Genomic DNA, 141,776 nt, shown 5'->3' on the forward strand with positions numbered 1-141,776 from the left:
ATCGTTCTACTGACAAAACTTAGTAGCCAATCAGAGGTCTTGTATTTTCGTACAGTCGCTGCTTATGTGCTTACCGACAGTTCAGCACAGCCACAAAATTGTCATTAGAAAAATCGCAGCAACAGCAGCGCAGCAACGGCAGCCACGCATGCGAGCACCGTCACCGGGCCGCCCTCGCGTTAATGGCAGCGGCCGCAAGATCCCAAAGTATTCCTGTACTTGCTACACCAACGCGACAAAGCTCGAAATTGTTACCATTTTCGGTAAACACGATGCTGACACTACATTAGCTAAATATTTCCGTGGCCTAGATGGCCACGCCCGAGAACAGAAGCGAAAGCTACTCTATTGGTGGCGGAAAGAGCAAGAGCGGCTACAAAGTTGTGTGCTACTTCTACTCTAGCTCGTTTGAAGTACCTGCGGTCGAAATGGAGTGCGAGTATTCTTCCTGCTGACGCTGAACAAGAGATTGTGCACTGGATAAATGCTCTGCGGAAAGATGAAGCCCCTGTGAGCGCAAGAGTGCTTGAGCTACAAGCGATGCCACGCAGACGATGTTTCATCGGATGATGACCTAAACGGTAGTGACAGATGAAGAAAATGTCCAATTTAGAACCTCAGCTTGCAATTACGTCTTCTATTCTTAATTTCTTATGAATACCACTGTTGACTATCCTCCTGATGTGCAGTTACAAATCGTGCAGATGCATGTCAGCAAGCACATACGGAAAACGGTATCCCTTTTTGGCTACAGAAGCAAGGCCGATTTATAGACCATGGGTAAGACGAACCATGAGCCAACCCCAGAGACGATGCAAGTCAGCTTTGTGATTTAGAGCTTGGTCAGGAGCATGAAAGGGCCATCAAACATAGTCCATACAATAATGCGTCTTCACAATTTCTGTATTAACGGTCGAGAAAACGGATACGATACGCGGTCGACGTCGAGAGAAATTATGTGCAACACGTAAGCAATAAAGCCCGAGAGCTCGGATACATATCCTCTGGCGCTGAAGTTTTAGGTGAAGAATCCCTATCATGCGTGCTTCGAGAAGAGATTCGCAGTTTATATGGTCGCAAGGTCACCGCAGGCATAAACATATTATTTGTTAAAACACTGTGCGCAAGGCAAGTCATGCCGTTTCGTGATCATCCGCTCAGGTTTTCAACATTGCAAGTCGTTAAACATCAACACCGTCAACCTTTAAGGAAAAACATAGAAACAAACAAAACGAATAAGAAAATAGATGTTTTCACGTTTTTTTAAATAAAACAAGATGAGCGCTGTATCTGTATAAGCCTAGCAAAAACGTAAGCCCTATTTTATTACGGTCTTGACACTCGAATAATTTAAGCAAATCTTTTTGCTTGTACCAAACTAAAGACAATCTTCCATTTCGCTACGTAGCTTGGTAATGCATCGCTTCATATCTAGGATCTCTTCGTTGATCTGCTGCCGTCCACTTTGCATGCGATCGGTAAGGGGTAGGCGCATTTCACTCAGTGACCGATGCAATCTGATCCATACCTCAGCACTTTTTTATTTTATTTTTTCTTGCAGTGTCGCTACTCGCATGGTAAGAGCGTGCTCCGTCTCACTGAAGAAGTCCTTTTGGCGCTTGAGGCTGACGTTTTCGTCGAAGTAGGCTTGGCCAATATCGCTCGATCTTCATTCGTTAATAGCTCTCTACAAATCTCCACGACAGTGTCTGCACGCTTTGCTACAATACTAAAGCTAAGACACGCACAGATACTATTATAAGTATTCATCGCATAGCAAAAACGGGATTGTTGTGAGCGTTTCGCTCTTTCGGTGATTTAACAGGAGAGACTTAAGGACTGGACAGATCCATCGAATCAGCGGTGAGAGATTGTGGCAGCAAATGCAGGACGAAGATTTGGTCGCGTGATGGTCTTTAGTTAATGCAGATTGTATACATCCACCCTCCTCCACGAAAAGCCTCAAATGACTTGTGATTTCCTGCCGTAGTGAAACTCGAAAAAACTCTTAAAATTTGCTTATCGGATTTTTCCACATTGACCATAGCTTAGTACTATCATGCTGGCGGAAGTTAGCAGCGTCAATACTTCCAAATTTGTTTTTCAGATGCATCATGGCATTAAAGGCCCCATTTCCTTCATCGTTGTCATCACTGGTAACCTCCTGTTTCATGACTGAGTCACTGCCTTTAGCACGTGTATACAATGCTTTCCGACTGGCTGATTAGCCCAAACTAGCAAGACGCTCACCATTTGAATCCGGAAAAAAAGTAGCCCAAACATACAATCCACTGCCCTTCGAGCAGCTGCGACCTGCTGGAATGGAGATTGGGCAACTCCTGTGGCTTGGATGGTCTCGGTTACAGTGAAAGAGACGCGGAGGGCGACTAAATACGATGCCTTATTAAGATAAACATGGGTGGATCCAAGCCGCCGGCACTCTGCCCTCAGTGTGCTGGTCCCCAAGTCTTGTAGGCTGCCATAGCATTTTCGACTCTAGCGGGCTCTTGCATTGTCGAGACTCCAATTTGTTTATCTCCCTCCACTCGTTCCTGTCCCGACGGGCGAAAACAATTTGGGAATGGGAGGTAGCTGGAAGATTGTAGTCTTGTCCGTCACTTCGATTAATCAGTAGGGTCGCAGTATTTTCCCGCTCCCAGTGGGTCAGAAAATAATAACGGCTCTTAGTCAATACAGTGTGAGAATATTGCAATAAAATCTCACGAAAAATCAAACATTTTGAGTGAATATTGGATTAAGCAGTCAGGATACCAAATTATGGTCAAAAGTAGTGGCTTGTACAAACTCATGTTGTGTAAGCACACACTAATATTTGTAGCAATGACATACAATGGGGTGTACTGTGAGCAAGATAGTACGGTAAGAAAAAAAGCAAAGAACATGCAACACTTTAAAGGCAATGCCTTTCAAGCCACTTGTTATCCCAAACCTTAGTAAAATTAAGAACCTCATGAACGAATGGCATGTACGACTATGGCACATTGGCAAACACAAGCTCATTGAAATGATGGGCAACCAACTTGTTAAAGGCATTCCATACGCTGAGAGCTGCAAGCTAAGAGCTGCAACATGTGCAGAAATGAAAAGGAGTATCCAAAGCACTGTTTTTTTTATCGAACACGAAAAATAGGATGACTTGCACCACAGACGCAGAAAGGGTCACCAAAAGAAAGAGCAGTACACCGCACCAGAAGTTAGTGTCGTTTCTCAAAAAAATATCTCTCCACAACTAGATATGGTTAGCCACTACTATCAAAATAGCTAAGAGCTTAGCTTCACAGCATCTAAGTAATTAAAAAATTAACAGCATTGTGGGTGGAGCATCGATGCAATGGAGAATGATCACAATGGTTGTACAGGACGTCTTCCGTGACATAAAGTGTGGAAATATGGTTATTAAGTCCCTTTTGGTGTCTTTCTGGAAGGGTTACCGCGCTTTTCACGGCCTACAAGTGAGCTACACCACTGTACAATTGATCATGTTAAGTGCTACAAAGATGAGCTGGCTGTAACATGGCATAAAGTGTGGTATATCGTAACTACATGCAAATCACAACGCTGCAAAGCTACAATAGAATCATGCACTTGTCGTTATAATATCCTGGAGTGTCAAGAGATACGAAAGAATTATATTCGAGCTAGGGGATCAAACGATGGCCGACGATGCTCCACCGTCTCCCATTACATCTAAGCTGACCGCTGAGATGAAGCCCTACCTAGATATCAAGCTAAATGACATTCCGTCTATGGTAGCGCAGTCGCTGTACGCATTATTGTGTCGTGAGATTAAGGAGGCGGGCCAACCCCGCAGCTTGCACATATCAGAAAAGATGGCGGCGTAAAACCCGACCGGATAGTATGGACCCCGTGCTGGAGATTTGCCGCCAGCGCATGTACGGCAGCGAACGCTCACGTTCTTGGCAAGCAGACCCAGATGCGTATCAAATATTGTGCGACACAAAAGTTGTGGACGGCATTGTGGAGCCTGCTCTCGACACAGGGGCCTCAAGGTAACCCATTTCGCATTGGTTTGACATACAAGCGGTTTTTAGAGCGTTATGTTGAAGCGCTGCAGGATCCGTCTCTAACTACGCTACAGCACATGGACACAACACACAACTGCGTGAAGCAGAAGTACCGTGTTTCTGTATTGGACTTTTCAGATCGCAGTGGAGCCTTCTTGCCAATTTTGTACTGGTACACATCTCAAAGGCGCAAATATGATATTGTTTGGTACCTTTCCTGTTTAAAAAGTGTCATTTGGAAGGAATTTGTGGTGCCGTTCTCGCCTGACTTTGTCATGATGGACGCAGACAAGGCCCAACATAACGCCTGCACTGCAAAGCTACCTGGAACCCCCATTTTTATGTGCTGGCTCCACGAAACACAGAATGTGCTTAAACATGCACATGATGCAAAGCTGGATTCGATTTCGGTAAAAATGATTTTCAGGAATCTATACGCTTTGCATGTTTCACCCGATGGGTAACAGTATCTTCGAAAGCGAGAACTTGTTATGAGGTATTGGCGCGGCACCGGTGAGCTAAGTCCTCGTTTTCGGCGTGTATCAAACCACATCATTTTCCAATGGATTACGGTGGCTCGCTTTTCGCGTTGGCAAGTTTACCACACACCTACAGGGTATGCTACGACCAACAACTCATTGGAGCAATATCACAAAACTATAAAACTCGTAAATGACGGTCAGCGTGCAAACCCTGCCGAACTCGTTGTTCGCTTGGATCTAGCACGTATTGCGCATGTATCATCAATGATAACTTTTGTCGATATAGCAATTGTGTCGAAAAGGCTGCTTGCTCTGTATCGAAGGACCGACAAAAAAGGTGTGGGATGCAGACATACATGTGCATCTGCTGGAACAAAACTGGGGTTTGCTTTCATGTAATAAAAGCGACTCAGCTTGCTGGGCTCCCTTTCCCTGGATTTCCCATGTAGCCACAGAGATTCGAGCGTCCAGCCCACCAGCAAAGATCTGTGCGGAGATTGGCTGGGGGTGGTGAAGATGCAGCTGGTGTCGCAGCGGAACCGGAAGTAGGTTTCCCTGTGTACGGTCCAGCGACGTTAGCTGATAGCCAGGATAACACTGAAACCTGAGTCGATGCGCCGCGCAATGCGAGTGCTGGTCCGATAAGTGACGTCGTGGGTGTAGTTTTTGCTGAGGCCAACCAACGCGAAGAAGCTTCCCTTCATTTGCCGCGTTTGGAGACTTCAATCACTAATACTCTGCGCAGGTCCTATCGGTCTAGGACTCCCATGCGTCGAGCACGCGAGTCAAGAGCGCAAAACAAGCGTAGACGCAGGTGAAGAATCAGTCTTATGTTTCGAAAGAACAGGCTCTGATCCGATCATTGTGAGCCGATCATACTCTATTGCTCTCTACATTACATCTGTCAATCATTTTCTCTTTGCATCCATACATGCACTTGCACTGCAAGTTGCAGTTCTTGTTTGTTGTCACAAGAAGACCGTGTTCGACTTCTAAACGCTCTTTGGGCTGGATCGGAAAAGGACTGACCTCGCGCATAATTGCTGGTTTGGATGTAATATAAAAAGACATTCTAAATTAGCCCGATTCAATATTTTGCCTACGGCTGAATTTTAAATCCAGCTCGTTTGAGGGATTCTCGTCCGATCAGATTTTGGGTGTTTCAGATATCAATCGAGCTGTTTAAAAAAATGCCAGCCGGATTAGGCCCAAAACAATTAGATTTGTCCAACGTCGAACACGGCCTTAGCTTTTTGCGCCATCGAGCTTACTGATCGGAGCAGGCCAAGAAGTACCCGAATACGTGTACGGCCGCATCTTCTAAGACTCGTTGCTGCTTGGCATTAAGCCAATGTATCGCTACGCCATGTACAGCTCGGCTCTGGACGCGTTGGTTAAATTTCACGAGCTGGACTACAAGAAGATCGGTTTGGCGGACTTCGGTCGTCCTGAGAACTAATGCCACTGCGTGGTAATTCGCTGAAGCCGACAGGTTCAAGGCGGCCAGAGGGTCTTAGCTGAAGCTGAAGTCAAGGAGAACCCGAATATGACGCAGCTGCAGCACTGGCTGGAGCAGAGCGCCGACGACGCATCAAAGGCCACGACCAGTGAGGACGGTGCCAGTATCGTTATACGAGCTGAAAGGCTTTTACATGCACGAAGGAGGTGAGTATGGAGGACTATAAAGGCAAGTGGTGCTGGTCGTCAACATGACGAGTAAGTGCGGCCTGACGCCCACGAACTACCCGGAGCTGCAGCAGCTGCATGAGAAGTGCCAGAGGGAAGGCCTCGTAGGGCTGGGCTTCCCGTGAAACAAATTTGCTGGCCCGGAGCCCGGCACCCACGAGGAGATTTTGGAGCTCGTTAAGCCGTACAACGTGATGTTTTTGATGTTGGAGAAGCACGACGTTAATGGCTCGAGCGCTCCTCCAGTTTTTACGCACTTGAAGGCCAAGCTGTCGTGCACGTTTGGTAACTACATCAAGTGAAACAACACCAAGTTTCTGGTGGACCGCAACGGCCAGCCATACAAGCGCTACGCGCCGAAGGATCTCCCGCTGTCCTTCGAGGAGGATATCAAGGAACTTCTGGCCAAGGTGCCATCGCCGGAGAAGGCGGAGGAAGAGACCAAAGAGGAGGCGAAATATGACGAGTAGCCAGCGGAGAAGTAGACGCCGGCGGAGGAAGTGAAGGCCGAGAAGAAGACGGAGGCTGCAGCTTCGACCGAGGAAGTGATATAATAGCTCCAATATTCCGTCCAACACATCGATCTCCTCACTTCCTTTATTCAAAGCTTCCTATTATTTCGCATTTTCGTATAGAATAATCCAGGTCGTGTCGTCCCCTTTGTCGCTCGTTTGGTTTGCAGTTGTTGAAGTAGCTCTAAACAGTATGATTATCTTGAAAGAATCTCTCTAAGATATTATAATGAGATTTTGGAGGCCCTGTTTAAACTGTATGACTGGCTTAAACTATACTAACACTAATCGCTGGTGTGCAGCTACTAGTGGCTTCCTACGACTACTAAAGTGCTCCCTTCGTCTTTTGGCGCCTACAAGTAACTCATTCTTCTATCTTCTTCTTCTTCTCTACCTGCCTACCGAGCCATGGGTTATGAGCCCAAGCCATGCCTCAAGCAACGTCTTCCCGCGCCTCATCGGCGCCGAGAACTTCGATGTCTGAAAGACCCGTGTGTGTGCAGAACTAGATAGCAAGCCCCTACTCGGCTACGATAAGCAGCCTGACTACGATGGTGTCTCTGAAGACGAAAGTGAAGACAGCGGCAGCGATCCGTCGATCCGTAGGCCTGGTCACCATAGATATAATAGCCTGCAAATCGGGTATCAGCCCCAATGCTCTCCTCCAGCATAGACTGACATAATAAAACGATATTATGGCGTCTGCCCTCAACCGGTCCGAACAGATGAGCAATTTTTCCATCGAGCGTCACCCCAGTCTGAAATAAATGGCATGCTTTTGCTTGTGCCCACTGTAAACACTCTACTGTGCTCTTGCGCCACTTGGTCGACAAATTGCTTGAGCCGTCCCGTCAACGAAGCCCATAATTTTTCTAATTCACCATCACGAGGATATGTTGCTTGGCTATAAATCTCCTAGCTGATCAAATCCAAATTGCCAGCTAACATCCTGGTGCACCGAATACTAATGAATCGAATAACAAAGTAATATTTACGACAAAGGGCACTAGGATAGCGCCCGTAGATTATCGACAAATCGAGCCATCGTGCTGGACATCCCAAACGGAGAAGCGTTATACACAATCCTTCGAGTCTCGTACAGCTTGCTCGGGGTGTGAATGACACGTGGTAGCGAGAAAAACTTAATAGTTTGTAAAATTGGCTGTGGGTGAAGCGGTAAAAAAAACAAGGCATATGTCGTCTGTCACGCACGAGATATCAAAGCACAATCGGGGAATAGCGTACTAAGGTCTAGCTTCGTAATAGCACAATAGAGCGATAACGGAGACGCGATGCCTCCTTCCAGGCACCGTGAAAGCGCTTGATGTGAGTCGGTTGAGCAGCTCAGACGCCAACCGTTTGTATGCAAGCACGTCGCCGTCTCTATCACCGTCGCTGCCGCTACCCAGCTCCATCGTTGTGCGGTGGAAAATCGGAGGCCGTGAAGCATTATGAATCCGTTTCGTTCTCGACAGCAGCTACGTAGAGTATGGTTCTGAATCTTCGGGGAAATGAGATTCAGTTCAAATTTATAAGAAGTAATCAGAATTTTATCAGAAATATGTTTCATTTTAAAGTGCTTAAGCGTTCTATTGGGGGTATCAGTCTATCAACCAGCCCAGACAAAAAGAAATTTGCGCAGCTGGCGGCAGTTTATTCCCAGCGAGCACAGTGACGACGAAGCGTTTCGAAATACACTACGAGCCCCGCACCAAGCGTTTTGAAATATCGTCGAGCCCCATCTTGCTCGTAAGCGTACTCTCCACGGAAATTGAATTTGCGTTTACTTCTACTATGCTTGTCACGGCCGCTCGCTACAGCAACGTAGCGACAGGTTTGGGATTGAGCTCAGCACAGTGTCAGTCATTATCAGGTCAGCTAGTGAGTCAATTGCCTCACACATGGGAAATTGGATTTACTTCTTTGATTCTCGCGCGAAGTTGCTCAGTCTTTTGAGGTCATTTGAAGAAATTCATCGACTTCTAGGCTGTGTAGCAGCATTTGATGGCTGTCATATTCCAATCACACAGCCTGTTGTGCCTAAATGTCACAAGTTCTACATCCGAAAAGACTTTTACTCACGCAACATGAGTGCCGCTGTGGATGATAAGCGCCGATTGCTTGATGTGGACATTAGTTGGCCCCGTTCCGCTGGCGAAAGCTGCGTGTCCAACCACAGTGAGCCGATAGGCGATAAATTGCGTTGCAGAATAGTGCAAGTGTGGAGGACGGTGCTGGGGCAATGCAAGAAGGATGGTATTCATGCGAACGTGTTTCATTTTATCTGCCGGCGGACATTGCTTGCGCCAACTCCCGTCATCTTGTGATTACGTATGAAATTGCAGAAGCCCGAAAGTATGTAGTTGTTGCGCGATTAAGCCAAAAGCTTGCTGGGATGAGGCAGACAGCGGAGTGCGCATTTGAATGTCTTAAAGGAGGTGGATATTTCTGCTACGGCCTTTCTAAATGACAAGAGCCAACCTGAGGGCAGTTCCTATTAGTGTGGGATCGTTAAACAATTGACATAACTTCTTGGTTAACGATGGAGATTTAGTGTGGGATGAGGACGAAAAGCGACAACGTAAGGCTTACTAAGTAGTGGCTGGTGCCAGCTACTTGACAATCAACGATGAATACAGTGAAGACACGCAGGATATGGGTGCGTCGACGCAAGGTAGATTAGCGAGTCGAGCAAGCAATTGGGGTAGCTCTTCACTAATACTTATCGAATAGCATTCGAATAAGCTCTCTCTCTATTTTGTTTTAATTTGCTTTCTTCTGGTGATAAACGAAGCGGTCGCAATCTTCGGCTGCAATGTAGTGCATGCTCTCTACAGTACCATCCATTTTTGCGTGCATGACTTCCGCCAGATCTGGCCTTTTTTCGCAAGCTACTTTGTGCTCCCTCGTCACCCGACCATTTCTTAGATCCCAGCGAAATACCGCCTCAGACAGAAAAAGATTGAAGGAGCATCTTCGAAAATACCTTAAAAAACGTGTAGCACCTTTACATATCACAATGCGTTTCCATTTCTAAAGTTCCGCAAATCTGTCCTCCTGGCTCATCTCAAACCACGCACGACGTCTTCTGCTAGCGACTTGTGCTCCATTTCTGTGGTCCATGATGAGTGAAAATGATTGTTTTAAAGAAGCCACTTTGTCCTCGATTCGGCCAGGCGCGGTGTTTGGATTAGATTGTAACTTCCTTTTTCGTATAACTACTCCGAGTTACGCGCCGACCATTGCAGCCCTCTGCTTCGGTGCGGGTGCAAACGGTCTCTCTAAGCCCTCATTTGGCATGGTTTTCCATGCGTCTCACCCTCGAAACGAAGGAGGACCTTCAAGTGTACTCGACGTTCTTCCAGTTGTACCGGTATATCCTTGATTTATGTCCAGTTTTTTTAAACTACTTTTGAAAATTTGACTGTACTCGTTTTTCTGCCTTTTGTACTCGGGATTAGTCTCTTTTCCCTGCTTCCATCTTGCATTTCTCTATTCCAAATCCCCAGTGTGACCCCCCGAGTCGTGCAATTACTCTTGTAGAATGTCGTTCGATGACATCCGCACTGGATGAGTGAGTGGCTACGATAGCTCGAATGTCGCTCGGTGGTATCCAAAAACCTTCTGTAACGACAGTTCTTCGGGCTGCGAATATATCCCTAATTTTAAACCTTCCCCTTTTAACTTCGTAAACGTATCAGCTGTTTCGTGATTGGTCCTGATGAGGTCAATTTTGTAAAATGGAAACTTTTACTAATTTTTGTGACCAAATACTGACGAATGCTGAAGCATGACCTCACCCGTACCAGGTCACTGGCTTCTTGCGGGATCTAAGGTGACTTGACATGTGCACCTGAACGCTCGTCAGTGACGCCTCGTTGGTCATGGGCTATTATAATAATATGCTGAGTGCAAGTGCACGAAAGTGCACGAAGCCCTTTTGTGCTGCACGAAAGTACTTTAATGCAATTTCGTACAATGCACAAAACAGCCCTTATCAGCAATACCGCATCTGCCGCTACAGCAACATACCCTCTTCGACATCGATGATGCCCGTGTACCCTGGTGAGCACTTACATTAGAAGATAGCCAACAATAAACGTTTGCACGTTGTTATAAATGTGAACAAGATATTTCAAAGCACTAAACATCGCCTGCCAGGCAGTTTCTATGCGTAACTGAACGAAAATCAGCGCTATTAAAGTGAGCTGGTCCTTTGTTGCTTACCTTCCGCGGCGACAGTGAGTTCGGTTACGAGCACGGAGTGCTCTCTTCCTTCGTCGCTGCAAGTGCGGAAAAGATTAGTGAAGTTGGCTTCCAGATTGCTGCCGCTTTCCTACAACCTGGGGTGACGTCCTAGATTTAACTAGGTTGCAATACAGTACAGTAGGAATGGCGTTAGAGCACCCTAACGTTACGACAATACGACAGACAGCCTTGAAGCACCTTTATTGCAGTGAAGCACCATTAACACTGAAGTGCGCCCTTAATAATGATAATAAAATACCACAAAATCTGCCGAAAGAGGCGAAGTTTTACGAAAATAAAATGATGCTACAAAATTTACAGTAACATCGTCTGATCTCTTTTCCAAAACAGCAAACAAAGAAAAAGGTAATTTCTATGGATCAACAAGTTCTGGCTCGTGAATTGCTGCGTTCAAGATCACAGGCTCTGCAAGAGATACACGACAAGATGGAGAAGATGATGGAGGCGCTAAATGACGTGCTGTACGCTCGCGAGGAGCTCGAAGCAATGTTGCTTCGCGAGGCAGAGATCATCAATGAGCTGTATGCAAGCATCGGAGAGGTTCCAACTCCGAGAGGTTTTCCGTCGTCGTATGGGATGGTGCTGGGGCGTGTTATTAGAGTTCTTATGAATTACCCTCCTGCTCAGTGAAGTGGATGCTGAATTCTATGTTGGTAAACTCTTCTCAACCAAAACGTTTAACTTTTATTCTTTCTTATTCGTATAGTAATGAGCAATCTCTTCGCGTGAAGCAGTACCTCGAGCATTGAAACGCCTGATCATTGTCGTGTGAGCTTAGAAACTTCTTCATCCGTCTTCTGCATTTTTTTAAACTCCTCTTCATTCCGTAGGGCAGGATTTGTTGTACACAGCAGCAGCCACGTCAATCTCAACCGCATCACTCTTACGTAGGCCTCCGTGATACGATGACGCTCAAACCTATGGGCGTTGCGCAAGAAAGCGTAAACCATTCCCAACATCAGAAGTCCACAGCTTGTGCCATCGGGCTGAGTAGGCTCGTCAATCCACTGTTTTAAGATTTCTTTGGGAAATTGCTCCTTGGCCCCACTTCCTGTGTGCCATTTTTCCAAATATGGCATCAATGTGTTTTTCCAGGAAATTTGTATCTCTCATCGATAACATCGTTGGTGCAAAGGCTCGTAAAAATGTACGCGTAATGTTGTTGGAAACGCCACCTCCACGATGATAACACCCCAGTGAATACTATCCAGATTCAATGGCAAAATCACGAATGGTGTCTCCGATAGCCACTGTTTTGGCTGGTTTGGCCATATCAGCAACGAAGACAAACCAACAGCTCCTTTAACCGTGTCAGTGATCATCTGTATCCCCATCCCGATTACTGCGTCGTTCAGCATTGCGTTGCGAGGAATTATGGCAGCTACATCCATAAAATTAACGAAAGCTGACCCCGACTTGCTCTTCAAAATCGTCATCAGCGAACAGTTTGAATATCTCTGAAGCACGTCTTCAGCCAAAGCTTGGTGAACCTTTGCAGATTCTGAATGTAGTAGTCCACTTGTTTTAGCCTCCAAGGAAAAAGGTTCGACTGGATGGGCTTGAACAAGGCGCCAATCTTGGTTCAGCCACTTGACATCCTCGATAAAATCCCTGGCCTTTGCCTTGAGTACGTAAAAATTCTCAATTCTGTTTAAGAAAGTGCTGTAAGTTCCATACAAACAGGGGTTAGTAGTGTTTGTGTAAATTGGTGCAACCTTATTTCTCTAAAAGTATCCTTAACACATGTAGGGCGTCTTTAACACATGAAGGGCGCCCTTAGCCCATCAATATTAAAAAAAATACCCACCTGTGTAGAACGAGATTTTCTGAGCCAAATGAGACCAGCATACCCCACGGAGCTTCCTGATTTGCCGCTTGCAGCTCCTCGCGTTTTAAAAATTTTGCAGCAGACGCTTTCTTCAAGAGAGAGGCAGGTATGACAAATGCATGGTCATTTGTGATGTCACTACTGGTTTCATCAGCAGCTTTGCACGTAACAGGACGGGCTTGTAGAAACTTGTCATCCATGCGAACAGGATACTGGTCGAGCACGTTTGACACCTTCTCCACATTCGGGTAATATTTAGCCCACTGGATGATCTGGGTCAGCGATACAGTAACCTTCGATGAAAGCAGAACAACAGCCAACTTGGGTTGCTTGGCAATCCACCCCTGTCTTGTCTTCTTTCGAGTACGAGGCTTCGGATCTGGAAGTTTCATCACTTCAACACGGCGGAAATTCAGTGGCTGGGTCGTATCACTTTGGTTTTCGTTTAACTGGTCCTCACAGCGGCGGCCTTTGCTACATTCCAAAGCATTGCTGATCGAAATAGAATTTTCGTGTGTATCTCGCCATACATTTTTTTGTCTTCTTTTGGTGTTTCGGATAATTGGGTGGCTTCAAGTTCGGACTCTTCTGACGGAGGATGGGAAGGCTCGCCATTCGCAAATTTTCGTTCTCGTGCCAACACCGCCAATGACTCACCCTCCATTCCCAATTCCTGATCGGCCTGCATTTCGGCCATCACATCTGCGATGTCAAGCGGATCAAATATACTGTCAGAATCGCTGTCAGCTCCAGTAAAAAGAGAATCTGCACCAGTTGAGGATGTGTTCTCAGCACAATCACCAAGTTGTTTTTCGGTGAAAGACTTCCAATTGTTCATCTGCTCGTAGAATTCAAAGGTAGATAACCCACTCAGCTTCTCAATTACTGGTCCGAATAGAGCTTGGGCCCTTGCATACTTCTCAGCACCTGAAAGCACTACCATATTACCTTCCTCTTGGCGTTGAAGACGAACATACTCCACACAACGCTTTCCGACTCGCGCTTTGGAGGTGAAGCTGCTTTTTAAGGGTGCAGGATGGGCTTTGGGCGCCCTTAAGTTCATCGGTCGAGCCTTCACCATATTAATCACTTGGCGAACAGACTTCAAACCCTTTTCCAGTGTGTCGTAAAGTTCTTCAGTTGTTTTCATACTCCATCGTGCGGGCACTGCTAGCGCAGGTAGCGAGATGAATCCATGTCCTTTGCTGGCAACCGTCATGATATGCTGGCAAGGCAGTCGCCGACTCTTGTAAAAAAGGCAACTGCACGACCATAAAGTATCGTCTACTATGGTTTCTTGTCCAGCTAAATACACTTTCCATTCCGCTTGAGTAGGTCCTATTTGCGTACAGGTGGCCTCAGATTTGTTCACCATGAACAGGTCCCATTGAGACGAAACTTTCGCCAGCGTATCGTTCGAAAGATGGCCCGCAACGCGCTGCAAAAAAAGAGGAATGGTTTGAACAGGACGGGACTGTGTGGAAGTTCTTCGGATAGACGACAAGAAGTGATTCACAATGTTCACTTGAAGTATTTTCCGCGCGCATGGTTGGCCCACATATCACTACACCACTCCCAACTTTCCTGGAAATACTGAAAAATCTCTGGACAGGGATTGCTGCAAATATCCGGACACTCGCCCTTGCAAACCTTCGAATCCATCTCGTAATCTATTGTAAGCCGCTGTTGTAGTGCTGTACATCATCTGCTTAATAGAAAACTCGACTTCATCTTGCTGAATGCCCGTAAGATCATACTTTGCCCGCTTGACGACCTTCTTCCAGTTCGCCATAGTGTGAAATTGACACAAGAGTACGGTTGCATCGGGAAAGCACCTCTCCAACACTCTCCACTCCTTAAAGTCCTTGTCAATGACAAAAGTCTCTATTTGTGCCCAACCTTCGTTCTTCCTCTTGAAAAACCGAAGAATCGCCTCCATAATAGATTCTTTTTCATCACGAATAAAGTCGACCAAAACCGGCACACCCCGCCCCGTTGCACTGGTAACAAGAAGACTCCCTGTGTGAAATTAAACACAAAAATAATTAAAGGTGCAGCACCAGAGATAAGGGCGCTCAACTATAGAGATAAGGGCGCCCCAAAAATAAATGACAAAAAACTTACCAAGATGCAATCCCAAGTTGTTTGTACCATAAGTCCAATCCATACAAAGAATCTCTCCCCACTGTTCAAACGCTAGCTTCTGTACGGCAGTTTGTATCACAACGCCACTCGTCACGTCGTTCTGATCTTGAAGAACGAGAACCTCGCTGTCATCAGAACATGCCAAGGTATCCAGCATATCCGAAAGTTTTTTGTCAGCAGATGTACTTTGCAACACCTTTCTGACAATGTTGCGTGCTTGCTGGGATGTCACGTGGCGTTCCAAAGCACCGGAAAGAAACTCTTGAATGTGATGTGACCCCGTGTTGGCATCCGCAAGAACGCCAACTTGATCCGCTACCATGCTATTTTCAGCTACAGACCCTGCTCCAAAATAGCTGGAGTAAATTGATGCATTTGTTCGATGATTGTGTGTCCAGGTCTAATTATAATACTGTTAGTATTTCGTACTCTCAGCGACATTGTCAAATAATTACTTACCCAGTTCCGCAGAACGATTCGCCACTTTGGATCATGGTCTTCGTCTGCAGTATTCATCACAGTGGCCGTGACTCTAGCTCTACACCCAGTGTATCTAGTTGGCGTACTTCTCAAGCCTTTACCTCGAGACTTCTGAGGACAACCATGGGTACAACGAAACACCTTGTAGCTGTGCTGCATCTTGTTTGGTATCTGCAGCTTGACCAATCTATAATGTACAACATAAAAACAAGCATTATTGTTAGTCAGTCTGATATAATTTAAAAGTATTAAAATATATTATAAATATTACTTACGTATTGTGTTTTTTCACCGTCTGTGAGTCTCGGGCCCTGAATAGTAGGAAGTGTTCGCTGCAATATTTCTCCATAACATCACCGGACTCGGTCCATGTCGAAAACTCGAGCTGTCGCATCGGCGGAACTTTGTTTACAAAACTCACACGGGACGTTTCCATTGCCAAACGTTCGGGATACGACTTGGTGCGTCTGACCCTTGGCGTTCGGTCGACATTAGGATCTTGGGCGGCTATGTTTGTGTCTTTGCCCTGTTCATTATCTGCTGACGCCAAACAAATAGTCTCCGCGACACTGTCCTCGCCAGAGCCGTCACTTTCAGCGTGCCGTCGTCGTTCGGTAGGTGTTGTTAGTTGGTGCAGACGACTTTTCCTTTTGGAGGCCCGGCTTGTATCTGTCCGAAGTATCAAAAACAGTTAAACTATAGTCATATACGATAATTTTTCGCAATACAGCACGAGCCAATTTCGTCCAAAAGTTCCTGCAACGTATCACTCGAATCGCTATCAAGTGTGATGTCAACATCACGGTCGTCGTATTCAGACCCGGAAGAAGAAAAGCTCAGCTCGAAAAGGGCGTCTATGTCATCTAAACAACAGAAGCATTAACGTTGGGGATTTTTTTTGTAATGACCACAAATATAGCAAAGAAGCTGTGATACGTACCTTTAAGTTGCGATCTCCAGTCAACTGTCGCGTCCGTTAGTGATCGTCTAGCAGGAAAACAGGTAGAATTCTTCCCGTGAGTGACAGCTTTCGACGCGTGGCACTGATTTCTCGAATGAGCCCCAAAATGAAACGGCCAGGATTCATCGCACTTAACAGCATTCTTCGAACTTAGTTGAGATTGTAGTGTACACACTGGTTTTTCGGCGAATTTAGAATTTCACGTGTAAGTTTTACATTTCAGAAAATATCATGAATACTTTAAGGGCGCTCATATCCTCAAGCGCCCTTAACGGTACTATTTATGCAAAATCCTTAGGGTGCTTGAACTGCTTCGGTACAGTAGCGTCATTTTTTTAAATAACGAAAAAAAAACGGATCCAGGTCCCCGTCCGATTGAAAAAGAAATTGAAAAAAAACGGATCCAGGCCCCCGTCCGATTTCTTTTTCAATCGGACGGGGACCTAGATCCGTTTTTTTGAAAGCACAAAGAGCGGTACGTGTGTGCAGTGGTCGGTTGCAAGAGATAATCTCAAAGCACTTCACGTTTGACTTGGTTGCCTAATCCCATACTAACTTCAGTCAAAATGGCTTCTTTGAGCCTTAGAAACGACGGAAGCCTTCAGTGGTGCAAACGATTTGTCCCCCCCTCCATGTCACATTATTTAGAAGTGCTCGAACGTCGCCGAAGTTGACGGCGTGGGTGGCAATGCCACGCTCCTCTTTCTAGAACTTTGAAGCAGCACTTCCAAACGTAAGTAAAAACGGGTTGGAATCAAACCGATCTCTTTGTCGTGGACAGTCGTCGATTTCCTTCGCCAGCGTTCGTTGAAGACGCTGAGTTTGGATTGATACTGTTTGAGATACGAACGGACTCAGTTCCTGTTTTACGTGCTCGACGAAAAGTGGATGGAAGCGCTTCCGTCCGTTGATAGGTGAATACACTTCCGTACGTCCAACCAGCAACAACGCTATCGATCCTCCATGCCTACTCATAATGACAAAAAATGTCGGCGCTGTTCATGTCGGAACAAGGCTTGTCAGCGGCGAAAGGTGGAGCAGCGGCGTCAAGCCAAGAGCTTGATCCCTCACGCATCGTTCCTTCTGATACCCTGCTCCCGTGCTCACAGAAGGAGGCAGCACGAGATGGACGCGGGCGAGGAACTGCAGCCGGATGAGATCATCGTCGACAGCGAGGACCTTCAAGTCATGCGTGACTCGGTTGACAAGATGCATCAACAATTGAGTCGAGGTCTTCGTGATATCCAAGAGATCCGTGACTTGGTTAAACAGGCGGCGGCCCAGCGAGAGCGTGAACAGCGCGAAATGGATACGCACAAAATCATTACGGAGGCTAATAGCACCAGTCGATAGGCGTCATCCTCTGAAGCGTTGATTAATACATAATGGAAGTGTATATTCGCTCGAGGCCTAACTGTGTACAAGTAGTTTAAAATTGGGCGGTTATCTTTATAACATTCTTACACTCTTAAATGAGCCATGACAAAGCGCTCCCCTTATGATTTCGATGGCTCCGTGTCGCTGGCTGCCGGTCTGCAGCGAACGAGGAAGAAGAAGCGTCGAGAAAGTCCCAGTGTCGGTGAGAGGAAGGCCAACGAGGCGTGGCTGGCTTCGGCTCTGCACCCTATGCAACAGAACGATACACTTCAAGCAGCCGTTCAACTGAAAGCAGTCGATGTTCGATTACACCCATACATGCACATGGCAGAGAAGCGAGCAGTGCAAACTCAAGCTCACGTACCGGTATGTGGTTGCGGAAAGATTGCGTCTGTGTTGGTCGTAATTTACAATATTTGAGCACACCTGTAGATGAGCGTCCAAGTTTTGGAGCAAAAGAAGATGCTGCTCCCCTATCTGGACAAGATCGAATATATCAACTGCCAGCTACGGTAGGCAAGTAGAATGGGTCTAGTATATGACAATGAGAATGATGAGCTTAGTCTTCCTAACTGTGGACAGACAGCGTGGGCTTTTGCCAGCTGAAGAGAAAGCTCTGGTTAAGGACGAGCGATCAGAGGTGACGACAAGTAGTCAACTTGGTCGCAAGCCTCCTACACGGTCTCTTCCTGCTGCACTAGCCACGCGGAACCAGGATGAACAGGATACTGATAAAAACACCACTGCTAATACTGCTTCAGTCAAGGTTTCGACTAGGATGCTGCAGATGCGATATCCACGATTCTTCGAGATGGCGCAAGCCAACAAGCAACAAACCGTGCTGCCCAGACAACGCGGTATCAATTGGCTCCTTCGAATGATCGAGGTAGTCTATAATGCTCTGGCTGACATCTTACTTCTGAAAACCGGGAGCGACAGATCGGAGACGGAGCTTTCGTCCTCGGATATGTGGGTGAAACCAAATAGTGGCTCACAGAGTCGTCTGGCCACTCCAGGCTGGCTAGCCATGCCATTCTTCACTCGAAGGTTTATCCACCATTCGCTGGGTCTGCCTGAATTAGCCGACCAAGAGTGTTTGGATCTCATGTATAACATCGAGCTCACACGCGAACTGTACCCGCAAGTGTCTTTGTTTGCTTCATTTCTTAGAGAGATCTACGACGAGGACACACTGCTCTTCTTCTTGTTTGTACGGAGTCAATTACAAGACGAGTTTGATCTGGATCTAGCAGCTAAGGAGAAGCAAGCCCATTCCTCAAGAGCGAGTGGGTCCAAGAAGTACATCACAGCAAATATGATAGAACTACGCAATCACCCGTTAATTCCAGACGGAACCAAGCAGGTTTTCCTCTCTAGTGCAGCGTGCGAAGGCGTCCTGTTGCGCGTATTCGAGTCTGCAAGACGTCTCCGCTACGCCCAAGCATCGAAACTGGCAGCCCCCATTGCACTGGCTCGATACATTGTCCGTGAGCCGATAGTAAGTCGACTTCAAGCTGATACCTGCCACTTTACAGTATCTGCAGAAGTATTCTTAACGACATTGGTTAAGATGTTTGAAGAAGTTGCTGAAGACATTCTAGCACAGTTTAAATTCAACGACGACGGCGAGTCCCTGTCGAATTTGATCCGCCTTCGGGATACCATCACGTTGGACTCGAAAGTCGAGAAGTTTGTGGCTCTGTACGCTGAGCAGGAGAGAGCTCTACGCAACCAGAAGATCGAGTTGATGAAGATGGAACGCAGTAATACCGAACACCAGTTTCGAGTTCAGATTCGTCTACTGCAGAATCAGATTCGTCTACAGGAACAAGAACTTCAACATGTTCAGAAAAAGATCGCGGATGGGGAAAACCAGGTAAATAACGTTTGGAACGACGTGATTGCCGCTAAAGCTTCGTCAAATAAGGCAACTGTGCAACGTACTAGTGGCGATTCTTTGTCTTCGAAAGCGCTTATCTCCGTTCTTGGTCGATTTGAAGCGCAAATTGGAAGACTGGAGAAGAAACACGACATTGCAGTGAAGGCGTCGATGTTGTTGGCTGTCCCCTGGCAACAGCAGATGGACGAATTGCGTCTACGTATGGTGATCCGAATCCAACGCGCCTATCGAGCTCGAAAGCGTCCGCAAGAAACGAAGCGAAGAGCTCGTGATAAACTGTCGGCGCAGATCCGAGAACGAGAGATCAAGATGAAAAACCAGGAGCTGGAACGCAAACGACTTGACGCTCTGCGTGAGAAAGGTATGGAGCGTCATCAGCAGCGTTTGAAGGCGAGGAAAGAACAAGAAGACAAGCAGAAACGAGACCTCGAAGAAAAGCAAAAGAAGGTGGTTAAAAGGGCTCGAGAAGAAGAGGCCACACAACGCGCTGTCGCAATGAAGAAGAAAGAGTTAGTTCATGTCATGACTCGGTGGAATTTGTTTGTGATACGGAAGAAGAACCGACGAAAGGCCCACCTTTTGTTCTTGAAATTCAAGCTCATGAAGTGGAAATTACACCTGACTCAACACAAGCAAATGACACGAGCAGCAAGGACGATTCAGCGTTTCATTCACAGACGACAAGAGCAAAAACAGCTTCGAAAACTGATAAATGTGCGCGTGAAGCGAACAAAAATGGCCAAAAGGTATCTACTGAAGGTCCAGTCACGAATGACGAACCGATTGTTCAACCACTGGGCAGCTTTCACTATTGAACAGCAGAAACTTCGAGAAAACTTTGCAGCAATAATCCAGCGTCGAGAAGGTCACTGGTTCCAGCAGTGGGCTGGTTTTGTTGACATGATGAAGACTCGGAAGCTTGAGGCAGCAATTTTGATTCAACGACAGTATAGAGGGCGAGTGGCACGTCAAGTGTTCAAGTATCAAAGGGATCGACACCGTAAAGCAGTCGCCATCAAGCGAGTGTATCGAGGGTATCGAGGTCGAGTCATAGCGAGAAAGAGACGGCAGATTAAAGCCACACAGGACAAAGGAGTGGAGGTTATCTTACGTCGTGTTCGATACCGAGAGGCGGGTTTGTGCTTCGACATGATCGTCCGCTACACGTACTGGGAACGTCGCATCAAGGAGATGACTCAAGCTCGAAATATTGCTTTGGAAAGAGCGGTTCATCTGGCTTGGAGTGAGTTTGTTACATTGAAAAAGGAGAAGAGAGCCGAAAGCCTACGCCTCCGTAACCACAGTGCCTCGATTATTCAGCGTAATTTTCGTCGACATCTTTGTCAAGTGGTCTTCAAAGAGACGTTAAGGAACCACCGAGCAGCAGTCACAATTCAGCGCGTGTTCCGAGGCTTTCTAGGGCGAAATGCAGCGCAACGTCGACGTTGGGAAATGTACGCAGCGACTCAAATCCAAACAGTATGGAGGAGACACAAGGCGACGAAATACGTTGCCGCTCTGCGGACGGAGAAGATCCTTTTAGCGACATACAAAGGCGACTACACGACAGTGAAACGCGCTATTGCCAATGGCTTCTGGTACATCACAGACAACGAAGGCAACAGTATTCTTCACGTTGCCGCTGTGGCAGGACACAAACGCTTAGTGAAGCTCTGTTTACGCAACTCGTTCGACATCAATGGCGTGAATACTCACAGCCAGACTGCACTGCATCTGCTGCTTGCCAACCTTTCTCTGTCTAGTGCTGTGTATGATGCTAGTGATGTTAAAGGACGAGACGAACGAGTGGCGCTTGCAGAGTATATGATTGAGCACGGAGCGTGGCATGAAGCACCGGATGAAGAAGGGTTTACACCCCTCTTACTATGTGCTTCTCTAGGTCAAAGTGAGGCTGTGGACATGCTATTAAACCATGGAGCTAACACGGAAGCCAGAACATCAGGAAGCAACCTGAATGCGCCTCATTTAGCAGTTGAAGGCAATTTTTCCACTACACTTAAGGTCCTCTTGGAGTCTGGCAACTTTGATACTGGCGATACTGGCAACACGACCGAGTTTTTGCTCCATGCTTGCGCTGGACGAGGCTTGATTGACTGCGTTCGAGTCCTGGTTGATCATATACGACAGCGCCGTGAAGTGTTTGGTTATGATGCGCTGAATCTTTGCGACTCGGAGGGTTACACGCCGTTGATTTACGCGGTTAGCAACGGATATCTCGATGCTACGGAGTGTTTACTGGAGGCGGATGCTGGTCCTGATGTCAAAGATTACTTCGGACGCTCACCGCTTTATTTCGCACTCATTACCGACGATTCCGCTGCGCGAGAAGCTCTTGTAAACCTCCTTATCCAGTACGACGCGGAAGTTAATGTGAAAGACACAGACGGCGATGCGCCACTGCATGTGAGCTGCGTGGACGACGTTCGACTGGCGTGTACTCATCTCTTGCTCACAAATGGCGCGTTGATATGCGCCAATGCGCTGGGGAACCATCCAACGCACATTGCAGCTCGCAACGGAGCAGTCGATACGCTTAAGTTGCTGATTGATTACGGTGGAGATATGAACTTGAAGAATTACGACGGCAAGACGCCGTTGGGTATGGCTCGTATGAACGATCAGGTCGCAGTCGTAGACTTCGTGGCTGCATACTTCGCGCAGGAATCGGCACTCAAGAAGAGTGTTGACACCCCCGAACTTCCAGTTGAAGACGATGACAATAATCAGGAAAATCACGAAAGATCTGATAATCGGAGTGATGGTCTTCAAGATGACAAATTTGACAATGTTGAAGATGAAAATCTCCACAAGAGTCGGACACTTTCCGAGTGGGTTGCCGCCGTCTCGGAGGCGTATTGTATGGGTTCTCTTGCGGAGTGGACGCAGTACATCGACGCAGAGACGGAGGTGCCGTTTTACTATAGTATGGGGCCGTCTGGTGAGCACGTGTACACTTGGGATACCCCCGTAGAGTTTGATGCTGCTTTGGGCGAAATCTGGGAGATCGTTCGTGGTCCCTCGACTGTAGCGGCTCTGGATGAAGAGCAGGATCCGTCTTCGACGGACAGTCGGTATTATCTGTACCACAACCGAATGACGGACGAGCTCACGTCCACTATTCCGCCCATTAACTACGCGCTCCTGCAAGATGTAGTACAGAATTCCAAACGCATGAGGCTGCTACGTGCTCGTGTGCGAAAAGTATCAACAGATGAACTCAGCGCGTCTGCGATGGAATACATGCGTTTCTTCCGCGGGTTTGAAGAGGATAGCGCTCAAATGCGCAAGGAAATGCGTGCTGCGATCATGATCCAGCGCCACTTCCGTGCTCGACGAACGCACTTGCTTATCAAGGCTTTACTCCATCAGAATCGCTGTGCTGTAGACCTCCAACGTGCGTTCAGAGGAAGGAAAGCTCGTCGAGAGGCCAAACTGAAGCGCAAACAGCAACTCGAGGTCGTGAAGATTCAAGCCCTGTACCGTGGCCATCTTACCCGCAAACGGGAAGAGCGAGGCCTTCGCTCTCAGCGTCAACTGCATCTCAAGCGCAGACTCGCTGCACGGGAGATTCAACGTATTTTTCGCGGCTGTAAGGGCCGTAAAGCGGGGTACCGTGAGAAGGTGATCCAAAACCTGGGTCCTAAGAGCTATTTTGAATGGGAAGCTCTAAGAAAACGAGCACAAGTGACTCGATCGTATAAAGTTTGGGACGAGATGGAGGTACGAACAGATTTCCCAGGTGTTCTCTTCTATTGCCACCGAGTTACACGTGCGTGTGGCTGGGAACAACCTCCGCCTTGGGTCCAACACGACCGTGAAGCCTTTGAAAACCGGTTGCAACTGGTACGCTGGGGATACACAGAAACGATGCAACACGCCGCTCAAACACTTCAGAGACTGTGGCGAGCTCGCACTGCACGCATCTCCTTCCAGCTGGTCCTTCGAGCTGTGAGATTAATGAGAACTTGTGAACAAGAGTACCTCGAAGATCCGATACATTTGGCCAAAATGGGCAATTATGTGCTGTATCTGCACACGATCACACACGACTATGAGCGTGCACGACCCCTTTATGGGAGACTTTTACGGGTCATGGCACAACGAGGACCAGATATCCCATTCATCCTATTCTCGTATGGTATTTTCTTGTATATCACGCAGGAAGAAGACACGACGGTAGTCGAGGAAATGATACTACGTGGTAATATAGCGGACCCGACGCTGGTGAAGTACAAAGTGGCGTTTTTAGGCTTCTTCCGACAGGCGATTCTCCAGAATCCGGACGATGCTGAAGCTCATATAAACTACGCGGCTTGTGTCCAATGGCTCTACGAGCAATACGATGAAGCCACGACTCATTACCTTAAAGCACTGGCCTTGGCACCGCAGCGTAAAGGGACTCTTGAGCTGTTCCAGAACATGTTGGATAACAAGAGACGTATTGAACGCTCTAAGCTCACTCCGCGTAGTAAGAAGGCGTTAAAGAAGAAAGAAGACGCTGGAGAGGAAGAACAGTTCGACGCATTTGCACAATTCCGACGGTGGCAGGCAAAACAGGCTGAGCAGGAGGACCTATCACGGAGAATGGTCCTTCAAGCTGAGCAGGATTTGGCTGCTCGACAGGCGGCAGCTCGCAAAATCCAAGCACGATATCGTCGTCGGAATGCTATGAGGAAAGTAACTCGCCTCCGCCTCGAATACAAATTGGCTGCGATAAAAGCCGAAGAGACTCAACAGCAAGCACTGTACGATAGAATTACCGAGGCGTTCGAAGACATTCTTTCTAGCTCCACGAAGAAGAAAAGGCAGGGAGATCCTGGCCCTGTCTTAAATCTTCCGGTCGGTCAGCTTGACGCGGTCTTCATTTCACTGAAGATGGAGTTCACTGAAGCTCAGCTGAACGCTGTAAGTGCAAAGTTCCGGAAGGACCATCCTAAAGTTAAGCATGTCAACGTCATGGACATGTGTCGGTTTATACAGGCACAACCGCTGCTACAAGAAAGACTGCCGACCATATTCCCATCGACAGTTTCCAATACGTCGTAGTTCGAAATGAATATAGTAGTTTTTTGCGCTCGTAATGAGAAGCAGGGGCAACGTAGCTAAGCAACGTCATGATCGCAACGTCCCAGGAGCTGGTCTTCCATGGCCATCTAGAATTCCTCTCAGCGAAGAAGTTTAATACAGCGCCATGCGGGCGATCGCAATCCGCAGTTGAAGTTGTCGACAACATCAATTCTGATTGGGTAGCGTTCTGATAGCAAAGCCGCTCTTGTAACGTTTTCAGCCACAGTAGCATAATTTGCGACGTGTCCTCTATTGACGCGATGGGATTCCTCGTCTACAATGCAGAGCGCCCTCATCACACCAAAATCTCTCTTTCGCATTTGCCGTAGCCTACAACCTTTAGCAACACGTATCTGCACGCGAAAGGGGAAAGCGAAGTGATGGCGGCTGTGGCCGCAGTTTCATGAACTTTGAGATTCACAGTTTGAATGTGCGCTACCCGTTGCCATGCGGTGCCGCACTGTCCATCTGCCTCGGTTTGCCAGCAAGGTTGCCCAAATTTGAGCTGCTGTATGCAAAGTACTTCATCCTGGGTAAATAGCGCCCTGCTGCCCGCGCCGTCAGCTGGCAGCTAAACGGACACCCATTGTTCTTTTGATATATCGAAGGATATATGCTTTTCTTAGAGTGCAGGCAATGAGAACAACAACTTGTTGGTATGTATGATTTGAAAGATGTTATCATTTTTTTGAAAACATGATTCAATTGCTCTTTCTGCCTCGGAACAAGCCGTGAATTAAGTCAATGTTTTACAGGAAAGAGAGAGAGAGAGAGAGAGAGAGAGAGACAGCAACTCAGGTCACGATATCTTAGCTCCTGAAACGCCGTTTCAAACGGCGGAGCTGCTTGTAAAAGTTTGCCTGCTCCGGTGTTGAACAGGTGGCAGAGGGCGGGTGCTTGTCTCTTGCTTTAATTTCGCCTATTAATAGACCGCACGTGTACCTGAATGGCATCCCTTTAGTATTTATTGAGGATAGAGAGAAAATATTTGACTACTGCAATGCTGGCCATGATGAAGCCTCCGCCCGCTATGCTAACACCGAGCCGGTGACAGCGACCGGAGCTGCCAGCGCGGCAGCGCTGGTGCATACCCAATGGGCATTGATCGACTGCGCGTTTATGCAACTGGTCTGACTTCTATTGCTCATTTTTACCTGGATAGTCAGACCGCAACAAATACAAGTCCGCACTAAATCTGAGCGTAATCCAGTCGTAAATCGCGGTGTAATTCGTCCTGCGAAAATCTGCGATGATGGACCGAAGCAGCGTCGGAAGAACCTCGTCATGAGCCCGCACCGCTCTCTGTCACGAGAACTTGCCTTGCACCGGTTCGAATCGAGCTGCAATCGAACCTATTAGCTGCAGAGAACTTGCAACAATAGGGCAAGCATTCATGATTCATGATGCCGTTGAAAGCTTCAAGCGCTCGACTATCATTGGATTCAGCTCGATGGTACAGCTCTACGACCACCACACGCTGGACTCAGGGTAGCGCACTGAACCGGATCCAGCTGAGCCCGGCGTTATTGCCATTGCCCTGTACTTTTGCAGCAACGTTTTGCGTGGGGGTTGTCGATCATGGCCGCCGCAATAAAGCTTCCATCCCCCCGCAAGCGTGTGCTAACAGCAGCAGACTCAACCGCACCCCGAAGCGCTTTTCAAGCCGGGGGCCCCCATTATTGGCCGCACAGAAAACGTTCACTAAAATCTTGGTTTTTCACAGCGCCAGGCCAGGGCAGGGCTCTGCATTCCTTCCCCATTTGCGCTTTCGCCTGCTCAGGTCGTCGGCCACTAAGTTGCCGCAAGATAAAATAGCACGCGGGAGCACGAAAGAAGGAAACACTTCACTGACCAAGTATACGACGTTTTCTAACGACTCTGTAATAGCCACATACAAACTCTTTATATCGAGACGGAAATGGCGCTGCTTAAGAACAAGTACATGCCTCTGAGCGAGGCCGACGTGTCGCCCGAGCGTGTGGCGGCCTACGACGGCCAGCACATCACACTGTCGTCGTCTCCGAGCGCCGCGGCCTTCGTTATGGGCAACTACCTGGGCGGAGGCATCGCCGGCGTCGTGTACGAAGCCTTCGACCAGCGTATGAAGCGACCGGTCGCCGTCAAGATCCTCAACCCTGTGGGCTACAAACTCACGAGCCCTGGCGCTCTACGACGCGCCGAGATCGTCAAGAAAGGAGTGCCTATCGTAGGCAACGTGCGCGGTATGACGCTGGACAACGTATACTGGGTACATCTCCCCAGACGGCGGGAGTTGCTGGCTTGTTACGTGACTGGAGGCGGCTCGGCTCCCCCTGTACTGCGAGAACTCACTCTGGAGATGTGTGTGAGTCTGTGGCTCTTGGATCACCACGACGAGGAGCTACGCGACCAGCCGCAGACTCAGCGTAGGAGACGACCTAGAAGTGCAGACCGGATGACGGCCAGTTTGTCCTGCGAAGACCCAGTACAGGAGCCTTCGCGCAGGAATCTAGCGGCGGCATCGGCGGCCTCTGCGGCTTCTGCTGCAGTCATGCAGCTGGAACAGGTGGAAGAAGAAGAGGAGGCCAGAGAGGACGGAGAGGAGGTCGTTGTCGTAAACGACGTGGCTTACGTCATCCCAAATCTCCCGGCCAAGTACCGGGCGTTCCTACAGGCCAGGAAGACCATCTACCGCGAGATCGCACACATGCACAAACTCACAGGCAACAGCGTCAGTGGCGAGCGGATCGGTAGTGGCCACGAAAATGTTCTACAACTGTACGACGTTCTGGAACTCGTGCAACCGTCCAAGTCGACGATCTTTTTAGTGCTGGAACTCGCATACGGCGGGGAACTATTCGACCGTATTCGTGGGGACTCTGGCGTAGAGGAAGATGTGGCCAGAACGTACTTTACGCAGCTACTGGCGGGTGTGCGCTACTGCCACCAATTGGGGATTGTGCATCGCGACCTGAAACCTGAGAATCTGCTCTTAAGCGACTCCGATGTGCTCAAAATTGCGGATTTCGGGCTCTCGGCACACTTTATCGCCGCTGTAAGCAGTGGAGCCAGTGCCGATGAGCACGATAATAACGGAGAGAGCGGCATCACGAACCTCATGGCGCCGTCACGCTTCCGACGACTGAACTCGATCGTCGGATCTCCACACTATGTGGCGCCTGAGGTTCTACAGAACGCCAGATATGGCTACGACGGTCGCAAAGCGGACATGTGGAGCAGTGGCGTCATCTTGTATGGTCTTCTGGTGGGCACACTTCCTTTCGGACGAGAACTAGCGACATGTCCGCGGTATCTCAAGTTTGGAGAGTGGCTGCGATCTCTGCCCTGTGACCCACACACTGGCAAGCTCTTGTTCGATGCAAATTTGTTCGAGACGGGCAGCTCCAGTGCATCAGTGCAACAGCCAGAGATGCCGAGTTTCCACGCGACGCCTCCGATGCTGGGACTAATGCTTAACAGCTCCACTATGCTCTGGAGTCAGAACCAAGCTGCCGGATCGTGCTCTCCATCTGCGAGTGGTAACAGTCCGTTCGCGTCTGACGCTAATTTGCTCAAATCCGGAGCTGCCGGAGCAGGTGGCGTCCAATCGCGTCGCTCCGTGGCGTTTCCGACGTGGTTCTTCCCGGCAATATTATCACCACATGCTGTATTCCTGCTGGCGTCTCTGCTACATCCCGACCCCAGCAAGCGGATCTCGTGTGAGGAAGCCTGCAAGTCGAGCTGGGTGCTCGACGCGTAGACAAAACTGCACCTGACATTTGTATTCACCCAACGACACACAGCAAAACACCAACAAGAAGTACCCTAGATGCGTATCCACTCAAGCAATCGTAACAAATAATATGTATTTGAATATTCTCATTAAGCTACTGTGATTTACTAAATCTTAGAGATACTGTAAAGACGTAGAGAAAGCTTTTTAATTTATGCTCTTAAATTGATTTGTCAGGCTGGATCCTTCAACAATTTAAGAGCAAAAAGTGTTTCTTTTTTAGCCCAATCAGATTCGCCTACTCGGCAATCGGACGAAAAGCTACGTTGCGATGGCTTCGCCGCGCCCCGACGTGCGCCAAGCGCTGCGGGCGTCTTTGGGCTGGGAATTTTCCTTCGCGTCCTCTGACCCAACGAGTGCTCGCTGCTTAGTGTCTCACCCGAAAGACGTTGGGAGATTGGCCGAGTGGCTCGTGCGCGAGCTGCCCCCGCTGCAGCGGTCCTCGGAGTCGAAACCCAGCCCCAAATTAAGCGAAGATGCCCTACAACCAGAGCAGATCAGTCAAACCAGAGACTTGGAGACGCTATTGGCGAGGGAATTAGGCTTCGGGCAGTCTAAGCAGCTTGTGGGCGCGTCGACACGCGATTCTTCCCAAGAACCGCAACGGAGTGACGTCTGTGAACTGCAGAAGGTGAGTTTTGATTCACACAGCTATAATTCTTAGTAAATAACACTGTAGAAGGTGGGCACTTATATTGCTGTGCTGTAAATGACGTAGATGTCGCCGAGAGAGGTGCTCAAGAGCTTGTACGCCGACATTCCGCTTTACAAACCCGAAGACGGCGCCAAGATCACGCGCGGGCTTTTCGAGAACCAAGCGACGCCTCAGAACGCCCACTTACCCATGCTCAGAGGCGTGTACACCGAACATGGGTCCACAACTTCAGTGTCCAACAGCACATTCGCCGTGTTCGAGTACGACTCCCAGTCTCTGCAAGATGTGCTCAAGTACCATCGCTCTGTGCTGGAAGGTCAGCGAGAAATGGACATGGACGCTCAGCAACCGAGCGACGAGGAGCAAGACGCGCTGGGGGACCTCAAGAAGCGCCTCGTACTCTTCCAATTGTGTCGCGTGCTGGAGTTCCTGCATGGGCGTGGCTTGGCCTGCGACGGCTTCTCGCCACGTGATTTATACCTCACCGACACCCTGTGGCTACATCTAGCTGCCTTACCTCGTGTACTTGACGCTTGTGCCAACGCATCAGCACCGGATATCCACTCAATTCCTTGTAATATCGAGTCCTACTCTTCGAGATCCATTACGGAGCGCTGGTGTACCGGAGACATCAGTAACTTTGAGTATCTCATGGTGCTCAACACTGCAGCTGGACGACGCATGGAGGACGGTGTGTTCCATCCGTTTGTGCCCTGGGTCACAGACTTTAAAGGTGGCTGGAGAGATCTGAGCAAGAGCAAGTTTCGACTCAACAAAGGGGACGCACAACTCGATCGGACGTTCGCCAGTAGCGCGGTACCTCACCATATCACAGAGAGTTTATCGGAGATCACGTACTACATCTACTCAGCTAGACGAACACCGATGACGCTGCTACGTCGCGTGGTGCGTGGAGACTTTCAAGCTCGAGAGTATCCAGCTACTATGACGCGTATGTACGAGTGGACACCGGATGAGTGCATCCCCGAGTTTTATACAGACCCAGCAGTGTTCAAATCGCTGCATACAGACGACATGGAAGACCTGCAGTTCCCCCAATGGGGAGAGAGGGACGATTTAGATGCTGCAGTGGCTTTTGTACGCTGTCATCGGGACATGCTGGAGAGTGACGAGGTGTCGACGCAGCTTCACAAGTGGATTGACTTGAATTTTGGCGCTGCGTTGAGTGGAGAAGCTGCTATCCGCGAGAAGAACGTCCCTCTTGTGGTCCACGCAGCGGGGAAGAGTCCTGGCTTCGTCCAGCTCTTCGACGTGCAGCATCCGAGACGAGTGTATCGTGTGAAGCAGCAGGAAGAGCAGAGCGAATTGACTGAACCAGATACGCCACGCTCGGTGCGACCTCAAGGCACTACGAAGGAGGTGAATGCCATGCTGTCCAGGGCGATGCAAGTGGTGACAGACGCACAGAAAGACGGACTCTCCTTATCGCCTTTGACGTTGAATGGAGGAGGAATGAACGTACTAGGACCTAGAGCAGGCGCGCAAGAAGTCGAAGTGTCGCGTTTCGGCCTTCTACATAGTCAGAGTGGAGGAGATGCAGCCACCGGCTTCACGGGAACAAGTGGAGCGATTGCTGCGAGTACAACGGCACCGTCTTCGGGTGAAGGTACGCGTAGCCAAGTTATCATGCGCAACTTAAAGCAACGTCGACGTGGTAACAAGCCGCGTGCTCGGTCCCAAGCAAATGTGGCGGGAGCTGATCCTCTGGTGTCTCCGCCGGCGTTTCGGTCCGGTGGTGGACGTGAAGCTGCGTCACCCCCAGCGCCACCAGGGACGGGAACTTCCAGCTTGGGAGCGTCAAGACTGGGGAATCTCTTCCATTCCGACTCATCGAACCAGAACAACAGCAACAACAACAGTCTAGTCGCAGCTAACGGCTTAGAAACGTCGGCTAGTCCTCCGAACTCGATGGACCCGTACAACAGTCGAAGCTTTACAGGAAGCAGCGGACCTAACGACCATCTGCGTGTTCTCACGATTACGACGCCGCAAGGTGTGAGTGGGAACGTCAATGGCCTTGGCGGGTCAGCGGGGGAACGCAGAGAAGGAGGCTCCACTGCGCATCACACTCGACACGCATCTCTGGGCAGTGGGAGTCCGAATACGGGCTCGCATTTGCTACGTGATCTATGGCAGCAGCTACGTCAACCGGAGGAGGACGCGACAGGGAACCACGTTGGCGGACATGGACATCGACGCAGTGCGAGTGCTGGTCACGACTTTATGTTGGCTCTGGGGGGCTCCGGAGATATGCAGATCTCGGATCTAGACGCGGTTACGGATCCTGCGCCGGGTGTTGATGTCTGTGGGTCACTGGATGATGTGGATTTGAAGCTGCTGCAGCTTGGCTTAAGGATTATCCTCCCCGGTGCTGATAAGGAGGAGAAAGTGGAGTCTGAAGCTCAGGAGACGTCAAGACTGGGGGAGGAATCGTTTGCTGATGAGGTAATGGACCCGATCTACCGCATTCCTGATGAGCTCTTGGCGTCCACTGGACATTTGACTCCGTTCGAACGAGCACAGGCTGCTGACATCTTCTCGGTGGGTTGTATCGCGGCTGAACTGTACACGCACACGCCCGTGTTTTCAAGACGTTCGTTGGGGAAATACATGACGGCGTACAAGAGACAGCAGGACGAGATGAAAACCCAAAAGGCTACTGAAGATGACGGCTGGATAGCGAGTATTTTAGCAGCACAGTGCCGTCCTCCGTGTGGTCAACTGCCCTGGAACCACGCGGTGGCTGAACGTCTAGCAGATCTACCGCTCAACTTGAAGAAAGCAGTGTTGGATATGCTGCATCCAGACCCACGTGAGCGTCTGCGTCTGGTCTGTCATATCGAAGGTCTGGAGCCTCTTACAGTGCTGCGCAGTGCCGTTTTAACGCCTCGAGATTGCGTGCTTTCGACCGAACCAACGGACTCGTTCCACGCTGCGCCGTCTGCGTTATTCCCCAAGGATTTATTAGTCGTGTACAAGTTCTTAACGAAGCTTCACGGCAGTCCGGAGCAGGATTGGCACGCGAGATTCACGCCGGCCAGACAGCTGCTGTCGTCACTGTCCGGTCTGTCCGAGATGCTGTTCAGAGTGGCGATGCCCGAGCTCGTACGCTTCTTCCGAGCCAGCTCCCACACTGAGACGATTCGAGCCGAACGCGTGACGGCTGCGGTGGTTTTCCTGCTCCCAGAGATGGCGCGGCAGCTTGGTCGTGAGCGCGCGCGTGCTGAGTTGCTCCCTGACGTCGTGCGAGTGTACGAATGCAGCGACCTCGGACGATCTCCGCTCCTTCGTTGCTGTCTTGGAGCGCCCAGTGTGTTGCTGTCTATGATTCGAGCGTTTGGCGCTGCAGCAGTACTTGACAGTATTGTACCGGTAATACTGGAGTGGCTAGTGCCTCCTGTTGCTGCGGACTCAGATCTGGAGCTGCGATCGTCGTTGACGCCACTGTCCGTTCGCTCTCCGCCGTTGCCGCCGTTTGCGTTGGAGTCGGCGGCGCTCGTTGCTGTGACTTTCGGTGAACTGGCGTCTCCAGCGATGCTGGGTCCGTCGTTGACAGCGAAATATCTCCTGCCCGCGTTGTTGAACCAGCTTGGACGTGTCAAAAGCCGATGGTCGCATCTCGCGGAGTCCAAGACCTTGCGACGTACAGACAAGAAAACCAACTTGGCGCCTGTTGTCCTTGAAGGAGACGTGGGCGCGTCGGAGTTCCACTTGACGTTCCTGTCCAAGACCAAGTTGTACGAATCCCATCACGTGGCAGACGCTGTGCTTCAAGTATGTCGAGAACTGGGTGAGTATCCAGTCGCCACAATGCTGTTGCCACGGCTGTTTGAAGTGCTGCCAAAGCTTGTAACTCTGTCCGAGAAGATCGGCGCTGTACGCATCGAAGGCGTCCCGGTACGTGGCGACGAAGTGGCTGTACTTACGGTGTTGTCTCTAACTCTTATCGATCTTTAACAGGAGGAACTCGGACGTGAGATCTACGTGCTGTTACGTATTCTACGCCACGTGGTCCGTACGCTAAACGACTCGGCGTCTCTGCAAGATTTATTGTCTCGACGTGCGCGTAGTAGCCTCATGGACTTGCTGGCTCAAGCTTCTCCTCCGTTTCTGCATCCTCGCGTCGCTACAGCGGTAATCGCAGCTGCTACTCAGGCGACAGATTCCGCTCCTGCGACGGCTAGCGGAGCTACGAGCTCGACGAAGAAGAAAGTTCTGCGCAGTCTGAACTTTATGAAGGACGCAGATCATCGCAATCTGCGCGCGTTTACAGTCGTGGGACTGTCACGCACGATCGTGGCGGTGTGTCAGAAGCTCGGTGCCGAAGCTACCGTGACCGACTCTACCGTGGTGAACGGTATCAACCGGTTTCTCAAACGGTGCAGCGACGTCTACGCAGAGCTGGAGGTGTCAAATTTCCAGTGGGATCTCGCCAGCGAGTTGGTCAGCGAGTTGTGTGTCCCGCTGCGTACGCTTCTGGGTAAAGAGCTGTTCAACCGGAACTTTCCTATTGTCGCGAATAGCTCAGTACTCCAGCTGTTGCTACTACCACTTAGCAGCACTGCTGGCATGGATACCAGTGCGTTTAAAGGCTTCAGCAGTCGCGTGGCTAGCAGCGATCAAAGAAACTTAAGTGCGTTGGACGATCGACTAGCGCAGTCTCAAGTTCACGTCCGTCGTCGAAGTCCATTGACAGAAGAAGCAGACGACGAAGAAGACGAGAGTGACAGTAACTCGGTTACGTTAGAGCATGAAGACCCGCTGACGTATCCGCCAGAGTTGTTACGCTTCGCTTATCACGCTGTTCGCCTGCATTCCGTACGTGCCACCAGCTTCCTGCGCGTACCTTCGACGCTTCTTGTTGGGTCGGGAAAGAAGGCGGCACAGTGGGAAACTGCGCTTAGTAAGGAGTTATTGTTGCTGCAGGAAGCTCGTCGACAACGTAAGGTTATCAGTGCAGCGTTGGCTCCAGAACGTGCCGGCGCTGACGCGATTTGGCTGCGCTCTCGCGTCCGGCAGCCGTTCGAATCTCGACGGGAAGAAGGATATCTAGGATACGAAGGCGGCGGCGGAATACTGGGCAGTTCATGGGCTCTTAGCGCCGAGATCCGACAATCTATCAAAGCTCACTCGAACTCGGTGCGGTGCGTAAGTGTGGACGCTGACGAAGAGCTGCTCTTGACTGGAAGTCGACATGGATCGTGTCGTGTGTGGAGACTATCGGGTCATCCCGTCCAAGCTCGAGCAGCTGCACCGACAGGATTTACAGACAACCGCCCGATCTTTGCAGTCGCTCGTACTGGTCGTGCTGGGTCTAAAGGACGGAGCGGAGCAGGCGAGACAGACGGCATGGCAGCTGCAGCCTCGGCTTCGGGCGTCATGCTCTGGGATCTACGAACCAGTCAGATGCGGATGCGCTTACCGTTTTCAGTGAGTACTGAGCCTGCTGTGTCGATGACTACAGCTACCGATACAGTGGACGTGGCAGTGGCGACGCCAAGGCGTGTGGTGTGTGTGGATGCACGTACCGGTCCGCGCGTCGTGGCCGAGTGGCATGCAGACGCTGCTGGCGTTGGGTCCAGCTCGGTATCTCAAGGTTTGAGCTTGACTACTGTGGCTTCGTTCGTGGATGGGACGGCGTATCTTGCGTTAGGGACGGCAAATGGTCGAGTGGTGTTACTGGACTCAAGAACAGGTCGACAAGCTGCGCGATGGCAGGCGTTGGAGGCGGGAGCGCGTGTGGTCCACTTGGTGCAGATCTCGACGTCTCAATTGCTGGTGGTTGGAGCAGATAAAGAAGCGCGGGTGTGGCGTGTGATGCTGCGAAATCACGGACATCCACAGCTCCGTATGACGATTACAGGCGTGCCCGATGGCGTCTGTGCCTCCCAGATCTCGGTCCATTCAGCTGTGGATACGACAGTGCTGTATGTGGCGAGTAGCTCTCGTGTATACTGTATACAGTTGCCGTCGGAGCCTCGAGCGGTAGTGTTTATCCAAGCACCCGTTACAGTGCGAATGGAGTCGTGGCAGCTTACAGAACCGGGAGGTGCCAGTAAGAGCAGCAAGAGCCGCATTGTGACTCACAGTGTGGCGGTGCTGCCATTGCGTCAACTGCTACTGCTTGGCACGGAGGATGGCTGCTTGAAGTGCGTAGTCTAGATCAGATAAAGAGTGTACGTAAAGGGTAACATGAAAAATAACAGTGTGAGTTAGCGACTGCAAATAGGGACATAAATACTTAAAAGATCAGTTTAGAGTAGAGAAAAAATCAAAATAGGAGTTTGCATTCGCTCTAACCCGCTCTGATACTGTCAGAGCGGCCTGTAAAGTGTAAAAATACAGCGCTGGATCCATTTTCGTCTTGGTGGTCGAATAGGTGGACGCCCGAAGCAGGCCGAGGCTTACTTGTTGAGACCCTTGGCCTCGTTGATCACGTTGGTGTGGATCGTGGCGATTTTGCGGCGGTGCGACTGCCAGTCAGCGCCGACGTCCTCCTTGTAGCGGAAGATGTCCTGACGGTTCTGCTTGTTCCAGTTCACGTCCGGGTGGCCGGCCAGGTATCGCACGCACTGAGCCGTGCACAAGCCGGCGGCAGCCACGCAGGTAACCAGCACGGGCCACGTGCCCTTGTCACCGAGCCATCTCTTGGTAGCGCTCTGAGCAGCACGGCCAGACATTGTCTTGAATGAGGGGGGGGGTCTAAAGGGTAAGAGACTTGGAGAAGCTTGGACGCAAATTGCGGAATGACTTGGGGCCTCCAAGGCAACAACAGAGCGGACACTGGCTACTGCTGACGTCAGCGGAAGTTAGTATACTATAACCTGTAAAACATTATCTTCAGAAATTTTAAAACTAAGATAATAATTACTCAGTATCGTATGTAACTGTGATAACTAGTTCTCACATATGAGTGGCTGGAGGCGTCTACCAGTCCCTGAAACGCAAGTCGAGCGCAATGTGAGGCTCAGAACGTGACGCCTTTATTGCCACTGCTAAATCGGTATTAATAGTGTCGTGTTAAAATAGCGAATCTGAGCCGCGACGGTGACAGCTTGGGGATCATAGTGACCATCACTTGAAGCGCGTGCTTAGCTTGGAGCATTACGGGCGTGGGACGTGGACCAAGTCGCCAAAGTGTCGTAACGGACATTGTCTTGGTTTCATTATGGCTTAACGGTGCGGGAACATGGGGCAAAGATACGAGCACTGAAGAAAAACTATTGGTATCCAAGAGCTTACAAATTTCAAGTGAACGGCTTGGATACGGACGTCTATGCGTATCTATGCTGTTTAACAGACACGAGGACGCGAAAAATGAATAATTGAGGCGTAAAATATCGCCAGCGTGGATCTATTTCGACGCTTACGTGGCGACTGATGCGTCGTCGCCCGTAATCCTCTTGACAGGTACACCAGTCTGCTCCTCTTCGTACGCGTCGTGGTTCATGAAGAGCAGCGGAATCATGCCAATCAGACAGCCAAGAGTGATGCCACCGGCGGAGGCGAAGAAATTGCACCAGAGCGTGATGGACATGTTGGCTTGGGCTTTGGAGAGCATGGGGTCTGGAATGCCCAAACGCCGAGCCAAGCCCTCAATTCCTCCGCCCAGACTCAGACCCACCACGTCCGCCACCGTATTACCCAGGGCAGCAGCACACAGCATCGACATGGCGTAGGACGAATGGAAATGCGTCTCGATAGCGTCTCCTGCCACCAATAATATCAGGTTGTCGATAAGGCCGAAACCCATGAATGGGATAGCCGACCCGATCATGACATACCGTAGTTGACGACGAGTTGGTGGAGCTAAAGCTCGAGAAGACAGGGAAGCGGCTGGGTTGCTACTTGCCACTGGACGGAGACGAAAGCGAGACGTAAGCAGTCCACGCAGCTGGTCGTGGCTCAACAGACCGTCTTGGTCTGTGTCGGCGGTCTTGAGGATCTTTTCGAGCTCATTCGTGTAGTTGCTCGCCACTTTGGTGATGACGTTGTACCGCTCCGCCTTGGACAGAGTCTGGAAGCGTTCTACCAGCGCATCCACGGAGGTTTTTGGCTTCGGTTTACTGCGCCCTGGCGCTTTCGGGAGGGAGCTTTTCGACTTTACAGGCTTGACAGGTTGAAATTTGACAGGCTGGTACATTTGTGATATTGCGGACGCTCCCCACTGCATCGTCGTAGCAGATCGGCGAGTTTGGACTTTGGTGCGACATATACCCGCGAACGCAGCGTTCGTGCGCCTGCGCGTCTTGGGACCCGCGGATATATTTCGATAGCGCCTTATAGTGCTCATTGCAGAAAAAAATAAACAGATACAGGGCGTGGAGGCAACGCGAGAGATCGAGCGCGGAGTCGAAAGTGGAGGCCCTTGCCTACTGTAGTTGCATCACAACAATAGCACCAGCTCAGGCAAAAATAATTAAGTCCCAAGTGGTGATAAGACGGCGAGTTCATCAACGCAGGAATAGACACATTACTTGAAAACAGTGTGCATGTGCCAACGCAAATATCACTGCAACGGCATTTTGCATGTTGCGTTTATTGTTGCGTGATGCAGTTGCGCACCATACGCAATGTTGCTCATATAGCGCAACTCTTCCAACTTCGCGCAACTTACCCATCTTCACTTGGCAAATTGACAATGCGATACAGGTGCGTGTTGCCGTCCGTCGATTCACCTCCTCTCTCTTAACCTTCCTGCTCCGCCACAGTGCATTAGCCGGATCCCTCGCAGCCCTCGCTGGTCTATTAGGCAAACTCGGTGCCGATGGCGATTCCAGCGCCCTGCAGCTGCTCGATGCGCAGTGTCAATCGTCCGCTCTATCCGCTTCCTGCTCTCTCCTCTCCTCTGCCATGCGCGTGCTGTGTCTAGCGCTTATGCTGGGTGCGAATGGCGTCATGCTCAGCTGCTTCGTCAAGGGGCTACACGAGACAGACTCGCTCACTGCCACCGTCACCAGCGCGGCCGTCAACTTCGTGCTCTCAGCAGCTGGTGGCTTCTTCTTCTTCCAGGAGCATCTTCCCATGCGTTGGTTCCTCGGAGCTACTGTGATCCTCATAGGGATGGCGTTCCTACTGCATGGAGACGCAGCTCCTACAACATCAGAGAAGAAGAAGGACTAGTCAAGTATACATGTATACTGTGGCTTTTACTGTATCTAAAAGGCGCTGACTGTAACTGTAACTCTTACTCGCCGTCATCCGTAATCCCGTTACTGCCACATACGTTAATCGCGGCAGGCCAATGGTTCAGCACAGCCAGCTCCAGCCACGGATGTGACGGGTAGCCGACACCGCTAAACCAGTCGGTGAAGTCTTGAAGAGCCACTTCCTTCTCAAGATCCGGATCTTCAGCCTCGACGTAAGACTGTAAGACCGCGTCGGCTCCAAGCTCGGCGGAATAGCGAGCCACTTCAGCGCTAAGGGAGCTACTCATGCCGTAGAACGCCATCAAGAAGCACATGAGACTCGACTTGATGGTCTCCAGCTTGACGGTGGGTCCTTCGGTCTCCTCTTCGCCTTCTCCTTCGCCTTTCAGCGTACTCGCGCCGTCGTCGTCGGAGATCAACGCAGCACAGCACTTGAGCTTCTCCAACATGGAGCCTTCACACACCACCAGCATGCCACAGATCGCTGCGCCAACATCCACGGGGTCTTCCGCTTCGTCGTCTTCATCGCCGTCTGCAGCGATCTGCTCGTCTTCGTCATCCGACGCAGGCTCGCGCACGAACACTCCAAGAAGACGTTGCAGCATATCCACGCCTTCGTCACTTAGGAACCCTATCTGGTCTTTCGAGCCACTCGACGGAGCGATGAGTGGCAGCGTCCCACATACTTTCTGCAGTGCTCGGAGGAACGTACTGCGTCGTGTCAACATGATGCCAGTGCTATTGGCCGTGGGGAAGTCCAATGCTTCCAATACAGCGCCCTGTAATTCCCATGAGGTAACGCTGTGTAATTGAGTCTGTCGTAGGAACAATTTAAGGGTCGAGATGTCCTCATTGAAGAACTGCAACTCGGCCGCTTCTTTGGCGACTGCGAACACCATAACAGGTCCGTCCGAGCTCAGACTGAGCGCACCCGTTGACTCGCGAGGATCTTGCTTCGTAGCGTGGTCTGCAGTGGGGAGGCCATGCACAAACGGCGTCGACACAATGTCGCTCTGACGCACTTGACGTCGACGTGTCACGGGCTTGACTGTCTGTTGGATGGGCTGCATGGGCTCCACTGGCAACGGGGCAGCAGTCGACATGGGTCCACGACTCTGAGAGCCCATAACAGGAGCCGTGCGCTTGCTCTGGTACGTCGAAGCCGGCCCAGCTGCCGACATTGTCTGATCCTGGAAGTCTTGTTGCTGTTGCCACTTACTGACGTCAAGAAGCTCCACCCACGAGATCAACTGGTAGCCTCCCGTGTTGTACCATTCGCCAAACTGCTCAAAAGTTACACGAGCCCGTGAACGCGCACTACCGTACCCAGAGAGTCCGTTAGTCGCTGAGATAGTCGCGCCTCCATTCGCCGTCACGTCCGTCATGAGATCGCCCATCGCTTCCTCGATGAAGTCGTCAGCTTCGACGTAAATCTTCTCCAGGCCAAGACGATACGTGCCGTCGCTGAGTGCCATAAGAGCCAGTAAGAACGACCGCAAGTAGATGAACAACACTGAGTGAGGCAGTGCGTTGATCTCTGCGACGGAGAGCGGGGGCGCCTGTCGGCTACGCATGCCTTGAGCCGTCGATCCAAAGCCACGCGTACTGGGGAATCCAAATCCGCCTCCACTCATCGAGAAGTGACTGCTCGGAACACCTCCAAGGCCAAATCCGAAGCCCCCCGTGCCTGTTCCGGACGCTCCAAAGCCACCGAAGCCCGTCGTAGTGCTCGGAGGTGGCGGCGCATAACTCGCCAGTGTTTTGTGTCTCTGTTGCCGCATTTTCGTGATGAAGTCGAACGCCAACGAGAGTTTCTGGCTCTTGGAGCCTCGGCCGAGGATACTGAGGCCGCATGCGAGTTCCAGCGCATTCACACGACCACAGCGCTTGCGGTCGAAGACGTTAAACAGCCGAGAGAGCAGCTTGGACGACGTCTGCTGCGCCTTCTCCGACATGTTATCCTTGGCCACCAAGCTACGCACGCACTCGTAGAAATTCGTGCGCGTCAAGACGAGATACGCGCCTTCGTCTTCCTCCACTGCAGCGTACGAGTACATCTGCCCCCTGCGACTCTGCGTCCCAACTGCCTTCGACATCTTGAGCGCCTCCTCGGCCGACGGAGTAGCGTACGCCAACAGCGCGTCGTACACTTTACTGACACTCAAATCCCCGAGCTTCGTGGACCGCAACATGAAGAGATACGTCGAGATGTCGCTCTCGGTGAAGTGCAGGATGCTGCCTTCCTCCAGCATGTCGAACGCATAGATCAGAGGCTTCTCGCGCTTGCTGGCCTCGAACGCCTCCTTGGCGGGCCACTTGGACAGATCCAGCAGCTCCAGCCACGGACAGTCCATATATCCCCCCGCAGCATACCACGCAGCGAACTCCGCTAAGCTGATCGAGTCAGGACGCTTGCATGTGGCTTCACAGAAGAGCTTGGACACTACGGCACCTGCTGCACGCTCCGCGATCGAGTTTGTGCTCCAGGAATTGACAGACCCCGCGTCGTTCGAGTGGCCTCGTGTCGCGTTGTAGCTACTGAAGGCAAACAGCACCACGAGGATCGATTTCAGCATCTCAAACAAACGACGTCGAGAGACGTGGCCGTCTCCGTGTGACGCGAACAGCTTGAACAAAACGCCGAGCTTGGCACTCTTGGTAGTCCCGCAGAACACACACATCCCGGCCACAAGCTGCAGCATCTCCACGGCTATCGTGTGCATCCCCACTCCGTTCTGCTCTCCGTCGCAGTCTCCATTGGACTCGTTCTGCTGGATCGCACTCTCGCTCTCGAACAACGTGAAGATACGTAGCAAATGGAACGACAGAAACTCCTGGTCCTCATTGGACAGTTCGTCACGAGGCACCAGGTCGCGCATGGCTCGTAGATAACCAGGTTTGGTCAGCGACCGGTTGTGTGCGTGCTTCTTCAGCAGATGCACGAGCTCGCCCGTCGCCATTCGACTCAAGTTCATCCGCTCCGAGATCGTGTACACGATGGCGACATCCTTCAAGCGAATACGCAGCGTCGTGTTGTCATAACTCGTGAGCTTGAACTGCAGCGCCACAGACGAGAGATCCTTGGATCCAGTTGCCGAAGCGGACGGAGACGTGACGAGGTGCGAGATCCCGCTCACCGCGTCCATGCCAGCCTCCACCGCGTAGCGGTCTATCGTCCGAAACGCTGTCGTATCCAGCACCGTCATGTCCGACTCCGGGAAGTTTGGCTGCAGTGAGTCATGCGGGCGGTTCGTGCTCTCGTTTGAAGACACCGTGTCGTTAGACGAGCCCGAGCCTGTCTCGTCCGAGCCCATTTGTGTGGCGTTCTCGAGCGCATGTTGCTGGTGGCTAATGTAGCGTAGAATTGCGTCCGATACTGAGCGAGGCACCTCGGGCCATTTCTTGGTGTCTAGCAGTTCAATCCACGCGATAATCGTGTAGCCATGTTGCGAATACCAGACCGCAAACTCCTCGAAAGACACGACACCGCCACGAATGAATGCACTGCCAGCACCAGCACCCGAAGCATGCGACGCAGCACCGACAAGCTGGAGATTTCCATCTCCCGGGAACGATCCGCGGTGTTCATAGCGTCCACTGCGATGAAGACGCGACGAACTTCTGAATGACGCAGTGTCCGCTGACAACGGGAGATCCAAACTGTGCCGTTGACTGCCTCCTTGCATCGAAGTGTTTGACTGTCGTGTACTGAACGTCTTGTCCGTGTCTTTGAAGATGCAGTCCGCTATCTCGATCGCTGTGGTGTCTGCCACACTGGCAATAGCCTCAGCAGAGAGTTCCGAGCCATTCCCTAGAGCCAACAGCATCGTCAAGAACGACCGAAGATACTTCCACATCTCTCTGCGCGTAAGGCAGCCGTCTCCGTCAGCGTCGAATAAACGATACGCGAACGCGAGTTTCTCGCTCTTGGAGCCGGCACAAAAAATCGTAAACGCCGACACGAACTCGACCAGGTCGATCTTGCCGGTGCCGCCTCGATTGAAGGCGAAAAACAGTCTGCTGAGCGTATCCGCCACCATTTTCGGGTCTTTCCCGCGTCCCACACTGCGCGGCGGGATGCGCGAGTTGCTGTTTGCTCCAAAAGCAGCCGCCACACTGGGAGCGACGTTGACGGGTAAGAGTCTGCCCACGCACTTGTCGAACGTGCTCTTCTCGATACACGAGGACGCTGGGTCTTCCATGAATGGCTCGAACACGTCGTAGACTCGATACAACTGCACCTGGTTGAGCTTGATGACTCGCTGCAGCTCGAAGTACTGGATCAAATCGCCGTTGTCGAAGCTTAACGTGGTTATCGGCAACTCCGTGATGGCGTCGTCATCGGCGTCGAACGGCAAGTCGAACTCCAACACGATCTCGTTCTTCAGACAGATGGCTGGTAGTGTAGCGGGGATGCTGCTGTTGTACGAACGTACCGCAGTGGAGGAGGACTCGATGGACGCCGGCAAAGCAGGCGGATCCCTGGTCGATGCTGCGTCTTCGTCGTCGTCCTCGTTGATAACGTCCGCGAAGGTAAAGTACGGCTTTTGGACTCCTGGCACGCCATCTGGAGGGTCTGCAGCGTCGATATCCACTTGGATATTGTTGGCAGTGTAGTAGTTGTTACTCGCCACAACAGGGTCCACCGAGCGGGTGTCCAAACCTTCCAAACTGAACGAAGGCGATACAAATACCCACTTGCGAAGGTCCAGCAGCTCCAACCAGCTCATTCCTTTAAACCCTCCGCCGTTATACCACAAACCGAAGTCTTCAAACGTGTACAGACCAAGGCGCATGTCTGAGTTCACACGCGCACGGTCGCCATCAATCTCGTCCACGTAATTGTCATCGTCTTCGGTCTCAGGGCCTTCCTTCTCCTCGTCCTCGTCCTCTTCATCGTCATATTCTGCGTCACTAGAGAGTCCTTCCATGATGGCTTCCAAGATCTCTTCTTCGCCTTTGTCCACGAGTTCCGCCAACGACCCATATCTCTGCAGTACAATCTCCGTAGGCGGCGACAAGTGAAGCAATGTGATCAGAACCGACCGTAGGAACCTCCAGAGCTGCTGACGATTCAAATAGCCTTTACTATCCGCGTCAAAGTAATGGAACGCCGACGCGAGCTTGTCACTCTTGGAGCCCCACGACATGAGGCTGAACCCCGCCGCGATCTCAAAGGCGTCGACGGTAGGACACTTCTCCGGTAGGAAGGAGCGGAAGATCGCCAACATACTCTCCAAGAAGGTATTGTTCTCCATCAAATGAGGCTTGTCAGTCATACTGAGCAGCTCCTCAATCGCCTCCAGGAACGTCTCTTCCTCCAGTAAGCCATCTCCTGTGTGCTGTACAAAAGTATCGTACATTGCCTGCGGATTCACGCGAGTAAACGCCGATTGCTCCAATAGATCGTACAGATCGATGGCTTGTTGCTCGCCGATCGTCAACACACCGCCATCCACACTGGAGAACCGGAAGCTGAGCTCAGCAGAGTCTTCTTCTTCTTCTTCATACTCGTCCTCTTCTCCTCTCTCGCTGCTTGTAGGGGGGTCGTCCGGTAACCCCCACTTAGTCGGTGTGCCTGGAGGTGTCGCGGCGGTTAATTTCTTGGATCCAGGCCACTTTTTCTGGTCGAGAAATTTAATCCACGGCACAGATTTACTGACACTGCTATTGGATTCTATCCACGGCCAGATGTGCTCTTCATACGACGCCGTGGCGTCTTTCGCCAACGAATTGGCTGCAAACATACGCGCCACCGTCTCATCGACACAAGTTGTAACAATAGACGCGGTGGACTGCAACTGGTCGTCTGTTGCAGTCTCGAGATCGAAGACGCCAGAGACGGAGAGAAGCAAACAGCCCAGAGCGGTTCGAGCAATCGACAGCGTGACTGGACTGGAGCCATCCACGCCACAGCCGCAGAGACTGAACTGGATTGCCACCTCCACTTTGCGCTGCACTTCACCAGGTAGCAGCACCAGACAACCGGTCGCTAATTGGTAGATATCCGTGCGGTTGGTGGCTTCAAACGAGCGATAGATTCGCTCCAGCGTCTCCTCCATGGGCTTGAACGTCGCTCCTGTTCGGAGTTCAGGTAGAGAGCGTACCAGGTCCACGAACTCGTCCTTCTCTAGCAGAGACGCGCTGTTTGCAGTTGCTCGCGCGTCCACAGTCTGTATGAGTGTCTCGATGCTGCAGGTGGCCAGCTTAGAGGCCACAAGCGCGTTGCGAACGGTCCACACGCGCTTGGACTGCAGCGCCAGCGAGCAACAGGGCATCACGAACGGTAATTGCATCAACGTATCGGCACTGGAGGCCGTGGGCGATGAGGGAAGTGACGGAGCCTTGTCCGAGCTCATGTTGCTCTGTAGAGGAATCTCAATGGCAGGCACTGAACGTCGCGGGCTCTTTGGCGGCCGCGGACTCTTGGGCGTCGGCGGCCGGTCCATGGCAGAGCAAGTTTCGCAATGAAGCAGAGGGCGTGGGACAATGGACACCGGACACAGCGTAGGTTCACACTAGAGCGTCTTTGAGGTGGCTTCTTCCCCCTCTTGAGCGCTTGCTCTCTCTCTACCGCGGAGTACTCGGTTGTCGCCGCTGTAATGATCTTTTTTTTTCTCGAACTGCACTCTGATCCTGCAACTTTGCCTTTCCATGCGGGGAGTTTGGAAAAGCAAAACGTTGCAAGATGAGGACATGTCGTTATCAGGTGTGACGAAGAGTCGCGGTCTTTTACCGGTGTCGACGAGGTTGGGGAATGTAGCCGTGTAGATACTCGCGATCCAAGAGTCTTGAACCAAGACGTCGATGCCCACTCGACCGACCTGCGCAGTGCTCGTGTACGTTGTCGCCAGCGCCATCTGCCCGCTCGTGCGTGGACAGCTGGGCGTACCGACAGGCAATCTCTGCGCCGCTCTGAACAATTGCAACGCGCATGGACGCTGTGACGCATTGACCAAGACCTGTACTTGTTACGAGGGCTTCGGTGCCCCTACCGATATCACCAATTATCGATCACCTGACTGCTCCATGCGTGTGTGGAATGCTCAATATTTCTCTGCGTGTGACTCTTGTTTACTCATAAACTTTGAGTTGTCACAGGAACATGTCCAGCAGGTCCGTCATGGGGAGGGATCCCCAATAGTGCTACGACATCTCATCCCAAGGAAGAGTGCTCTGGCGCTGGAGTATGTGATCGCAATACAGGCACTTGTTTTTGCTATTACGGCTACGAAGGATCAGCCTGCCAGAGGAGTACGTCGGACATCAGGACGCTGACTGAGTGAGTATAGTCCCTGACGTGAAGCATGTCGACAGGTAGTTGCCCTAATAGCTGCTCCGGTCATGGCCAGTGCATGAGTATGCGCGAGCTGGCGGTGGAGCCCAGTGCATTTCCTCTATCACCTCCTACAAAGTATGAGGGCGACGTGAGAGCGACGACATGGGACCAAGATCGTATCCAGGGCTGCTTGTGTGACTCGACCTGGCCGGTAGGTCTCGGCGCTGGCGAGTCCCAGCTCTCGCAGTATTTCGGGCCCGACTGCTCTAAAAGTACGTGGAAGACTACATAACTGCATGGATTAAGTAGCGAGTACTCACGTGCTTGCAGTGCACTGCCCGTCAGGTGACGACCCGATGACTGCAGTGGACGAAACGAAGTGTGTCGGTATCGTCGCCACCGGTGGCGCCGGCACTGGCGGGCCGGACAATCTGTGCCACGTAGATTGTGCTAATCGCGGCATCTGCGACTACAACACCGGCGAGTGCTCGTGTTTCTCCGGGTTCTACGGCTCCAATTGCGCCAGCCTTTCGCCGCTCGTGTAGTGCATTGTACCGGTACGCAATTTGCGCAGGTCGGAAGACCGGTTAAAGTCGGTCAACCAATCATTTCACTTTAAATTAACCGTTGGACTGCGTCACTCCTGGCCAATCATGGCGACGTGTTGAGCAGCTCATTGCAAAGTTGGCGACCTGAGAAACAGGACGGAGATTTATTCAAGTAGTTTGACTTGTTTTTTGTCTGAGGCTTGCTTGCTCAACCATACGGCCTCGTCGCAGTCTCGGTGGTGACTTGGTCTGAGCATGGCGAGCCCAAATCGAGCATGGGGGTCGAGGGATCCCTTCGGATGAACTTGTGAAGAAGGGGTTTTCACGATCCTCTCCATACCAACCCCAATCGATGCTTTTTGGCACTCAGAATACTTACTAGTACTGTAAGTTTGTGCAGTTTCCGGAGCCTAGAGTAGTACAGATCTACTACTTTCTCAAAGCAACTGCAAAAGCGGCCACGGGTTTCATGTGCCGGTACTGCAATGGTGTACATGTAATTGTAGAGCACAGCAAAGCTGCAGTCAATAACCCGGCACGTACTAGGAATAATAAATGTCCTTCGCCAAACTCTGCCGTTGACACGGTGACAAGTTAACTTTCTGCACTAACGCCACTACGGATATTTTTTGCTGATGTACTCTGTACTTCAGAAACAGTCACAGTTCTTGTCCATGTTGCTCAATTACATCTCTCCATAATGGAAACCATCGAGTGAACCATGCTCTACGCTAGACCTCGCTTCTAGACGGCCCAAGTACTGGGAATGGTACCCATATGCAGGACAAGCAAACAGACGAAGCTGTTAAAATGTGGTCATGTGTTCTTCCTCATTTCACTGATTTGCTGCGTTTGCCGCTACCTATCTCGCTCCCACAAACTTAGGCGCGGCGAGCGTGGTGGGCAGCAGCGTATTTATCGAAAGCCGAGTCCTGGGATGATTGCCTGCGCAGAACACAACATCAGTAACGTACTCACCGCTGAACGTTCCGCATCTTTATTGCTAACATACCAGTACGACGCAGCGGCCATAGCCGCACCAGCAGCAACACCCGCACCAACACCCACGCGCATGCTCTGCTTCACAATTCCGGGCACAACGCCAACCAGAGCGCCGCCCACAGCAGCATTGACTGGGTCCTCCTTCTGTCGAATCAAGGCTGACACGTATTCACCCGTGGAGAAGATACAACCGACAGCAGCGAACACGAGCTGAATGGAGCAACAAGCAGCACGCCAGGCAATACATTAGTTCAAGGTAAAAAAAATGTTTGTCTCAAAGAAATCATCATACCGAGCGCGTGCCGAGGTGCTTGAGCTGGTTTGACAACTTGGGCAGCTTGGCGCCTAATGTATATATATATCAAAGATGAGTATTGTCTCTAATGACGCACAGCGGATAACTGCAACGCACCAAGCTTCGGGATGGACCACACGGACTCGACTGAGCCAATGGCGGCGCCAAAGAACGCGCCCGTGGCCTACACACAAAGCGTAAAACGTTAAATGGATCTATGCAGATGTGTTGGAGTGAGGATCAGCAAGCGGAGATAGCTACATACCGTCGTGTACATGATCTTCTCGCTTCCGGGGGTTCCGTCCATTTTCGTTGCTGTACCGACCGAGCTCCGTGTGCGGCTCTCCGAAGCTAAGCCCAATTTGCTATTCTAATTGGTCCAGTTTTGTCACAGACTTTAAACGCCACAGAAAACACTACCGTCACAGCCTTTACAGCCTAAAATAGACATAGGATCGCGAGGTACATTTAGATGTATAGACAAATTGACCAAAACTTTACTATAATATCTTTGTGCTTGGGGCAATACGATAGTGTGTGAAGCTCTGCTGATGCATCGTGATTGCTAGTTGAAAACTACTCCAACACCCGTGAGAAGGCCACTGGCCAGCTCCAATTTCTGTTTTATCTCCCACTATGGGAGGAATTGCTTTGTTAATTCAAACAACCTCCGCGTAAGAAATAACGCACCTTCAAAATAATTTAGACAGAGCTCCGCGGGTTTTCCCAGTATTTAGATTTGCAAAGGACCGAGGAAAGAACTGATTCTTCGGACTGCCCAAATATTTTGCTATTTTTGAGAGAAGTCGGAGTTTTCCCGGCATAATATAATATCCGCAAGATTCCAACCATGCATCGTCCATGAAGAACTGTACTCAGCCAATACACCAATTAGATTGCAAGATTAATGTGATTTTATCCAATGATGAAGTCTTAAAAAGTAACCACCAATTCCTACCAATCCGACCATATTTAGTTGGAATTTTTCAGAATATGCTGTACTCTTTACAAATATTCATATAGTGGCATATTCTAAAAATATCAGGAAGTTTCCAACCCGAGGTGGCGGTTGGCAGCTGTTTCCTAAAAGACATCATTTTGCAGAGCTGTGACCATGTCTATCGCGTCGCTAGCGCCACCTAACAGTAAGAAGGCCCGGGTGACGGCGATCAACTCGTTCAGCACGTTTCTTTCTTCAGAAAACATCACACTAGAGCATGTTCAACAGCTTATCGACGCTGACAAGACCGGTAGGGTACTTCGAATTGTACTAGATAAATATGCGTATTCTCTAGCTAGATCGACAGACAAAACTCGATCTACCAATACATGTCTAGCCTATTTCGGAAACGTAAAGAACTGGTTGATAGATAAATACCCACAGCAAGGGGGGACAGTAAAGCCCCAGCTGCAGAAGATCCTGTCTGGGCTTGGTAAGTACTGTACCAATCGCGAGGATGGGGCTTTTGAAAAGAAAGCTCCACCGTGTTCCAAGCAAGATCTAGAAAATATCGCTCGCCTACTTTATACTTCTGATTCTGCTGAGAGTATCTATCCGGATGCAGCTCTGGTTGTGATGCTGTGGTATTTATACGGACGTAGCTCGGACGCAGAGCAACTTGAAAAAAACCAGCTCTCGATTTTACCTGGTAAGATCATTGACTATTTTATTTCTTTATATATTGACAATTACGCTAACTGGAACCTTGCAATATGTAGGTGGCGTACTCTTCCTACGCTTTAAGCGGATTAAAGCAGCTTTGCTACAAGGTGTATCCTTGTTCAAGGACCCGACAAGTTTTTTAACTTGTCCACTATTCGTTTTAGCTGCTGCTCTAACCATACAGAATGCGCCAAGCAAGCGTCTATTTCCTCAGTTTACCAGTACAAGGCATATCGGAGCTAATGCTGGCGATGTAGAAAACCTCAGTCTCGTAGAGCTTCTCGAGGCAGACGACAGCCCCGCATCCTTGCCAGACCTGCACCAGTCGCCAGCTACCAGATCGATTCCTGGTGCACAAGCGTACGTGAACCGATTACTGGTTCGAGTCAAGAACATTGCAGATCAGAAGCAGGTCAAACTCACACAAGGACTTACCTCCCACTCTTTTCGTCGAGGAGCTGCCATGCACGCCAACGATGGAACTCTTGCAGAAAACTGGATTATAGAGCGGGGCGGTTGGCAGCTTGACCGCGTCAATAAGGCGTTTGGGTACATGTTGGGTACAACGCAGGCAGATCAGCAAGTTGCGCGTGTCCTGAGCGGATGGAAACCAAAAGAAGGCGCACGTCTTCCTTCGTTGCGTATCTTGAAGCCGTCTGTGCTGTTCCGCGCCCAAGTACTGCATGGTCTACTTTTCACGAGCTCCCTGGGCTTTGCAGAGCCTGGCATGAACCTAAACGAAGACGTAGCAGAGGTCTTGTCAGCCACCCTCATCATGCACTACCCCGACATGCTGCTGCTCTCACGCGAAGGAGCACTGGTTGCCCGCATTCGGGCGGCCATGTCAGCACGAGCCATCGGGGAAGCGGAAGTACTTGCATGGAGCAGCACAATCCGCCGTGCTTTCATGCCACCATCAGCGATAACCAAGCCCAGCGTTAGCGACTCTCACTCTGCTGAGGTGCTAAGCCTCATGAAGCGCCAGTCCGAGCAGATCAGCGTTTTAATCCTGCAAAATCAGCGCCTAGAGGAACGACTGTTAGCTGTAGAGGCGAAATTGCACTCACCGTCGGCTCCAGCCAAAACTGTTGCGGGTTGTGTATCACAGCCTGACCAACAAATTGCCATCCGAGCTGTTCGTCCGAAGAAGAAGGGCTCGCAGTCTCTTGCAGCAGTCTTATACGAATGGTTTACGGCCGAGCCCCGCGTTTATGCCTCGCGCTCTGTGAAGAAAACGACGCTGTACGAGCTTAGACACACCGCAGGCTACATGATGCTTTTCTTACCTCATGGATTTTCACTTGATGCTTCGTCTCCTGCGTTCAAGAGTGAGGTGGTCGCGCTTGGTGAGAAAGCGCAAGTGAGCACGCGGGACTTCTTGAAGACGAACGGGTCCTCAGCAGCAGCAGCGGGTACGGCACTGAAAGCCCTTCGCAATCTACACAAGGCTGGAAAGCTTGACGCACATATAACCCAGTTCCACGAGCGTGCTGAGCGTGGTGACGTTGTCGATCCAACACCACCTTCGGCGCTGCCAAAATTCATTCGTAACAACCCCCCCAAGCGCTGAGCCTGTAGTACACATAATACAGTTAAGTAACAGCACCAGATCTCACCTTACGCTTTGAACAGTATAATTCCTGGCAATAGATAACAGCTTCCGCACTAACGCATTATCTTATATTACAAACAAAGCTGCAACAGCAAGTTAGAAACGACATGCTCACTCATGTTATGCAGCAGCAAAGACTTATCATATTTAATACTAGTGTGGCCTCGATGTAGGTCGTAGATAGTCTTCGGCCGCATCCAGCAGCATTCCGCTCGCCCTTACGGGTTATTTCACTTCACATGATTCATCTACGGGGACGGCAACGGCGGGAGTAGTGAGGCGTGAGTCCCTGGTAGTGATGCCGCGCGCGTAGAGGTGCGACCGAGGCCTTGAGGTCGCAGGAGGGCCGTAGAATTGCGCTCCGCCCTCACCGCTGCGCGCTCGTGGCCGTGGTTTGTAGAATGGCGTGTGGGCCCTCAGAGAGAAGGGATTTTTTAATTTTGTTTTTATTATGTGTAACACATGTACCGCGCAAAGTCCGATTTTTAACTGGCAGATCGTACCGGTATCAGGTTGGAACCCAGTCGGACAGTTGGAAATTTTACGGTATGGAGCAGCGTATCTTTGCGCCGATGTCTCAATTTAACGTCCGTACCGCCTCCGCTTTTTCCTGATCGTCTCTCCATCATGAGCTTTAAGATCAGGAAAGTCTTGTTGAGCGTCTTAGCCGTAGTGTCTGCAAAGGCGAGCTCCACTTGTTCGATCAGCTCCTCAGTATTTCGTGGGCCAGTACAGGATAGTAGAAGAAAACCCAAATTAAGACAGTTCAGGTCGGAACTTTGAGCAGGCTGATGGAGAAGCTTGATATTCCACCCACAAGAGGTGCCAGCCTCCATTAGAGATTTTTCGGAGACGATTGGAGTTGAGTTTGAGTTTCGCTCTTCGCCATTTTATGAAGGCTGAAAGGAGAATGCAAGCCAGCCAAAACTTACCCTTCGAAGGCCGCCATATTCAGATTTCGTTTAGGCGACTGGTGATGACAGGGCTGTCGTATGTTTAGCGTCAGAGAAAGACGTTCGACTCAAAGGGTCACTCATACTAAGCTCCTTATCCAAAGGACACTTACAGCCCACGACCAGGGCTCAAAGCTGACACCTTAACTTTTATGCTTCAAAACCAAAAAGGTTTTATTTTCTATTATTGCGGCCAAGCCGCCTTGGGGTAGGTGTATCTGTCTAACTATCTATCATAGTTAAACCTAATTAAATGCATAACGTGTGACTTTCAGCCAACGTACTGAGAGACCTTGTTAGCTCTCCAACTTATGTACTGAGAGTTGGTTAACTCTCCGGGTACTTCGTACACTATGTGTTCCACAACAAGTAACATTGTTACACTCTCCCCCACTAAGATGAGAACATTCCGTTCTCGAAACTTTCCTTAGCGAGGTCACGTCTTGTAAGACGGCGGAGGTAACTACACCTGACGTCAGCGTTGTACAGCTCCGTGAGCTCACAAACGTCTACGCATCGTTGATGCCCAACTTCTCGTCGTCGGCCCACCGCCCAATGTTCCAAGCCCATCGCGCATCTTGCTCTCAAGCGGCCTCAGACCTACGCTCGCGCTCTGCGCCTTTTCCAAGAGCTGCAAACCGCTTAGAGCTATCTCTTGACTCATTGGAGTCGCTCAGCGGCTGAACCCTCGCTTCACAAGCGATAGGTCGGTGGTTCGATCCCACCAGGCCGTCGCCCTCTCCTTCCATGAACGATTGTCCAAGCTTGGACAAGCTTAAGCCTCTTAGCTCAATGGCTGAGCTTTGCCTTTAAGAGCCACAGGTCGGTGGTTCGAGCCCACCAGGGCACAGGCCTCTCGTTCCATGAGCTGTTGTCCTTGAATGGACAAGCTTAAGGGCAACACCCTTTTAGCTCAGTGGTCGATCGTTGGCTTTGGAAGCCACATATCGGTGGTTCGATTCCACCCGGGCGCAGCCGTCTCGTACCATGAGTAGTCCGTTCTCGGACAGACGTACGGGCATCGCCCTTATAGCTCAATGGTAGAGCTCCGGCCTGGAAAGCCAAAGACCAGTTCGATCCCAGTCCGGGATACCACTTTCGCTGTTACAGCGCATCTACATTTGGATCATGCTCATCGAGCAAGTTGTTTCAAAACAACTATGCGTCAATCGAGACGGTTGTGCCTGAACCCTATTCAGCACCACACGAAGCACCTGCTTCCTTCGGGACCATGTCCCGAACACCACGAGGTCTCTCCACCTCCTGCTCCCGCTGCGAGCACCGCTCAAACGTACGAGCTGGCTGCTGCAGCTACTGACCTGTTCGCTCTCCTGGTGACGCTGAGCGTATACGATAGGCCCTTCCTGGCCACGACCTTGAACGGTCCTATGAACCGAGGTCTCAACTTCGTCTTGAAGACTGCAGACACTGCATGAGTAGGTAGGTTTTTAGCGCTTAATAAAACTTGATCATCGACCTCAGACCTCTCAACATTGCTTCTGCCCTTGGCATCTACATGTTCCTTCTGCGTGTCTTGGCTTTCAACCATAGCGTCGCGTACTTGACGCATTACGCTCGGTTTCAAAGAGACAAAGTCACCGACTTGCTTGCGAACCGCAACAGGGCTGACATCAGCTAGCCGCTCGGCTATCCCTCCCCCATCAAGCCCTGAGCCACTGCGTGGCGGCGTCAGTGGGACGCGAGGGTTAGCCAAGCCGTTCACATAGAACAAAGTGTAGCCTGTCGAGACGTGAACTGCATTATTTAATGCGAGCTCAGCGAGTGGGAGCATCTGGCTCCAGCGTTTTGGCGCCTCAGCGCAAACGCTTCGGCGGATATCCTCCACAACGCGATTAACGAGTTCGATTTGACCATCGGTCTGCGGATGGCCCGCTGTGGACATGTCCAAACGAGTGCCGAGCACTCTTAAAAGAGAGACGTCCAGAACTTCGCGGTGAAGCGCGGGTCTCGATCCGAGACAGTTGTCTTAGGCAAGCCATGTTGGCGAAAGACTCGGTCTAAAAACAGCAAAGCTGTACCTTCACCATCAATGGTGTCCGGCACCGCCGCTAGATGAGCCATCTTGATCAATCGGTCTACAAAGACCACAATACCCGTGTTTCCTGCCTTGTCCTTGGGAAGGCCAAACACAAAGTCCATACTCATGGACTGCCAACATACGTTGGGGACAGGCAAACTCGCCATTGGTGCTGCCGTGCTCGGCGCGGACTTTGTCCGTTGACACATCTCACACGTGCGTACAGATATCGACCCACTTGTACGTCTTGGTCCACCAGTACATCGAGCTCACCGAGCCATAGGTCTTCTCCCGACCAAAGTACCCGCCCATGGGCGTATCATGAACCTCATAGTGGATTGATACCTTAGATCCTCACCATGAGGAACGACTACACGAGGGTTATTTTCAGAGTCGGTGCTGTAGTACAGCAGGCCGCCATCGAGCGAGTATCGATGCAGCCTCGCGCGTAAGTGCCCAGACAAATTCTTGTCAGATTCTTTAAGCTCATCGCTCCCAAGTGCCCGTAGCAGCGCTACGCACATGTCGTCCTGTTCATACGCTCTGCGTATCAAGTCAGGCACTGACGACGTCTCTGTCCTGACATGAGCTCACTCGTAGTCCGGCCTGAGCGAGAGCGCATCGGTCACTACATTAAGCCACCCCGGCTTGTACTTCACCTCGAAGTTGTACTCGGCAAAGAAGGAAAGTCATCTTGCCATTATCTGAGAGAGATGAGGCGCCTGTGTCGCAGTGCGTAGCAACGCATGATCAGTAAAAATCACACAAGGCTTAGAGCCTAGCAGGTGTTCACGAAATTTGACTAGAGCATACTTCACTGCAAGTAGCGAGCTGGATAGTTCTTCTCAGCAGCTTTGAGCTGGCGGGACTCAGACGCAATCACGCGTTCACGCCCTTCGGCGTGTGCCTGTAGTAAAGCACAGCCGATTGCAAAATCGGAGGCGTCACAGACGATGCTAAACGGACGATCCGGGTCCGGTAGCGCAAGGACCGAAGCCTGGAGGAGGCTCTCCTTCACAGCCCCAAATGCTCCGTCGTGCTTGACGTTCCAGCACCATGGTGCGTCCTTTTTAAGAAGATCTGATAATGGCCGAGCCATCTCCGGGTAGCTCGCGCTGTACTTGTGCAAGTAATTGGCTAAGCCTATTCACTTGCGTAAGTCGTTTTGGTTCTTGGGGCCCGGCCAGTCCACGATGGCCTTGACTTTGGCAGGATCTGCCCGTAAGCCTCGCTTCCCAATGAAGCTCCGAGGAAAGGTATTTCCTCCGCGCCAAAGACGCTCTTGTCCAAGTTGGCATACAGCTTATTATTAGTGCGCATGCACTCGAGTATCGCTCGCAAGTGGTCAATGCGGTTCTCCACGTCTGACTTCCCGTGCTCAGCACGACTATGGACGAATATATCGTCAAAGTACGTTTGAGCGTACGCCCGGTGGGGCCTAAACAGCTGGGTCACAAGACGATTGAACGTTGCTGGTGCGTTCGACAGCCCCTGTGGCATGACCAGCCACTCCCAGAGCATACAGCGCGGAGTACTCACCGCTGTCAGCGGAATGTCGCTCGCTCTCATGAGCAATTGGTAGTAGCCATCGACCAAGTCGAGCGCGCTGTACAACGTACAGCCTACCATGTTGTTCTGCTGAGCATCCTTGCGAGGGATCGGCGTTTGCGCCGGTATAGTGGTCGCATTTAGCTTGTTAAATGCATGAACAATGCGCCACTTGCCGTTCGGCTTTCTGACACAGAACGCGGGTGTCGAGTGCTAAGACTTACTCTCACGCATCATCCCTGCTTCGTGCTTCGCACGGAAGAATGCGTCAATGCCGTCACAGTGCTCTTTCGGCAAAGGCCATTGCCTTGTCACGCAGTATTTGATTCCAGGAACCAGGTCAATCTCATGACACACGCCTCGATCCGGAGGCAGGCCCGTCGGTGGGTCTTTCGAGACAACGTCGCCATACTCCTTCACTACAGGATAGAAGGGATCCGAAGGATCTTTTAGGATCGCCGATCCACTTCTTGCGCTCAGCGCCTTCTTGGTGTCCTCTTGGACCGCGTCGTCCACGACGGATGAGGAGCTCAGCTCCTCCTCAGGTCCCAGCAGGACCACCTCGGCTAGCTCGCCTGCCTTCAAGGCTTTGCCAAACGCAGCAATGGACATCTCGTCCAGCTCTAGCAGAGCATCTGCAGCAGGCAGAGTGTCAAGGCTGATGTCGCCTTCGACCTCCTCCGTTCACGAGTGTGTACAGCTACTCACAGCAATCACGTGGAGCCTCACCGCTCGTCACGTTGGACACCTCGTCCAACGTCACAGACGCCCTGCGTCTTCTTCTCCTCTCCCTCCGCGACCGAGCCCGACCGGATGAGGGCGGTGTGGCGACATCTCCATCACCACCACCGGGTGCAGCAGCACCATTACCCTTCGAAGAGGATACAGTGTCTCGCAAGATACTCGGCTGAGAGCCAAGAGGTCCTTGACCCGTACACAGTGAACTAGGTGTCACTTCACCTGCATCTCTTGGGCCACGCCCATGATGCCTCGACTCGCAGTCGACCACGACCCTCGGGCCACACAGCGGTGGGTCATCAACCAGATCCGTACCACTTAGTTGATTACGCACCACTCCGCGTTCGTCCTCACCAGAGCCCAGCAGTTGGTTATTGACCTGACCTTCACCGCTCAGCAGATAACGTGCCGCACCACGTACGCCCTCAGGGCAAACAGCAAACTCGTTGCTAACAATTTCTTACATATCAATGTCCAGCACTACGGCCGCCTCGGCCTCGTGCTCGCGCCATAAGCGCTTCTGCTTCCTAGCAGAGGTGGGTTCATGACTCACCAAAGCTCCACTAGGGGCAGGGTACGACGCACCCAGCGTTTTCAACTTCCAGTCGATCCATGGCTCATGGCGTTCCGGCCATGCCATGCCAAGGATGCGATCATAGGTCTAGGACCAAACAGCGTTTCACGCTATCGAAGTTATCAAACTTCACTCCAAAATCGACACGAGTCGGAAAGAAATCATATCTCTCGTTGGCACTTCCAGTGCCTCAGTATTCAGCTGACTCCCTTCCAGGGTGGAGCGACGGTCGTAGTTGCCCGAGGCTCCCGAGTCAATCAAGACTCTTCATGGCCGCAAAGCCCTTCACGTTCGCTTGAACGACCAGCAAGCCCGGGTTGCACACACTCTTCTCGTAAGAGAGCTCGGCTCTCTTCGGGAATGGGCCCCGTTGCCCTCTACCTCCTTGAGGCACAACAGAACTCATTTCTCCCCCAGTAGACCGCCCCGCGCCTACTGGGTGTTGCTGTTTCCCGGCGATGACCCGGAGGGTTGGCTCACCGGTCTCAGCTCTTGGACATAGTCCAATAACCCCTTCTTACCCTGGCGGGTAGCAAGGAGCTTCGACCGGATACGGTACGCCTGATCAGGCGGCGCGAACACGCGCGAAAGCTGCTGCTTCAGCTGATTCCAAGTGGTAAATGCAGCGTCAACAGACGTGCCGCACGTTAGTGCCCATTCGCGAGCGCAACCTCTAAGCCTGAAAATAGCCAGCGCCACGCGCTGATGCTCAGACTGAAGCAGGGCCGATCCCATGGCCATCTCGACCTCACGGGTCCAGAGAAGGAGATTCTCACCATCCTTTCCTCGAAGGTTTTTACGCTCACCATGAGCGGTTTCAGTCTCATAGACTCTTCACGCGTCATCGACGCCGCCGCCGTTGCAGCGCTCATCTTTTCTTGGACGTGCTCCAAGAGCGCGTTCTGATAGCTGGAGAGCGATTCCAGCCTGGCGGTGTCCGCCTCTAAACCTTGCGATGCAAGATGAGCCACGCCCTCCGGGCCAAGCAAGGACATTAGCTTAGTAAGCGCGTCCTGCTGCGCCGGGGGTAAATTCGCGAACACGGGGTATTCCATCCTCGCAGAGGATATAGTCAGAAGCGGGATTGATTACAAGTGGTACCAAGCGCAGCGGGGCTGCCGTAGCTTTAGCGTCAGAGGAAGACATTCGACTCAAAGAGTCACTAATACTAAGTTCCGTATCTAAAATACACTTACAGCTCACAACCAGGGCTCAAAGTTAATACCTTAGCTTTTATGCTTCAAAACCAGAAGTGTTTTATTTACTATTATTGCGGCCAAGCCGCCTTGGGGTAAATGTATCTGTTTAGCTATCTAGCATAGTTAAACCTAATCAAATGCATAACGTGTGACTTTCAGCCAATGTAACGGACCAGGTATTTACTCCGTTACTTGCTTACACTATAGTGTTAAAGATGCTCGCAATAGAACGACTGAGTCTTAGGTTTAAGGAAAAATCAACTCTGTCTATATTTTAGGACCAAGGCCACAGCCCTGGCCACAAAAATACACGTCATAGTCCAATTGACTAATAATGGGCCTGGCTCCCCATATATCAGCCAATGGCATGACAGCATTTCAGCACACGCTAGTCGTTTGCTGATGCACCTACTTATGTAAAGAAATCTACCTACTTATGTAATGGAGGGGCCCATTACATTACCCCCCTCTTAAAGTTACACTTACGCAACATAAGCACTGATGAAGACCATTAGAGAAGACTGCTGGAACGGCGGAGATAGCGGCGACACTCGCGACATCAAGCCACTGGCGTATCAACAAGAGACACCACGCCCGGCAGCGAGCGTGCAGAGTGAGAAGCCATCTCAGACAACAGTTGGAGGCCACCGGCGCTGGCGCTGGTGTCGACATCTTTGGTGCATCGAAACCTTTTCGGCGTCGTGTCCGAGCGGGTAATGGAGCATGCTCACGCGCAGTACACGTGAGTTCGATTCCCACGGAGATCAAACTCCGCGACAAGTGCACGAGCAAGTCTTTTTGCAAGGAAACGCTGGCACGATGATCACCACAGACGCAAAGACTGAGCGCCGACTGGAGACTTCCTTGTGCTTGGGGATACGCTCATCGTGGAACGTCCACGATGTTCTAGCAGACACGAGGATCACGAAGACAGCGCACGAGGTACTTGAGACCGCGAATACGGGGACGACAACCACTTAACTCAGTTGACTGAGCGACGATGTGCGACTGCACAGCGTACGGAGAAGTATCCTGTAGACCCAGGCGACTGCGACTTCGGAATATAGGTGACCTGCGAGCTAAGGTTTCACTCGTCGTCGTGAAAACTCGCGTCACTCGCGCACTCACTCACTCACTCACTCACTCACTCACTCACTCACTCACTCACTCACTCACTCACTCACTTGTTCAATCGGCTTACTCACCGAGTGGCTCAGCGGTACAGTGACGAGTTCTCGTGTAGCTGGTCACCGGTTCGATCCCGGCGTCGACTCCAGTTTTCTTCTTACTCATCACGGCGAGCGCCTCCGTGTACCCGCGGAGGCTGGTCGCCTTCTTTACCGCGGGTATCAACACCCGGCTCACTCACGCTTCGGAACGTGAGTGTCTTCTCGTATTCGTTCACGATGTCGGGAACGTCTTCCCGCAAGCGACTGCGCGGCTCCCAAGTATCTTCACCTGGGGAGCGTCCCAGCCAACGTACGCGGTAGTGTTGTTCCTTGTCCCGCAAAGCGAGACCCTGTCGAAACGCTTCAGTGTGACCGTCGCGGGTACCATGACACTGGCGAAAGTCGTGGTCGGCGATTCGCTCAACGATCCGACGCTGAGCGCCCTTAGAGTCGATCAAAGGAGGAGGACCATCTCGCTGAACAGTTGCCGCGTCACTCGCGGACGAATCAGCGTCCGGGATCTCGGACGGATGGTATTTCTTTAAACGTCCGACGTAGAACGTCGGATGTAGCCGTAGTGTCGAAGGAATGTCCAGAGTGTAAGCGTCACTAATGGTCTTGATCACCGTAAACGGCCCAATAAAGCGCGGCGCGAGTTTGTTCGCGCCGAGGTTGGTAACCGCAGAGTTTCTGATACCTTCAGTCGACAGGAGCACGCGTTCGCCTGTCGTAAACGTGGCCGTGTTCTTGCGGCCAGTCTTATCAGCAGTCTCCTTCTGCTTGTCCACTGCGTCCTGCAGTGCGTCTCGAACATAGCGGGTGATCGCTTGGCGCTGTAGTACAAAGTCGGAGACGACAGCGGAGTCGATTGGTAGCGCCGCATGCTTCGGCGCGTAGTTAGCCGACGCAAGTGGGCTCGATGCGGAACGTGTCACTGCGTTGACCGACGTGGGAGCTGGGGATACACTCGAGATATCATTAGCAACCGGTGTGTGTACCGGTTGACCCAGTACCGGTGTTGCCGCCGGAGACATCGGAGCTGGAGTAGACGGCTTGTCGGCAGCTTCTTCTTCACCCAGAGTGGAGACACACGGCGCTGTGGGATGGATCACGGCGAGAAAAGCAGGGACACGCGGGTGTCGCGCGCTGATAATGAAGAAGGGTGTCAGCCCAGTCGACGCGTGTACCGCGTTGTTCAGCGCGAACTCGGCCAGAGGCAGAAACGAGCTCCAACTGGAGAACGACGTCGCGTAGCTTCGAAGGACGTCTTCGAGGACGCGATTTACGCGCTCCGTGTGGCCGTTCGTTTCCGGATGGGCTGCTGTGGACATCAACAGCTTCGAGCCCAGTAGCTCGAAGAGCTTCGACCAGAAGGCCGACGTGAAGCGCGGGTCGCGGTCGGAGACGATGGATTCGGGAAGACCATGATGGCGGAAGACCGCAACGATGAAGTGCACCGCGGTATTTGCCGCGGTGATCGAATCCGACACCGGGATCAGGTGTCTATCTTGCTGAAGCGGTCTACGAACACCAAGACACCTGAGCGTCCTTTAGCATCGGGTGGGAGCCCGAGGATGAAGTCCATCGACACCGAGCGCCAGGCCTCGGTGGCCACCGGTAAAGGACGCAGGGGAGCTTGCGATGAAGAGACAGCTTTCACGCGCTGGCAGATCTCGCAGGTGCGCACCCACTTACGTACCCATTTGCACAGGTGGGGCCAATAAAAGTCGCGTGTCACAGCGGCTAACGTCTTCTCGCGACCGAGATGAGCACCCAGCGGTGCAGCGGGGCTGCCGTAGCTTTAGCGTCAGAGGAAGACGTTCGACTCAAAGAGTCACTAATACTAACTTCCTTATTTAAAGGACACTTACAGCCTAAGACCAGGGCTCAAAGTTAACACCTTAACTTTTATGCTTCAAAACCAGAAGTGTTTTATTTACTATTATTGCGGCCAAGCCGCCTAGGGGTAAATGTATCTGTTTAACTATCTAGCATACTTAAACCTAATCAAATGCATAACGTGTGGCTTTCGGCCAACGTACTGAGAGACCTTGTTAACTCTCCAACTTATGTACTGAGAGTTTGTTAACTCTCCGGGTACTTCGTACCCCTGTGTGTTCCACACCATGTAACCCCGTTACACTCTCCCCCACTAAGATGAGAACATTCCGTTCTCGAAACTCTCCTCAGCGAGGTCACGTCTTGTTAAGACGGCGGAGGTTACTACACCTCACACCAGCGTTGTGAGCTCACAAACGCCTACGCATCGTTGATGCCCAACTCCTCGTCGTCGGCCCACGGCCCAATGCTGTAAGCGCAGCGCGCATCTTCTCTCAAGCGGTCTCAGACCTACCCGCGCCCTCCGCGCCTTCTCCAAGAGCTGCGAATCGCTTAAAGCAATGCTCTTGACTCATTCGAGTCGTCGACAACAGCTCAGCGGTTGAACACTCGCTTCACAAGCGATAGGTCGGTGGTTCAAACCCACTAGGGCACAGCCCTCTCGTTCCATGAACGATTGTTCACGCTTGGACAAGCTTAAGGGCAACACCCTTTTAGCTCAGTGGTCGAGCACTGGCTTTGAAAGCCACAGGTCGGTGGTTCAAATCCACCCGGGCGCAGCTCTCTCATACCATGAGTAGTCCGTTCTCGGACTGACGTACGGGCATCGCCCTTATAGCTCAATGGTAGAGCTCCGGCCTGTCAAGCCAAAGGCCAGTGGTTCGATCCCCGTCCGGGACACCACTTTCGCTGTTACAGCGCATCCACATTTGGATCATGCTCATCGAGCAAGTTGTTTCAAAACAACTATGCGTCTATCGAGACGCTTGTGCCTGAACCTTGTTCAGCACAACACGAAGCACCTGCTTCCTTCGGGGCCATGTCCCTAACACTACGAGGTCTCTCCACCTCCTGCTCCCGCTGCGAGCACCGCTCAAACGTACGAGCTGGCTGCTGCAGCCACTGGTCAGAGCCTGAGCTCAACTACTGACCTCATCGCTCCCCACTCTAGTGGGAGGCGCCCAGCGCCTGGCGACGCTGTCGCATGCCATGGTGGCGCTTCGGCACATGATGTGCCCGGTCGTAAGCGTCAACGACGTCAGGGCAATCTTGCCGGAGGATAACCTCAAACTCCCATGAGTTCTGTGAGTGAGGGTAACCCCTCCACTTCACTAAGTACTGGGTACGACCCTGGCGTCTACGCCACGCCACAAGGCGTTCCACGTGAAAGTGGAGCTCACCATGCTCATCGAGCAGAGCAGGAGGAGGCCTTGCCTCAGCTGGGCTCTCGCGGGGAGGGTCAGCACTTGCCGGAACGGCGTCTGCGTCCATACGACGCCGGCGTCCACGACGCGAACGTTCACGTTCACCGCCCATTGGTCAATCTCGAAGAGATGATCCACCTTGTGGATAGGTTAGAGCCACCACTGTTGACTCACAACCAGGTCTCGGACCTTGAGCGTCCAGTTGCTCGGCTGAACGTTCAGCTTGCCTTGCTCCTGGATCTCGAGCACTTCGCTCCGCGACCTGTGGCTCTGCCACATGCTGTTGATCAGCCATCTGTGGATTCACCACTTGCTGTCGTTCAGCCTTCCGTGGCTCTACCACCTGCTGCCCTGCAGCTGTCCGTGGCCCAGCCACCGTTGGTGCCAACGCCTCCGCGCTCACCTGAGCAGGGTCTTGGTATGGCTTAAGCAAGCCGACATAGAAGACCGGATGCGTGCGCATCTTCTTCGAAAGGTTGAGCGTATACGCTAGGCCCTTCCTGGCCACGACCTTGAACGGTCCTATGAACCGAGGTCTTAACTTCGTCTTGAAGACTGCAGACACTGCATGAGTAGGTAGGTTTTTAGCGTTTAATAAAACTTGGTCACCGACCTCAAACCTCTCAACATTGCTTCTGCCCTTGGCATCTGCATGTTCCTTCTGCGTGTCTTGGCTTTCAGCCATAGCGTCGCGTACTTGACGCATTACGCTCAGTCTCAAAGAGACAAAGTCATCGACTTGCTTGCGAACCGCAACAGGGCTGACATCAGCTAGCCGCTCGGCTATCCCTCCCCCATCAAGCCCTGAGCCACTGCGTGGCGGCGTCAGTGGGACGCGAGGGTTAACCAAGCCGTTCACATAGAACGGAGTGTAGCCTGTCGAGGCGTGCACTTCATTATTTAATGCGAACTCAACGAGTGGGAGCATCTGGCTCCAGCGTTTTGGCGCCTCAGCGCATACGCTTCGAAGGGTATCCTCCACAACGCGATTCACGCGTTCGGTTTGACCATCGGTCTGCGGATGGTCCGCTGTGGACATGTCCAAACGAGTGCCGAGCACTCTGAAGAGGGACGTCCAGAACTTCGCGGTGAAGCGCGGGTCTCGATCCGAGACAATTGCCTCAGGCAAGCCATGTTGGCGAAAGACTCGGTCTAAAAACAGCAAAGCTGTACCTTCACTATCAATGGTGTCCGGCACCATCGCTAAATGAGCCATCTTGCTCAATCGGTCTACAAAGACCACTATACCTGTGTTTCCCGCCTTATCCTTGGGAAGGCCAAACACAAAGTCCATACTCATGGACTGCCAACATACGTTGGGGACAGGCAAACTCGCCATTGGTGCTGCCGTGCTCGGCGCGGACTTTGTCCGTTGACACGTCTCACACGTGCGTACAGATATCGACCCACTTGTACGTCTTGGTCCACCAGTACATCGAGCTCACCGAGCCATAGGTCTTCTCCCGACCAAAGTGCCCGCCCACGGGCGTATCATGAACCTCATAGTGGATTGATACTTTAGATCCTCATCATGAGGAACGACTACACGAGGGTTATCCTCAGCGTCGGTGCTGTAGTACAGCAGGCCGCCATCGAGTGAGTATCGATGCAGCCTCGCGCGTAAGCGCCCAGACAATTCCTTGTCAGAGTCCTTAAACTCTTCGCTCCCAAGAGCCCGTAGCAGCGCTACGCACATGTCGTCTTGTGCATACGCCCCGCGTATCAAGTCAGGCACTGACGACGTCACTGTCGTGACATGAGCTAGCTCGTAGTCCGGCCTGCGCGAGAGTGCATCGGCCACTACATTAAGCCGCCCCGGCTTGTACTTCACCTCGAAGTTATACTCGGCAAAGAAGGAAAGTCATCTTGCCATTATCTGAGAGAGATGAGGCGCCTGTGTCGCAGTGCGTAGCAACGCATGATCAGTAAAAATCACACAAGGCTTAGAGCCTAGCAGGTGTTCACGAAATTTGACTAGAGCATACCTCACTGCAAGTAGCGAGCTGGATAGTTCTTCTCAGCAGCTTTGAGCTGGCGGGACTCAGACGCAATCACGCGTTCACGCCCTTCGGCGTCTGCTTGTAGTAAAGCACAACCGATTGCAAAATCGGAGGCGTCACAGACGACGCTAAACGGACTATCCGGGTCCGGTAGCGCAAGGATCGGAGCCTGGAGGAGGCTCTCCTTCACAGCCTCAAAGGCTTCGTCGTGCTCGACGTTCCAGCACCATGGTGCGTCCTTCTTAAGGAGATCTGATAATGGCCGAGCCATCTCCGCGTAGTTCGCGCTGTACTTGTGCAAGTAATTGGCTAAGCCTATTCACTTGCGTAAGTCGTTTTGGTTCTTGGGGCCCGGCCAGTCCACGATGGCCTTGACTTTGGCAGGATCTGCCCGTAAGCCACGCTTCCCAATGAAGCACCCGAGGAAAGGTATTTCCTCCGCGCCAAAGACGCACTTGTCCAAGTTGGCATACAACTTATTAGTGCGCATGCACTCGAGCACCGCTCGCAAGTGGTCAATGTGGTCATCCACGTCTGACGTTCCGTGCTCGGCACGACTATGGACGAATATATCGTCAAAGTACGTTTGAGCGTACGCCCGGTGGGGCCTAAGCAACTGCGTCACAAGACGATTGAACGTTGCTGGTGCGTTCGACAGCCCCTGGGGCATGACCAGCCACTCCCAGAGCATACCGCTCGGAGTACTCACCGCTGTCAGCGGAATGTCGCTCGCTCTCATGAGCAATTGGTAGTAGCCATCGACCAAGTCGAGCGCGCTGTACAACGTACAGCCTACCATGTTGTTCTGCAGAACATCCTTGCGAGGAATCGGCGTTTGCGCCGGGATAGTGGCCGCATTCAGCTTGTTAAAAGCATGAACAATGCGTCACTTGCCGTTCGGCTTTCTGACACAGAACGTGGGTGTCGAGTGCGGAGACTTACTCTCACGCACCATCCCTGCCTCGTGCTTCGCACGGAAGAATGCGTCAATGACGTCACACTGCTCTCTCGGCAAAGGCCATTGCCTTGTTACGCAGTATTTGGTTCCAGGAACCAGGTCAATCTCATGACACACGCCTCGATCCGGAGGCAGGCCCGTCGGTGGGTCTTTTGAGACAACGTCTCCATACTCCTTCACCACAGGGTAGAAGGGATCCGAAGGATCTTTGAGGATCGCCGATCCACTTCTTGCGCTTAGCGCCTTCTTGGTGTCCTCTAGGACCGCGTCGTCCACGACGGATGAGGAGTTCAACTCCTCCCCAGGTCCCAGCAAGACCACCTCGGCTAGCTCGCCTGCCTTTAAGGCTTCGCCGAACTCGGCAATGGACATCTCGTCCAGCTCTAGCAGAGCATCTGCAGCGGGCAGAGTATCAAGGCTGATATCGCCTTCTACCTCCCCCGTCACTCCGTTCACGAGTGTATACAGCTGTTCACAGCAATCACGTGGAGCATCACCGCTCGTCACGTTGGACACATCGTCCGACGTCGAAGACGTCACAGACGCCCTGCGTCTTCTTCTCCTCTCCCTCCGCGACCGAGCCCGGCCGGATGAGGGCGGTGTGGCGACATCTCCGTCACCACCACCGGGTGCAGCAGCACCATCACTCCTCGAAGAGGATACAGTGTCTCGCAAGACACTCGGCTGAAAGCCAAGAGGTTCTTGACCTTCACACAGTGAGCTAGGTGTCACTTCACCTGCATCTCTTGGGCCACGCCCATGATGCCTCGACTCGCAGTCGACCGCGACCCTCGGGTCACGCAGCGGTAGGTCATCGACCAGATTCATACCACTCAGTGGATTACGCGCCACTCCGCGCTCGTCCTCACCAGGACCCAGCAGTTGGTCATTGACCTGACCTGCACCGCTCCGCGGATAACGTGCCGCACCACGTACGCCCTCAGGGCAAACAGCAACCTCGTTGCCAACAATTTCGGACATATCAATGTCCAGCACTACGGCCGCCTCGGCCTCGTGCTCGCGCCAAAAGCGCTTCTGCTTCCTAGCAGAGGTGGGTTCATGACTCACCAAAGCTCCACTAGGAGCAGGGTGCGACGCACCCAGCGTTTTCGACTTCCAGTCGATCCATGGCTCATGGCGTTCCGGCCATGCCATGTCAAGGATGCGATCATAGGTCTAGGACCAAACAGCGTTTCACGCTATCGAATTATCAAACTTCACTTCAAAATCGACACGAGTCGGACATAGATCGTATCTCTCGTTGGCACTTCCAGTGCCTCAGCATACAGCTGACTCCCTTCCAGGGTGGAGCGACGGGCGTAGTTGCCCGAGGCTCCCGAGTCAATCAAGACTCTCCATGGCTTTGCAAAGCCCTTCACGTTCGCTTGAACGACCAGCAAGCCCGGCTTGCACACACTCTTCTCGTAAGAGAGCTCAGCTCTCTTCGGGGCTGAGCCCCGTTGCCCTCTACCTCTTCGAGGCACAACAGAACTCAGTTCTTCCCCAGTAGGCCGCCCCGCGCCTACTGGGTGTTGCCGTTTCCCGGCGGTGACCCGGAGGGTTGGCTCGCCGGAGCCTCGCGCTTCTTGCGCAGAGGGCAATAGGCCCTCAAGTGCTTAGTGCTATTGCACACAAAGCATCGGCGGATGCCGGCGCGCTGCTCCGCAGCAAGAAGCTCCGCTTCTTCATCTTCAGCATAGCTGAGGTCCATCGGCTCTGGACCGCTCGAAGAGCTTGCGCTACCATCGCTCCAACCAGGTCGCGCCGACCTGAAGTTGTGCTCGGCATTCAATGCCACATCCACCGCCTCTTCAAAAGAGTTAGGGTGTACACGGAACACTTCCGTTCGAGCTGCGCTCACACGAAGTCCCTCCATGAACACGGTCACGCTGACCAGTTCCGTAAGAGGGTCCGCCGCCATTCCGGCGATAAGAGTTCTCAGCTCTTGGACATAGTCTAATGAATCCTTCTTACCCTGGAGGGTAGCAAGGAACTTTGACCGGACACGGTACGCCTGATTAGGCGGCGCGAACACGCGCGAAAGCTGTTGCTTCAGCTGATCCCAAGTGGGAAATGCAGCGTCAACAGACGTGCCGCACGTTAGTGCCCATTCGCGAGCGCGACCTCCAAGCCTGAAAATAGCCAGCGCCACGCGCTGATGCTCAGACTGGAGCAGGGCCGATCCCATGGCCATCTCGACCTCACGGGTCCAGAGAAGGAGATTCTCTCCATACTTTCCCTCGAAGGTTTTTACGCTCACCATGAGCGGTTTCAGTCTCATAGACTCTTCACGCGTCATCGACGCCGCCGCCGTTGCGGCGCTCATCTTTTCTTGGACGTGCTCCAAGAGCGCGTTCTCGTAGCGGGAGAACGATTCCAGCCTGGCAGTGACCGCCTCTGGACCTTGCGATGCAAGATGAGCCACGCCCTCCGGGCCAAGCAAGGACATAAGCTTAGTAAGCGCGTCCTGCTGCGCCTGGGGCAAATTCGCGAACACGGGGTGTTCCATCCTCGCAGAGGATATAGTCAACCGACTCAGGAGCGGGATTGACTACAAGTGCTACCAAGTGCAGCGGGGCTGCCGTAGCTTTAGCGTCAGAGGAAGACGTTCGACTCAAAGAGTCACTAATACTAAGTTCCTTATCCAAAGGACACTTACAGCCCAAGACCAGGGCTCAAAGTTAACACCTTAACTTTTATGCTTCAAAACCAGAAGTGTTTTATTTACTATTATTGCGGCCAAGCCGCCTAGGGGTAAATGTATCTGTTTAACTATCTAGCATACTTAAACCTAATCAAATGCATAACGTGTGGCTTTCGGCCAACGTACTGAGAGACCTTGTTAACTCTCCAACTTATGTACTGAGAGTTTGTTAACTCTCCGGGTACTTCGTACCCCTGTGTGTTCCACACCATGTAACCCCGTTACAAGCGGGGCATCATGAAACTCATGGATAATCCGTGAGCGCAGATCGGGGTCGTTAGGGACAACGACACGTCAGGTATCGAAGTTGTCGATGCTGTACGTCAGCAGCTCGTCCTCGAGACAATATCGGTAGATTTTGTTTCGTACAGAGCGGGAAAGGGCTCCCAGTGATCGGCGCTGGGAGGGCGGAGATGCTCCAGGATACTGGAGCACATCGAGTCATGGTCGTAAGCAGCTCGGATCTCGTCGCGAAGTGGCATTACCGGGGAGACGCTCGTCAGGTTGACGCCTGACGCCTTGCACGTGGTACACTCGTCTGCATCATCTTCATCAAGCGAAGTTTGTCGACCCAATGCACCGCGTGGGTCGTAGTCGGGACGCCGAGACAAAGCGTCGGCGAGAATGTTGTTCTTGCCGGGTTTGTAATGGACAACGAAGTTGTACTCAGAGAAGAACGAAAGCCAGCGGGCCATCCGCTGGGGGAGATGAGGACGCTTCATCGCTGTCCTCAGCGATGCATGGTCGGTGTACACCGCGAAGGTATCCTCACCCAACAAGTACACTCTAAACTTGATCAGAGCGTAGCGCATCGCAAGGAGCTCCTTGTCGTGAACAGGGTAGTTGCGCTCCGCCGGCTTCATCTGCCTGAACTGGTAGCTTACGACACACTCTCGACCTTCTTCATCGAATTGCATCAGCGCACAGCCGATGGCGAAATCGCCCGCGTCGTAGACGACGTGAAAAGGTTTCAAGTCATCCGGGAGCGCGAGGATTGGGGCCTCGGTGAGACGCTTCTTCACCGAGTCGAAGGCGGCTTGATGTGCGGATGTCCACGACCACGACACATCTTTCTTCAACAACGAAGAGAGCGGCTGGATCATTCCGGCGTAATTCTTCGTGTACTTGTGAAGATAATTTGCGAGACCCAGCTACTGACGCAATTCAGTGGAATTCTGTGGCGTAGGCCACGCACATATCGACGACACTTTCTCGGGGTCGGCGCGGACGCCGTTCTTGCTCACAAAGCAGCCAAGCACCGGAATCTCCGGCGCGCAGAATTTGCGCTTCTTCAAGTTGGCATACAGCTTGTTTTCGCGCATCACCTGGAAGACTTGCCTCAGATGCTTTAAGTGGACTTCAAGCGCGCTGAGGCCTCCCTCAGCGCGACTGTGTACGAAGATGTCGTCGAAGTAACTCGGTGCGAAATCGCGGAGCGGGCGCAACACATGGGATACCATGCGATTGAACGTGGCGATAGCATTCTTAAAGCCTTGTGGCATAACAAACCACTCCCAGAGCATACCACTGGAAGTGCTTACCGCTGTGAGCAGTATATATCGCTCAGCCTCATGAGGATTTGGCAGAACCCATCGGTCAAGTCGATGGCGCTGAAGACCTCACTACCCGACGTTGCGTCGAGCACCATGTCCTTCCGAGGAATCGGCGTCTGGGCAGGGATGGTAGCGTCGCTCGGCTTGTTGAAGGCATGGACGATGCGCCATCTGCCCGTGGCTTTCTTCACACGGAAGGTCGGACTGGAGTGCGGCGATGTGCTCTCACGCACATGACCCGCCTTGCGGCGGCTCTGGAAGAAGTCATCGATAGCTTGGACCTGATCTCGCGGGAGCGGCCACTGCCGCGTCACACAATACTTCGAGCCGGGCACGAGATCGATCTCGTGGCGTATTTCTCGGTCAGCTGTCAACTCAGCTGGGATCTTATCCGGAAAGACATCTTCATATTCGCGGGCGGACTCGTAGACTGGATTGCCGGATTCGCGTAGTGCTTCCCAAGATTGCGCTACGAAGCGCTCCTTGCGTACCGACTTCGGTTCAGCGCTCTTTGGGCGCGAGGGAGCGTCGTCGTCGCGGACTGCATTCACTTCGAGCGACGCCGAATCGGCGTCGGTGATCAGGCAGACCTGTTCGATTTCACCGTCCTTGAGGCCGCGAAGGAAGTTCTTCCAGGAGAGACCTGGAAGTCGAGTGAGCGATCCCGCCTCTCGAGATGGGTTTGCAAGCTCGGGTGCTCGTCGGCGACCGGAGGTACCTTCCACATACTCAAGCACGCAGACCGACTCCGTCGGTGAGCTGTCACTTGGTACGGGCTCTCGGCGAGGTTTTAGCCGACGCCGCTTCGATTTCCTCTTTCGCCGCCTCGAGTGCGAACTCGAGGATGATGAGTCGCTCTCGCTGGACGAGAAGTCCCCCCCCCCTCTAGCGGTAGCCCCTGCTCGACCGCCATCTCGTTCGTTTGCGGGAGCCCCTGCTCGACCGTCATCTCATTCGTCTGTGGGAGCCCCTGCTCGACCGCCATCTCGTTCGTCTGCGGGAGCCCCTGCTCAACCGCCGTCTCGTACATCTGCGGGAGCCCCTGCTCGACCGCCAGTTGGTCTTCATCCCCGCGTCGCCGCGGGGATTCGTCCGTTAACAGCACTGCGCAAGTCGTGCAGAGAGGGCCATCGTTCACTCGGTGCACAACGTGCGTCGTGGATGACCGGTCCACGACGGTGACGTGAGGCCGATCCCTCTGGGCGACCAGGAGGTGCGTGAACACCTCGCTCACATCATAATCACTGCGACGCTTGACCGACCGGACCAACCAGTCAATCTCTGGTTGATAGCGCGTCAACCACGGCATACCCAGGATGAAGTGTAACCTCACGCCGCGCGACGCGGCGTGATTTCCCATCGGCCAACTTGACAGTGACCTCTCCTTTATCTTTGCGGACACTGATGTCCGACGGGAGTACCGACAAGCACGACGCGCGAAAGAAGTTGCTGGTCGCTCCTGAATCAAGGAGCGCTCGCAGTGGTCGCCGGGCACCGGCGACATGAAGACTGACAATGATCAATCTTGAATCGCTCGGCGTATGGCTGGCATGAAAGTGTGCATGCAGCACAGAAGGACTAGGAGGTTGGGTTGCCACCGGGGACCCGGACCTCCATTCCAGCCAGTAGGGCGCCCCGCACCTACTGACCCTGACCGTTTTTTGGCAGGTCAGAACTCACGGACTCGGCATTGACATGCGCAAGCACTGGAGCTGGCGCGCGGCACTCCGCCGCGCGATGACCGACCTTCCGGCAGCGGAAGCAGGTGAGAGAACGACTGTTCCGAGCACCGCTCGGACGTGCTTCATGACGCTGGCGATTGCTCGTCGCATCGATAGCGTCGATGTCCATCGGCTCGGGCGCAGAATCCCGAGCTGAAGCAGGTAGCGCGTGAGCGTATGACGCCGCGACCACGTATCCTCACGTAGGGCGAGGGCAAATGCCTCTTCGAGTGTAGAGGGGTTCGATCTGGTAAGGCAGTAGCGCGTCATGCTTTCGTGGATACCGAACACGAACACATGAACCTGAGAGGCCATATCGATGGGCTTAGACACAATACACGACGCGAGGTGTCGTGCCTTCTGAACGTAATCGCGCATAGTCATCGTGCCTTGCCGAAGGGCGAAGAAGTTTGCCCGAATTCGGTATTTATCTTGCGGCGGCTCGAACGCGAACCGAAGGTCACTCTGGAGGGTATCCAAAGTGGGGAAGACGTTAGGATCGACATCCAACTTGCCGAGAGCCCATTCCTTGGCTTTCCAAGCCAGCCGCGAGAGGAGGAAATGGACCTTCGCGGATGGCGCCTCGATCAACCTCGAGGCGATGGCGATGTCGATCTCTCGAAGCCAGACTCAGCGGAAGTCGATCTTCTCCGGCACCGGAGTAGGTGGACGTCTCTAGTTTCACGACGTCATTCGTGGAGATACGCGAGGGAGTTGACACTCGCCGATTCGCATCGGCGAGCTCGCGTTCCATGAATTCTTGTGCCACAACGCGCTGCTCGTCGGGCGTCGCTGAGCGCAGCAGCGACGTGACGACAGCTTCTCCGGACACCATCGCGAGGCGGTGGAGAGCTTCCCCCTCGATCCGAGTGAGATGGAGGGAATCAGCGTGGTCGAGGTCTTGGCTCATGTCGAACTTGGTCGTTGGAAGGACTACGAAGTGCTACCAGGTGTAACGGGCCAGGTATTTACTCCGTTACTTGCTTACACTATAGTGTTGAGGAAGCTCGCAATAGAGCGACTGAGTCTTAGATTTAAGGAAAAATCAACTCTGTCTATATTTTAGGACCAAGGCCACAGCCCTGGCCACTCAAATACACGTCATAGTCCAATTGGCTAATAATGGGTCTGGCTCCCCATATATCAGCCAATGGCATGACAGCATTTCAGCACACGCTAGTCGTGTGCTGATGCACCTACTTATTCAAAGAAATCTACCTACTTATGTAGTGGAGGGGCCCATTACAGCCAACGTACTGAGAGACCTTGTTAGCTCTCCAACTTATGTACTGAGAGTTTGTTAACTCTCCGGGTACTTCGTATCCCTGTGTGTTCCACACCATGTAACCCCGTTACAGTTGGTCTGCATGCCCCCAAGGAATTCATTGGTTAAAAATTAATATCTTCAATCAATTAGAATAATAGGACCGTTCGATGATAAATATCTTTCATTTAGAATTTTAGATTAGGAGAAAACCCCAAACAACCAAACAAACAGTTCTCCACCCTTGGGACGAGCCGAACCCGAACCACGGATCTACTATTCTTTACGAACCAGAACAAGGTAGGGAGCCCGATTCTTCTCAAAAATCAACCAACCGAACTTGGGCGAGAACCTGATTCGTTCCGGTATATTATACCTCTCATTGACTAACATATTCAATATTAATTGGTTAAAACATTTATGGCAACCTATAATTTAGACCCACACTTCCAGCATTTTAAACGACGCCGTATCTTCAACACCATAGTGCTTCACCACAAAGGATGGCCTGCCATCATCGAGCTGCCGGAGCACTACCGCATCGACGGCGAAAAGCTGGGGATAGCGCACGCTCATGTGTCGGCGCAGGCGAACAGCATCACTGAGCATCAAGCCAAGCTCCAGCAGCGACAATCGCTTCATGAAGAAGAACATCAGCGACTTATCGAGCAGCGCGTCGCAGCCGCGCGTGAGGAGGCAGAAGTCCGGTGCCAGGCCTTTTTCTTGCCATACAGCAGACCTACGGTGGCCCAACGACACTAGACCTTCCCGTCGACGCGCGCATCCAAGGTGTCCTCCAGCCGCTACAACACGGGGCTCATGAACGAGCTCGAGCTTTAGCCAAGGCTCAAATAGCAGCGCTACGTCAACTCATGGAGCGGCGCATGGACGCTGCTCTCCAGCAGATTAAGCAGAAGGTCAGCCTCCCCACCTCGCTGGCGGTCTTGTCAGAGCCGATACCATGCGCCTTGTTGAGGTGATGAGTCGCTTTCGACGTTTTTCCGCCGGACATCAACATCTTGGCGCGCTGTGTTTGGCAGGTCTCGCTCGGCAAGCACATCCAGACAGCGGTAGCACTCTCGTCGGACGTGCTGGTCACGCGCACGCCCCAGTCGTACACAAGGAAGTCTCGCTTGGTCTTGCCGGAAGGACCTTCGTGCCAGCACCAGGAGCAAAGGCCTGAATTGAGTGATGGTCGCTCCTCGGTTTCTCTGAGTGGTGACCATGACGATGAAGGAAGTAGTCGTAACAACGCTTAGTTGCAGGGACTGAATGGCCAGCAGGGAAAAAAGCCGAGTGCTGCTGCTTGCTCTTGACGGAGCAAGTTGTCGAGTGTGCAGCAGCACACGAAACAAAAACGGTAATAAATTCGTAGGATTAGCAGTAGGATGGGTCGGGCGGCTCGCCAGCCAATGGTCCATCGAAGTCCGGCTTCTGAACGCGAGCATCGCGTCCTGGAGAGGCCTGAGCCTCAGGTGGAGCTGGGCGCAGTCCTGGCTCTTCCTCCTTCTTGTCCTTCGCATGCATGAGCTGGTAGTTGTAGTTTGCATTCACGCACGGCGATGATGTTTGGCTCCCGCTGAACGAGCTGGGGATCTGCACATCCTCGAGCTTCTGCTTCGTCACATTCGTCACTACGTAGTCCTTGAGTCGGGCAGATGGTTGTCGCTTCCGCATCGGTCGCGAGGTAGCTGCGCTGTCGTCTGGCGACGACTTCTGATTTGTGCATGGTTCCCAGCTCTCGTCTTCGTGAGCGTTATGTCGACTGTCCTTGGTCTTCGAGGCTCCCACTCGATTTGCACACGCTTTTGCTTTTTTCTTGCCCTTGGTGTTGCTCCGCTTGGAACCTCCCACTGAAGCTGCTGGCTTCTTAGCGTCCTCGCTTGGTAGCTGCGGGTCACCACTTAGAGTCGCAGACTCGGCTTCAACCTCAGCACCTTGGTCCTGGCTCTCACCAGCAGTGGCCAGCTTCGTCATCTCCGCCGCTCGCCTTTCTGCAAGCTCTGCAGGCAGCGGCAGGTACGTAGACATAGGCATAAGCATGCGGCAAGGTCAAAGAAGTGGAAGGAGTGGAAACCGGCGATGCAAGTTGACATGGACCCACAGCAGCGGCACAAAACTTGGGTGCTCGTGCGACGCACGGAGGCCGAGGGCAAGCGGGGTTATTTCATGCAATTGGGTTTACGTGCTCAAGAGAGCCTCTACGGGTCAAATTAAGCGATATAATGCTCGACTAGTGATCAGAGGTTCTCTACAACGCATGGGCATCGACTAAAATGAAACCTATGCACCTGCTATCAGGTTTGAGACGATCAGATGCGTGATCGTATACGCGCTGCAACGCAAATGGGCCACCTTGCAGTTCGACGTCAAGACCGCGTTCCTTTACGGTGATCTCGACGAGGAGGTCTACATGGAGCAGCCTCCATCCTTTGGAGAAGACTCTATGCGCTTACGTATGCAAGCTACTGAAGCGTTTGTATGGGCTAAACCAAGCGCCTCGCGTTTGGAACAAGACGTTGCACAAGTTCCTGACGAAGATCGGTCTCGAGCGCCTCGTCTCTGACTACGGACTCTACGCCAGGAAAGGGGGAGGAGAAGTCGCCATGTTGCTCACGGTGTACGTCGACGACCTACTGCTCCTCGGCCCTAGTGGCCTTTGCGGTAAGATTGCTAAGCAACTCAGTGAGGAGTATGAGCTCACATCTCTCGGAACAGTCAAGTATCTACTAGGCGTGAGGATACTGATCGACAGCGAGCGTCGACATGCGGTATTTTGCCAGCGGCAACATATGACGGAGGTGCTGAAGCGATTTCACATGGAGAGCTGCAGTGCGGTTGCAACACCGGAAGCGCTGCGCGCTGAGGTGGTCAAAGATGCTAAGGATGACTTCCCGCCCCGTACCGAGAGCTCGTTGGTGCACTACAATATCTGGTTGCAACCTCAAGGCCGGACATTGCGCACGCTGTGCGTAATCTCAACAAGTACCTGTCCTGCTTCGACCACACACACTACGCTATGGGAAAGAGAGTGCTACGCTACCGGAGTGGTACTCAAGACCACGGCTTAGTGATGAACATTGTTATTAAGAACGACGTGAAGCTGATGTGTTAAACCGGTGCTGACTACGCTAATGACCCTGATGACCGAAAGAGTGTTAGCGGGCTTGTGACGTTCGTCAATGGTAACGTGGTTTCGCACGGATCAAGAAAACAAGAGATCAACGCACAGAACACAACGGAAGCAGAGTATATTGCCATGAATGAGGGTACTAGAGATCTACAGTGGCTATGTGGAGGCTGTGAAGAACTATGCTGAGAGTTTGCGACTCCGGAGATCATCGGCGATAACAAGTCGTGCATCTTTCTGACTGCCAAGTCTGGAAGCACAGCAAGAACAAGCACATCAACAACAAGCTCCACTTGATGCGCCCTCGTGGAGGACGAGCAGCTTCTGATTCGCCATGTTGGCTCCGACGTCATGATCGCCGACGCCATGACGAAGCCGTTGCCGAAGGACAAGGTTGAACACTGCTGCGATGGTATGAAGGTGCTGCGCGTCGACTGTCAGCCGTCGTTCGGATCGGCACGATCGGGATCTCCGCAGGTAAGTCGTAGTCTCCGTAAGCGTTGGTGTTTGCAAGAAGTTGCTAAAATATACACAGTGCTCACCGTGTACTTCTCATGTGCCTTCATGTTTCCACCTCTGTACGTCGTCACTGATCCTGTGCGCAGGCTCAGCAGTTTGTAGTCCTTGGTCTTCTCGCTGTAGCTAATTAGTATGTACATCTGCGTCCTTGGAGTGAGCTTCTCATTTCTCTGCCGAGAGTCGTCAGGGATGTGCGCGTGCACCAAGCACCCCCACGTGCGCAGCACGCTGAGGTCTGGTCACTCTCCGTACAGGGCCTCGTACGGGGACTGCTGGTCCTTCAACACCGGCGTCGGCGTCTTGTTGAGCGTCTCGATTGCATGTAGGAAGGCTTCTCCTCATAGTGAAACATGCATTTGCGTAGCTTGTAGCATAGACCTAACCTGTCGCATGGCGGTCTGGCTCGTGCGTTCCACGGTAGAGTTCTCCTGCTGGCGGTAGGGGCTGGATGAACGCGTGTCGATGCCGAGGTCCTCGCAGAAGGCCTCGGGCTGCGTGCTGACGAGTTCACCATCACTATCAGAGAACAGCATCTTGATGGTCGCCTTCGGGTACTGGCTTCGGATCCAGAAAATCTGCTTCTGAATCAGCTCCGTTGCTTCGTGTTTGTAAGCTAATAGAATTTCCCACTTGTATCTCGTAGTTTCGTCGATAATCAGTAGAAACTGGTTTGATTTCAATATTGTATCCACTCCAACACTGCATAAGTCGACACAAAGCTTGTGCAAGGGCGTTGCAGATCGAGACGGCTTGCGCTTGTAGCTCATGCGCTTCATCTTTGACTCTAAGCATGGAATGCATTCATAGGGAGCAAAATGCTTCGACTGTATGTTGATGCCAAATTTATAGTCTCCTGTCATAGGCTTGATAGTCTCCATATTTACGTGGCCCATGCGGTTGTGCAGCAGCGTCATGGGATTCTCAGCTTCACTGGCCTTGACGCTCATCACGTTCCTGCTCTGACGTGATGTCCACTTGCGGTACATTCCGCGGATGTACTTGAAGCGCAGCTTCAATGTGGCCTTGACCAGCCGCGTAGCCTTCTGATCATGCGAGACGCGCACCTTGAAGTTTCCTTTGAACTGCATGTAGGTCTGCGAGATCAGGTTGTAGGCAGCCGACTTGGCGTAGCTCACGTCATCAAGGAGGCGCTCCTCGATCTTGCTTGTGTGCTCGTTCAGCACCTGCATAAGCACTGTGCCCACAGTTGCGCGCTCGGTGGTGCCGCAGCCGAAAACTAACTCTGCAACTGAGTCTTCGAGCAGCTCCGTAAACAAGGTAAGGTCGCTTGAGACGTTGGTCTGCGCGCTGTCCAACACCCACTCCACCATGTCCTGGCCCTTGTCCTTGTCCTTGTAGATAAAGTTGTCACGCACCGCAAGTACATGCTCTTTTCATTCAGCTCGAGTCGGTGCAGCCGACTTGGCTGTCCTCAGAGTAACCACATCGATCATCCTGCGCGGCGGGTTGCTCGGGTTGTTGCCGGAGTTCTTTATGTTGCCACACTGGCGGCACTCAGGATCGTCACTCCAATGTACTTTCTCTCCGCACGTGTTGTACTTCGTCTTCGCCTTACGCTTGACGATGTCGTCCCTCGTACTGGATGAGATCTTGCGCCTCTGCCGCTTGATCCGCTTGATCCGTACACGCGGCGATGAGCTGCGGCTGCGACGATTGTTGCGGCTGTTGCTGCCTTGTTCTTGGCAGCCGCTCTAGTTTCGACGTCCTCCTTCTTCGTTGTGTCCGTTTTCACGGCCACCAACAAATGCAACATCTCACTGGACGGCACGTCCACCTCCACCGCGTCCTTGCTGTAGCTCGGCCTCTTGACGTGAGTGGTCAGCGAGTCGAAGGCGCTCAATCGCTTGCTCCCACGTAATGGACTCATTGCGTCTAATGCGTACTTCATGCTCGTTTACCACTGTCGGGTGCACACCCACTGTGTTCGACAATAGGATAGAGACGGCTTCCTGCTCCGGCAGCTTCTTGTTCGCGCGGCGAAGTCTCTGCTGGTAGTCGTCGATGTCACGAATGTAATCGTCAAGTCGTTCGTCACGTTGCAAGCGACGATTCAGCATATCTCGCTTGAGAAACACGCTGTTTACTCCAGGATGGTTGTCAAAGTGATCTTCCAGTGTACGCCACAGTAGGATAGGATCAGCATGTTGAATAACACTCGTAAATCGCATCTGTAGCTCTTGACTAGGTCCCATCGTGAGTTCACGTCGGGCAACACACCGTCTTTGCTTGAAACAGCCGCGCTGTCTTTCAATACATTGGTCTGCCATCGTTTCGATCTGTGTGATGGTCGCACCTCGGTTGCTCTGAGTGGTGACCATGACGATGAAGGAAGTAGTCGTAACAACGCTTAGTTGCAGGGACTGAAAGGCCAGCAGGGAAAAAAGCCAAGTGCTGCTGCTTGCTCTTGACGGCGCAAGTTGTCGAGTGTGCCGCAGCACACGAAAAAAACGGTAATATATTCGTAGCATTAGCAGTGGGATGGGGCGGGCGGCTCGCCTGCCACTGGTCCGTCGAAGTCCTGGAGAGACCTGAGCCTCAGGTTGGAGCTGGACGCAGTCCTGGCTTTTCCCTCCACGCTTGAGATGAATGATCTCACGCACAGCAATCGGAACGCTGCTCGCCTCGTCACGACGGCCTCTCCGCTTAGTCTCCATGAGCGTCTGTGGAAGATCGCAAAACCTGGAATAGCTGGAAGCAACACTTCTTTTGGCACCAAACTCAGCCAAAAAAAATAGCTAAAAGTCACCGCAAAACAATTAATGAAATCCTTCAGATTCGAGAACCTTGCCATCTGCACCAGTTGCGGTTCCTGTTACCTATGAGTAAAACTTTGAAACAAGCTCGTTACCAACGCTAAATACGGGCAAGAACGGTAAAATACAGGATCCTTGGTTCATACCGAGCTACGAACGGTTACCGATTTAATTTTTGGATTGTACCCATCTAATTCGTCCCAGGGGTGCAGTTCTCATTTTACCGGATTTTCGGTTTTGCTTTCCTATTTAAGTAAATCTATACTTTCGGACGAAAGTTTAATTAATCTAAGTAAAACGCTACTTACGCTTCCTCATACACGTGCGCTAACGTGTTAGCCGAAGTAGTGGTCTTAAACTATGCCCATTACAGTCGGAGTCTTCAAACATGAGAAAGATTCATTTGGATCTTGAGGACAGTGACAACCTTATCGACGGCCAGTCGCACCGACTCTGCCTCGTTTTTATTGATTTCTCGCGAAGTATCGGTCGACTTATTGCTGTTTCTAGCAGCTGCCTGTCAACTTTCTCGACGCCCCAGAATCGATTAAGATGCTAAAGAGATGATTGTATCCCCGTTCACATCCGTGTACCACAAGCAGCCGATCGGTGGTAATTCATCTCAGTGTCTTACAGAACGCGTCCGTAGAATCGTATCGGATGCAGCTTATCGCTGTGCATTCGATGTATTGCTGAACTTAGACCCACTCATTTGCAAGCAACATGATTGTACATCTTTTGACGTGTCAAAGTGCCGAAGGATCGGTGCATTTGCAATCTTCTTCTTCAGTTCATCAAAGCTTCGTCGGACTGTGGGCAGGCCTCCACCAGGAGTGATATCTTCTTTCTTGAGCTGGCATAGTGCGGCACCATACATCGCAAAGTCCTGAGTGAACCTGTTGTAGTCGTTTAGTGCTCCCAAGCAAGAACGATCAACTATCAAAGAGACACTGTGCCACTAGCCGCTCGTCCTGACATCTGCTTCAGGAGCCGATTCCTGCGCGCTTGGACCCCGTCGTCACCACGAGCTTGTTTGGCCGCTGTAGGGTTGGCTGGGTGGTAATAGCCCGGTCAGTCATCCCTGCTGCAGGAAGCTGCGAAGCGGTGGCAGCATTGACCGCAAGTACTTGTAGTACATCGAAAGGGGTGCTCCTGCGTCAAGAGAGGGCGATGACGGTGTCACAAGAAGATGAAGCTGGTTCAGCAGGGGCACACAAGGCGAATCCTGCATCGCCAAGACTACTGCGAGCGTGTGCAGCTGGCAGGTCACAAAAGACACCCGATCAGGTACGAGTGTCAGGCCTTGCTCCTCAGCTGTCTTCATTTGTAGCATCCGAGTGTACAAAACGCTGTCAGCTGGCATTGTGATGTGCTGCTTTGTGACGTAACCGCGATTCGATGACCGGCCGAAGCAATGTCACACAAGACACCCAAGCACTGCATCTTCGTAGTCTGAGTTAGCGGATGCTGGTTTGTACACATAGCAAAATAGTGAGCGCAAATTCGTCATTGTACAAGGTGGCGCCTTGTTTTCCAACCCTCTATCAATACATTTTAGGCAGTGTCTTTCTAGAGTCTTCCAACAAGATTAACTCGGTTAGATGAATAATAATCATACATATCCAGACCATCTCGCGGTCAAGAATTACCTATCTCACTATTTTTTATTTTACGCCCTTACAGCCCAGGAAATTAATAATAATTAAATTATTCGAAAAGTGATATTGATCTAGTTTCCACACAGGGATCGCCCAGGTGCTCAAAATTCACAGAAGGGTCGTCAAAACAGTGAAATCTATTTTGATATTACAAAAACAGGTATTGGCCAACTGGAAAATCTGCATGGAGCAAATTTGCAAATGAAGTAACTGCCCTCTTGGCGAAGCTTCATGTAACGGATTTGACCAATCAGAATAGCTTGACAGGTTCCAAGTATCTCCTACAAGAACCATGTATAGGCCAGGTATTTATCAGGTTTTAGTGTTTCTTTGCTAAACCTCCACAAGTCGGTTCCCGTATCCACTACTTACAGCGTTTTCTGGTTCATTAGAGCTTATAGCATCTCCCAGCGCATTCGAACAAGGCCCCCCGGAGACACATCCGTTGGAGCGGCACTTGAAAGGTGTCTCCAGAACGGGAGACAGACAAATACACCGCAGCTGTCGCCATCCTTCTGGCGCGGCTTAGTCAACGTGGTCTGCTTGAATGTATTCTCCAGCAGACGTCTGTTGATCTCGCGTGCCTGCTACGAGTACTTTACCAATCTTCCTCTTGTTCACGCTGTATTACACGATAATCTGCCTTTCCATCTTGTTCACGACGAGGCAGGCCCAGTGATTCGAATCAAGGTTGACAGGAACGAATACGAACCCCGTCAGGTCGTCGTCTAGGCTCTCGCGAATTGTAGCCAGCGCGATGGCCGATACAACGTCTGTGGCGTCACCCATCGTATCTGCTACGGAGCTGGATAAAGCAGGAAAGAAGATGGTGTTGCTGTTGCCATATTCCTTACCAAGAAGTTGCGTGAACGCTAGAATTGAGTCATCGCTCAACCAACACCCACTCATGAAACGGTACAGCCCAGCGTAGGTATAACAGCACTTCAATATGGGAAAGGAAAAATAGAATTCTGAGTCTCACGTAGTGTGCGTCAACTGGCATTCCATAGCGATCACCGTTACTGTAGGTGACGGTCTTGTTAGTATAGTCGAACCCAATCCCGTCTAATTTGGTGTACGGCCCGTTCTCAAGTAGCTCCATTGCCATTCCTCCAAAATCACTGTCAGCGTCAACGACTTCCTTCAGTGTAGTAAGTACCCACGAGGCGCATCACTTTCAGGTATCACACGTTTCGTGTAGATTCCACAGCAACCTCATTGCCTCCAACTGCTCTCGGGTGAATTTTCCGCTTGTCTGAATCACAACCCCGAGTGTACTGGAGTTTTGGGACGTTCCATCTAAATTTATAGTTTCATCGATGCCTTGTCCGTCATTCAAAGTATGTTTATCTGTCGCCAAACCGTCGAACACCTTCCAAATAACGTCTTTAGGCAAAGTAAACCCAACAATTTCTGGGACAATATTTACTTCCACTTTCCACGTAAAGCTAAGCGGCCTTTTCGACTCTTGAACGTGGTGTGTCTTCATGAAGGAGGTCACTTCGTGCAGCGCCGGATGTATTTCCTTCATACACGCTACAATGTCACACACATCCTTGTCTCGTAGTAGCCCACGTTAGCGCATACCCTGGGTATATTCCTTCAATGCAGCCTTCGCCTTCTGTTTCTGGTTTCCACAGTTCGTGCGAGGTCTTCCGACCTTTGGGGCTGCCCCATTCAATCGAATTTCAACTCCCACTGCGTGTGTATCCGCTAGTTGTGTAGGCGGACTGTCTGAGTCTTCATCCTCGTCCCGAGCTCGCTCTCCAGCATCGTCGTCTGCATTGCGAGAAGTGCTGTCAGCTACTGAATCACCTGCAGCCCCTGGAGCATCGTTCTCGTCATCTTTCTTCTCGTCGTTATTGGTGTCGTCAGTGCTAACGCCATCCGCCTTGCCGTGACGCATGTTGTGCCACCAATTATCAAAGTGACACATCGCCCTTTGAAATTCTTCGTCAGAGAAACGTGAAAGCTCACCACTGATCCGGCCAAACGTCTGCTGTGCCCTTCTGAACCTCTCCTTTTCGCTCAATGGGCCCTCGTTGCCCTTAATCGCTGCTTTAAAGACCTTGGCCACAAATGGAGTCGAATGTTCGTAGACGTCGTCAACAGAAATTCTATCTGTCCAAACCACCTGCATGCGCACACAAAACTTGTAAGATACCTGGCCAAATCTCACAAAACCTGGGAAAACCTGGACTCACCTGGGTTGAATCGCTGAGTATGGAATGACAAACGCACATCCGAGAGACACTATGTACGCCATCGCGTGTCGGCACGGCAGATTCATCGTTTGGGCGAATTCGCAGTCACATTTCCAATCGTCCGTTTGCAGCACGTACTCCCGATGTGGACTGCGAACTTTCACCGTTGGACCATCGTTTATAAATGTGTACAGTTCTTGCTTTTTGTCTGCCCCAACCACCTTGTACTCCTTCTCGACTGTAGACGCGACCCAACGAGTTGTGATCCCCAGCACGATGTTCATCTCCTCGAAGTAGCTCGAATGTCTCAACGTACCCGGCATCTCCACGCTCGATCGGTACTCCTCCTCCATACGACTTTGCATCTGCAGAAGAACCTCAAGGGAGCTATGCATCGAGACGTGGGACTTGATGTTCTGCTTGATCTTCCCCAACGAACTCTCGACTCGATTGTTCGTGTGATTGTTAAAGTGCGGGAGGTCAACTCGGTGCAGCATAACCCACATTTCGGCGCACGGTCCCAATTCTCCACGAAGTAGTCCCATAACGAAGAATCTCCATCACGACAAGCCACGTACTTAAACTCATCCCGGTTGGCTTTGTAAGAATTCTCAGTCCTCGCATAGGTCATGTTCGTGATGAGATGCTTCAATTGATTCGCAACGTCAGGAGCGTAGGACCTATACTTCCCACTGCGCACGACTTCATGTAGCCATTTAAATCACGTGGAGGTGACACAATAGCACGCGCGCCTCAGAGAGCTTGCGTCTTATCACGTCCACCTCCCGCAAGGCCTTGTCCACCATCACAATTCGCACTAGTCGTCAATGTTCGTTCGCTCTCTTTAAGTGATCAAGACATTTAGCCAGTCGGAAGTCGTCTCCAGCATAGAGTACTGCACCGGCTATCCGTGTATAAACCGGTCCATGGCCACAAGCGATAACAATTGATAGTTGTACCTACAATAAGAACCTGGTCAATACCTGGATATTACATGGGCTTCTTGACATACAAAACCACATTATGAATTAGAAGACTCACTTGTTGGTCGTATGCGTGCAGTTCATCTGTATCACCTCGAGGAAGTTGTCGTACATCGCACGCATGTGAGCCGTAGTCACCGAAGTCATACCAGTATCTCCTCGCGCACTCTGCACCACTGTACACACATTTTTTCGGATTCTTCAACTTAAAGCTCACCACGGTTTCTGCCACCGCTTCGTCATCCAATAGCGTCCCTCCTGCAAACCAGTACTCTCATAATTAGCATAGGGTCTCATTTCAAAGCAAACAATACAATGTATACGTTACCAGTCTGACGAACACGTCCCACCAAGTAGCGAACATCATGCATCGTCACCCGGTGATCAGAATTTTGGCGTATGTAGTCGTGTATACTCGAATTTCCAGCCTCGGACTCCACCAGAAGTTCAATACCTGGCATTAGCGGAGACCTGGACAATACCTGGCGAAACCCTGGGTACGACATGTATATGTCTGTGCTGATTGGGTGGTTGTGGCGATACACCTCGCGCTTCAGCGTAATACCCCACTCTCCGTTGGTCCGCACCACTTGCGCCAGAAATTGACACGGGTAGTCAGTCCGGCGAAGCTTGTAAACCTTCCTTTTGCCGTTGGATAGTTCTCGCTCGGCCCAGCCATGCGTACAAATGTACTTCCGCTGATATGGGTTCCTGTCGCCAGGGACCAATGGAATCTGGCTGTCGAGGAGTCCATGGTGGCGCGTCTGCTTGCGTAAATCCTGGTTGCGGCGCTTGACGCTGACGGTTTCACTAACAATAAGTACTTGCTTCGTTGTACGCATGTACTCCTGCAAGCTCTCCTCAAACAGCGCCCAGGTCCTGTGGTCGCGCTTCTTCCTCCTCTCGAGCTCGGTCTGCCATTTGCTGCTTGATTAGGGCCATCTTGTGCGTGCGCGCCATGGTTCTGTCTTCTTCTCCTTGCTACCGCGTGCCTGTTCTGCGATTGTGTGGCTGGGCGCGAAAGGAAAATAAAATTCAAACTTGGACCTGAAAAAAAGCGTAGTTCAAATCCCTGGGCTTAAAGCGTGCTCTTTACTCTAATGTTGATAATAATGATGTGCTTTCTTGAACGTAGAGTCGATGACCGGCCGAAGCAATGCCACACAAGACACACAAGCACTGCATCTTCGTAATCTGAGTTGACGGATGCTATTTTGTACACATAGCAAAATAGCGAGCGCAAATTCGCCATTGTACAAGGTGGCGCCTTGTTTTTAAACCCTCTATCAATACATTATGACCAGTGTTAGAGTAACACAATAAGAGTGTGACTTCGTACTTAAGCGCATATTAGTGACACAGACACGGCACTCCGTCTTGTGTGGCGAATACTAGCGTCACAAAGCCACAAAAGGGCACACTATCAAAATAAATTACCCGATATATTTCAAAAATTTCAGCCCGTGCCGCGTGCTTGCGCATACCGAAATGTGCTGCGAATGTTGTGCTAATGGTCGTGTTGCACGACTGTACGCAAGACTTCGCGCAGTCAGATTTCTGCCGCAGTGAGAGGCGACGCGGGCGCTGCGGACGCGCGAGGAATGACGGATGAAGACGATGGAAACAAGCGTCCGAGATGCAAGTAGCACGGGGAGGGGACGTCCTCGTGACGACGTGATTTGCTTTGCATGGAGGCTGTGCCGCCGTGCTGAAGGTCTCGAACAAGCTATCCAGCGTTGGACATGTGACCAAGTGCCCGAGAGCCATGCAATGTGGGCATCACCCAGTCGTACAGCGCTGTCAAGACCACCGCAGAGTCGACGTAAGAGCATGTTTATGGGCATGGCCGCGCAGCTCGTGCCTTGCCAACAGTACCAACAACGCGGTTCCAGGTCGGACACGGAGATTTGTAGCGGTTGCTGATGGACTCATGAAAGCCGATACATGGTGGAGAAGTGCTTACGCTATCCCATGCAGCACGGCATGCTGCATGGTCATGAAGAGAATCGAAAAACGGGCGCGCGAGCTCGCGAACACGCATGCAAGACGAAAGCATTTATGGTTCTTAAAGGAGACGACGTGCCGGCCGCCTCAGTCCTAATTATGCAGACATATTCGTGGCTACTTATAAGATGCAGCTTCACATAAGGTTGATTCAATATCTCGTTTGAAAGGCACATACACGTTCTTGAACGCTAGTTGAACCTAGGCGAAAAGCGACTTCATCAGAAAACGCAATCTGATGTAGCGCAAGAGGTTCTTCGGTAATGTTGTCGGCAGCGTTAAATTACGCACAGCGCACTCAAAAAACAGTAGAACTAGCGGACCGCAGTTGGTGATGTCTTTTTGTTTCATGCGGTGCTCACGTCTTGATATCATTGCCTCCGTCGTGTCGGAAAACAGATCCTTGACAATATTCTAGTGTCGACGTGATACTTGCGGTCTGGATCTTCTGCTGAAGACAGTTGAAACACTTGGTCTTGTAGCTCGATAATATTGTAGTGTGTATTACGATCATTCGCAACCCGATACTGCTTCTCCACGAGCTGGTAGGCATGTTGACTCACTTCCTTCGCCAGCTTCTCCAATTCAGCATCAGCGCCACCATAACGCATATATCCAACATCCGTCATCTTCTTTGCGTACTCAAGTTCAGCTATCGACTGCAAAAACATTAGCGTATCTACACACTCGTCCAGCATCATTGTTGGCTTCAACACATCCTTTAAATGACCCCATGCTGCTTCAAGGCGATTGTTGGTTGTGTTTCCCAAATGCGGGACGTCAACACGCCCAAAGCCGCTCCACATTTCTCTGCACTGGTGCCAATTCGAGTCAAAGTATTGTAAGAATGCGTGCTCCGGCTCCGGTACTTCTTCATCTTTCAAAATTTGTTTCCCTTTAACGATGTAGTACAAATACTTTCGACCAATTTCATACTCGCCTTCCGTTTGCGCACTTAGCATCATATGAACAGCATCTTCGATCTTTTCACGATCAAGAAGTCCGTACACACGCTTTGCCATCTCGGTCCGTAAATACTTAACAACGTGGAATACACAAAGGAGAATTCGCGCAGCCGGAAAAGCAGATTGCAGTAACGAAATTTCTCCGAAGTCCTTATCGACGATGATTACACGGACGTCATCCCACGTCGCGCTAAATGACTTGAAAGATGTGATCGCATCGGAAAGACACTCTGCACTCTCGTTCTCCATAAAGGCATGCTGCACGTATTGGCCCTGTGTGCAAGTCACAAAAACCACAAAGTCACAAAATGCCACATCGCCACACCAAAACCACAAAATGCCACAACGCGACCACGTAAATCACAAAGCACCACAATGCCGCAGTAAATCGCCACAAAAGTCACACATTTGTCAACAAGCCACAATAGTCACAAGTAGTCACCGTGCAAACAAACACAACGAACAACATTAGACGGTCAGACACGTGAAAGATAGATGAAGCGCTCTTACATGGCCAAAAACGTCGTGAATCATGAAACTGAAAAGCTTGTATCTGGCGTCGTTAGTGTTGTGAGTCGCGTCGATCATCAAAACCTCAGGAAAAGCTTCGAAAAAGCGCCGCATTTGATGAGTCTGGAAAGTAATTACTTGAGCCAGCTTGTCATAATCCACGTAGATGGTAGTCGTGTTTCCTTTTCGCAAGCAGAAGTCTCTAAGGCTGGACTCTAACCTTGCTTCAACAGTAGTAGATCCTCGGCGCTGTTCCTTAAGCTTCTGCACCATGTTGTGCACGTCACGTAGGGTTACCTGCTTGCCTGCCAGATGAAACAGATTAGTTCAGCAATATTATAGCAATAAAAAACAGCAAATGATAGTACTAGTACCTGAGCGACGCCGCAAAAATGCAAGTATCAACTTCTTTTTTGCTCCAGCAGCTTGTAGCTCGTCGACAAAATCAAGCATCTCTTCATCATCTATACGTCGATTGGCAGGGTGGTTGTTATACTTGTCTGGTCCGAGGCCGTGGCTGTGCGTCGTGTTCTGCTGGGTTATCTTCACTTGAAAACCATGATCTCCTGACCACACCACTGTAACCGAGATCTGAGCCTCGCACCCCGTCGACTTGACAAAGTAGTTGGAGCGCTTGCCAGTAGACCGACTGGGCCGACTCCAGCCATGCGTGCAACAAAGTCGCCGGTAGTATCTGTCGAACGAATCAGGAATTCTTGTCGTCTCTGTCAGCTTGCCTCGCTTCGCTAATTCAGCATTCCTAGATGCAGCACTTGTAGAGGTACGCTTACGGAACACTTGGTGGGTCTGCTCTTGGTACTGCTCCAACGCCGAAAAAATGCACCCCACGTTGTGTAACAGCGCTGCTCTAACGGGGGAGCACACGTAGACGTATTTCGCGATTCCGGTACGTGTATCTCCGGAGAGCGTGCCTCGGCAGGCTCACTCTCGCCGTCCGATCCCGAGCCAATCGACGCGACGCTCGCCATTTTGTCGAATTTGGTCCTGTTTCGAAATGAACGGCGGGAAATCGTCGGGGGCGGGTGAAAGGGGGGAGAGGGGGTGACACGGAGGAGGGGGGAGCTGGAAGGAAGGGGTGTTTTTCTATTTTCCTGTTTGTCGGAATTTTTGTTTCTCGGGATTTTATTTTAAATTACCGGACTCGAAGTGGATCCCATTGTGTGACTTTATCCACTTCCATACATTATAGACAGTGTCTTTCTAGAGTCTTCCAGCAAGATTAACTCGGTTAGATGAATAATAATCAGACCATCTCGCGGTCAAGAATTATCTATCTCACTATTCTTTATTTTAATGTCGATAATAATGATGTGCTTTCTTGAACGTAGAGCCGAAAACCGGAAGGGGTTTTCGTAGAGGTCACCAACAAAAAGAACGCGGCGGTACATCGGTTTGCCCATGTCAGGGTGCTGATAAAAACGTACCTAAATGTGCTCTAAAACGTCCTAATTGTTCTAATAATAAATCTCTGTTTTCTATTTATGTTAATTATTCCGACAGTACATTGTCTCAAGAGCGAAAAGCCCGCTTGCATTATCAGCTTTAATAACGATAGTAACGACACCAAACGATATTAATGACCAGCCGCGCTTCGCTTCGCTCGCGATTTAAAGATTGTACAGTATGTACTGGAAAGTGCAATCCTCGGCGCGCTGGTGAGCTCGGCGCTGGGCCCGCCTCCGCAATTACCGCGCGGCCCTGATTCGAGGCACCCCACGCGGGCTAGCTGCGGCTACGCAAGCTCGCACCCGCTCGCCTTAGTTCGACGGCCGCTATCGCATGTTCTACACGTATCTTATATTAGTATTGAATAGTACAACTCGAGCGCTTTTAGAACTTTTTTAGAAATTGTTTTTCGGGCTCCCGTATCAGCAGCACCACAGCTTTAAACCACCGTTCCTTACGCCCGCGACTCGTATTATTGTGGGTTCTACTCCAAATTTCCAACGCGAGCCAACTAAACCGCTCCAGTCCAATCTCCGGCCAGTTGAGCAAGCCTATCCAAGAGCATAATTTAGCTTACACAATAGGTTTCCCTTCGTAATCTTCGATCGGCAACATGAGCGAAGAAAATGATGCTGGAGAAGCGGTGGCGGCCATCACTAGAGGTGGGACGCAAAGCCCATCAGAGGGCTCTACTGTGTGTGTTGCCAGCCCCCACTTGCCCTCTCCACAGCATCCAGATGAAAGTCCCTAGCGTGCACCACTTCGTGCTCGAATACCAACTCGCATCTCGCCATACCCGTTACGACTTCGGACACCCCCTCAAGCATTGATACCAACTTTACACCCTCGTTTACGAACGCCAACACCGCAAGGCCCGTCAGGATCCCGAAGGGTGACAACATCTCCACTGGAGTCGGATCAATTCCAACTGGTTGTCAAACCCATTGTCAAGAACTCACTTGGACAACGCGAAACCTCTAGTGAAACGCTAAACAACGTTCTGGCTGAGGGATCCACCTTCCGGGACATCCTACTCAAGCTTTGGGAGAAGTTCAGCCATCGAATCAAAGGTCGGGCCGTCAAAGTGGAAGGTGTTTGGACTATGGAGCCATCGACAATGTCGGATTGGTCTAAGCTCATGCAGTTTAAGTACAACAATCACATCGCTGACAAAGAAAAGACCGAGGATGCCTGGAACCTCTGGATGACTTCACGACGTGGTAATACAATCAAGCTCATGATTTACGAGTACGGGGCATCCATCACAAAGGCAAGGGACCTTGAATCGTTTACAGCAACATGCGTACGACCACTTGCAACTGATCGCTCTGGTTCAGCGGCCGATAACTCCTTTCGCGACGTAGTCTCGCAGCCCCAGTCGCGTTGGGAGTCCAGTTTTCGCGCAGGACCTACTGTGTGACGAATGTGGGCGACCACATCACACGAAACCTGGATAGGTCTACATGGAGCGATGCAATTTCGAAACCTCCACCAGAGTATATTACAAGTCTTCTCAGGCCGGCCAATTCTCAGGCTGAACAGCAGGTATCCGTCTGGTCACAATCAGCCAAAATGGCGCTAGACTGCGTAAATGCATTAATAGCGGACAGCCAGCAACTGCGTCAAGATGTCGAAGCCCTGAGACTACGACTGGATGCCCAAGATAAGGCCCTGCTGGCGCTAAAGTCAGTCATTGAGGGGTTCCTTTATAATTTCCCCCCGCCCGCGGTCAGTGACGTGGTTGGTCCACTTACGATAATTGAAAACGTTGATGACGTTGAACATCAAGATTAATTCGTCGGTAGGCACGAAGCACTCGCCTCACTTCAGCCTACAAATACCTGCGTCTCTCAATAAATCCCAATTCATCTTCTACTTCCTCGGGTTCCGTATCATTACCACAAAGGTCAATGATGTGTCGATGCTCCGTTGCTATTGGACCAGCGGGATCGAAGTGACCCTGAATTCGCCAGCCACAGCGCTCAACCACGCTTGTCATACAATAACTTTCAAACCGGCGAAATATTTCACTACAAACGGTAGTAAATCTCGTCCGCTTTTCTCGTTGTAATACCTCTGGAATGCCTTCTTGATGTACCCAAACATGTACTCGATTGGGTTGAAGAATGTACAGTAAGCAGGCAGAAATATTGGGACCACTCCAATGCTTCTAAGGAAGTGGACAATCGCCGGGTGCCTGTGTATCGTCGCACCGTCCAAAATCCACACAGAATTAGGGCCTGAATATTGACGAACGTTTCCTCTGCTTGAATACGCAAAGTCTTTGCAGCACTTGACGAACTCAACACGATTAAAGGCTCCTTCGGTGTTGAAGTAATCAATTACACCGTGAACACCAATGAAAGCTAAGATGGACACCCTAGGTTTCCTCTGAAAATCACCTCGAATAGCCAGCGCTTTCCTTTTTAAAACATACCTTATCTTTCTTATCATCCCTCGATTGTCAAAAGAGACCTCGTCAAGAAAGACAAGGTTGTGGTGAGTCCAGTCAATGTTGCTCAGTTCTTCAACGAATCTAAACACACCTTGCTCCTTGATATGCATGGCACGCCTCTCGAGAACTTTGTAGGTCAATCCACAGTCGTGAATAATCCGCACACTGAAGACGTTGAAATGCTGATGTGATGGGCGTGTTGGAAGGCATGTTGAGCTTCATCAAGGTACGCAAGCGGCTTCTCCGAATAGAAATCGCAGATCCATTGCCTACGATCTTTCGTGAACTTCTTGTCGGTCGTCGACTTTGCCCGTTCGAATGTTCCCGTTGACTGGTAGACTTTGATCCAGTTACCAATCTTTTGACGTTTTTGTTGTACACACGCGCGAGGTCCTGACGCGAATAGCCGAGATAATAAAAGTGTAACGGGGTACGTAGCCCTAAGTGTACCCTGGCTACATGAAGTGTGACACTCCACACTTCAGGTGTATGACACGTCATACACCGGGATATTTGGTACAAGGTACCAAGGTCGTGTAAAGCCAACCATTGGGCAAACGACATTGCATTTCTATAGGTAACCTATAGTTTGTATTAAACCCAAACTTAATCTACCTATAAATAAACTCAGTTTACAATCTACCTTATTTAGGTCACTTCGCTCTCTTTAATTAAAGAGGGGACCTGTGAACTGCCGTTCACTGAGAGTTTGTATACTCTCGGAAGATAACTTCCTCTAGCGCAAGGTGCTGTGTGACCCCGTCACACTTGGTAGCACTAGTAGTCAATCCACGCCACCGCGGGTAGACTACCTGAACCTCTCCGAAGTTCGTTGCCATGGATAGGAACGACTTCTACCATATGAAGGACTCTCAGTTCGAGTCGGTTCGGAAGATGGCAGGCATCTTCGGGATGGAGGCCCTGCAGAGCCTGGTGGTATCAACACCGGCTGAGCAGCCCGAGCGCGTCAATGCATTCGACGCGTACGAGCAGGGCCTCATCGCGCATGTGCGGGAGAACTTGCAGGCTCCGGCGGCGGAAGTAAATCCGCCTCACCCGAAGCCAATACGGCTGAAGGTTAAGCCGTATGAAGGGAAGGAAGGCGAGAACCTTCACTTCCTGGTCCGAGAAGTAGAGCTCGCGATGGACGCGGCTCTGATCTCGACCGAGCAACTGCGTGTTGCTTTTGCACTCTCCAACCTTAGCGGCCGTGCTAAGAGTTGGGTGTACACACGGGAAGCAACATCCCCTGGATGTTTCACATCCTGGGCTCAGCTGTGCGAACAGCTCCGAGCCGCGTTCCTCCCGGCGAACTACGAGTACCGATAGCGTTAGCGCTTCCTCGCGTGTAAGCAAGGAAGGCGCGAACTGCACGAGTATGTGCAAGAGATACGGGAGCTCACGGCGTCCCTAGTGGGAAACCCACTCAACAACACATCAAGATGACTGTGTTCATGGACGGCCTTCGAGTGGGCCCCGCACGCACTCAGCTGTTCCGGGTGCAGTCAAGCACCCTTGAGGAGGCGATTCAAGTGGCTCTTCAAGAAGAGTACAGCTATCGCCAGGCGCGTACGCCGGCCTCAGCGTGGCCTGGGAGTTCCTTGTCGGCTCCCGGTCGAACAAGTCCCAACGGACCAGTTCCCATGGAACTCGGGTCCGCCGAACAGCGTACATCCGCTGCTTCGGCTGTGGGAAGATGGGCCACTTCAAGCGCGACTGTCCCGCGGAGAGACTCCGCAGACGGTCCTTCCCCAAGTTCGTCCTCAAGGGTCGCTGGCAGAAGCCAGGATCCCGGGGACAGGGGAACGCCGGGAGCCAGTAGGGGCGGGGAGCCCTACTGGGGAAGAACTAAGTCTTCGTGATGGTTGCGTGGGTGGCGCGTACCACGGGGACTTAGCCCCTGAGAGTCTTCGCACTCTCGAATCGGCGAAGAGCAGCGGCGGGCTGCTCGTAGTACACGGATGTGTACGGGGATACGATCATCCCTTTAGAATCTTGATCGATTCTGGGGCGTCGAAGAATTTCGCACGCCGCCAGACGGATGCTCGCAACAGCAACAAGTTGTCCGATGCTTCGAGAGATAGCAAGGGCAACGGGACGGTGTCAGTACGACTGGCCGACGGGAAGGTCGTCACTGTCCCCAACGTCCAAGTGGATCTGGCCGTCAGGTTTGAAGACTTTGACAGCCTCGAACAGCTCACTGTTCTCGATGTGGATCCATATGATATGATCCTTGGCATGCCCTGGCTTGAGAAGCACGAGCCCTGGATCGACTGGCGAGGCAAGGCAATCGATGCCAGCCGCCCCGCGCAGTCCGACAGAGCATTGGTGAGTCATGTTCCCACCTCTGTCAGGACCCGGGCGCCCGCAAGGGCTGCCAGGGTACCAAAGCATCCGGCAGATGCTTGGGAGTCGTCGACGTACATGACGACTCCGAGGATGTTTTGATGGTGGCCGCGCCCAGAAGAGGCGCTGGCCAAGTGGGTAACTTAGGTCCACAGGCGGGTAACTTAGCTCCGCAGACAGCTGCAGCTGTCATGAACACTGAAAACAGCGTGTTCAGCGTGGGTAACAGAGTTCCACTCACGGTCGCCCAGACCTTAACTGAAGAGGAAGACGTCGGATACGCTTCCTGTGTGGGTAACACAGTGCCACACGCGGTCGCCCAGACCTTAACTGAAGAGGAAGGCGTTGAACCCGCTTCCTGTGTGGGTACAACAGTACCACACAAGGCCACGAGTGCCTCGGATGTCGTAGCGACGACATCCCTAGACGTGGGCAGCAAAGCTCCCCGTCACAGCCGCCGTCGGCAAAGACGCCGCCGCCGCCTCAAGTCGGATCCGAACTTCGTTCCGATCGACGTCGCTTCAAGCGACTCGGAGTTCAGGGCCCGGGCTCCTCCGACACGGCCGGTGGAAGAGTGTTATCACATCTTTGATGGCGAGACCGGTTTACCCGTCAAGGCATCTCGTGTCCACTTGGAGCCGTTGCCAGAGGTTGCAGAGATACTGCACCTCGAGGAAATGACGGCTGAGTCTTTCCTGACCAGCCTCAAGGCTGGAGAGATTGCTGAGAAGGTACTCATAAGACCTGAGACCACTCAGGAGGAGCTGAACTCCTCCTCTGTCTTGGACGAGAACGTCCTGGAAGACATGAACAAGCAGCGTCAGGCGCGCTTGGGTTTCTGAAATTCTCAAGAACCCCAAGGATCCGGTGTAATCTTTGGTGACGGAGTATGCGGACGTGGTGAACAAATACCCACCGACCCAACTCCCACCGGATCGAGGCGTACGGCACGAGATTGATCTCGTGCCCGGCACAAAGTATTGTGTCACGAGCCAATGGCCTCTCCCGCGCGAACAGTGCGAGGTCATTGATGCCTTCTTCGCCGCGAAAGCGAAGGCAGGCATGGTGCGGGAGTCGAAATCCCCGCACTCGACGCCGACTTTCTGCGTTCGTAAGCCGAACGGAAAGTGGCGTCTGGTTCACGCTTATAACAAGCTGAACAACGCAACGGTGCCGGCCCAAACACCAATCCCACGAAAGGATGTGTTGTTAAACAACATGGCCGGGAGCGTACTGTACAGTGCGCTGAATTTGGTAGACGGATACTACCAAATCCTGATGCGAGAGAGCGACATCCCGCTCACCGCGGTAAGCACTCCAAGCGGCATGCTTTGGGAGTGGCTCGTCATGCCGCAAGGCTTGTCTAACGCCCCGGCGACGTTCGATCGCCTGGTGACGCAATTGTTCCGCCCTTTGCGTACCTTCCTACAGACGTACTTCGACGACATATTCGTCCATAGCCGTGCCGAGGGAGGCAAGACGGGCATGGAGGTGCATCTAGGACACCTCCGTCGAGTGTTGGACGTAATGCGAGCGAACAAGCTCTACGCCAACATCGACAAGCGCGTTTTCGCGTCACCAGAGATTAAAGTTCTCGGTTGCTTCGTAAGCAACGTGGGCGTTCGGGCTGACCCAGACAAGGTCAAGGCCATAGCAGCATGGCCGACGCCCCGATCCCAGAAGGATCTTCGAAAGTGGTTGGGCTTGGCCAACTACCTTCACAAGTACAGCGCAGGGTACGCGGGCTTCGCTAAGCCCTTGTCGAGTCTCCTTCAGAAGGACGTCGACTGGCGCTGGGAGCAAGAGCACCAGGATGCTTTTGACAGCATCAAGGCCAGTCTCCAAGAGGCCCCTGTCCTGGCCCTGCCGGACGAGACGAAGCCGTTTAGCGTCGTCTGCGATGCCTCCGATTACGCCATCGGATGTGCGTTGCTGCAGGCCGACACGGCTGGACACGAGCGAGTCATCTCGTTCCAGTCCAGGCAGCTCAAAGCCGCCGAGCGGAACTACCCTGTCCATGACAAGGAGCTCCTGACAATGAAATATGCCCTTGTGAAGTTCCGTGTTAAAAAAAAACCTTCTGGGCTCTAGGCCCTTTGTGATCTACACAGACCACGCGTCCTTGAGGACGGCGACTAACTCGCCTCACCTCTCCCAAGGATGGCGAGGTGGCTGTCCTTCTTCGCGGAATACAACTTCCGCGTCGAATACAAGCCGGGCAAGCTCAACGTGCTTGCGGACGCCCTCTCTCGGCGTCCCGACTATGAGTTGGCCCACATCACGCGGGTGACAACGGATCTATATGATCGGATACGCATGGCGTATCGGGACGATGAGGCTGTCGCGCCTATCGTCAAGTTCCTTATGGCCGGAACGAGCGCGAAGTCCGACTGGCTCTCGTCGCGACAGCGCTCACGGCTCCACTGATATGAGTTGAAGGAGGACCTCCTCTATTACCAGGTGGAGTCAACTGATCCTCCAGGGGTGGTCGTACCCAACGACGAGGATCTTAAGTTCGACATCCTCGCGGAGGCGCATGACGCGCCCTCCAGCGGCCACTTGGGCCGCGAGAAGACCTTTATGTCGGTCTCTCAGTCCTTCTGGTGGACCCACATGTACAAGTGGGTCGCCCGGTACGTTAAGACATGCGAAACATGTCAGCGGGTCAAACCCGCAGGGCACTCTTCGGCTCCACTACAGAGCCTGCCCGTACCGGCTGACTCTTGGATGTCGATGAGTCTTGACTTCGTCTTTGGGCTTCCCGCCGACGGACACGGCAACACCGGAATTTTGGTGTTCGTGTGTCGGCTGAGCAAGATGGTACATCTTGCTCCAGTTCCCGTCACTGTTACGGGCGAACAAACCGCAAGGTTGTTCGTCGATGGCGTGTTCCGCTATCACGGTCTCCCGGAGACGATTGTCTCGGACCGAGACCCGCGGTTCACTGCTGCGTTTTGGAAAACGCTGTTCCCTTTACTGGGAACTCGTCTGCAGATGTCCACTGCGGACCATCCGCAGACAGACGGCCAAACAGAGCGCGTCAATCGAGTGCTCGAGGACACTCTGCGCAGTGTGTGCGCGGCAGCACCTTGTACGTGGTCGACGCAGCTTCCAGTTGTGGAGTTTGCGCTCAGCAACGCGGTGCACGCGTTCATTGGGTTCACGCCGTTCTACTTGAACGGCTTCCGCCACCCCAGAGTGCCTCTCACTCTTCGAGGAGACACTGGCTTCTCTATTCTAAGTGGGGGAGAGGCTCGGAAAGCCCATTCCTCCCAGGTCTCGGATGTGAGACCAGTTTCGCTGCGGAAACAGGTGGAATCCTTTATGGATACCAAGCTGAACATTGTCAGCAGGGTCCGCGATGCCATGGCAGCGGCCCAAGATAAACAAAAGGAGTACTCAGACAAACATGGATGAGGAAACTTAAGTATATTTGAGGTTGGAGACTTAGTGTTGCTAGACACGAGTAACCTACCTCTTGACACTGTCAGCTCTGTCGGCAGCAACAAGCTGAAGCACCGCTTCATCGGACCTTTTGCAGTCCTGGCCAGACATGTTGCGTCGTACATCATCGACCTTCCAAAGTCAATGACGACGCACCCGACGTTCTATGTCGGACGTCTTAAGCGGTACTTTGACCCGCAGGGGGTTGCTGACTCGCAGACCCCCCTTGACCCAGCTCCTCGAAACGAGGGCCGGTCACAGTCGTCGACGAGGTCGTCGGAGCAGGCACCCAAGCCTCGGTCGGGACGGCAAGGCTGCGGTCGAGACCGTACGCCGGGTACGCACCACACGCGTACGTTTGGGAGTGCGCCGCAGGCGGCTCCGGACGTGGCAACAAAGCCTTGATCCGTCGGATCATGCGAAAGGCCTCGTCCAGATTGGACGAAGAGGCCCGGCGATCCACCCGCAGGTGCAGGCTCGAGACCTCTCGTTCCACCAGGTCCAGGCGGCCCGCAAGGCGAGCGAGCTCGCCCTGATTCCCGGCCTGGGCGGCAGCATTACCGCCAGTCCCAAGGCCAAGTGCAATCTCAAGTACGAGGACACGTTGACGGAGGCGGTCAACCTCAGGGTCCTGTGTCGGACCCGCAGTCGGAGCACTCGGACGAGAGTGGCTCTCGGGAGGCGCCGAGTACTCGTACTCGTACGAGGGCACCTCCGCCCCTGCTTGACCGGAATGGAGAAGTCCACTTCCACGTGGAGCGGATCCTCCAGGAGCAACGGCTTCGCGGTAAGCGACAGCTCCTCGTGAAGTGGAGAATTTATGCCCACTCCGAGAACTCGTGGGAGCCGATTGAACGGCTCCTGATTGACTGCCCAAAGGCTGTCGCAATCTGGGAACAGAAGCGGTGGCAGCTTCATAAGTAGTCCGAGGCTTCTTGCCCGAACGGGGTACGGACGATGAATACATACCGTACCCGCGCTCATCGTGAGCGCTAGAAGCCGCGCGCTTCAGGATGTCCCTTGGCAGCATACGCTTGTTGATCAAGTGGGCAAACCTCACACGAAGATCACGCTGGTCCAGGATGCGGGACAGCAGCTGATCTTCATGGAGTTCCCGTAACTCCGTGGGCGAGTACTTAAGAGTCTCCACCCACGCCCAGAACATGTCCTCACAAGAACCCCACGTGGGACAGTTCTAGGGCATAACCCAGGGGTACCCCCAAAGAGGATAGAGACCACCCCGGGTCTCGGGCTTCTTACGACAAGTCGTGAAGTCCTTAAGGGGAATGCGGTGTGGCGCGAGAAGCACACACCGAGCAGCCTCCAAGTTGTCGACGAACAACTGTTCTTTCTGAACAAGGGCTCGTTCATAGATGCCCCTAGAAGTGTGACCGCCCACAAGGCCACGAGGAGCGACAGAAGCTCTAAGAAGAGGTCAGCCCCAGAGCTCTCCTCGGGAGGCCAATACCCTCTTGAGTTGATGGCAGCTCCCCGGCTGACGGGTGCCGCCACCGAACCCCCACGCACACGCTGGGCAGCTTGGAAATCCTCCTGCTGCTGGTCGAGGTCATTCGAGACCTCCCGGGGCTCAACGATAGCACCCTCCTCTTCCTCTTCTTCCTCCTTCTCCTCCTCTTCATCCGAGGAGTCGAAGATACTCCTATAGGAGCGACGAGTCTCCTTCTCCTCGCGGAGTGGAGACTTAGAGGCGGTACGCTTCTTTGAGGGCTTGGCGCCTTCGGCTTTAGAGGCCTTAGCACGCGCAAGACCCTCGGCAAGCGAGAGACGTTTGCGAGGATTCTCTTCCTCATCGCCACCAGCTTTGGGAGCGCCCTTAGCCTTGACGGCCGGACTCTCAGAGCGCACAGAGGTCCTGGGACTGTGATCACCTTGATCACTAGCGAGCGACTGCACGCTGTCATCTTTGTGCTCACTGGGCACTGGGCTGTGCCCTCCCACAGAGTCCGCAGGAGCTTCGTGAGTGCTCTCGGACTCGGCATCGTCCTCACTGCCCGAGGTAAACTCACGTTCCACGAACCGAGGGTTCGGACGATTGTCTGAAGATGAGGGCGACGGGCTGCGGCGCTTGCTTGCGCGCTTGTCTACAGCCGCGTCACCCGAGAAACCGATCGCCTCGGAGGCCACCTGAGTAGCCTCCTTGAGTGCAGAGCCTTTGCCGTGAGGCTTAGTGCTCTTGGATTGCGCCTTACCGGCAGCAGCCTTGGAGCGTGTCTTAGCACCGCTCTTTGCAGTGCCACGAGGCATGATAACGGTCGAAGTGGAGACCTAGACGAAGAGCGCACAGGTTGCTGCTCGAGGCTCTAACTGTAAAGTGAGCCTCCGCCGCGCTCGCGCGGCCAAGTCGATGGTTTTCGACTTTGAGAATGAGAGTTTGTGACGAACACCTCTTCATTCTGATTGGTCGGTAAACCGAACCTAAGAGGAGGAGGATGTAACGGGGTACGTAGCCCTAAGTGTACCCTGGTTACATGAAGTGTGACACTCCACACTTCAGGTGTATGACACGTCATACACCGGGATATTTGGTACAAGGTACCAAGGTCGTTCAAAGCCAACCATTGGGCAAACGACATTGCATTTCTATAGGTAACTTATAGTTTGTATTAAACCCAAACTTAACCTACCTATAAATAAACTCAGCTTACAATCTACCTTATTTAGGTCACTTCGCTCTCTTTAATTAAAGAGGGGACCTGTGAACTGCCGTTCACTGAGAGTTTGTATACTCTCGGAAGATAACTTCCTCTAGCGCAAGGTGCTGTGTGACCCCGTCACAAAAAGCCATACAAACAGTGAAACACTGTATTTGGGTGCGCATGCTGATTTGTAGCAGCTTCTTTCATTTCTCGCGCTTCAACCGAGCAACAATAGCTCAAATCTAATGGCGCAACAACAAAACATGTAATCTCGTCACTGTATCCAGCAATACCAACCAAAAGTGTTGTACCTACCCGACTAGAAGGTTTCCAAGCACTAGATGTTGCAGTTTGATTATTCGTAGTCCCGAGATCTGCGGCTCGTGTGAACCTGGAACGGAGGTAATAAGGTTAGCAAATACATCACTACATGTACCACGGAAGCTTATTCATGATACCCCGCGCCAGCGAGCAAGTGCCTGTGTCCTAGTTGCAGGAGGAAATACCAACATCCATGGAGGAGAAACGTCAAAATGAAAAGCAACGCGCGCCACAATATATTTTAGCCAATCGCGTCGATTTGGTAACTGAATGGATTGACTTGGCCAGCCTCTCCGCGCCGGCAAATTCGAGCGAAATTGACAATATTAGAGTCAAAACATAATTCCGACCAGACTAAGTTGGTCACCAACTCTCGTTATATTAAAAAAAAACAGATCACAAGACTGATTGCAATACATGTACTTCGTGGTAGAAGATTGGACCTATCTTATAGCAGGGATCCGGGGAAGCTGGAATCGTGAAGGATTTCTTGCAACAATCTGTAGAAGCTCGATTCAAACGTGGCCATCTGAGGTCCATGCGGTTGCATGCGCCAGTCCTGCTTACTAAATGTGCGGGAATTTATTAAATTTTATACATGTAATACATGTACTTCAAGGTACTGTACACTGTAAACTTTCTGCCCCAAATGGTACAGTATGAGCAACGTGCAATTGTGGACCGTATCATCCACTGCTGCTTCAATATGTACGCTGGAAGGAGAATTCTAGCTATGGGCGACGTGAGGCCTTCACTAAAGCAGGTGTCGGTACTGTAGTGTCCAGGTAGGGACGATGCACACGGCTGGTGGTGGATGACCAAACGCGGTTACTGTCCCAAGCGATCCTTACTTGCCACAGATACAAGGACTGCTTCTACTGTAGAGGAAATTGTACGTGTACGTCTGTACATGTACTACATGTACATGTATTAAAAGTACAGAAGAACAATTGAGAAGTTCTACTGCTACCGCAAAGCGGTAGCAAAAGGTGTAATTTCCGGTATCACCAGTGTGCGATCTGCATTTCTATCCTGAGACATGCGCTTAGAATAACTTTGAGATGGAAAAGCAGCTTTCAGAATTTTAGAGATCCTCCAGCCTTTCACCAAACTGGCCAGCAAAGCGAGCAAACAAGGGAGAGGAAGGCTAATGGTAAGTTGTATCTGCTTCTTTGGTCTCTTGTAGTGGCGCTGACGATTACATGCTGTAACTGATCTCGAATCTAGAGCGACGAGAGTGAAGGGGGAAGCGACACGCTGTTGGAGGGGCGAGCGCACTTGCTTCAGCTACGAGCCCAAAGAGAGAAGGTTGAGCAAAGAGGGAAATCGGAAACCAAGCGGTGTCGAGCGCTAGAGGAAGCTACGCAGCTTGCTTCATTCGAGCTAGTACACACCTCTATGTCTCGAGCGGAGGTGCGCGCTTTTGTTACGAAGAAACGACAGCAGTACGCAGCTCGCTATACTGCTGGAGCAGTTGAAGCTCCTCCGCTTCCCGTAACTCGCGCGTGCAAGCGAAGCAAGACGCAGGCGTCACCCCGTACGAAGCAACCAGATCAGTTGGATGGCATTGGGGAGGAGTCCCCGGAAAGTCCGGATGACTGCCGTGACCCTGATTACGTGTTGGATGCTGGAGACGACATTGCAAGTGCCGATGAAGACATCAGTGCCGACGACGAAGCAGCATGTGTGTCTCCCCCAGCTGAAGTGTTGACATGCAGCACATACAAGGAAGCGAGACATTATTTTGGAATAAGTAAATCGTCGGACGATGAAGGTCAACAGCCCCCGACACAAAGCAATCTACAGTTGGACCAGACGGAGAGACTACAGACCGAGCACCCGGAAAATCCACAGGGAGGACAACAGGAAACCCTACACTTGGATCACCCGGAAAAACTACAAGGTGTTCTACCGATGAATGTACAGGGTGGCCTACCGGAAAAGGTAAATAATTCAGTGAAGCCATTTGAAAATGCAGGGATGCCCTCCAGATTTCTCTCTCTTCCGTCGGATTCTTGTGTTGGGTTTCTGAAGCAATTTCCCTCTCGCTGGCTTTCATGGGAGCGTTTTCATTCTGAGCTTCACGCATTTTCAGCGCAAACAAACCAGCGGTTTATCGTTCGCTCGACATCAAGTGTGAAGAAACGGAATGATCAGATGGGGGATCCGTCTCGACATTTCCCGCTAAGTTGGAAGCAGTATTGCAAAACGTTGCGCTGTACACATGGAGTCTCTCATCAAGCTCGTGGGAAGGGCGTCCGCCAACATCAGTCTGCTAGATACACTGGTTGTACTGCCAAGATAAACGCCACTTTGTCTCGGTTGGGGTCGGACTTCTACGTGTTCGTTCGGCCAACGGGTGAGCACAACCATCCTTTGAGTAACGAATTGTGGGATTACTACGCCGAGAACCGCACAATTCAGGATCCCATGTTACTTTCTACAATGGAAGAAATGCGGTCTGCCGGGTCGTCGTCTAAGGGCATCCTCGCGTGGCTACGCAAAAAGACAGGTAATCGATCTCAAGTCTAGTATTGCTATGCAACGTTAATTAACTAACGTATTCTCTATCAATATCATCCAGGCAAGAAAACAAAGCTGAAAGACGTCCATAACCTTCTCCAAGGCCTGAAGCGCTCGGAGAAGGGTGATCGTAGCGATGCGGAGAGAACAGAAACGATTCTGGAGGAGTTCGTCAGTATGGAGAGCGGCAACTCGGCACGCGTGTTTGTAGATAAGAAGCGAGACATCGCTGTCGCTGTGGTTTTCCAAACCGCTGGCATGAAGCGTCTGTTTTCGGCGTTTCCGGAGGTCCTTCTTGTGGATACAACTCACGACACGAACGCTCACGCATACAAACTGTTCAGTTTTGTAGTCCAGGACGGCTTCGGAAAGGTAGCTACAGTTTTTATATCTGAATCTACACTTCTAATTTTCGCTGCTTATTGTCAATTGCTGGTCTGTTAGGGACAATACATCCAGCATGCTCTTGTCGAGCGCGAAACGAAAGAGAATTTGCGGATTGTGTTGCAAACGTTTGTGGCCAACAATCCCAGCTACAATGATGTGGAGGTGCTAATGACGGATAAAGCCTTTCATGAGAAAGCCGTTCTAGCGGAAGTCTTTACGAGTGCGAGGCAGCTTCTCTGTCAGTTTCACGTGCAGCAATGGTTTGCGAAGCAGGTAGCTCGCTTAGTTAAAGGAACAACGGAGGAGAAAGCAGTGATAGAGGCGTCGATGGGCCAAATGATTGACTCGGCAAATGCCAAGGAATATGAAGACCAGAAATCGCTACTGCTGGACCTGTTAGGGGGCAACAGCCAGCATCCTCTCTTTAAGACTTTCATGGAGAACTGGTACTGCCAACAAGAAAAGTGGGTTGCTTACCTGCGAGGAAACATCCCCCATCTTCGTAACAACACGAATAACAGGCTCGAGTCGAAGTGGGGCAAGTTAAAGCAGCTGATCAACGCCGGACATGGAATCGATGGCTTAATATCAGCGCTCATTATGCTGCAAGAATGGGCTGAAGACGAGTACATCGAGGAATACAATAAGGTTGGATCCCGCCCTCTGATTGACGAGCACAAGGAGATTTCGAGTCTGGCAGGAGCAGTCAGCAGCTTTGCATTGAACTTGGTTTCTGGTGAACTCCATTACGCTTTAGGAGACGTTGAGTACGAAATAGACCGTGGAGATCACTATACTACATTACGGAGCCTGCGCACACGCACCAAGCATACACTGAACACGAAGGTAAGTTTTTGCTTTTGCGGTAGCGCGAACAGTATGTTTATACCATACACGGTAGCTAATACCGCAGGTTCCGGTACGCGTAGTGGTGACTAACATTTAGCGGGTTTTACATGTAGACGTACAAGTACGATTGCCTCTTTGCTAAGACGCTACGCCTGCCATGCCGGCACGTCCTCTACTATAGAAAGGCGAACAACAACGAGAGTATCTTACCACCGTTGCCTTCCTTCTCGACACGCTGGCTAAGACGACATCCAGCAAATAATATCAAGGCTGGACCTGTTAGCAGCGGAAGTTTCGAATTGCACGAGGTTCAAGCCTCAAAACCTATTGCTCCTGTGCGGCGTGAAGTGAAGTATATACAAGCCAAGTCATTGACGGAAAGCATCGTGGCTGCCATGTCCCGACAACCTACCCCAATGTTCCACGCAGCTCTCCGGTGGTTAAAGGACTTTGATACAGCTCTCCAAGAAGGAACTCTCGAGAATTTCACTGGAATTGTAGAGCGCAGCTCGAATGATTCAGAGAGGAGTGTTGGAGCGGCAAGTATTACATCGGAAGTGAAACTACTTGAGGAGAAGGCACCTGTATCCAGAATTAACGTATCTGGACCTGCAGTTGAGAGAGTTGAGCAAACGGCTTACAAATTTAGTAAGCCAGTGAAGAACAAGAAACTTTCAAAGAAGGCAAACAAGAAGATCGATCGAGCGCAACGCAAGTTTGTATTGCGGCAACTGGCCAAGCTGTGCGGCACAAATTCATTGCGATCTGGAGTGACGGCTACTCAGATCAACCTGCTACTTTCTGGTGGATACTGCTACGGAGAAGCTGCGCAACCTTTGTCTAACTATAATCCGCCGACATGTGATGTAGCCATTAACCCTACAATTCGATTGATGAGCGATGAAGAGAAGCTTACTTTGGAAGAGGTGGTAAAGGTACTACCACAGGATATAGTGACGTACGCTTTGTCAATGTTGGCGTCGCAAAGAGGAACTTCAGGCGAAAAATTTGTGGCGTGTTGGTCAGAATTTGGGGCTGCAAGTCAAGAGCAGCTTGCTTTTATGGTACTGCACGCAGAAGCTAAGCAGCACATTGAAGCTGTTGAACACACGCTGGAGTGGCTTGCGGCCGTCGCTTGGTCTTCTTCAGAGGATCACACCCTTCCTAAAATATTCAGAGACTTACTGCCAGAGCAGAAGGTAAGATAAAATATCCCACAGTTCGTGATACCGGAAAACTTACTCTACGGTTTGTGCTACCGAAAATTGATTCTTGGTTGCTCTATCACAGAACACCATACTGAATCAAGTCAAGGCGTTGAATCTCTGCTTGTCCGTTGTTGGCTCTGAAGCTATTGACGGCTTCCGCTTGCTGAGCTTTCGACGTTGTCAATGGCTCTCGACAACATCCATTATTACAGCCATGCACGCCCTCGCAATCAATTATGGTGAAACTGGAGTTGTGAGACCATCAGTTGCAGGCATGAAGGAGCCCGACAGAAAGCGCAAAGTTGCAAATGCTTACAAGGCGTTCTCGGGAACGAACACGGAGATAATCGGGGTGCTGAATATTGGAGGAGTGCACTGGGTAGCCTACCATATCGACGTACGAGCCCAACCCTGCCGTCTCTTTGACCCTCAGCAAGGAACAGCATCTTACAATGAGTTGGAGGCTGCCGTGAAGGAAGTTGTTGAGCCGCTGCTGTCGCTGAACTCTGAGCTCATTTACTACAAGTTCACATCGTGCCTACAAGAAGATAACGACAGCTGTGGTCTGTGGTGTTTAGTCATCCTGGAGCTCACACTTGGCCGTACTCCGTGGAACAAGGTGCTGTACGAGCTAGTGCCGTACCTTCGCCTTCGATACTTGGGCATGTGCACCAGCTATTAATACATCGAGGAACAGCGCGGCGGAAGATAAATCTCTAAATCTAGACATTGAGTTTGGGCGAGCGAGGTGCTACCGTGTCAATAATTGTCGGCTGTTAGTAGCATAACATGAACATGATAAAAAACACGCTTTGCGATTCAATGTTTTTTTCCCGGTAGCAGTAGCATCAGCCAGAACAATTTGCTTCAAGTACATAAACCGGTACATGTACTGTACTGTACCATTACAAGTTCGTTGTATCTGGATCGCTGACGCGCAACTTGAACAAGATGAAGGTTGCGATGTGCGTTGTGCCGGAGGGACAGTGACAGACACACTACGGTATGTTTTGGCACTTTATATCTGTTGCTGCACCTTAACTCTGTTGTAACACAACACGTTATGGTAGCAACACAAATAGATGCGTCGTCTTTGGCCAAGGGCCCATTCTATGGCTGTGCATTTACTTGAAGGAGTGAAGCTATCATTAACCAATAGGAGTGCCGCTAGACATTGCATCACAGACCAAATCGAGAGCGTCGATCAATTTTTGTGAATGTACAAAAATTAATCGACGCACTCAAAATTCATTTTAGTGGCCACAGAACTACAACGGAGACGATGCCCAAGCGGATTCTCTGGCGAGAGATCGCCTTAGACGCGGAGGCGGACGAGGGCGAGGCAATTCTAGACGCACTGAAGTCTTTCGACATCCATAAGAGCCACAATATGGTCTGCACGGTCTGCACGGAGCCTGGATCTGAGCCACACAAGATGCGGTATCGCCTGCTAGTTTGTAGCTCGGACGCGTGCGGTGACAGCTCCAGCTCGTCGTGTGCATGGCGCGGAAAGTTGCTGACCTGTACGGTCACGAGGTGTGTGTCGATTTACGACGTTGGAGACCACAACAGCGAGGTCGTCTCAGCAAAGAAGAAGAAACTCACCGGAGCTCAAAAGGAATTTTGCCGAGAGCTAGCAGAGCTGCACGTGCGCCCGCTGCGCATTCACCATGCGCTTTCCCGAAAGTTCTCGGTGCCGCAAGATAGTCTTCCATCTCTGGGGGTGGTGCAGAACTATGTGAATCACTACAGCCGCACATACCTTGAAAACCACGACCGAGTGGACGAGCTCAGAGCGTGGGTCCACGAGAGGGCCTACACGGGAGCAGAAGCGATGGATGAGCCATTTACATTTGGCTGGCAATTGGATTGTGAGGGGAAGCCCGTGGTCGGCGACGGTTCCGATCGGAAACCATTTGTAGTTGGATTAACTACCAAAGCCTTGGTGACGAGGTTATTGCAGTCTCCAGAACATTTCATTCTACATATAGACGCGACATACAAGATGAACTGCCGCGGCTACCCCGTTGTCGTGGTAGGCGTGTCTGACCGAAGCCGTCGGTTCCATTTGGTCGCACTATACGTCGTCTCTCAAGAAACGCAATCCATCTTCGAGGCAGTTCTCTTTTCGCTACGTCGGTTATTCTATTGGATAACACAGAAAGATCTACAGGTCCGCTACGCGATGGCCGACGCCGACCAGGCCCAATATAACGCTCTACACGCTGTCTTAGGGCACTATCCAGGCTTCCAGTTCATTATGTGCTTTTTCCACGTCATTAAAAACGTGATGAAGTCGACTAAGACATTTTCCTCGGGTGTGACGGCTGCAATTGCGCGAGATGTGTACGACCTGCATTTTACAAAAAAGCGATTTCGAGTTCCAGCAACTTCGGGAGGTGATTTTGATGAATTGGATGTCCGATTCAAATTTGGTGGGTTTTGCGCAATACATGAAAGCACAGTGGTTGCATGGTCGTTTCAGAGCCTGGCAAACGTTCCTAACTCCGAGTGGCTTCGCAGCCACGAACAATCCCTCCGAAACTTTCAATGCGTTGCTTAAGAGAGACTACACGCTACGCCGCAGACTCAAGATGGGTACTTTGTTTCGCGAGCTGGCGGCTTGTTGCCATGATCTTTCGACAAGTATTCGGCCCTTTAGCTACGACATCTCTACTTCGAAAACCCTCACGCGTAGGGTCGCAGAAATGACACGTGAGAGACTCATTGGTGTGTCCGTCGGGCTCATGCCTGAGTATAGGTATGCGGGGGGCTCTATGATCTTAAAGGTGGCATCTCAACTGGCGAAACGAGTGTCCGTGGCGCCGCACAACAGAAAGGAAGAGGGCATTGCACTTTCCGCACAAATGGGCGTGAACTACGCACGGATGGAAGTGCAGGGCCAGCCGTGGGGAGGCTGGCCCGTCGACCTTACCCAGCGATGGTGCCCCTGTAACTACTGTTATGCCTTCGGAGTGTGCGTCCACGTGCTTTTTGCGCTTCGAGTCACAGAAAACGTAGACAGCAGTGGTCGCAACGTGCTTGTGAACAGGAGCAAACGCAGGAGAGCTGGAGACGAGGGGGGTGGAAGACCTGTGAGTGTTGGGTCCGCCCTCACTTTCTAGGCGTCCAGGATTGATTCGCTGGTCATTGGTGTGGGTAATATACATGATTAATACAAACAGTCCTGTAGCTACACGTAGAACCCGAGGGTATTGTACGATCACTCTAGAAGGCCAACGTTTTCAAGTAGGGTCGGTGCCAGTACATGTAGTTCCTTCCCAAGACCTCCTGAGTAGAATCTACTAGAGGGTTAGTGCAAAGGCTTCTTGAATTAGTGCTCGAGTTACATTTTCATATTTTTTCTCTCCAGAAGTCAAAGAACGCAATTGAAACCTCTACTATGTTATTGATAGTGCATACGAATCGAAGTAGAACTCAACCTACCCGAGGGTATTTCTCGAATGCTACAACATCAATTGCTTGTGGCCTCGCTCCCTTCTGGAGAAGTCCAGCATTGGTCACACGCACATTTAAACCAAGTCTGCTTACCGTAATCAACTGTGATCTGAGCGCCCGCGTAGACGTTTTCAATCATGCGTACCATCACCTTCACGCTGGATCTGTTCTGAGCCTCGACGAATGCAGCGTTCGGAGTGCAGGAATGACTAATGAACCGCATCATCGACCCGCAGTTCAACGCCTCCACGTACACGTACTTATTTCTGCGAGACTTGGTGTTCAGAAGCATCGTATATCCGGTGTTGTGTTTCATTCTCTGACCAGATCCCGCCGCGTCGATCGGGTCGTACGCACTCAGAACCCCCGTATACTCGCCGATAATGTCACCGACACTAAGGTCCGTGTATGTGCAAACACCCACCCCGACACGACCCGTATCAAACAGCTGCAAGGTGGTTAACGTTCTCGGTGCATTGCTACATTTTCCATCCAGGTTGCAGGAATCGTGTGTGCAGTATAGAGCTGCGTCGGCATTGCTACACGTATCGAAGTAACAATCACCTGCGCACGAGCATCGCCCAAAATCTCCTACATCCTCGAACTCCACGCCTTCTGGATTGAGTAATTCGCTAGCGTTCTGGACGCTGTTGGGCCACGCCACCTCCCTCAGGAGAAAATATCCAGTGGTACCTGGTTCTTGGTAGGTAGGTCGCCGTAAACGAAGCTCGCGAAGTCGTGCTCGAAGCCCTCGAATGCGCATAATGGCTTTGACCTTCTTCGCTTTCATGGAATGCGCGTGGTATATATCCATACCGCTCCTTGTCATGCCGCACAACCGCAGATGGCGTCGTTTCCGAGAACGCCTTTCAGCCCAGTGTCCCGCCTTAACTTTTCTCTGATGTCTGCGCTTTTGTCGCTGCCAACGTGTGGGAACAGCCTCCACAAACTCGCCCGCCGCCAGCACATCGGTGTCCGAGACCTCCTTTCTTTCATTTGCAGCCTCCAGGTCGCCATCAGACTCAGAGAGTTCAGACTCAGAAACGAACTCCATGCGCCGCAACTTGTTGTGCGACGCCAACGAGCCGTATTCGCCGCAAACGTAGCCTTCAGCCGCATCCGCGCCCTCCGTTCCATTGACTTCAATCTCTTGGTCGGTGCCGTCTGCTGTGAGATCTACGACCGTGTGTACTGGCCTGTCGAGGGTATTTTCCACCAAACCCTCGGGTTGAACGTCTGCGTCTAACGCTCCTGCACCTATAGGGCTGATCGGTGAAAGCTCCGGCGAAACAACGGTCACGCTGGATGGTTTGGATTGTCGCGGCGCTGTGTGATCGTTCGCAGCTTCACGAACAAAGAGCTGTTGATGTCGCGAGCTCTTCTCGCTCTCAGCGTTTACTATTGCTCCTGTGGAGGCATTTGTCTTATCTAGATGCGCCTTGAGGGCCTGGCAAAAGCGTGTGGCCCTCGTTAGTGCTTTATACACGCCCGGAACCAGATTAAAGGAGCGTAGCTTGCGCCAACGAACGTTGTCAATGAGGAGCGCGGTGCGAGCGACGTCAAAGCGGCGGCGCACCATGTTCGTCAGGGAAAGCGTCTCCTGTGTGTCCAGCGCGACTGGATACGGATCACTGCGCGCCCCAGAGATCTTCAAGACGATCCCCACTCGATGCCCGCGGCGATCTCCACAGACAAACTCCTGCGAGTAATACTCGAGTACATCACCAGGGCGAAGCGTCTCCGGGGGAAGCTGAGAGGCGCTAAGCCCCACCATATCAACTTTGCAACTTCTGGAGCACGGCTGAGCACTGGGCGGTGCTGGAGATTCCGGAATCAAGTGTATGACGATCTCAAAAGAATCTTTGAAATTTCAAATAAATGCTACTTTTGGCAGTTACTTCAGAATTGTTAGCAGTACTTCAGGTACTGCGCAGCATCAACCTGCAAGCGCTGTGCAGTTAAAAGGGACGTTGGTTTCTGTCTATTTGTGTTCAAATCTGCCCTGCATTGTTGTGCTGGTCAGATTTCTACGTGTGTTTCTAACGTTTTCTCGTTGTGCCGCCGCAAGCCAGCTTATCGGATCTCCGGTCCGCAGAAAGAGAGAGCACGAAGCGGCAAGTTCCTCGGAGGAACTTCCTCCCACTGGGACTCTCCCTGGAAGGCAAGCGGGGATTGTGAGTGTCAAATACTCTATTATAACGACCAATTCATCTACTATATAGACCTGCGAGTATTATTGGGCTCTCAGTTAAGAAATTAACAATACCCTTCGGAAAGCAGTGGTGGGTCTACCCGGCACATATACAGCAAGGAGCTCCCGACATAACTTTTCGTTCGGGACGGCCTTAATCTTGTCAAGACATTCTCTTGGAGAGGCTCCCCGCCCGTTTCAGGGCCTGGCTCGGTTCCTTGCAAAATCCATACATTGGCTCGCCTTGTCTGTTTGTACCGCGCCTGCTCTCTCTCATGCAACCTCTTTCAAGTTGAGTCTTAACTGTATCAATTCGGCTCGTTTGATGTCCGCCGCAACTTGCAACTTATATGTACGCGTGAAAATCTTGTCGAAGAGCGAGCGAGTAGCCGACCGAGACGACGATGTTCGGCGCTCTCGGAGACATGAGTGACTGCTGCTTCAGCAAACTCTGCCATCAAGAACGTTCGCTGTAGTGGTGCCATCCTGAGGAAGCGCGACTAGTACAGTCGGCGACATGTTGCCACAGATAACTGCGTCGGAACCGGTCTACGAAACGGCCGCCTTAGTGAAAATCTGTCTAAATTCTGAAAAGAAACCGCCAATTCAGCTCAGAATCCGATTTGCTTGAATTTCCAACCTACATTTACTGGATATGCTTGCTCGCAACGTAAACGTCGCTCTCGCTGTCCAGCGAATTTGCACGAATTTCTAACCTATCAGGACTGGATATGCTCGCTCGGACCACAGCAACGTAAATGTAGCTCTTCTTCGGATACCGCCAGCGAATCTGCCGACGCGAGGACATGTACGTTGTGCGATTGCTGTCCTAGTGAAGCGTGCAGACTTTCCCGTGAGAACCGAGAACGGCGACGCGGTCAACCGAGCGCCGTAACGGCCGCAACTCGATGGTGCCCATGTCACCTCCAGCAATAGCATTGGATCTTCATAGTCCGACCTGATAGTGGCGACGTGAGGCGATGGCGTTGGTTGTCGCAGCGAGACCGCAGCCGCCGGCCTTCGGGCCGTTTTCGGGCAGATGCTGCTCTCTGTAAAACACGCGCCCTGCTCTGCTTCGTCTGCCAGCTGGTGGGCATTGCCCAACTCTGCAACACAAAGAAGTGCCACAGCGTCAAGTGGTTCCAGCGCAGGACCTTTGCTGGCTCACTTCTCTTTATCCGTTGTGCCTGCGACTCGCTCCTCCTCTCAATTCATTGCCTACCATGACCCAAATGGAGGTTCGCAGTGCGAGCCCCATCGGCAGCCCTTCAAGTCCGAGCGCCATGGATTCGCCCTGGACGAAGGACGGCACTTACATCATCGAGGCCACGCGCAAGGCGCATGCCTGCTGCAAGTCGTGCGACGTTACGATCGAGGCTGGCCGACTGCGCGTGGGCGTTGTCTACCAACACCGCAATGGCTTCGTGTGCATTAACTGGCATCACGTCGAGTGCTACAAGTCCGTACGCCAGATCCCACTGAAGTGTCTTGAGGGCTTCAGCGACCTCGACCCGCAGCAGCAAAAAGTGGTCGAGAACTACCACCTCGCAACGAGCGAGCCGCACTACCTGCCCAAGGCCCGCACTTGCTCCGCATAATTGACGGGAGAGCCTTCCCCTCTGAGGGTCCGACCCCCGCGAGTTTTTGACGTGACGGCCTAGGATACGCTCGTGGTCTTGAGCGTATGCAAGCAGTGTGCACCCTTGTCAGCGCACCTATTTAAGAAGTACTACAACATCAGGTAGTTAGCTCCCTACTAGTAGTAGTATCAATATGAACCTCCACACCAACATGTTGTCGCTTGTCGTCACGCGTGCGAATAAGATGTCGAGCCGGCAACTTCAGCCAAATACGACATCAGTAACCACAGCTCCCTCTGTATTCTTACTTGGAGGTTTCCAAGTACCGCATGCGAAGCCCTTCTTTTTTACTCGGAATTGCTCGGAAAACACGAGGTTTTCCGGCTTAAACACACAAACTCAATCATTCTATATTTAATTTCCCCTCAATTACTATATCTGACAAGAGAGGTCGCTTGTCTATTATTGTTTTTCCGGCTTGAGGTCTTAGACAAGCAACAGGAAGAACTGTAGTCGAGTCCTTTCGCCAGCGATGGACGTGCAGATGGAGGACCACGGCGGCTCCTCACACGAGGAGAAGTTCCGCGTGTACAATGAGGCGCTGGTGCACGCAGCCACATGTCCAGAGTCCAAGTGCGAGGCGCTTAACGGACGCTGCCACAAGGTCAAGGCCAGTATTGACCACTTTGTGCGTTGCTACGGGCCTCGCCGCAAATATCAACCTATTGAGAGGTGCATATCGCATTATTTTTACTATTTATACGCCGATTTAACACTGTTATGCCTCCGATTGCCTCTGCACAGCTGCGAGATGTGCTCCAAGATCTGGGGCTTGCTCTGCTTCCATGCCAAGACGTGCCAAACACCTCTGGGCCAGCGCTGCGCCGTCTCGCAGTGCGACTATCTACGCGACAAGATTGCACGCAAGCGAGAGAGCGATAGACGCGAGCTGCAGGAGGCTAAAGCCAAGATAAAGGACAAGTTTGAGGAGTGGCCTGTGGAGCGACGCATAGCGCAGGTGGAGGCTGACAGACAGCAGGTCATGCAGCTCATAGCCGACATCCGCGCGGGGAAGACGCGCCAACCGCAGATGGTACAAACTCAGCAGCAACCCATGATGTCCATGAGCTGAGAGCGCGTGGGAGAGGAGAAGAATGCTATGCGAGGAATTCTACCTGAGGGTTGCTTTCTCATGTCTCGTGACGGAGCTGCATTTTTTGCCTCAAGTTGCAGGAGAGTCGACGGTCCCGAGGTCTTACGAATGGAATCTTATTTGCTTTTTTTATTTTATATTGATTGATTATCTAAAGTTTGTGTGCAGTTTACTTGATGAAGTGTAGACTAAAGTATTATTTCGTGCTACTGCTTTTATTCTTAGCAGAGGGTGCCATGAGTACGATCGCATTGTATGAGAACGTAGACACATTGATATTTAACGGTGATGCAGTGCTTGATTGTGACACCGGACGGTTATGGGACGAAGAGACGAGACTTGACAGAGGAGAGGGTCCGATGCCAATAATGGAGCAATAGAAGAAACGAACGGCCGTCTTGGTCGGTTATCGCAGGCTCAATCGCCCAGTCTACAGTAGCTGAAGCAGAGGGAGAACCCCGGACCTCTGCGCGAAATGACGGCGATCTACCGTGTGGGCGAGCGAGTTGACGGCTTGTACGATGAAAACACCGACGAGATGTGGTACCCGGGGCGAGTACGCTGCGTTCATCAAGGTGGGAACGCAGAAGACGTCACATTTGAAGTGTTATATGACGACGGAGAGGTCGAGATGGCTGTGCGTCCTCAATATCTTCGCCAGCACGTGACTGGCACGATCTGCGTTGGAACACGCGTGCTCGGGCGATACGACGGCGGAAATGAATTTTATTCCGGTCAAATTTCTGACGTGCAGGAAAATGGAAAATATACCATCGCCTACGATGATGGAGAAGTGGAAGAGGACGTACAGATAGAGCACATCGTGGAGCCCAAGGAAGAAGAAGAAGCCGAGGAACCAGCAGAGAACGAGGAGAAGGTTCCAAGTAGCACTGCGGATGATGCAGCTCCCCATCCACCAGAACAACAAGAGGAAGATGTTGAAATGGAGGAGCCTCAAAAATTTCATGAAGAAAATGAACGGGATGAACCATCAGAGAAGGTTTTTTATTCTTCTAAACGGGATCCACATGAGCCTGCCCATCGTACCGAAGAGGATACCGAAGTATCGTCTAACGCGGAGCGTGTGTACATCATCGACTCGCTCGAGTTACTGGAGAAGCGGCTTGGCGATGCAGCGTCCGCCAAGTCAGTCCTCTCCACTTTGGTGAAGCACATGCGGGCCTACCCCCAAGTCACCGCCGATTTGGTCCATGAACGTGGTGGCGAGCGTCTGATCATCGAGTCGCTCAAGTTTCATCAGTCGCATGCCGTTATCCAGTGTTATGGCTTCGTTCTTCTACGGCGACTGTGCTTCTTGTGTGTAAAGAGCACACATTATCTGTTACGAAATGGAGTAGTGGAGCTGGTGATCCAAGCAATGAACGAGTTTGCGGAAGATGCGATCCTCCAGGCCTCCGCTTGTGGAGCTCTGGCTGTATTTACGAGGGTTCACTCTGGTCTGAACAGCCTCATCGAGTTCCAAGTGGCCCAGTTGGTGCTGGCTACTCTCATCTACCACAAAACCTACAGTGTGCACACCCGACAAGTGCATTATTACGGGTGTGAAGGTACGGCATCAATGACGTTGTTTATCTGTCAGGTAGCAGCTGATCTCAACTTGTTTCTGTTATCGTACTACAGTTCTACTGGAGCTGTGTGAGCTGGACGATCTCCAGACTCTGAATCTTCTCTGTGGCGAGCAGGACGAGGAGTTTACAGGCGACATGTCTCCTACTTCTCTTCTTCTCTTCTTGTTACGTCAAGGACTTTCACTCGACGACAAGAAAGCTTGCTGTGCAGTTGGCAGCCTGCTCATGTGGTAAGATCAACATGTAACTATCTCAGAGCTGGCACTGTAGCCGTAACTAATAATCGCTTCCTTTGTCCAGCTTGGCAGCGAGTGGGAGACGTGCGGCTGCATCAGTTTTGAGTCTTAATGGGCTATCCGAGCTCTCAACTGTCATGGCGAGGTACCCGACCGAGCCGAGCATTCAAAAGTACTCAGCTGCTGCCTCCAAGCAGATTGCACTGTGCAGTGTTCGCCAATCGCCTACAAAGAGAATCAAAGATACTGCTACCGAAATCCTACGAGAAGCCGAGTTTCTTGAACACACTCCAATAGCTAAGCCTCTAACAAAGAGAAGCGTTCCCAGACGAACAGCAGGCACGGGGAAGCGGAAGAACGTTCCTTCCAGTGGCTATGGAGCGTCGTCACATCCACGTGGGGCAGCTTACAGCTCAAGTAAGGCGTATCGAAATACCCAAGCCTTTTCCAACGTTGCGTCGCCGTACAGACAATCTTCGACTGGCGATATGAACGCTTACAACTACGCGCCTCAGCCTCCGAGTAATCTGGTCATCCTGGATGGGGGCTTTGGCGCTGACAGTGGCTTGAACTCGGTCCACAAACGCAGGAAGTCCAGAGAAGAGCGACAAAATGAGCTACTCGAAGCTTACGGGGTCCAGGGAGCCCCCACCAGCTTCAATAGTAGACCTTACGGCACCAAGCGACGACAGCTCCGGGCACACCTTTCATCTGCTGAATCGACGTGGGCAACGCCCCACCAGCATCTTCCTTCGAGTATCAAACCCTTGTCAAGTCGCTCAAGTCACGTGGATCACGGGTCTGCGTACTCACAGCGCGATGGTCGATGGGGATACGAGGACGAGGACTCGCATAACTCAATATACAATCCTGAAGTGAGACAACCCAAGAGGAAGAAGAACAGCCAAACAGCCTTCCAAGTGAAAGTCGAGAGTGACAACCAGCTGCTGGTTTCCAGGGAGTCACAGAGATCGCATCTGTCACCTCAGCGCTTGGGTGCAACCACGAAGAGAGCGGCGAGAGCTCGTCAGAAGCGGATCTCTGCTGCTAACCATGCGTCCATGACTGCGAGATCCAATAATCCTTCGTCCGAGTCTTTGAACGAGTTCGCTACACACTTGTTCCAGGACAGCGCGGCTCGAGGAGGATCGAGCTACACGGCAAGCTCCAGACTGACACCTCGAGAGAAGGAAGAGATTCGGGAACGGGAGCGACTCAGCTTTGCCGAAAAGCTACACAAAATGATCGATAAAGCCAAGTCGAGTCTGGCGAACGGCAACACGACGCCCATGTCTGTGGACACAGTACACCGGCCGCACAAGTCCAGTGCCGGGTCTGGAACGGCGAGGAAGACACGACAAGTGTCGGTAAAGTTCTCGGAAGACACGCGTCCGAAGGCGAAGAAGACACGCACGACAACAAGCAGTACTCCGAAGCAGCGCAAGGACCTGTCGCCTCAAGAGGCTGTAGAAACAAGACCTGCAAAGCCAACCAAGCGTGCTGCTGCCTCTAGCGATGCTCTTTCGACTCCTGTGGTCTCACGACCAAAGCCTGTCGTTTCTCGAGCTGCGGTGACTCCAAAGACATCAACTGACCCAAAACCTCGACCTGCAGCGAAGGCAGTCAAGGAGATCGACAAGCAGGTTGCTGAAAAGCCAAAAGAGTCTGTCGTGGAGTTTAAACCAGTCGATATTTCTACCGTTATCACAGCTCCGGAGGCCACAGAGCCGGAACGTGATGTTGACAGTGCAGCTACACCAGCCGAGGAAGTCACGGTACCGGCAGAAACGAAATCCACTGAGCAGGTTGAGCCAAGTTGCGACGATACTGCGAAGATGGAGAAGGATGCTGTGCTAGCAACAGACGCAGACGTGGAAGAGAAGGAGGTTGTGCTACATACGGGAGACTTAGCTACAGATGGTACTACCGATAAAAGTGCTGAGTCCATACCAATTGAAGCCGAGGACGTCCACACTGCAGCTGAGATGCCACTTGCAAAAGAAGAAGAAGAAGCTCTGGAAACTGCAGTCGCTACAGTCCCGTCTGAAGATACACAGCAGTCAAGCGAACCTCCTTTGGTAGAACTGAGTGCAGCGTCTGAAGACCAGCCAAGCGAAGCTACTGCGGCAGTCGATGCTATGTATGGTGACGCCTTTAACGATTTTGACGACAATGGGGGCGAAGATGAGGAAATGACAGCCGACGCTGAAGATGCTCAGACACCTGTAGCAAAGACCTTGGAACCTCTAACAGACATGCAGATGAGTAAAAGTGGTGAAGCTCTGTACGATGATGGCTATGACGAATTCGATGAGGACGAGCCAGCCCAGACTGAGGAGGCTGAAGAAGCGTCTGCTGCAGCTATAGCCGAAGCCAAGGAAGGTGAAGAGCCAACAGATACTATTGCTGATCCACCGGTGGAAGGCCCCGTTGCAGAGTTGCCTGGCGTGATGGATAAGCAGGTTGCAAAAGAGGAGGCTCCTGTTGCCGCTGCAGAAGAAGAAGATACTGCAGCTTCAGCTGACCGAGGTGGAGAAGGTGAAAAGCCACAGCTCGAAGCCGACGAAAAGGCCGATACTGTCGGTGGTACCCCATCAAGTGGTGAAGACCCATTCGTTAGCAACTCCGAAGAAGAACAGGAGCCTGTGAGCTTGAACACCGATCTCGTGGCTGAACCAGGCGATCCAGAAGATGCCGTTGCCGATGCTAAGACTGACATTGATATTCCGCCCGCCAAAGATGGACACGTTGCCCCGGATGGAGGTAGTGACGAGCTTGAGGCAAAAACTACGAGCTCTACATCAGCAATGGAACCAGCCGAAACGGAAGATCCAAGGAACGACACTCAGCCTACTGCTCAGCCTGAGGAGAACAGTTCAATGGCGTCTGCTCCGACTGAAGATGTCTCGATGGAACCTGCTACGGAAGAAGCAACAGCGAATCCAGAGCAACCTCAGCAAGAAGAAGATCGGTCGAAGGAAGAGACAAGTACGGATGCTCAGCCAGACGAACCGCTGACAAATGACGTTACTGAGCCTTCACCAGACCAAGAGGAGGAGGCTAAACAACTGGCCGCAGATGGCTCCGTTGCTAGTGTTCATTCGATCGCGTACGACGAGGACAACTTCGACGAGGAAGCCGATAAAGAAGCGAAGCCAAGTGAGAAAGTTGAGGCAAATCCTGTTGCTGAAGTAGCAGTGAAAGTGGCCAATCAGCAGCAGCAACAAGCAGAAGCCTCCGATAATACTGAAGCTGGCGCAGTCGTTACTACTCCAGACGCACTTAATGAAGAGGAGGAGGAATCGAAGACGCTAGCTGCCGATAGCTCCGAGGTCAGCGTTCAGTCTGCAGCTTACGGCGACGAGGTTTTTGGCGATGGCCACCAAGAAGCGCAGGCTGACGACACTGAGGATAAAGCGCTTCAGGAGGAGCCAAGTAGTGCTGAAGTGCTCGCTGAGGACGCTACGATAGAAACTCCACCCGAGTCTGTCGCACCAGCTGACGATGCAGCTGCAGCACCAGAGAACGGCGAGAATGTCAAGCTAGCGGAAGTGGCAGCAGATGAGAAAGCGCCGGTTGCACCATCGGAGACCTACGGAGATGAAGATTTTGACAACCCCGAACAAGACAACGTAGGAGAAGAAGCCATCGATCCTTCGGTACAGGAGACGGTAGACAAACCGTCCGCAGTACTACAGCAAGAGGACATTGAAGCTACTCCCGAGTCCGACGGTGTCGCTGATACTCCGTTGGCAGTAGCAGAAAATGAGGTTCCTAATGCAGAGGCCCAAGAGGAGACTCAACGTGCCCAAGAACCTGTGGCTGCTGAGTCAGACGAGTACAAAGATGATGGACAAGTGGATAATGGCGACGGTGATGCTGTATCTGCTGCCGCTGCTGCATACGATGTGGACAATTTCGATGACGAGGAACCCCAGCAAGAAGAAAAGCTGAGTGAAGCAGAGGGCGGATCTGCTGCGGCCCCAGTCGATGAACTAGTTGAAGTGGCCGATCAAAAAGAGCAAGAAGGCGAGACTTCAGACAATGCTCGAGCGGGGGAGACTCCTACTGACATCGCTACTGACCATTTAGAAAGTGAAGCTGCTCCTCCTGTGGCTGCACACGAGGAAGAAGAATCTCCGTTACAAGCAGAAGCCTACGATGATGACGAGTTTGACAAGGGCGATGAACATGAAGAAGCCGCACCAAGTGCGAAGACCGAAGATGCTACTTTTGTACCCAACGAGGAAGTCTCGAGAGGTGAAGACTCGGATGTCCCTGTATCAGGACAACCCAGTGATGAAGTGGTATCTGCAGAGACCGATTCTACTCCACCTAAAGCTGAATCAGAGACAAACGCTCACCCGGAACAAAGCGCTTCTGAAGACGCAGACGTACCTGATGTGGCGACCGAAACCCCGTCTGAAGATGCTGGAGAACAAGTCGAGTCACCAGCTAAAGATAAAGTGGACAACTCTGTGGAAATGGCGCCATCTGAGTCCGAACGGCAGGGAGATACGTCAGAGGAGCGGCCTAGTGATGGAGATGATCCAACCTCTGCTGGTGACAAACCCGACGTGGGCTCCGATTCAGAAAAAGCTGCTGGTATCGATCGAACTGAAATTGTACCGGCACCTGAAGCTCAGTCCGAACTTCCAATTGGAGCTGAAGACCAGCCGGATCAAAGTGAGGAGTACCCTCCAGATGAAGCTTTTGATGACGATTCCCCAGAGTCTAATCCAGCTCCGGTTGTAGAGGCTGGCGCTTCGGTAGAACCCTCGGTAGATGCTACACAAGAGGAGGTAGATGCTACACGAGAGGAGGCTCAGTACGAAGACGCCGAGTTTGATGATGCAGAGGACGATGCAACTGCGTTGAAAGATGGGGAATCTGAGAAGGAGCATGATGGAGTAAGCGAGGAAGCCACGCCAGCGGACACTGCGAGTCCAGATGACACTCCCCCTGCTCAGGATGAGGGGACTGGACCGGTGAACGGTGATTCTGAGGAGCCAGCAACGCTAGAAGAAGCCGTGGATGTGCCTGGTACAATCCAAGAAGACGAAGACGCCGGAGAAACGTCAGAAGCAGTACCAGACACCATCGAGGACGCTGCTGCGGGAGCGGATAAAGAACCTACACGTGATCCAACAGCAGCAGTGATCGACGATCCTCCTTCTAGTGTGGGTCAAGATACGAATGATGTGGCGACTCCAGAGACCGAGATTAAAGATGAACCTCGTGCGGCAAGTTCAGACGCCACAGCGTACGACGAAGACTTCCCTGACGACGTTTCTGCAGAAGCAAATGAGAATGGTACCGATGACAGTAGAACGGTATCAACAGAGAAGGAAGGAGTCGGTAAAAACGATACTCCGGCTGAAGCTGCGATTCCTGCCGACGAATCCAAAGCGACTTCAGATGAACATGTCGAGGACTCGGCACAACTGTCAGAGGACATTGATGCAGCTCCTGATGTGCCGTCGACTGACGAGCAATACGAAGATGGGTTCGACGAGGAAAATACGGCTCCTGGTGTTGATACACTTAATTCTACGAGCGCTGTTGGCTCTACTGCTGAGGCCGACGCCGATACTATTGACCCCGAGCGCAGTTCCGTTCCAGAGACTGCCGAGGGTGATGTCGCTTTTAGAGACGAACAAATGCATCAAGATGAAGCTGCCAACGATGAGCTGGACATGAAACCAGCTGACGTAAAGGCTGATGTTGCTAACACAGCTGAAGCTGCACCAACGGAACCGACGGCGGAGGTTGAACAAGTGGAGTCAGAGACTGTCGAGTCAGAGAATATTGAGCCTGAAGCAGGCATGGATGAAATTGTGGATCCTGAAACTGTCGAGCCGAAGGAATCTGTCCAGACTAAAGCGGTCGATAGTGGCACAGTACAATCCGAAGTTGATCCTGTGGCTATCTTGCCAAAAGCTGCAGAGCCTGATGCTGTCGAATCTGTTGCTGTAGAGTCAGAGAATACGGTTGATTCAGACTCTGTTCCAAAACCTGCAGAGGAAAGCTTGATCAGTGACGTCGTTCCTGAAGAAGCTGCCGCACCAAGACCCGACGAAGAAGACTCCCACGCAGAGCCGTTAGAATCCGCCGAGCCTGTTGTGAGTGACGCTGTAGAGTCACCTGCCATGGAGACAGCCATCGAACCTGCAGTGGCTGTTCAGATAGATGCCTACCACCCGAGCTCAATAGAAGAACGAGATGCTGCTACAAAAACTACAGAAGACGCAGTGGAGACAAAAGACGGTGCTGCTGACTCGAGTTTAGGCGAAGATCCCGTCGAACGCGCCAGTCCTACCGCCGATGTACCTGCAACCGAAGTCTCGGCCGGAGATACTTTAGATGAGCCTACTCAATCAAAGGTTGAGAGCAAACCAGACGCTGTCGCTAAAGAATCAGCAGATGAGTCTCAAATTCCCAGCGAAGTAGTCGAGAAAGAAGTGGTCGATGGACCTGTATCCGACAAAACTACTTCAGAAGTAGGCGAGACGACCGATCCAACTGAAGAGACACAACAGGGTCAAGAACCTGACTTTACTGAAGATGAGGCTCCAGCTGACGAGCCACCGATTGCTTCCCCGGACGACAGCGCATCGACAGAAAAGAATGGAGGGACGCTCTGTAACCATCGAGGCGTCACCAGAGCCTGTGTCACAGGCTGAAGCTCCTATGGCTGAAGTAGAGCAGGTAACTAAAGCCACCGAGGGCAATTCCGAACCTACTCAAGACACGCTCCGCGATCCAATCGAGGCTGAAGACCAGTACGACGATGACGACGGCTACAATGAATTTATTGATCAGGACAACGAGTCTAAAGCTCCGATTGATGGTCCTAGCGTCGAGATCCCAGCGCCAGCCGCTCCTGTCGCCACGGACGCGCCAGCAACTGAAGATGAGTATGAGAACGAGCGAAACGAAGAGTTCGAGAACGAGGAAGAGTACGAGAACGACGACAACGAGGCGGCGGCTGAAACTCCACGTGCGCACCCTGTGACGCCACCTGCGACGCTTGTTGAGCCTCCTGTTTCTGCGCGCGAGCAAGAGATCGAAGAGGAGGAGGATGCACCCGATGAGACGTACGCAGACGATCACGACGAGTACAACAACGAGTACGAGGATGACGACGCTGCTGCAGCTACTAAAAGCTCTCCGCCTATTGAAGACAAGCCAAGTGCTCAAGCAGAAACTTCTGCTGACGAGTACGAAGACGATAATGAAGAAGAATACGCCGACGACGAGATCGAAGACACTTCTCCTCCCAAACCTGCTCCAACTAACAAATCGGACGACGAAATGGAGGAAGAATTGGGCTACGAGTCCGATGAGGGATACGCTGCCTCTAACGGATAACTTGTGCTCCATTATAAAACTATTTATCATCTGAGAAGTCTCTCTTACCGCCGGTTTTCTCCACGAGACGCGTGTTTTCGATCACGATCTCGTGGCTCAATGCCTTGCACATGTCGTAGACACAGAGTGCGGCAACAGATGCGCCTGTCAGCGCCTCCATTTCGACGCCAGTCTTGTGTGTGACCTTCACTTGGCACTCAACGTCGATGGTGTCAGGTCCCGTGACCTCCAGACGCACTTGACAGTCCTCCAGAGGCAGCGGATGGCAGAACGGGATGAGTGCGCTCGTCTGTTTGGCGCCTAAGACCCCAGCGATAACAGCGGTGGAGGCGATAGGACCCTTGGGACCCATTAACTGGTCGTCTCCGAGCTTCTGCAGCTCTGCAAGAACTGAAGGAGGCAAGCGGATCGTTGAACGAGCTGTGGCTGAGCGTCGCGTCACCTTCTTGGAGCCCACGTCTACCATATGCGGGGACGTGCCGTCACGACTCACGTGTGTGAACTTCCACGCGTCATCTGAGAAGGGGCGAGCAAGTGGGCGCGACAACCGCGCAGCTCGTAGCAGCATTGCTTGGCTCGTTTATCAGAATTACGGCTACATACTTAATTGATAGATACATATTTGTAAATGTTATCAAAGAATGCTTCAATCAGCTGTTTGTACTGGAAACTTGCTCCCTTTTAGTTCATTAATTACAATTATCACCAAAATGATCAGGACTTGAAACTTTAAATTACAGCAGCTCATACCGCGTATTAGACAAGAAGCCAGCCAGACCACGCAAGTGCCTGCTTCCTCGCCTCTCGCCCGCACTCCACTCCCAGTCCACGCAGCTTCTCGACCGATGGCGATGGCTCAGCTTGCTTCATCTACGCCCAGTGGCGGCGCCAGCTCCGGCCCCACGTCCACGCACAAGACGGAGATCCAGACGCTACTGGGCCAGTTCGACGCGCAGATCAACTCCATGATGGACTACCCGGCCAAGGACACGATCAACGCGCTGACGATGCTGGCCGAGCGCTCGCAGCTCGCGCCTGAGATTGTTAGCTTCCTGGAGACCAAGATCCACCGGGTAAATGAGCGTCCAAAAGAGAAGACTCTGCTTCCTCTGTCCCTCTCCTTCTCTCAATGTATTCTCTATTGGAGGTCTCTTTTTCTGAGCTCTAGTGCTCGCGTAAAAACTGCCCTGCTATCGAGAACTCGTGTAGTTACAGTCATACAGGAGAGATGGAGAGATTGCACGACGTTGAGCAGGCTTCAGCGCTTCGTAGTGAGCATACAGGAAGCTGATGCTGCTTTGTTTGTTGTTTATTTCTCCCCAGGTCGCGCCTAATTGCAAGCTGCCAATCTTTTACTTAACGGACTCCATCCTCAAGAACGTGCGTGGCCCGTACGTCGCGCTATTCGCCGCCAAGATCGTGCCTCTCTACTGCAACTGTGTGCGTCAGGTACGAAGCTTGCAGATGATAAGAAAAATAAAAGTTTTAGTAACTTAAATTATATATTTTTTATTCTAATCTGCAGGTGTCGGGCAAAGACCTCAAGCGCTTCATTCATGTGCTCAACACGTGGGAGACAACGCGGTTGTTTAACGCCGACGCCATCGCGCAGATGCGCAGCGCCGCGAACCGCGCCATGCAACAAGCGGATCCATCGACTCGGTCGGTGCCTGCCAGTATTAATCAAGAAAAGTCGACGCAACAGTCGAGGGCCAAGCTGGCTCAGCAACAACAAGACATGGAGCTGCGCTCGCTGCTCACGAAGCTTCAGAACGACATGGGGATCCACCCGACCGAGCACATGAGTCTTGAGGAAGTGCGTACGAATAACCCAGATTATTACAACCAGCTACTCGAGTTCCATGCCGCCTCCAAGGCAGAGCCTGCTACTGCAGTGCAGAGACCTAGACGAACACCTCCACAGCAACAGACGCCAGTAGCTCGAGACCCGCCACGTGATCCTCGGGCTCGTGCTCAGCCACCAGCGTCTGTGCCTCAGACTCGTGTAGAGCCACCTCGGGCTAGCACGGTAGTTAGTAAGAGAGCCCCCGACAGCTCAGCCAAGTCTTCTAATGTTGCTCATCTGATGCAGCTACTCAAGCGCAAGCAACGCGCTCCTTCCCCTCCTCAGCCAGTCCAAGAGATCACTAACGACCCACCTCGAGCTCCTGACGCTGCTGCCGTCATGTCGATTCTTCAGAAACTCAAGGGGTTGTCCAATGGCGGCTCGTCGAACCCACCAGCTCCTCCTGCTCAGCCTCAGATACCGCAGCAGCCACAACAACAAGGAGAGCAGATGCCACGCAGTGATAATGCCTCTCGGATGTGGTTCAGTGACAAGATTGTGGCTCACAAAGACCGTGTCGAGTCCAACGTCCAGAAGCTGTATGCCGCCTTACCGCTTGTGTGTCGTGCGAGTGGACTACGCTTCCGTGAACAAGCTCAACTGGACGCCCATCTGGACTTCCTCTTCCAGTATAACCGTGCCCGTAAAGAGCGAGGCAAAGGAGGCGTGTCCAGATCATGGTATCCGGATGAAGATCAGTGGGTGGCCGACTTCTCGGGAGACACGGCACCGCGTGAAAGCACCAGTAGCAGCTTCTTCGACAGAACGCAGAAGGAGAACGAGAAGAACGCAGGAGAGCAGGCTTCATGGGAGAACGCCAGTGTGCCAGTGGACGAGACGATCACACGCTGTCGGATCTGTGGCGAGAACTTTTCAAGAAGTTGGGATGAGGAAGAGGAGGACTGGATGTACACGAACGCGGTGGCTGGCACGATTCATAACACTGGACCTGGAGGAGACGAGCAGCAAGAGACGATCTTCCACAAGTACTGCTACGACACAGTGATGGCCAACTCGAAACACATTACACCGGCGCATTTGATCCCTGCAGAACGAGATGTAGCCATCAAGGGGGCGACGAGCTCCGATGATAGTATGAATGGTGGCGGAGTGAAGCGAACATTGGAACAGGTACGCTCTTGGTACTGATTGGCAGGTTGGACTGGGTTATTGACACTTGTGTCGGTGTTTTTTTATAACGTGTAGGACGACAGTGATAGTGATGGGGATGAAGATGTGAAACGCGTGAAGACAGACTGAGTTTTTGAAGCTGGACGTGTCACAGAATGCGGATGTAATGATTAATGAGTACTTTAGCAGCGATCAACTGCTTCAGTTCTCGTCTCTTACCTATGTGCTTGCTCCCTTCAGATAGTGCGACGTTCAGACCCATTTCTTCGCTTGGCAGAAATCAACTGCGCAACATTTTTTCCCATTAAATATGACACTTTAGTCTTTGACTTGCTACCAAACATTTTTTTTACTAATAATTTAAGTTTGGTGACAGTTTCAAGTGGTGAATACTACCTTGGTTTACACGACATGAACATCATGTTGGTCACTTTTGCTGGTTGAGCAGGTTACTATTAACCAGGGTAACCAACTCATAAGTATCCGATCGAGCATATAATTTCGCAAGTATCCGATTCAAAATATAAAAGTACCCGACTCAAAATTTCCACCCGTCGCTGTGGAATGACATTTTACTGTGCTCCATACTGCGGGATAATGCGACGCAGAAAGAAGAGCTGTTGCTGTCATTACGGTGTGTCAATGACCTCTTGAACCGCATGACGATCTCCACAAAGGAACGAATCAATTCTTTCGAGCGAATAGAACCCAACAACTGTTGATGCACGCTCATGAGACGGACGAAGATGAAATTTAACATCAAGGAAGTGTAACTTTTGTCTTGGTTGAGTTTGTCCGTGATCGCTTGAAACATTCTCGCCACTGACAAATTAAACTTCGGGTCGACGAAATCTGACGTGTATTTCACGACACAAGGCCCAGTTTGCGGTTGTTGATGTACTTTCCGACTCCAAAAATGCCAGTGAGGCTTGCTGTGCTTAGTATCAAAAGCGTTGTCGAGCTCGTCGATATGTTGAATGAGGCTCCATTCCTTGGGCTTCAAGAAGGCAGGACATACGGATACTACGGGGCTAGTTGTCAGCTGTTGTTTCTTGAAAACCACACTGGGAGTGATCACAGGAGATGAAAGCAGCTCTCTACTGTGATGCCTTACTTTGTTGGAGGATAATCGCTCGACTGTAAGCTTCGTCGGCACGACGTATCGTTCGTGGAGGAGCTGGAGGATACGAGCAGTTCCAAGCACGACATCTCGACTTGAGACCGATTTGTTGACGCTTTGAGCGCTCTCATGCACCAGAAAAAGATCATTTCCAACATGACATGCCCCAAACAGCTTCATGACGTGAGGGTGATGCAAGTTCCACCAGGCAGAAGCTTGTCGAATACAAAACTCTTCATTTCGGTTCATCAACTTCTCCACCTTAACTTCAGTGTCTTGCCACCGATTCTGGCGAATTTCATGGGCCGGCACGAGCCATTCCGGGACTGTCACCACTGTAAGACCCGAAAGATTTACACACGTATCGTAAACGTCACTGATGACGTCGCCCTCCAAGTCTGTGTACGTGTCGTCGCCGTGTTTCTGGAAGTCGTACAGTAGCAATGTTAATATATTTAATTGTTGCTGTTCGTCGCCCAGCATTTGCATCAAAAGCTTTTTGTTCGCCATCATTTTCTGGAATCTAGTCATTCGCTCTTGACGTTCTTGTTGGAGAACAGTCTGCCACTTTACCATACTGTGAGGTTCTTTGATGTTGTACACTGTCAACGCGACGTCCAATAGGCGGTTCAGCTTTGAAATCTGCTGCACGATGTACCCAGTCTGCGCCAACTGAACGAGCACATTGGACTCGTTCTCGTACGTGATGACAGCATCGATTTGATCGCTTACCGCGTTAACGATGCCTTGAAAGACTTGTCGCGACCCGAAAGTCATCCGTGAGCCCTGTAGCACTTCCGGAAGCCACATTTTACTCAGATTTCGAGCGCGAAAGTTATCGAGCGCCATGCAGCGAGCCACAAGGTGATCACCAATGCGGTCAGGTGTTAGCAGTCCCAAAGTCTTCGATTGCCGTCGGGGACGACGGTGCTTGTGACTGAACGTCCAGTCTTCCCAACGACGCGATGTTTGCTGTGAGTGGGGCATTTTGGGTTGAAAAAAGGTTGTACTAAGCTTACTTGGTAGCATGCATGAAATGCAATGAACAACGTTTGGTTCTTGCCGTCTCTACTGCAACCCTTCGTGTCGGCGATCAATGGATAGGCTTCAACCTGCATGCGTGTTTCCTTGTGGAGCACTAGCATAATTGAGGCCACTATTCAGTCACGATCAACTGCAGCTGGTGGTGGAATTTCAATGCAGTCTGCAGGGGGATTCATCTTGCAGTGATGCAACGAAGCTCACCGCTATGATGTGCTCCATGATCCTTTCCATGTTTCCATGACCAAGATATTCCATACGTTGACTTCGAGTGCTGATGTTTTCAAATTGCCTTTGAAGTTCCAAGTTGGAGCCACCGCTGCTACAGTAAAAACCGATGACGTAAGTGTAACTTAATTTGTTTTTCTGTCTAGTTATTTCGAATGCAGCAAAGTTAGTCTACTACATGTACGTAGTTGTGCTGAGAATTACGCGGGCAAGATCGACGACACGATCGTCCAGAGCGCGAGAGCCATGGTCAACCTGGGGTTGACCATACGGAGGGTATCTTTCCGCCCCCGCCACCGCCGCTGCGTGACGCACACGGCTCGACACGTTGGACTGGCGAGCGAGTCGTGAACTATGAAGCCCCGAAGACGAACCGAGATCAGGCTCGTCTTCGTATTCGTTCAGGAGGATATCCTCCGCTTCGAGATACATTCGAGCCACGGGACGTCCTGATGAAGGACGTTCCGAAATGGTGAGGGCTTACGAGGACCAGAACCGAGTGCAAGCATAATGTCTGCACTAAAGCTGCGAGTGCCACCAGCACGGGGTGCTCAAGTTGAGCACGGAGGTCTCGCAGAGGAGCGGGTACACGTACGGAAGTGTACCCGAGAACATCGCGTTCAGAAAAGCGCACTTCCCCGAGATGGCATTGCGAACACGCAGTTTCAGGTGGAACTGCGCAGGGGGTTGTCGCGTCCATAGCGTCAATATGGAAACGATCGCTGAGATGACGTTTTGAGAAGATCTCGAAGCGCTGGCGAGCCGCGACAATAAGCCCGCGGTAGCCTTTCGCATTGCTATTGAAGCTCACAGCAAAAACGTTCCAAGACTGACAAAGTGCCGCTTTGCTTTTGCGTGAAGTCTTCTTCGACGCATTCCATCAGAGCTCATGGAAGAGTCCGATGTAGTAGTCGCGCCTTTGATTCGCTAACAAATCAAAGTGCATGTCGTCGGCCTCAGCGTCATCATTGATGGCGCTGCACACGTAAAATCCTATCGGGCTCGGCGGCGATGTTGCGTCGAACCTGTCAGCGATTTCGGATGCAGTTGGCATCCAAAGAGCGCTTACCGCAGCTGTAGTACGCGAGGAAGAAGTCGGCACCGGCACAGGTGACTGCACCTCTTCTTCATTGCGCGGACGCTTCGATTCAGGATCCACGAACCAATAGGGAGATCGGGCGTTGGTTCGGTCAACTTAGAGTCGACAGCTGAAGACGAGGTGTCCTCGGCTTCCATAGGGACGTCTTCAATGTCAGACCCATAGTCAATGGGTATATCTCCACCAGAAGACATAACGGACGAGCCCTCCACGACGACTGACGGTTTGTCAGTTGTAGCTTGTGCGCGCTTTTGCTTAAGCATAGCGTGGTATTGCGTGACAGAAAGATTACCTTCTGTCGCGGGCGTGTTCGCTTGCACGGGCACGGAAGTGGTGGTGCCTGCAGGTGCAGGCACAGACGTAACAGGGTCTGCCGGAGCAGACTCTTGTGTGGGCGTCTTCCTCCGCGAGATTATTGCGAAATGAGCTCGGGTTTATACTTGGTGTGCGATACACCAATGTATACATTTGGCAGACTGTTGGTATGCATGCATTCAAGGCATTCATTAGTTGAAAGTCAATATCTTCGACCAATTAGAATAATAGGATTCTGTCAGCCAAGCGCTAATTATACCTTTCATTTAGAATATTAGATTAGGAGGAAACCCCAAACAAACAAATAAACAGCTCTCATTTTACCGGAAATCGGCTTTGCTTTCCAATTTACTTCTCTGTCCCGCCAATTGGTAGGGATTTTGCTTTTTTGGAAGTAGCACTACCTATATGAGCTTGGTAAAAGTCTAAGTACCCTTATTCGGGAGCTTGAGTCAGCGTGCTATTCGCTATATCTTTTGTAACTTTATAACAGCGACCAGCAAGCAAATAACGCCTTGAATGTGGGCTCATATTTGAGGGGAATTCTGTTATTTTTCGGAATTCGTAGGTATATTTGCGAAAGATTACAAAACTTGCAGTAAATGCTCATTTCATCAGCATAATTGCGATCGACGTGTGTAGCACTCGCTAATATGCGCTTAATTTCAAAGGTTTTACTGCTTGTTAAGTCGATATGTATCAAATCAGAGGAAAATGTCATCAAATCATTGGAAGAAACGCGGTATCAGCCAATGGGATCTATGTAATATTTTCGTGTAGTACACACAAAAACGAAATCCCTTTAAAATGGTGGGACAGAGAAGTAAGCAAATATGTACTTTCGGACGAAAGTTTAGTTGATCTAAGTGAAACGCGACTTACGCTTCCCCATACAGCGTCCTTCTTGTCGCTGTTCTTGGACTCCTTCAGCTTGCCCACCTCCTTGGTTCAGTACATTCACAAATTCCTCCTCTGCAACTTCAGCGCAACTCGTTCAGCCCACACTTCAACATTTTCACCGTCAAACGGCTGATGTCTCACCGCCATCTTACGCTCCCACTTGTCCTTCTCCGTAGCCAAAGTTGTAAGGCATTTCCACCCTGATTTGGCTTGCTGCCACAGCTGTCTACCATAAGCTAAAAGCTGCAAGCTTGTACAAACTTCTTACAGCGAGCCTGAATAGTTATTTTAGTCCTATGAGTCTTCGTCGCCACGTTTTCACGCCAAAAGTAAGCCACACCGTAGTCGGATCAGTATTTTGAATCACGATACCAGATCTGATGAGTCCTAGTGTCGTTGCCCTGACCACATCGGATTCGTCGAGCACGAATGGAGCTACTCCAAAACTGGTTGTTTTGCGCACCGTTTGTCAGGACGAAGGTTGGAGCTCTCAGAAGACTCAGCGGGCGATAAGTTTTTGATAATATGGAATGAGCAGCTTGGTTGAGGTGTGGAACAAGGCTGCACGAACCTAAGCTAAAATTGAATGTACAGGCTTTTGCTGATGCATAATAAGATGTGGATGGATCACTGTAAAAATGGATTGAAAATTTCTCTCGCGATTTTTTCCCGCAGTTTTTTTAACCCTTTCGCGGTCAAGGGGGGCAAAATACCCTCTTCGACAAATTTATCATATCGGGGTGTGAAAACAGCGTGCCAAACAGGGCATTCTGCCCCATTTCGTATATTTTGACCAATCATATTCACATTAGTGGCATTTAACTTGGCCGAAAAATTATAAATCAAGCGACGTCAAATATTTTCGTAAAATTTTCACATTCCTACAAAATTAGCGTGCAGCGTGGGGCGCACAAGTTTTGGCGCGAACGAGCATTGGTGCCAGTGCTTAGGGCGCGCAGATGGTCTGTGCCGTGCGATGTTCGAGGGTCAACATGGTATCCTATACTGACATGGAGATCTGTTATGTTTTAGTAGTACGAGAGCGTCTTGGCGTCCTTAGGACGCACAGGTGAACTGGTATGTGCGATGTGCCGGGTCCATATGCTATCATGTACTGCCATGTAGATCTGTGTTGTGATTTATTAGTGCGAGGGCGTCTTAGTGTCCTGAGGACGCGCAGGTAAGTTGTTCTGTGCGACGTGCCGGGATAAAATAGTAATAATACGGTGCTCTGTGTTGTGGCGTGGTTGTTTGGAAGTGCGAGAGCGTCTTGGTGTCCTTAGGACGCGCAGGTGAGTTGTTTTGTGCGACGTGCCGGGATCTAATAGCACTAATACGGTGCTCTGTGTTGTGGCGTGGTTGTTTAGTAGTGCGATAGCGTCTTGGTGTCCTTAGGACGCGCAGATGAGTTGTTCTATACGACGTGCCAATATCGTACTAACGCGGCGCTCAATATTGTGGCGTGGTTTTTTTGCACTTTGATAGATGGAGAGTGTGAGAACATATGCAATATTCTCACCATTAGCACCAAGTGCCATACAAGCACCGTATCCTCGGGCGCCAAACCAGTTTTTCTGTCAGCCCTTCTGTGCGATCACTTGTATGCAAGGGTGTTGGCGCTTAATTGTGCTTAGGTACGATATTTATGTTGAGCACTAATTCTTGCAAGCAGTAATTGTATTCGAGGTGCCTTCGTGCTTCTAAGTGGTACGCATTTTGCTAATTTAGCCACTATACGATTAAAATCTAACGCTATGACGAAGTCGACCTGGATGAAATGCTACTTGCAGCCAAATCGCGTGGCAGCTCGTTCAGTATTGATGAGGAAACACTTGTCGGCAACGCTTTGGTGAGAATTTTGTTACGATCTCGTGTTGATGCATGCTAAAATGCTCGTTTTTGCTAGATTTTCATGCAAAGCCTGCCACGGTGCAGATAGGATGGACGAGACTGCTACCTTAAAAGAATTCGAGCGCGACTACAGCAACTGTTGGCCCTCTAAAATGCATCGTTGTAAGTACATTGCATTAGGTTGACATCCAGATCGACAATTATTCGGTCTTCACCTGAAAGAGGTAGGAGTTGGGATTGGCAATTATTATTCAGGATAGTTCTTCACTGGATAGTGCTGATATATTTCTTACGATACCAATATTTGAGCAGACCGACTGGAATGTGAAGAAGGGCGACAAGGCTACGCGCGTTAGCTACGTATGGTTGTACAAGCATGTGTTCAAACGCGTTTTGAACGCCATGAGCACGAGCGTAGTTATAGGTTCTGCAAATCCAGCGAGGCTTTTGGTATCCAGAAGAGCGAGCACATGTGACCTTCTTGATTCTTAGGGCCACGCGTCCCGAAAATTACTGACGATCGATTTCCACAGTGCGCTTGATCGCGGATCTATAATTCTAGCCCGGCTACTTCATACCCTGGCTGAAGTCTTCCTTATAAAAAAGTGGCTAATACGTTTTATTTTTGTGTGCCCGCTCGTTGGTAAATGTAGATGCTTACAGGCTTAATCGTCCAACTTGCTTGATCTCTTTTAACTTGATGTAGTTGCCATTTTGCACAAAAGCTGTTCCTGTTTCGATGCCTCGGGCAGAACGTCTCAGTAGAAACAACGATACGAGCACGAGGAAGCGCGCATAACTCGCCCAACACGAGAAGTTTGACATCGTTGGCAAACAAGAAACTATTGAGGTACACAATAGACGCATTGCAAAAAGGCTGTAGCAATGATAATGATGCCTCTTTCGCATCTCCCTGTAGTAGCAAAACTTTCTTGAGCAACGGCTGCACGTTTGAGTATCTCTGGACGAGCTGGTTGCCTATTAGAGAGAGCTGGCGACGAATTTCGATACCGATGCAGCTTTTGGCGGCTGTTTGAAGTGCAAATTGAGCAACGACGTTTCCAATTCCACAGCCAATATCGAGAAATACATCTTCCGCAGCGATTGGCCCAATAGCCCTTATTACGTTGAATAAAGCTTCTGGTAGGAGCTCGCCAGTAGTTTCATGTAGTACACCAGATCTCTGACGAATATCAGCTTTTGTGACCGATCCAAATACCGGCTGAAGTAGACGTACAGAGGCTTGAAAGTCTAACACGGGGTAACTTGTCGTCCGAGACTTCTCGTAGTTAGTGGAGTGTGAACGCACCATTGTCACTTTAAAAAAATATGGAGGAAAACGAGATAGGTCGTTGCCGTGAGCGCGCTTTAGTGTTCGAAGTCGAGTTTCCAGCGTCTTCGGGCTCTTGGAGACTCGCAAACGCCGCTGCATCTTTCGCGCAAGATCGGCCCACACGACACGTTGGTTTTGCTGCGCATATTTCCAGGCGTAGCTTATCGGCTTCGTTGGAGAAATCGGTGATCATGACTGCGTTTGGTAAGACCAAAGGGATAATGTGTCAATATATTATGCAAGTGGAAATAATCTTTAGTTTAATCAAATTAATTACACTGGTCAACTGAAACAATCATTTGGATGCATCATACAACAGACACATGCAGTTTTGCTTACTTTATTTAAGTTTTTACACGTTTATTGCCACTGTGCAGATGAAGGGAGCTACTGCTGACAGCGTAAACATGTACGTTATTCCAGAGTGAGCTTAGAGTGAGCTTCGCATCTGGGTGCTAGCTTTGTTAGCTTTTCCACCACGCTACGTTGGGTATCAAGGGAGAAGTCATCATGACAGGGATTCTACGCGTATATGACGCCACCGACGACTCTAAGACTATAGCGCTTATCTGTGCGGAAGTGGTTTAAGCAGATCGTGGAAATGATTCAAGTGTCGATGCATATCACCGTGAAAGAGATCTTCGGCAGTTAAGCTCTCAGCAACTCGACAGATCTATGGTACTCGGTATCTATCTTTATGTACGTCTGGCAAAGCGCGTTTTGATTGGCAAGAGATTGACTGGGTGTGGTAGAATATTTAACTACTATCTTTGACATTTTATGAAATCATCACAGGCACGAACACTGGAGAGACCGGATACAGAAATACAAATCAACATTCAACTTAGGCAGCGTGTTCAACCCGCTAAAGAAAAACTTGTCTGACTACCGATCGATTATCATTACCGTTGATCTCACCCACCTGATTTAAACTTGCTTTTAGCTTGAATAGCTGAGATGTCTTGCGTAGCTTCCCCTTACTCAAAAACAAATTCTTGTGTGCGTAGTACCGATGGTATTTTTCCCAGCACGTCCACGTGGCTTGGGGACACATGTATGGAGCGGGTAGTGAATCAAAATATGCCTTGCAAAGGCACACACCATGGATGACGCAGTAGTCCGTGACTTCAGTGGGATATCTTTCTTCCCATCTGCACACAATACACTGGCGACGCTTGCGGTTTTTTCCATCGTAAAGCTGTTTTGATGCAACTGCAGTGCACGTCTTCTTTGGGCTCTCGAATGGAGAGCTAACAGTGTAAGCGGGACTAATTGGAGCCGGTGCCTGTAGTTCTGACGTAGCCATGTTGCGGCTTGGGTATAAAATCTTACCTTCACTCGGTGCGTTGGACCACTTCCCGGAAATCAATTCAGAAGACAATTCCAGCATGAAAGAACGGTGAGGGTCCCGGGTATTTACTGGGGTATACACCATTCGGCGGGTAAGGTACGCGTTACATCGAGCAACATCAGCCAAAGCCATAGCGAGCTTCTTGTGCCATTTTTTTAACGAGTGGCCGTCGGCAATAGAGAAGCGTGCGCGGAGCTGGTCTAGCCGATCAACACCCTGCATGTGAGTGTTATAGTTCTTCACACAATCCGGTGCCTCGAATTGTTGATGCTCGTTTGGACACGCGACGTTGGACAGTGTTTGACTCGGACGCATTCGCATTTGAGACTATGCTAACAATGCTCCCGTCGCACCATGAAGCCCCAAGCATACTGTGGTCAATGGAAACCCCTTGGCGGTACTCCCCTCTTGTACAATCACCCTTTTCCAGCATAACGTGCTTAGAAAAGTGCTTGCTTGACCCCCGTACTGTACCACGACCAAATAGCCCTTTGAGCTTTAAAGCTTGCGGGATCTGTATTGACGTGTAATAATTGTCAGTATTTATAATTCGTTTAGAATCGTAGATTGGTCGAACAGCTTCAAGAACGATCTGGCGGATTGCAGTTCCATGCGAAAGATCTTCGCGGAGAGCTTCAGACTCGGGGACATTTACCACGCCTTGCAAACGATCTTCGAGAATACTTTCGCAGTGTAGTCTGAAATTCACAGCGACCCATGACGTTGCGCAGCACATCATGTTCAACTTGAAGTGGTACTTTCCACCGGGTTTACGTGGGTTGTAAACGATAAGGTGGCGTCCGAAACGACTTCTACAGGCAACGCTCGCTTCATTCAAAGCAACATTACGACAAGCTCAACATACTTCCCGCCAGTAGCTTCCATAACATTCAGTAATGTGCGAATGCGGGCAGCAGGGTCTCGCATTGTGCCCTCCACTGAGACACCACTTCGAAACGAAAACGATTGCCGAAGAAGCTTAAACCGCTTGAGCGGCATCACATGCTCTAAGTCAATACTAGTACTTCTAAATATGTCTTCTTCTGCATGGCGACCCCAGTAATTCGCAAATTCCCCCTTAACTGTAACATCCATATAGAACAGTGTTCCCAAAAAAGTCATCGATTCTTGTAACTTGAACGGTTCGCCGATGAAAATCTGATTGGCGCTTGCATATGCATTGGTCTCGAAAGCAACTTGTTTCCAGAAGTAAAGAGGGAGATACGCAAAAAAGCTCGCTGAAGCCGAATGATGAAAAATGTACCGGTACTCATCCTTAAGCTTAGTTTCGGTCGCTCCATCGTCGCATGTAAAGAGATCACCAGGTTGTGCCATGTGCGATTTTAGGTCAAATCGCATGGTTTTGATCGCCTCCACCTCCGCCAAGCTTGTTGGTATCACTTGGCTGGGGCTGTAGTGAACCGGAGCTTCTTGTAGCTCCTCAAGGCTGTCTGCAATTGCAAGCCGGTCATCATCAGTGGCCTCGCAGAGATCTTTCCAGTGCAGTGAAGCTGTAGTCGCCATCAGAAGGCTGTAACTAGCATGACCTTTCTGTACTAGGCCGAGCGAGATATACTCCGAATTAGATTGAAATTGAGAATCAATCCACCGTACTTGAAAGAGTAGTGGTATCGCTTTTTTTACGTCCGAGCTGCTCCTTCTGGGTTTTTCCTGGCTTCGTTTTAGGTTTCACAGTGCAACATACCCGTCCGACTATATAAGCCGCGCCAACTTTCTTGCAAACCTTGTCTTTCATCCAACTTTCCTAAGACGGAGAGAGCGCAACCGCCGTGTTCACATAAAGTGAGGGGACAGCCGCAACTTATGATCTTCTGGCCGGTCTGTGCGATGGTAGAGGAGATAGTGGTGGCATGCGACTTTCCGAGCGAGAAATTTCTGAGGTAAAAGTGTAAACATAAACTGCTGTGAGGTGGCAGAGCCGATTGTAGCTAAGCAACCGCCACTTACCTGGTACTGTCGAAGTATTGCCGGTTGTGTTGGAGACATACTCGGAAGCACCCCAGTGGCACTTCTTGGTATTGGACTTGTATTAATCTCGTCCATGGTGTGTTCCGACTGGTTGCAGGTAAATGTGATCCCCCCCCCCCGAGAGTTGGCAGTCGATGATTCCCATTTATAACTTGTAAAACAAAATTCTTGTCATAACGACAGCATGAAACTCGATGCAAAATTCTACTGATGCATGTACTTACCTGAGTGACGATCCTCGATGTCCTCGTTTGCCATAGCGGCTACACTGTTTATTGTAGCATCATCCGTGCTGTCAGCACCACGTTTAGTTGGTTGTATTGCGTTGCGTCCGTTTGCGTCCGATAAGTGCGTGCACTTTGGATACCACAACTAAGATGCTCATTCTCGCTATTGACATTTCCCATCACAGTACTCATTTCTTCTGTGTCTACAACCTGTTTGGCGGTGTCCAATCCCTCGTTAACCATCGTATATCCATTACGAGTGCTTTCTTCAGCTAAAACTCCTCCGAATACCGCATTTTCAGGATTTGTGGCTGACGTTTGCTTTGCCGTTCATTGTACGAATGATGGCATGCGTGGGTGATACCTGATGTTTAATTAGGCATAAGTAATCTGGTCAATATTTTATAGAGGACATAGCGACTTACGGGTGGCTGGCGATAAAGCAATTTCACGTAGATAAAAAGCCAGCAGTGCTTCCTCTCCTACGAAGAAATCTTTCCCCTCCTTGCCCTTTAAATCCGATCCTGGGCGAATGTAGCGATAGAACGAGTCCAGCGCATTTCGTGGGGGTCGCTTTGAGGTCCATCCTTCCTCGCGAAGCTCTTTCCAAACGGCTTTGAAGAACATATAACTATCGAATCAAGTGGTACCCTCTGCTCCACACGCCGCTGAACCTCGCCTAGGTCTCGTGCGCTTGCTTGAATCTACAGGTGCGCTCTCTAAGCTTCGCTTGCGCCGGCCCGCCATGCTTGAGTAAGTCGTTCGGAGGGACGTCCAAAGGATATATGAGGGAATGGTTCAGAACATTTTGCTACATCGTGAACTAGTATCAGAATACGGAGGTTGTAGTAAGCTTTTCCTTAAAGAGATTACCAAAACTTATCATAGCAATTTGAGTAGTGTATAAAATTTGATACAAGTATCATTCTTTGTAGTGTATGTGTAAGCATCCATAGTTGGTTCAAGTCATTTACACGCTTTGCTCTCACGAGTCGATTTGGTACCAAGCGTTGCAAGTAATGATAGTTAGCAGTGCCAAAGGCTGCTGGAGCGACGTCGTCGGTGCGTTGGTGGGTTTGCTAGCCTGAAAGCACGAAAGCCGAAGTCAGGACGAAGCTCATAAATGCTTAAGTGCACCTTGATCAAACGATCGACTACTTTCACCGCAGCAACAGTGAACGCGGTAAGTGTTTCTGAGAGCAGAACGAAAAACTAGAAAAGCGCTAGTGTTGAGCTGGATACATTGATCTCAGTGGCGAACACTTGATGATTGCGTATAAGCACAGCAAAAGATGCAAATAGATGTTGTGCCGAGCCAACACGCATGCGAGCGACAGTAACAATTTCATGGAAATTGCTGGAGTAATAATATCTTTTTTTACCAATCATTAAACAAGTCGGGTAGTACAGTAGGGCTATGAAACGGGGCTTACTGTCCCTTTTAAATTTTCTTAACATAACATTTGCGTGTTAATTGTAATATTTCAGTCGTAGCGATAGTACCGTGAACAAATCAATAGGGGCATTTTGCCGCTTCGTTCGCGAGAGGGTTAAGAAACCACTACTGATGTATAAAAATAGTAGTACTACAGTCTTCGAAACTTGAACAGCACCCCCACCCTCAAACTTAAATCTTAGTACTAATTACTAACTTATGGAAATTCCTCCAGCAAAACACAAGTGATTCAACTAGTTTTGTAAGACCAAACTGCCCTTTTGTGAGCCAGCATAAGACGCATGACCTATTTTTTCTCTTCGCAAATTTTGACAAGAAGGAAAAACAATGATTTTGGTAAGGTCTGGCACTCATTGAGATGTGACAAGCATTCGTAACACGGATGTCGTGCGCTGAAAAGTCGCATTTATTGGGGAGATGCGGCATACCATGGCGGCGCTACTGTGGTCCCCATTTCCCACACCTCGCGGCAAAAGAGCACGTTTTCTCAATTATGTAGATTTTTCAATGTGTAACACTTACAACACCACTTACAAAGAAGGTTGATCCTATTCGCACATAAAATAGGCGAAGTCGACTCTACACATAAAAGCTCTCTAGTGGAGTGTGGTCTGCGTCTGTCAGTCCGTCCGTAGCGGACTAGGGTTCTAATATGTAACGCAAATACGGGCGTTCTACTGCTTGCCGAGCGCAGCAAAGGCGGCGTCGGTTTGCTAAAATTGCACAGTGTGGTGTACCATCTGTATGTGGTCTACAATCGTACTTAAAAGCACCGTTCAAATTTCATTTTGCCCTTGCGGTGCACCACGACACGCGAAGGGAGCACCCTGTGTGCGCTTCAGTTAGTCATAGTCGAAGGCCCGATGTGCTCAGGCGTACTATATGGTCTTAGCAGCTGTCAATAAAAACTGTAGGACCTGGCTGCGCATATTTCGGCTTAAATTGCAGCTTTAGTACTTTATTGGTTAAAATGTGATTTCCTAAGCTTCGTCGTACTTTTGTAATAATTTTACATACCATACTGTTTTGTTTAGTACTATTCTCAATATCTTTCATATTTTTGCTTGCAATCTTTGGTAGTAGTAGTACATACAGCTATTATTATTTCGCTAGATACAAATACACAATTTTATAAGAAAGACTAACTACTAGCAAAAATTGAAATGTGACTATAGTGGGTTCCCTACACCCACCCACATCACTCCGTCGCCGCGAAAAATAGAACGTTTCTCTTTGTTTATGCGCATAGTGTGCGACCCTTAGAAAATGTGCGCACATTCCAACACGATACGTAGCGTACACGCAAGGCACAGGGAGCACTGTGATTGAATTAGCGCGGAGGCACGTGACTAAACAAAAACACAAACCACGGAGGAGCACCGAGACAGGCTAAATTCACGATGGGATAGAAGGAGTGACACGAAGAACGGAATCCCATCAACGATGAAAGAGGACTAAATCAATGAAGGCACCTAACGATTCTGAAAAGCAGAACCACGGACGAGCATGCTACCATAAATATTTGATTGGACACGGAAGCGTACGGATGTCGGAGCGTAATTAAAAAAATGACACCCCAACATGTTGAAAAACACGGGCTACGATAGAGCACGCACGCTCGAAGCCATGGTAGAACACGTAACGGTAAGAGTGCAAGGACAGGAATTCTCCCATAGCATCGCAGTAGAGCATGGAGCACAATCGACCGACCAAACTTGAAGCCGCCGCAGACCTTAAGCGTGGGGTTGTCGAGCATTGGAGCACGATACCAGGGTAGAACCGGAACTCACTGGGGAGCGCGGTACTACCGTAGCTAACGAAAGCACGGACGACAGATCAACCGCCACGTAACGATATAGCACGATAGCATGGAAGATGGGCCAACCACTAAACCATGAGAGAACAAGCAGCCAAGGGAGCTATAGACGGAAAACCAATGAGCCACGGAGCACGATACCAGTGAAGCCTGAGATCACCGAGCCACGAAGATGGACACTACATTAGATCACGATTGCACGGACGGCGGACTTGCCACGAAGGAAAGGGTAACGCTTCGGGAGACCACGATTGCACACTGCGGAACACGGTATCATCGTTGAGCACGATTACACGGGTAAAACATATACACTACGCGAGCAGAATAACATAGACAGCAAAACCACACCACGATTGCACGATAGCTCGACGCGGTCGATGAAGCCACGCCAGGCGAGCACGATACACGGGCGACGGATCAACAAAACTACAGAAGATCCATCAGCGAGGGTACCGGTGTGACGGTATGGACCATAAAAATGCCTATGGACCACGACACGTGTGGAACTCACGCAAACGTTATGAAGCACATAGTAGCTAGCAGCCACGAAAGAGAGCCGTACCACGGACGGGCATGAAATCACAAGTGATAACGCATAACCATTAAGCGATGTGAGCTAGCGGTGAGTTGGGAACCACGAAGCCACGAAGGACACGAAAGAGTACGGGCCACACAAGAACACGAAGTCCGATCTGTAGTACGAAGCAACGGTAGCCACCGAAACCACGATATCGTGCGAAGCCACGTGAGAGAATGGAATGTTAAGTGGTTTAAGCACACGAAAGCACGATGTACCGGGGTGGACGGATGCCCACGCAACCTGGAAGTGCAGGATCCTAAGCGAATGCACACGATACCCCCAAAGTACTTAGAGCTGCAGTTACCACATCTCCAACAAACCATGTCATTTCGCCGCGTAGCGGCGGCGAACAGCTAGTCCTAAACTGTCAAGGCTAGCACGGTGTCTGTCCGTCCGTCACACGAAACGCTCATATTTGTTAGCTTTATTATTGGCTGTCGAGCGGATCGAAGGTGGCTCCAATTGGCTAAAACTGGATTATGCACCCGAATTTCGACCTCAATGTGTCCGATTCATGGGATTCCGTGGTACAGAAGCTCGAGCGGCCTAGTAACGTTGAGCCCGTAAAGCAACCGAAGGACGGAGATGACAAGAAAGGCGTATGGGGAACCACCATGGGCTGGGCTGTTACCACACCAGACGGAAACTATTCTCATGAGCTTTTGAGTGTGGAGCTGTAAGTGTGAGGGGATAAGGAGTGTAACGAAGTTCTTACCAACGTGTATCCGCCTTCATTTGTGTTTGTTGGTGGTGTCGCGGACAAGGATACTTGTGCTGGCGACATGGATGATCCATTGATCCTGGAGAACCAGGAAGAGGTTCCAGATGATGTCGTAATCGGCCTTAACAGTGCTGGGTACAAGTGCGGTCTAGAGGGCATTCCTCGTTGGTAGTCGCAGGTCACTGCGGTACTTCCATGGATCTACTCTAGCATCAACGCTAACTAGATCAACATTGCCGAGTCCGCTTTTTTCAGACTAATCAAAAACCTTCGAGCTTATTATAAAGTCCACAGTTGGGGTGGTACTTTGAGCTTCATCTTAAGATAAGCGGTGTAG

The 141,776-nt window shown here is 51.3% G+C and overlaps 14 protein-coding genes, 1 non-coding gene and 2 pseudogenes across 17 annotated transcripts; 12 read left to right on the top strand and 5 right to left on the bottom strand.

Annotated features, from left to right (window-relative positions):
- Positions 1 to 18,218: 18,218 nt before the first annotated feature.
- Positions 18,219 to 24,753, top strand: PITG_06378 (uncharacterized protein; the record flags this gene model as incomplete). Its single annotated transcript, XM_002998463.1, has 3 exons — positions 18,219 to 18,298; positions 18,369 to 18,405; positions 18,457 to 24,753. The coding sequence occupies 3 exons, from the start codon at positions 18,219 to 18,221 to the stop codon at positions 24,751 to 24,753; spliced, it is 6,414 nt and encodes a 2,137-aa protein (XP_002998509.1).
- Positions 24,754 to 26,542: 1,789 nt separating this feature from the next.
- Positions 26,543 to 28,513, top strand: PITG_06379 (serine/threonine protein kinase; the record flags this gene model as incomplete). The annotated part of the gene is made up of 1 exon (XM_002998464.1): positions 26,543 to 28,513. One exon carries the CDS (start codon positions 26,693 to 26,695, stop codon positions 28,511 to 28,513), a length of 1,821 nt encoding a protein of 606 aa, XP_002998510.1.
- A 304-nt stretch (positions 28,514 to 28,817) lies between these two features.
- PITG_06380 (uncharacterized protein) lies at positions 28,818 to 35,409 on the top strand (the record flags this gene model as incomplete). The annotated part of the gene is made up of 9 exons (XM_002998465.1): positions 28,818 to 28,993; positions 29,048 to 29,111; positions 29,337 to 29,517; positions 29,569 to 29,723; positions 29,814 to 30,747; positions 30,829 to 31,802; positions 31,878 to 33,119; positions 33,183 to 33,356; positions 33,429 to 35,409. The coding sequence occupies 9 exons, from the start codon at positions 28,818 to 28,820 to the stop codon at positions 35,382 to 35,384; spliced, it is 5,856 nt and encodes a 1,951-aa protein (XP_002998511.1).
- Positions 35,410 to 35,434: 25 nt separating this feature from the next.
- On the bottom strand, positions 35,435 to 35,902 carry PITG_06381 (uncharacterized protein; the record flags this gene model as incomplete). The annotated part of the gene is made up of 2 exons (XM_002998466.1): positions 35,435 to 35,441; positions 35,631 to 35,902. 2 exons carry the CDS (start codon positions 35,900 to 35,902, stop codon positions 35,435 to 35,437), a joined length of 279 nt encoding a protein of 92 aa, XP_002998512.1.
- A 686-nt stretch (positions 35,903 to 36,588) lies between these two features.
- PITG_06382 (uncharacterized protein) lies at positions 36,589 to 37,395 on the bottom strand (the record flags this gene model as incomplete). The annotated part of the gene is made up of 3 exons (XM_002998467.1): positions 36,589 to 37,158; positions 37,213 to 37,288; positions 37,382 to 37,395. The coding sequence occupies 3 exons, from the start codon at positions 37,393 to 37,395 to the stop codon at positions 36,589 to 36,591; spliced, it is 660 nt and encodes a 219-aa protein (XP_002998513.1).
- A 947-nt stretch (positions 37,396 to 38,342) lies between these two features.
- Positions 38,343 to 41,111, bottom strand: PITG_06383 (uncharacterized protein; the record flags this gene model as incomplete). The annotated part of the gene is made up of 1 exon (XM_002998468.1): positions 38,343 to 41,111. The coding sequence occupies one exon, from the start codon at positions 41,092 to 41,094 to the stop codon at positions 38,410 to 38,412; it is 2,685 nt and encodes an 894-aa protein (XP_002998514.1).
- A 4,216-nt stretch (positions 41,112 to 45,327) lies between these two features.
- On the top strand, positions 45,328 to 46,195 carry PITG_06384 (uncharacterized protein; the record flags this gene model as incomplete). Its single annotated transcript, XM_002998469.1, has 2 exons — positions 45,328 to 45,922; positions 45,981 to 46,195. The coding sequence occupies 2 exons, from the start codon at positions 45,679 to 45,681 to the stop codon at positions 46,193 to 46,195; spliced, it is 459 nt and encodes a 152-aa protein (XP_002998515.1).
- Positions 46,196 to 46,936: 741 nt separating this feature from the next.
- Positions 46,937 to 47,835, bottom strand: PITG_06385 (uncharacterized protein; the record flags this gene model as incomplete). Its single annotated transcript, XM_002998470.1, has 5 exons — positions 46,937 to 47,143; positions 47,211 to 47,410; positions 47,493 to 47,545; positions 47,613 to 47,679; positions 47,761 to 47,835. 5 exons carry the CDS (start codon positions 47,800 to 47,802, stop codon positions 47,080 to 47,082), a joined length of 426 nt encoding a protein of 141 aa, XP_002998516.1.
- Positions 47,836 to 52,502: 4,667 nt separating this feature from the next.
- Positions 52,503 to 52,571, top strand: PITG_26424. The gene has a single exon. It is a non-coding gene; the product is annotated as a tRNA-Leu (tRNA).
- Positions 52,572 to 52,625: 54 nt separating this feature from the next.
- Positions 52,626 to 52,697, top strand: PITG_26425 (annotated as a pseudogene). Its single transcript has one exon. The product of its transcript is annotated as a tRNA-OTHER (tRNA).
- Positions 52,698 to 52,746: 49 nt separating this feature from the next.
- On the top strand, positions 52,747 to 52,814 carry PITG_26426 (annotated as a pseudogene). The gene has a single exon. The product of its transcript is annotated as a tRNA-OTHER (tRNA).
- A 58,882-nt stretch (positions 52,815 to 111,696) lies between these two features.
- Positions 111,697 to 112,279, top strand: PITG_06387 (uncharacterized protein; the record flags this gene model as incomplete). The annotated part of the gene is made up of 1 exon (XM_002998471.1): positions 111,697 to 112,279. The coding sequence occupies one exon, from the start codon at positions 111,730 to 111,732 to the stop codon at positions 112,102 to 112,104; it is 375 nt and encodes a 124-aa protein (XP_002998517.1).
- A 286-nt stretch (positions 112,280 to 112,565) lies between these two features.
- PITG_06388 (uncharacterized protein) lies at positions 112,566 to 113,422 on the top strand (the record flags this gene model as incomplete). Its single annotated transcript, XM_002998472.1, has 2 exons — positions 112,566 to 112,818; positions 112,891 to 113,422. 2 exons carry the CDS (start codon positions 112,619 to 112,621, stop codon positions 113,216 to 113,218), a joined length of 528 nt encoding a protein of 175 aa, XP_002998518.1.
- Positions 113,423 to 113,714: 292 nt separating this feature from the next.
- PITG_06389 (uncharacterized protein) lies at positions 113,715 to 116,165 on the top strand (the record flags this gene model as incomplete). Its single annotated transcript, XM_002998473.1, has 6 exons — positions 113,715 to 114,116; positions 114,321 to 114,807; positions 114,881 to 115,058; positions 115,129 to 115,527; positions 115,588 to 116,060; positions 116,137 to 116,165. The coding sequence occupies 6 exons, from the start codon at positions 113,715 to 113,717 to the stop codon at positions 116,163 to 116,165; spliced, it is 1,968 nt and encodes a 655-aa protein (XP_002998519.1).
- A 6,545-nt stretch (positions 116,166 to 122,710) lies between these two features.
- Positions 122,711 to 125,753, top strand: PITG_06390 (uncharacterized protein; the record flags this gene model as incomplete). The annotated part of the gene is made up of 7 exons (XM_002998474.1): positions 122,711 to 122,928; positions 123,196 to 123,508; positions 123,759 to 123,884; positions 123,961 to 124,251; positions 124,528 to 125,412; positions 125,488 to 125,575; positions 125,653 to 125,753. 6 exons carry the CDS (start codon positions 122,711 to 122,713, stop codon positions 125,539 to 125,541), a joined length of 1,887 nt encoding a protein of 628 aa, XP_002998520.1.
- A 769-nt stretch (positions 125,754 to 126,522) lies between these two features.
- On the bottom strand, positions 126,523 to 127,519 carry PITG_06391 (uncharacterized protein; the record flags this gene model as incomplete). The annotated part of the gene is made up of 2 exons (XM_002998475.1): positions 126,523 to 126,549; positions 126,620 to 127,519. The coding sequence occupies 2 exons, from the start codon at positions 127,517 to 127,519 to the stop codon at positions 126,523 to 126,525; spliced, it is 927 nt and encodes a 308-aa protein (XP_002998521.1).
- A 3,126-nt stretch (positions 127,520 to 130,645) lies between these two features.
- Positions 130,646 to 132,185, top strand: PITG_06392 (uncharacterized protein; the record flags this gene model as incomplete). Its single annotated transcript, XM_002998476.1, has 5 exons — positions 130,646 to 130,663; positions 131,151 to 131,192; positions 131,374 to 131,407; positions 131,906 to 131,964; positions 132,147 to 132,185. The coding sequence occupies 5 exons, from the start codon at positions 130,646 to 130,648 to the stop codon at positions 132,183 to 132,185; spliced, it is 192 nt and encodes a 63-aa protein (XP_002998522.1).
- Between the last annotated feature and the right edge of the window lie 9,591 nt (positions 132,186 to 141,776).

This window comes from Phytophthora infestans, genomic scaffold (genome assembly GCF_000142945.1).
Source record: "Phytophthora infestans T30-4 supercont1.8 genomic scaffold, whole genome shotgun sequence".
NCBI classification, from domain to species: Eukaryota; Oomycota; class Peronosporomycetes; order Peronosporales; family Peronosporaceae; genus Phytophthora; species Phytophthora infestans.